Genomic DNA, 139,877 nt, shown 5'->3' with positions numbered 1-139,877 from the left:
AGTTCAGGAAAGAAATATGGTAAATTATTTGTAATGTAAACAGTGTAATTTAGAAATAAAAACTACACCACATTAAATCATGACAAAATCCCTTTAAAGCAGCATACTGAACAGTAATGCCAAAAACCAAAAGTGTATCAAAGTAATTAAAATATAATGTACTGTTGCTCTGCACTGGTAAAACTCTTATATAAATAAGCTGCTGTGTAGCCATGGGGCAGTCATTCAAGCTGGAAAAAAGTCACAGGTTACATAGGACATAACATATAAGCTCTGTCCAATACAATGGTGTTTTATCCATTATCGCTGTGTAACCTGTGCCTTTTATTGAATGGCTGTCCCCATGGCTATATAGCTATAAACTATAGTAGTGTTTCTGAAGTAATCGCACAGCTTTTACCGGTGCCTGCTAACATTATATTATATATGAATTACTTAAAAAAGTTGGTGTTACTGTTCCTTTAACTGGGAGTGTCTGCAAGCATATGCCACAGTTCCCCTGCATTCCTTCTGTGTGTGCGCCTAAGTTAATATATCTGCACCACCCTGTTGGTAAATGTTTTTAAATATTGTCTTTGCCACACTTGTTATTGTTTTGGCAGGATGCTCCTGATTTAGAGACAGGAAATGTACAGACAGTGCTGAAAAGCATATGGATTTCAGGCAGTGTGACTAATTCATATTTGATTGTGGCCTAAATTGACCCAGTTTTCCAGTCATTAATGTTGGCTGGTACAGTGTTTCCTCACCATGGCAGGCATCAAAGCTGCTGGGGATTCGCGGGAACTGTGCAAGGAGGAGCCTTGCACAGTTCCCACGAATCCCCATATAAACTTGTCACTTCATAGTGGCAACATGGCCTCCACCCACCCCCAAGGTTCCACAACTGAAAAGTCACTGTTCTTGTGCTGCTTCACTGCAAGTTAACTAATGTGATTACAGGTAAGGGACCTATTATCCAGAATATTCGGGACCTGGGGTTTTCCGAATAAAGGGATCTTTCCGTAATTTAGATCTCTGTGCCTTAAATCTACTAAAAAATCATGTAAACATTAAATAAACCCAATAAAACCTGGGTTTGCTTCCAATAAGGATTAATTATATCTTAGTTGGGATCAAGTACAAGCTACTGTTTTATTATTACAGAGAAAAAGGGAATTGCTTTTAAAAATAATAATTATTTCATTATAATGGAGTCTATGGGAGACAGCCATTCCGTTATTTGGAACTTTCTGGATAACGGGTTTCCGGATGACGGATCCCAAAGTCATTTGTGTCTCTAATCAGCGTATTTTGATTAGTTGAGACTGGAAAATGATATCATGACAGTATATTTCTTACTGTTGCTTTTGTTCATAGGTCCAGTGTATTACGTCCCGCCCAAGGTCCTGCGAGGTGCCTGGCATCAAGTAAGTGCCATTTTTGTCTCCATTTAGTGCTTTTCATGTCTTGTCATTAGGGCTTGGTGACATTGCTTCTTCTGCCAGTGGAAAGAAAACTTCCCGGATGAAGAACCATACTCCTTTTTGTTATGGTTGTATTAAGATTCCCTCTCCCTAAATATATCAACACAGTACATAACCCGTCAGACCCAAAGAGAAACCATTCCTGGGAACACATGAACATAGAATCACACTGACACACTGGTTTATGATCCTGATTGAGTGAAATGAAAAATACATCTATAACCCTGTGGATGAGTCCTTTGATGTGACAACATTTTAGGCAGTGTTACATACACTAAGGTTTTCTTTTGTTTTTTGACCATAAATTCCCCCCCCCTCCCATTATACTGGAACTCTACACAACTAGCAATTTTAGTTTCCTGCTAGGAACTGTAGAATCAAGAAACCCAGAAATCAGTGTCATATTCATAGAGATTTATATATTTATCAGATATATATGATTGGGAGGGTGATTTTTTGTATGAACTATACAGTAATTCTGAATATTTCCTTTCTCTAGAGTTTTTCCATCCTCTGATTCAAATGCAAGCCTGTCACATTATCAGGGGAGCCTTAATACAGGAGGGTCACTGCCAGATCTCACAAACTTGCATTTCCCATCCCCTCTGCCAACCCCTTTGGATCCTGACGATACAGTCTATGCCAACATTAACGCTGAGAACAGCTCAGGCCTCCCTGCTGCCATGACTCATCTTGGCATCAGCAACTCGCAAGGTTTGTGTTCTTTGAAATGTCTTTTAGTGTTGTACTAACAAGTCCATTTCAGAATGTTGTAATCCTGAGCAGCAGTGCATATAGTAGCATCAATATTCTTATTGGATACTATTATGATTCTATGCCTCAGTTGGAACAGGTGCATTTACTTATTAAATGCAACTTAGGTTTTATAACATAAATGCTAATAAATGGCAAGCAAACCACATTTGTAAGTACGAGTTGTGTGTAAGTTGGATGTTTGTAACTCGGGGACTGCCTTTATTCAGCGTCCTCTCACATTGACCCATGCTTGTGTAAATATGTATAAATCTTTTTTCCTGATTTATTTTACCTTACAGTATGTTCTAGGGATGCACTCAGGATTCGGACAAAATTCACCCTTTTTGATCAGGATTTAGGTATTCAGCCGAATCTTTCATAAAGGATTCGGGATTCGGCTGAATCCAAAAACAATGGATTCGGTGCATCCCTAGTATGTCTGGTCCTTCTTTTATTTTGAATGGTTTCCCTTCCCCTAAACTTTGTTGTGTCTTAATAATTGTGGAACTTCAGTAGCTGATTTGTGGTCACCCACCAATAGTAAATAAAATAGCTTTCTTGTAACACTCACTGCCCAGCACTGTTTGTAAAGGTAATGTTCATCTCCACAGTCCTTGATCAGGTTGTAGAATGAATTCTATGTGACCAACTTTACCTACATTTTTCAAATTTTCTCTATATGGTTGTCTAATAGAATTATCTAGAGATGAATAAATTATATTTATTTTTCTTTATTTCCACAGATCAGGGCTTGGCTTTTCTCATAGCTTGAACAAAGAGAAAAAATACAGTTTTGCCAGCATAGCTATTCCTATATAGTTAGCACAAGTTTTTTTGAAATATATGGGACATAGAAAGGACTGGGGGACATAAACTATTTTTATTCCTTCTACGCCAAGAGTTGGGAGGGGGGACATCACATATGGCACTTGTCATACATCATTTATGCCTACTGAGCATGCCCCTTCCCATTTTAATTTATATTCACCTTATTGCTCATGGCTCAAGTATCTCAGCAAAAAAAAAGGCAGCTTAGGTCAGTCTGCCTGTGTGGAGTGGGAGAATATTCCTAGTGCCACAATCATTCCACTCGTTTGTATTACTGCAGGAAAAGGAAAGCCCATTTAAAAAGTTTCTGGTGTTGACACAGTAGCCTGCAAGGCTTAAAAATCTAGTATGAATTTAAACTTGACTCTGGAGAGTAATAAGGTCCAGGATCCTTAAATGCAAAATTTATTGAGGACTGTGCCTGGCCACAAATGTTTCCCTTTTGATAGGAAGTAGTAGGAGGCATGGCTGCTGATTGGCAACTAAGTGACATAAGCCTGAACTAGAGCAGGATAAGGGCTGAGCCAGAAATAATAATGATAATATAAAAAGCTCATGGAAAGTTTCAACTCTTTCAGTAGGATCATTGTGCTGGGCAGCCCACTCCCTGACATCAAAACGCAAGCATTGAAGTTCCACACGCAGTCCTTGATAATGCAGCCATTATATAACCGTGAATGGAGATTTGTCTGCAGGAGTGAGAACTTTCTAATTCATGTCATCCAAAATGACTTCTAGCAGGAACATTTTCTTGAGACACAAAACAGCAGTGAAATATGATAAGGAGATTTGTGATAATAGCAGGTGCATCTAGATCCCATTTGCTTGAGACTGCTAAGCAACAGATAATTCTACCCATCAATGCTTAGCTCTTTTATTCTACCAACCCACTAACTTTGCATTACTCCATTGAATGTCTACCAGCTGTATTATTTCAGCTGCACAATCCAAGCATGTCCACTTTTGTGTTTCCATCCAGGTATTCAGAACACTTGCAGTAACCCTTCCATCCAAGCAACAATGAACAACAACGTCAACAACCACACACCCCCAGGCCGCAACAACCCAACACTTCATCCGTCACTGCGCCTCTCCTCTCTTAGCAACCCTTCTCTTCCTACCTCTGCTCTTGGAAGTTCCCCAAGACGCAGGCACACTCCCGTAAGCCCTCTGACTTTAACTCCCGGCAGCGAGTCTAACCGTAGCATCAGCAACCAGTTCTCACCAACTAGCCCTATGGACATGCTGCCAAATTCACAGGTAAGAAACGATGTACAGATATCTTAAAGAGATACTGACACCTGAAATGAAACTTTTTTTTACATCTATTATAATATTGGCTTTGCAAGCTACTTCTAACTTTGCCATAAAGTATTTGCATGATGCTTTTACATTACCTGTCTGATCCCCCATGTTCCTGTATGAGGGGGCTGCCATATTTGTGCAGCAGGAGTCCGTTAGCATTAAAAACTGTAACTAACAGGCTGAGATGGGACAGTCAGGTTGGCAAAGTCAGAGTGTCAGAGAGTCAGGCTTAGGAACTTCAACTAACAATTATATACAAAAACAAACCTCTCGGCAAAAAATGATCAACATGACCTATAGGTAACATTTAATGTACATTCATATGCTAAGATTCATTTTTTAGTGTCAGTATCACTTTAAGGCTAAGGGGCATATTTATCAAAGAGTGAAGTTCGAGATCGCCACAGTCCTCTAGATTGAAGTTCCGTCACTCTCTATTCATTTCTATGGGATTTTTAAAAGAGTATTTATCAATGGGTGAACCTTTTGATAAATAGGCTTTCAAAATGCCGTATAAATGAATGGAGAGTGACGGAATTTCAGTCTAGTGGACTGTGATGATCTCGAACTTCACTCTTTGGTAGATATACCCCTATATGTCAACATAGGTTTGCTTCATTATGAAAGCACTTGAAGAGCAAATTGAAGGTTAAAAAGGCTTACTGCTCTTATTCTGTCCTAAGTGCTGTAGTAGTTCCTTTTCATTTTCCATGTACTGCCTGCATGCAAACATCCCTCCTGGCCACGGTTAGTGTCTACAAGCTGAATGCTTAGAGGAAATACTAAACAGGCAGTTGGCACTGTACTAAGCTGCTTGTTCTTTTAGACACATCCATGACTTACAGTAGCAGTGTCGGACTGGCCCACCGGGATACCAGAAAAAGTCCCGTTGGGCCCAGGTGTCAGTTGCTTAACATTTGGCCTATTTCATGGCCATTCCCTATTTCTATGAGAACAAAGAGGCTTAATAGCTGGAAAAATAGATTATATTATGTAAAGAAAAGAGACTAGGAGAATAGAGGTTGAGTGAGGAGAGGAAGAATAATAGCACTGAGAGTGAGCCTGGTCCTGGTCTAAGATTAAGTGGTGGGCCCTTGGTCAAAGGTTTTTGGGTGGGCTCCTGGGGTCCCAGTTCGACACTGTGCAGTAATCAGTGTTTCTGTTAAAGAGCAGTGTACCCCATTGTTCAACATGAGTCCAGTCAATAGGGCTTGTGCCCTATAAGATTGTTAAAGGAAAACTATACCCCCCAAACAATGTAGGTCTCTATTAAAAGATACTGAGTAAAACAGCTCATGTGTAAAACCCTGCTTCATGTAAATGAACCATTATCATAATAATATACTTTTTTAGAAGTATGTGCCATTGGGTAATCATAAATAGAAAATTGCCATTTTAAAAAATAAGGGCCGCCCCCTGAGATCGTAAGATTCACTGTGTACACATACAAACCACATGTAAGGTCACATGAGCCAATTAACAGACAGAGTTCTGCCTTTTGCTTCCTCACTTCTTCCTGTTACAGTTAGTGTTGTGGTATTTCTGGTCAGGTGATCTCTGAGGCAGCACAGATAGAGTCACGAAATGGTGGTTCAAGGCAAGAGATGTAAAAGGGCAATATTTATGTAAATATATATTCCAGTTTGGTAAGATTCTTTAATATGTCATTCAATTTGATATAAAATATATGTTACTTAAGTATTCATTTTGGGGGTATAGTTTTCCTTTAAATTGGTGAATTCTTGCACTGCATGCCAATCTTAATTATTTATGTATTGATATTCATGCATAAATAGATAGTTAAAAGAGAACTAAAGCTTAACTAAGTAGACTAGAAATGTTGTACATTATGTTTTGGGCTTCTGTACCAGCCCAAGGCAACCACCGCCTTTTAGCAGGGAAGATCTCTAAAGATGCCCCAGTAGCTCCTCATATTCTTTTCTGCTGATTCACTGCACATGCTCTGTGCTACTGTCACTTATTGAGCTTAGGGCCCAAATCAAAATATACAGTACACATAGAATAGAAATGTCACAATAAAAGGCTGATTAGTAAGAATTCAATACAGATAATTACTACATGGTAGCTCAAAAGGCAGTGCAGCCAGCATAAGAATTTAATAATCAGCCCTGTAGCATCATCTTATATTACAGGCCAACCTCATTTTCTGCTTGAGACCCCTAAGCTTAGCTTCTCAACAGCTGCTCAGAGCATGTGAGTGTCACAGACACTTTCCAAGATGGTGACCCCCTGTGACAAGTTTGAAGTCCTGGATCATTGCTGATATTGAGAAGCTGAAACTTTAGGCTGGTTCACTAAGTTTAGTATATAAAATATGGCATTTTTAACCATATTCATTTTTAGGATTTAGTTCTCTTTTAAGTGGTGAAGGATTTCATTTAAAAAACGAATAAATGCTAGGGATTCAGCTGAATACCGAACCGAATCCAAACTCTAAATTATGGAAACGAGGGGGTACTTGGGTTCGGCCTAATCCTTCTGAAAAAGGCCAAATCTTGGCTGAATCCCAAACCCTGGATTCGGCGCATCCCTACTAAATGCAGTGTAAAACTTCTTTTGCCAGGGTGTTTCTATGGACCGATGTCCACTTTCCCTCCCTCCCCTGGAGCTTCCACCGCCTTATCCCTTATATACAGATCAACCCCAACCTCAACTTCATCATACACAGCAACAAATGCACGAATCTCCGGAGTCTCAGAACTTCCAGCCTCCTTCACCAGTACCCTGTCCGCCCCTTGATCTGAACCTGGCTAATGTAAGTTGCCATTGTATTTTGGCCATTGCTTTATGTGACTTATGCACTACTAAATTGATTCTATTTATTTCTGTTTTGTTAAGAAATTCTTGCTCTTCAGGAGTTTATCCTATTGTTCTGGCATATAAAGACAGGTTGCTATTTTTTTCAATATGGTGATATATATTTGATGTTAATAGTGGAGTCATTTTAATATAGGGTGGGAAAGTAAAGATGTTTTTTTTTGGGAGGAATTTGTACATTGAATATGGTATTGAAAAACAATCTAAAATAAGCACTGCAGTATAATCTTCTATGTATGGTCTGTGGAAAAAGGGAATATACCACGGCGTGAAACACTTACACTGAAATTTTTGTTGAAATCAAAAAGAGAATGTCTGTCAATCTGTCAATCAAACCAAAGCCCCACCATAGTATTTTAGCTGTTTGCTGTCATTTTCTATAGAGCTCTTTGAGTGGTTTCTTTGGAGATTCTTTTTTCGATCAGCAGCAACCCACAAAGCAGGGGAAATATCTCTGGCAGCAGGTAAGTAACATTCCTGTTATGCAAATCTCACTATTTGTTAGTTTTTGTGTGCCTCATTTTACTATAAAAACAGACCAGATATTATGAATGCAGTGCCATGTCACGTGCACAGGTATCAATAAGGATCAGGGCATCCTCATAATACAACTCATCAAACTAGGAAATTGGTCTTGAACTTGGGAGTCAGAGCCTTGAGGCTCTGGAATTAAGAAGAGACAAATTCATATTTGATGGTGAGCCATACCGACCTTCTTATTTAATAGGGGGAAGTTCAACTTGCCACCAACGTCTTCTCCTAAAAGTCTTCAATCCTACAATTTCTACAGATGCCCCTCTTACATCCCACAATTTATACAGCTAACCTTTTTGTAATATTTAAGCAGTGCCACTTACATGGTTGTCTGGCTTTCTAGAAGCTCCCCATGTTTTACAAAACATGGGTGAGTGTTTGGTAGGAATGCATCAAATCCTGAACCCAATCTTAACCCATATGCAAATTTGGGCAAGGAAGGGTTAAAAATAAATCACCATTTCCTTGTTGGGCTGATGAAAAGTCACATGATTTTAAGGATACAAATTTGTTTTGGCCAGTTACTTGGATTCATCCAAATCCAGCTATAAAAGGTGCATCCCTGCGCATCCCTAATATCTGATGCAAATTAGACCTTAAGTCTGTTCCATGACAAATGGAAAAGATATATAAAGTAGTCTTTAATTGACACAGACACTAGGGCATTTCAATCAATCAAATCTTTCATAACCTTGCTGTGGCAACTTGGGTACCTATTTATCACATTTGTTGTGCCCAGTATGTCTTGATTCATGGTATAGATATTTATATTAGCATATTCATCTTGGGAATAAGTCTCCGATGTTTTAAAAGTTGGCCCCATATATTCAAAATATTGGCAAGGCAGATTTTGGCAGTTGTCTAGAAGAAATACAAATACATCCAAAGGCTGCAATGCATGAGATTAATTGGTACCATGCCATAGAATGTGTCAGATTCCATCTTCAAGTCTTTAGTCGTTAAAAAAAGGATTCGTTAGTCATCTGCCATTACCACCCATCAGACACACCCAAGTATCTGTAGGCTATGACATGAACAAAAGTGAGATAATAAGATTGCAGAAATATGCCCTGGCCATAATTGCATTTATTAAACCTTAGTAACTAGGTACAATGAACATTATTTGTGCACCCAGTCAATGCAATGCAAGAGTATATTTCAGTTCTTTACATTCTGGGGTAAGATGAGTTGCTGATGGGATTGTGCAGAAGTGTTTATTGCTGTACCCCATAGCATACATCAAGTAGCACTGGTGAAATGCACCCAGGTTTATACTTAGCAGACCCTGTACCCATACTGATAAGTTAACCGCCAACTTTGTTTTTGCCAGTTGTTACTTTTACACATTTGTGATTAACTTTTGCATTTGTTTGCAGCAAGAACAGTACGACATGTTTGGAAGCCCCAGCAGCTCCCTTCCCAATACTAACGCATTCTTTGATCCGAATATGAATCTCCAGTACTCCCAGGCGTCATTAATGGGCCTAGGAGGCAGCCATGGAAGTCTACAGGATTCTTTCCACCTGAGGCCCAATTACCTTTATTCTAACTACGGTGGGAGCGTCCCAAACATTATCCTTACAGGTGGGTCACTAGTTGGCTTCAGTTCAGAAAGCCTGCTTACTGGGGCAATTGCATTGTGGTGGATTTAATGCTTAGAATTATTCAGAAGACAGATTTTCTTATTACATAGAGGCAATAAATGTATTGTCATCTTCAGTCCATTGCAGTTAGTTACATTATAGACCTCATCTTTCATTAGTATTGTTGGTACATTCTGCCTCATCACAATCCTTCCATGCCAGAGACCTACACTTTTGCAGCGCCAGATTTCTTGATAGTTTTCATGCACCTTGTATCCATCTTTTCTAAACACTACTAGAACAGTATTAATTACTTCTGCACTTCAGGCCTTTGTAAATGTACTTATGGACCTATATGTACTAACATTTTATGTTTACTTAAATAAATTGTTTGGTAGAATGGTAGAAATTGTAATGTTATTTTTTGTGTGTGTTTTTCCCCGCAGATGACTCAAGCAACAGTTTATCAAAGGACATTAGCAATGCTGTTGCTGGTGTTTCGGAGCTGGGTTTTGATGCAGATAATACATTTCAATTCGATGATGAGCTGAAACTTGCACCTCTGAGCTTAGACGGGCTCAGCATGTTAAGTGACCCAGACATGGTTCTGCCTGACCCCTCAATAGAGGACAGTTTCCGTTCCGACAAGCTGTGATCCAGACTCCAGTACAGTCTCCGCTTACAGAGAGGAAAGAGTCTGTCTGGGAAGCAGAAAGACTTGAACATATAACGTCGCTTATTTCACTTCTTGTGGTCCTTTTGAAAACAGAGATGTTGGAGCTTCCCAACCGACATTTATATTTACTGGACAAGAAGGAAAAAAAATATTTTTTTTCCCCAAAAATATTAGACAAAGGTCTGGGGCAAAATGTTTTTGTTTAAAGAAAGCCAGTAATGGGTATTTGTAGAGAACCACCTACATTTCTCTGTGAAGCCACATTTTTTAAGACTACAATGTGCCATTGCCTTACCCTCTTTATCGTCAGAGACCTGCAACACATGAATCAGTGCTCGGGAGCGCGTCTGCTAGTAAAGATTCATGTACATGGATAAATGTGATCTTGCATCTTACATTAAAAGTAAACAGAAAGGACATTCACCATTAGTAATACAGACTTCTGTATGTTACATAGACTGAAACCACTGACCTCATCCTTTGCTAAATAATAACTTAATGACCAGGTATGTGTGAGCTTTGACATGGGTTGCTGCCAACACCGATATGTGGTATGAATCCATACCGAAATAACCACGTGAAAAGAAAACCTAACACGGTAGATGTGCATACAACAGTTAGTGCCTTAATACAAGCTATCTGAATGAAACCCCCATAGCAGGAGAATTCTGTTTTATAACTAAGCTTTCTAACCCAGCTCTTCTCATTGGTTTGCACCTTTTCCTACTTATCTTCAGATGTCTGGTTCAGAACTAAAGACTGTAATGCTGGTTCCGTCACAAGGCGGCATTTTAACAGGAGCAGTAAATGGAAGAGCTGAATTTTGGGGAATTCAGCAAAAACAATATATATAGAGAGAGCTCAATGGCGCTCAGGTTGTTGATATATATTTTTTTTTAAACCAGAACTTTTTTAATAGTAAACATTGGTCTTTGACCAAATTGAATTCATCACCAGCCAGTTTCTATATAAAGCAAATGCAATCAGATCTCCCTTTATTCTAGATTTTTACAATCATTTATAATGCCTTTCTATTTTTCTGAATAAGGCATGATTTGGATTTGTTCTGAAGGTAGCCATATTTTAATCCTAAAAACTGCTTGTGAGAAACCTCACGTAACATCGTAATCACAATGTGCAGTCCCGTCAATACTTGGAAGAGTGCATTAGCCTAGGGCTAGGGGTGTGCTTGGGTTTTCTGAGAAATCCTTTTCAGTGTGCAGTAGTGCCTTGCTCCAGCATCCCACAAGCTTCAATGCTCTCTTCACAAGACGTGTAGTGCAGTTGATTTTGCTTTAAAATAGTCCTGTGATCTTCCCCCATTACCAGGGATTTCATTGTAGCTCGTTTTTCCACAGGCCGAGGATCAGGCCCATGTATCAGTCCAGCTGATATTATTTTCCATTTTACTGCACAGTCTATTTTAATAAGCAAGTTTTTAGTAACCCGTTGGTTTTCATGGTGTAGAGAAAAACATTGCACTTGTTTATCAGGGTCATTTTTGAAGATCACAGACCTGTATGTTGCATTGTGTGTAGGGATGCACCGAACCCCCAAATACTTTGTGAAAGATTTGGCCGAACCGAATCTGAACCCTAATTTGCATATGCAAATTAGGGGTGGGAAGGGGAAAACATTTTTTACTTCCTTGACAAAAATCACGCAATTTCCCTTCAGCCCCTAATTTGCCGAGCAGAAGAATTCAGCTGAATCCGAATCCTGCTGAAAAAGGCTGAATCCTGGCCGAATCCTGGATTTGTTGCATTCCTAATTGTGTGTCACTTATTTCACCCTCTTTGGTTCCAAGAAAATGCTCATTCGAAACGGAGAAGTATCTGACACAGGGATGTCTGAATCACCCCTTTTGTAGGCTTGAGCTACAGTTCCCAGGCTGGTCAAGAAGTCCTCTGCACTCAACCCATTATCAATATATTTAATACATTGAGACACATTGTGCATACAGCTACTAAAAATGCCTTACCCTTTAAACAAAACAGGGATTGTTTGTCCATATATTGCAATATATTTAAGATGGCCAACTACGTCAAAGTCATCCCATATCTGGCCAGTCCTACACTCAACGTTCATCTGATTCATTAAGAATTCTGTTGCTTCATTATACATTTTACAGTAGGACTGGCCATACCAGGGATGACTTTGCCATAATATATGGACAATATATTGCAATATATGGACAAAGAATCCCTGTTTTGTTTAATGGTTTTAAAAATTAGTGGTGAGCACAACTTTCCCTTGTTTGTTATAGTTCCCAGGCTGGCAGGGGATCTGCTGTATATACATATAATACAGAACCGTTAGAGATACTGAAGAATATCCTGAATAAACAGGCTGGATTGAAAGAAAAAAAAATTTTAGCAGCTGCTTTTTTTATAGACACCTGACTGGCTGTTGCCCAGTGGAGAGCTCTGACACAACATTTTAGTGGTGGTGAGAAATAATACTGCCTTTTAAGTAATTTTATACAAACTGAGGGCTTATTTCCCCCTAGTGGAAAAGCATGCAAATCTGCTTTTGCTGTCTGTCATTGGCTATGATGGAAACTGACTGTCATTACTGGATTTTAGTCAAAAACTCTCTGGCCTGTCATTGCAGCTGAAGCCCATGATGATGCTTCTCTGGCTAAAAACCTCCAGCTAGGCTGCAGCATAAATGAACCAACAATACAATCACTATTTCTTGCCACTACAGTCAGATTTCGGTAGGCTAAACCTTTGTTCCTGCCCTATTCATTGAACTCACATAGACTACTGCCAGTTTTGGAAATTTAAGTTTTATCACTCATTCAACATATCCAAAACATATATTCATTTTTTGTGCATTAATGCACAAGGCAATTCTGAGCAATGATCCCCCACAGTAATGGTTAGCTCATTGGCCAGGGTGAGAAACATTAGTATGGCAATCATCTGCAAGCATGGATGCAGTTATTTGTCAGAAACATCAGCGTTTTCATTTGTCAGTCGTCTCACAATTGAATGTACTTGCAGGCCCTGACCATACATTCTATATAATGTTGCACAGTATGGTTTTCTCACTACATATGTAGGGAGTGGCTTATTGATTGTTTAGCCTGTAGCATTATTGTAGTCTTACACAGACAATCACCATACAGTGCTTAAAAATGGATGGCCATTTGGGTATGCCCAAGTCAGTTCAAAGCAGTATGGTAACTCCCATAATCATAAGTGCAACTATACTAGATAAGACAAATAATTGAAGATTCTGGCAGCGTGGCCTTTATATCTGCCAATGCTCCGTATACCTTCAGCTCATATACTATCAGCTCAGTCACCCCATATACTTACTAAGAGCATCATAAGCTGCAAAGCCAGGTACACGGCTGCCAGTGAGCATATTAGTCTGTTTATTCAGTAATCAACAAGAAAAGTATGAATGGCTCCCCTGCTAGTGGATCTGGACCTGTTTTGTTCAATGCTTATGGTGTAGGCAGCTAAATTGGCAATGATCTGCCTGTGAGGCTGTCAGTATGAATGGCAATGTCTGCCCATGCACAATCACAACTGTGCTATGCCAGGAACAAAACAAACAGCTACACGGACAAACCAGGGTAATTGTTCCTTAAAAGGGCAGGATTTATAATGTCATGGATGATCTTTAAAATTAAAAAAAAATATATATATGTGTCTATTTATGAGCTCCCAGGCTTGTATTATTCTATAGAAATGGTCATAATTGTGCCAGTATTTGCCCGCAGTGATTGGTCTCCTCTCTCCTCGCAGTTTCAGTAATCCACTTTATCCTTTTCCCTATGTCTCGTCACCCTTTCACAAACACTGTGACATTGGGCACATCAGTGGGACCCCTCCCTTCCTACAATATAAGAGGAAGCACCAGCTCATTGGTGGCTAAAAAAAGGAACAGGTCATATTCTCTTTCTTTTTCAATATGTGGTTATTCCTCCCTAATATTCCTGCTCTGGTCATGAAATCAGTCTGTACACACACGCACTTATCACATGTTTTACAAAAAAAAAGTGGTTTTTATTGTAGATTTTGTATTGTAATGAAGATTAGCTTTTTAGTATATCATATGTAGTAATTTATCTCTGAAGTACATTTCTATGTAACATTTATATATGATTTGTCCAAAATTCAAAGATGGATCGGTTCGTTCATTGTGTAATTGAGCAACACAAACGTTATTTATGTTATTTCCGTTTATTTACTAGAATGACTGTGTTATCTGGTTCTCTGGCTACATGATAGCAGTTTGGGGGCCGGCCGTTGATAGTCTAAGCCAAAGTGGTGCCCAAGGCATTAAAGGGCTGTCGGGGGGTTTGGTAGTGAGAAATTTAGGGGACCTTGTGTGGTGGTTTTTCATATCTTTTTTTCCTAGCAGGTTGCCCTTGACATTTCCCTGTTCTGATTACTGTACCAGGTTGTTTTGGCTTCTGGTAACAAAACAGAATATTTTGGACAGTTTACCCAAATGCAGTTATCTTTAGGCCAGACTATTCCTCCTCTGCTTTTATTATAGTGCTCCTGTTCCTGTGCAGTCATGAAATGGATGAGTTGCAGGTACAGGACTGAGCTCTACACAAACAGAATCAAGCATACATTATCACTTGGCTTTATAGTGGGACATAGCCCTCTCCATCACTGAAATGCTTAATGTCCTGTGATAACTCGAGCACCTCCAGATATTATTGGACTACAGCTCCCAGCATTCCACCAACAGCCAGAGGCTATTGGAGGTTTTGGGAAAGTATAAGCCAACAACATGTGCAGGCCTGCTGGTTGCTTACTCCTATCTAACTTTAACATGCTGTCATGGTAACTTGGATTTTAAGCAGGGGTGCTTGTTTTTGCTTATGGTTCCCAGCCCAAATCATTAATGGTGTTCTACATGGTACATAGCTTCAGTGTCGGCATTGCTTTGCTGCTTTGTCCCAGTACAACTCACTGGCCATTCTCCTTATTGTTTTACTGCAATTGAGATCAGTTCATACCACTGGTAAGAGCCAACAGCAGAGAGCACATTTCTCTTACACGTTGCAGATCTGATCAACTCACCAATGCCTTAATGTGCCAATAGCTTTGGGTTTCTCTGGATTTTTAGCCTTTCAATGGGAATGATGCTTTTACCTTACAAAGATCTCCTGGTTTTGCCTTCAGGCCCTTTCCATGGCACCCTGAGGGTTATGAGGTGAGTCTGGGTAACCTGGGTGCGGGTAGTACTTCACTTTCTTATTCTGCCAATAAAGTACCGGTCCCTTATGTCTCTCTGCTTTCTCACAAACCAGCTTTTATTTGAGGTTCCCCACTTGTTGTTGTTTTAAAATGTACAGTGGTATTTAAGATATGCAGTTCATGAACCTAGTTTTCTGTTTTGTAATGCATCATTTTACACCTTTCATAATTAAATTGCAGTCAAATAAAATTCTATATTTGCATTATGACAAGTGTTTTATTTCCAGCTTGTTTTATGTACATTCTCTCATTATTTACACTACTCCTAAACTGAAGTGACCGCGAGGCAACAGATGTACAGGGACAAACAGCCATTTCTGTGCAATGTGGGAAAGGATCGAATGGATCAGCGGAGCTTCTCTTGCCCAACAGCTCATCTAATCAATTCCGTGGCTTCTCCGTTAACTTTCTGCACCATTGCATTAGAAACGTAACTTATTGGAAAAGGTAAGCATTGTTGCAGGTAGGTGAGTTAGGGTTGGGTTGACTTTTTGAGTAATGGGAGATGCCAGAAACCTTTGTTGATAAGTATGCATTATTTATGTTGTGGACTCCCTACATGCCACATAGTTTGAGTAATCTCATGTTTCTCATGTAATCTCATGTTTATTTGACACCAAAAATTAAGAAGCAGTCATATTGGTGAAAATGTTGTTGTACCCAAGGGCATATGACAAGAAGCTGTGAAATGGCAATTTTGAAATCACTTAATTTGGCCAAAAAATTGCTGTTTGGTCTTTTTTTGATCAAAGACATATTTTCAATTCTAAAATTAAAATATATGATTCTGTGGGGCTATTAAAGACATATTTTGCTAGGGGGCCCGATTCAGTTCCGACATGTTTTTTTTTACACTGACATTTTGTTCCTTGTAATATTTTTATTTTGATATGACGTTATTTAATGTTTGCTTAGGCAGTCACTGCCCACAAACAAGAAGATTTAGCAACATTTCATACGTTTTTGGGCTGGTTGGGTACGACAGTCCCCTGGTGGGCTCAGATACCCCCGTGGAACAATGGACAAAAGCCAACCTTTGTGACAGTGACGTGACTGCAGTTATACCTGAGTAACGTTGTGAAAAGGAAACCTAAGCAACATATCCAGGCAGTTGGATAACATTCATAGCACAGCAATGCAATATTCACACACTCATAACCTTATCTGATCGACAAGCCCGATTCCCACGCTGTAGGTTTTCTGTACTCTAATAACCCTTCCACATTCTTCCCTGGATTTATTCCTGGTCTCACTAAACTAAAATCCAACAAGGAAATCAACAGAGAAGGGTAAAGACTCACAATGAAAAAAAGGGCCAAGGGGAGATATGTCAGATATGTTTAACCTCCGACTGATTTGTCTCTGCCACAATGTACTTTATAATAGAGTACTGCATGTATCTAGTTCAGCAGAATCGCTCCCGACCCAATGGCCTACACTTTGGGATCTACCTGAACCGGCCCAAAGCCAATTAAAAAAGTAGTCATGTGACCCTGCAATTAACTAGGTGGGTCACACCAGGATTTTCCTATTGGCTGAACATTCACCTTTATACAGTTGAGTAATTAAGGTATTTAAAGTATAGTTAGTAGTGTTGTGTTGACTTCTAGTTGGAAAATAAAGGTATACAGGCAATAATATTCAATTTCCTAGGACCCAATGTCCTGCAGGTGGTATTTTGTCAAAATTGCTGTGGTTTCTGGAGCCACTGCTGCCCAATAATACATTCCTAGCCCTTTACAGAGCACTCTTTATCACATTCTATGCATTTTCCCCATTTCAGCAAGCTGAATTCTGTTGCACAGTAAAGAGCTGAGGCTGCAGTTATGGCCAGTGGAAGCTCCACAAACACATTGGGGCTCTTTTATAAACACTGGGCAGATTTGCTCATGGACCGTAATCTATAGCAACCAATCAGTGACTGGCTTTCTATAGCCAACTCCAGGTAAAACAATGTATACAACCATTTGTTTACAAATGTGCCCATAAATGACCCCTAATGAGTGATATAATGAAAGAGTGCATTGGGGTTGGCACCTCTGTCTTAGAAAACTAAATATGTAACGTCAGTATCACTTGAAACATTTTTTTTGTAAATCGACACTCCTCTTCCAATCGGAATATTCTACATTAAATCAACACGTAAGTGTAGTGGCGTTACAAATATCTCTTTAGGTTTGAAAAGGGGCTGAGTGTGGAAACTTGGAAAGGGCCACACTCTGTGTAGTTCCTGTTCTCCTGCTCAGAGACCCATTTAGGGATCAAGGGACAATATCCAGGCTGTTCTGAAAGCAAGTGAATTACTGGCTGCAAAGTTTCACACGTCTCCCAATCCATTAGGCGCATACAAGTCTGCAAGAGCAACCAGGGGCCCGTCACCTGGAGCTGCAGGACATTCGATTCAGTGGGAAAACAACTGCTGGGGTCAATTTTAAGCATAAATATACTGTGTGCAAACAAGTAAATGAGCATTTAGGAAGGAACAGTTCCTGAAACGCAGCCAAGCATAATAGTCTTCTCCAAAACACACATCACAGTTTCATTTGCCAAAGACTAATATACAGAAAATACCTTTTTAATGTTCCTATTCATGGTTTCAATAGCCTGCCACTATACACACACGGCACTTTTCTACTTTTAGAAATCAGAGTGACTTTAACACATTGCAGTTTTAGTTGAGATTTCTTAAATAACTTTTTGAATGTTTTTGTGGTTATGGACTAGAAGTAAAGTGTATGGCTGTACTGAAGTCGCTCTGTTCTTATGACCCAGTGTAACCTATAGCAGATATATCTTACTCATTGCTATATTTCTTTCTACTGGATTTCTTCCTTGGAAGCATAAACACTGAGAGGCAGATTTATCAAAGTGTCAATTTAGAGTTCACCACAGTGAACATTTCACCACTCTCCTCCCCTCCTATGGGACTTTTTTAAAAGCAGATTTATCAAATGGTAAACACCAACTTTCACCCATTGATAAATACGCCTCTAAAAATTGCCTTATGAATGAGAGAGGGGGGGAGAGGAGTGAGTGGGGGAATTTTATGCTGGTGAACTCTGAAGACAAACCTTGGTAAATCTGCCCCTTAAGCTGGCCATAGACGCAAAGATCTGATCATACGAATTGAGGATTCGTACGATTTTCGAACCGTGTGTGGAGAGTCTCGTCATTTTTCATCCGGCGGAGATCGGTCATTTGGTCGATCAGACAGGTTAGAAATTTTCTGTCGGCTGCCAATAATATCTCTGCATGTATTGCCGATCGTACGATTTTCAGTGGGAGACTGTCACTAGCTTTGGTTGGATATAGATATCGTACGATTGCTGTCAGGGGCAGAACATTGCTGATCTGTTCTTTAACTAATCTGACTGGTAAGACTTTGATCTGAATGGTTAGTGGCGGGTCGGGAAATGGGAAAGTCCGATCGTATGATGATTCGTACGATGATTCGTACGATCGGATCTTTGCATCTATGGCCAGCTTTAGGGCAATCACAAATGAGGAGATTAGTCACCCCTTGATTAATCTGCTTTAGTCTGGTCAGCAAATCTCGTCCAAATGCTTCCCTGTCGGCTAACATGCAAATTACCTCTGGAAAGACATAGGCGGCCCCACTAGGAGCGAGGAACTTTGGGCAACTTTGCATCATGTATGTTTCCCTAGCAGTGATTCACATATAAGCCACTGGGGTAGAGTTTCCGGCACCGGGTCAGGTACCAGAGGATACATGTGGACTACCCCCAAAGTGTTTGGATTTCAGGCAAAAAGTCCCAGATACTCTGCCTGTGTGGGCAGTCCATGGGTAACCCTGCTGGGTATCCAAGAAAACACTGGCACTCAAAGGCAAGTAACAACAGGGTTATACCCTTGCGTACTTATTCTGCAAACGTGCACGTTTGTAGAATAAATACGCAAGGGTATAACCCTGCTGTTACTTGCCTTTGAGTGCCAGGGTTTTCTTGGATAGTCTGCTGAGGAGGGTGCCGATCCCTCCAACACCGTGCACCAGGCGCTGAACTGCTGAAGGCCAGGGTTGTGCGAGCGGGCTACATCACAATAACCCTGCTGGGTACCTGGCAAAAGTGTGGGCTTCATCCTTCCTACCCTCCCCTGTGGTCCCAGCAGCTTTTTCCCATTTTCGTGCAGTTTTGGTGCCAGGCGTCGTCACTATTAGTCCAAAGTCATATCACGGTCTCATTTGTTCCCCAGGTCAGAGGGTAAATTGGGCTGTTGCGGGTCAGGTTGAGTAGCAGATAAGTGGGGAGAAATTTGCGGGCCTGGGTTGTGGGTCGCAGTTATGGGTCGGGTACAGGTCTAACAAAATAGACCCTCACAGGTCTCTAACTGGGGGAGCATTTGGATGAGATTAGTCACCAGCGATAGAAGAGGTAAATCACAGAGCGACTAATCTCATTTGTCATTGCTCTTATGGTGGTTGAACCTGTATTCCTGGTGGCTTTTTTGTGTATACCATCATATAGGAACATCGGCATAAGTGCAGCTAAACAGCAGATAAAATTGGATTTGCACAATGGGCTTGTGTTCATCTTCTCCTATGTTCATGGACAGTAAAATGCACAAAAATGTTATTGTATGGCACAGTGTAAGAGATCAAAAGCAAGTGAATACAAGGAGGTACCTGCAAATCATAGTATCATACCTGTAATACCTCCATAATGTTACAAGGGCAGTCCCTGGCTACTGCCACTCGGCATTGTCACACCTGGAGTGTTTTTTTTATAAACAGATATGGAATGTAAGGACTGGCACAGATATCTGTGAGCACTGCATACACACACACACAATCGGTGCACAGTAAATGCTGGGGGTGCTGGGAGTGAGGTGGCTGTTGTGTTTGTGAGTGTCCCTGTCTGATAAACAATAGCTGCCCTTTAGTTAAGATGGTGGGGAGGATTCTTTGAATCCACAGGTGGGGCCATAGGACAGCTTTGTTACCATTACAAATAAAAATAGGTAGGGCATCTGATCCACAACTGCTGCCCAATAAATAACGTTTTTGCCTGGTATGACACAATAATTGCTAACACAGCATTGGTTTGTTTTGAAGTGGATTGTGTAGAACCCCCTTATTTTTTTAAAAAAAAGTTCACCCCCAACACTTTTTTAAGAAAAAAAAGAAACAAGCAAAAGATGATGAAGGAACCAAAGCAGAGCATGGAATAACAGCAAAGTGAAGGCATATGGCTTGGTGAACTTACTTATATACACAGGTATGGGATCTGTTATCCAGAATGTTCAGGAGTTTTCCAAATAATGGATCTTTCCATAATTTGGATATTCATAGCTTAAGTCTACTAAAAATCATTTAAACATGAATTTAACATAACAGGCTGGTTTTGCCTCCAATAAGGATTCATTATATATTAGTTGGAACAACGTACAAGTTACTGTTTTATTATTACAGAGAAAAAGGAAACTGTTTAAAATTTTTAATTATTTGGATAGAATTCTGGGCTTTCTGGATAAAAGAACTGTCATATCTCATTAGCTGATGGCAGCTCTGTATACACAAGCATACATACACATTGTCATTAGTCCTATCAAGGGTCATGCAATTAATATGGGAAATATGCAGTTACGGTAAACCCTCATTTTACATTTTTCAAGGAACCAGAAAAAATTGTGTAAATTAGGGGAAAATGTGAAAACAAAAACAATGTAAAATGAGGGAAAAGTTAACATCGGGGGATGAAAAATTGAAATTTCACTGTAGTTCATGAGCAGTGCAGAAAAGCATGCCGTTTCCAGGCCCCTGTCTGTCAGCAAGATAATCACTTTAACAGCAAAACTGAAAGACCTGTTTCATCCCACCCTCAGAGAGGACACTTTTTCTTTTGGGTACTTGACAGTGAGAAATAGTGGGAATCAAGGATCAGTCAGACTGAGAGAAGGTGGAAGGAACATCTCATGCATATTTTTTTTATGCATAAGGAGTCACCAATTTTTTTGACTGCCTTACCACCTCTGCCGATTCTAAAAGGTTGTTTCTAACCTTATGTAACATACTGTAATTGTAGTGTTGCAAGTGTTGTGTATTTTATAAACGTAACACTAGGTGGTGCTGTTATTACAGTACCTTATTGAAACCTTACTTGAAACATGTAACTTTCTGGTGAGACCAGAGAATATGCTATTTACATGGACGATTGGGTTATTTTGTCTCTAAGCAGAACTCATCTGGTTTCTAAGTGAATTATTGCATCTTCTAATGCTTTAATGATTTCTATATTTTTTCAAGAGCACAAGGAAAAGATTTATTTGTGATAGTTACGCTGGTTTATGTCCACAAGTGCAGTGAGCAAAGTGCAATTTCAGGTGCCATGGACGCCTGGCGTTATTACTGGTGTTCGCTGTTGGAGTGACGCCTGCCTATTAGGTGAATCTATTGATGCTGGGTGCAAAGGGAACCCCGGAGCTCCTGCTTGTTTAGGAGGTGACAGTAGATTCGAGGTTCTCCTGCAACAAAGGGCAGTGCCGGATTTGGAAATGGAAGGCAGGAAGGACTGAGCAGCACAGGGTGCATTTTGATAACTTTAATGAGAGCGCTTTTATGTTAACTGTCTGAAATGAAACATATGGGACTGCAACTGAACTTGCACATGTAAATGAGCCCTAGTGACTCCTGCTGGTTTTTAAAGTAGCCATAGATCATGTGATACATGTGAGTGAGTGCTGGCACCCTGTTGTGCCATTCCCTTGTGCCAAGTCTATGATGAGTGGGCTGCTACAGATTAGTCCGGCTTCACTATGTGTCACTGAAGTGCAGGAATGAGAACTCACTCAGTAAATGGGTGTTACACAGCGACTGTTCAGAGGCAGAGAGTCTGGGTTGGGTGTAATTAGAAAGAACCTTACCAAGGCGTTACAGAACATAAAGATCATGGAGGTTTCGTTTAGCACCTTATTAAAGGGAAAGTAAAGGCAAAAAATAAAATCCCATTTTTACTTTCTTTAATAAAAAAGAAATCTATCTCCAATATACTTTAATTAAAAAATCTGTACGGTTTTTATAAGAAACCTGATTGTATGCAGTAAAATTCTCCCTTCGTTTACTTGCTCTCACTACTGTGGATAGGAAACTTCCAACGATCCCTAACTGCTCTGTAGGGAAATGATGATACTTTTGAACAGCAAGGGAGCCCCCATCTTACTTCCCAGAACTCAAGCAGCTTTGTTTGTTTCCCTGTACAGCAGCCGGCCACCGTGTAGAGATTTTTATCTGCAGCAGTCAGAGCAAGTAAATGAAGGGGGAATTTCACTGCATACAGTCAGGTTTCTTATAAAACGGTACAGATTTATTATTGGGGATAGGTTTCTTTTTCAGTTAATAAAGTAAAAATGGGATTTTATTTTTGCCTTTACATCATCTGTTTCCAACTAGAGCTGCAGGGACAAAGATCATGGAGCCTGATTTAAACAGATAAACTGGGATTCTATTTCGAGTGTTATTTTGCTGCAGCCACTGGTTCTGGTGAGTTGGAGAAAGTTTGTATTAAACATACAACATATTTTAAATACAAAAACTATAAAATCCACATTAGATTACATGACAACACAGGACCCAGTGCAGTCTATATATTCTAATTATTAATCAGTCTTGCTGTATCTGCTTCTATGGAAGATATTATTTGACTTGTGCTGTTTTGATCATTTATGAAGATCCCTAAGCTTCCCAACAGCAGCCCAGACCACACTGAGCACAGTCTTGATCTTGCAGAAATGTTTAACAAAGTTACAAGATGGTGACCACCGAAACCAACTTTGAAACCATAAATCATTTGTTTTATTAGACTTCTGGTGTGGTAAGTTCATGTTTATGTTTAGTATACAAAATACAGCATTTCTAGCATTATTCTATTTTAGATTTTAGTTTCCCTTTAATGCTTTCAAATATAACAGCTCTTACATTCTGTGTGCTCCTCAAGCCCTCAGACTTTACAATCACTGTCCTACATAAAGGCACCTTGCTTTAATGCTTTTATACAGAGGACGAGGAGCAGGAAACTAGTGGCAGGTTTTGATAGCAGTATTAATGTGATTAGAGAAGCAAAGGCACAAGTCAGACAGATTAACCCTGTTGTTTTAGTTTAGTGCCTCAGGCTAATGAGAATAACGTTGGCAGAAAGTGAAAAAAAAAAAAAGGCAATAGGGTCGGGTTTGGGTGGTAACTCAATTAGTTCAATTTTATATGGTGTTATTTCACCCAGCCAGAAGAAAATAGCTAAGAGATCTGTGTCTAAATATTGAGAGTTAATTACAGATCGGCTAAACATTTCTGGATCTTCTGTGCATATGAGTGATATTTAAAGCCGTGTGAAAGAATGAGTTCTCCCACAGAGAGTGTACTAAATAAGTGGATTTTTTTGCAACAGGAGGTACATTATTTATTACAATACACAAGTTTCAGTGAGTCATGTGACAGAAATGACATCACTAAGCTCTGATTATAAAAAATGACATCACTAAGCTCCATTTATAAGAATATAATTTACAGGTTATTCATGGCTCTTGCGTATTATAAAGGAATAACCAGGATTCAGATGATACTAGGGAATAGAGAATTTGTACCTTCTCTGTTGCTTGGGCATTTGTCATCCCGACTAGGTGCTACTTGTTAAGCATGTCCTGTACTCAGCGCTCCTCATACTCATCACTTCTTATCCTCAGTGCTCCTCATCCTCAGCGCTCCTCATACTCATCACTCCTTATCCTCAGTGCTCCTCATCACTCCTCCGCACTCCTCATCCTCAGCGCTCCTCATGCTTATCACTCCTTATCCTCAGTGCTCCTCATTACTCCCCAGCACTCCTCATCCTCAGCGCTCCTCATACTCATCACTCCTTATCCTCAGTGTTCCTCATCCTCATCGCTCCTCATCCTCATCACTTATCATCCTCAGTGGTCCTCATCCTCAGCGTTCCTCATCGTCAGCACTCCTCATCCTCTGCTCGACTCATCCTGAGCGCAACTCATACTCATCACTCCTTATCCTCAGCGTTCCTCATTGCTCCTCATCCTCAGCACTCCTCATACTCATCACTCCTTATCCTCAGTGCTCCTCATTCTCAGCACTCCTCATCCTCAGCGCTCCTCATACTCATCACTCCTTATCCTCAGTGCTCCTCCTCCGCACTCCTCATCCTCATCGCTCCTCATCCTCATCGCTCCTCATCCTCATCGCTCCTCATCCTCATCGCTCCTCATCCTCAGCGTTCCTTATCCTCATCACTCCTTATCCTCAGCGCTCCTCATCCTCAGCGTTCCTCATTGCTCCTCATCCTCAGCACTCCTCATCCTCCATGCTCCTCATCCTCAGCGCTTGTTTGCCCGTGTGTGTGCTTGTTCACGTGTGTGAGCACGTGGGGGGTGGACGTTGGGCCTGACTGTATTGCTTAAGGTGCCCTAGTAAACACAATCCTGCAGGCTTCTCTTATGTTCCTCCATTGTTTTTATTGTTTATATAATTTTTCTGCGTTGTAGACCTTCAATTGAAGGCTGGAAAACTGGACTTTTTCAACAAAGCTTCATGTAATATGACAGGAGGTCTGATATTAGCTTTCACCCTAGCTAATCCAATCTTTCCTTATAAAACCAAATGTAACTGTCAAATACTTGTGCCATCTTATTATAGATATTATTATAGGTATGGGACCCATTATCCAGAAACTCATTTTCCAGAAAGCTTTGAATTATGAGAAGGCCATGTCCCATAGTCTCCATTTTGATCAACTAATGATTTCCTTTTCATATGTAATAAAAACAACAGTGCCTTGTACTTGATCCCAACCAATATATAATTAATCCTTATTGGAGACAAAAACAGTTTGATTGGATTTAATTAATGTTTAAATGACTTTTAGCAGGCATACGGTATGGAGGTCAAAATTACAGAAAGACCTGTTATCTGGAAAAACCCCAGTTCCCAAGTATTCTGGATAACAGGCCCCCAAGATACTCCTAGATATTAACCACTCTGCTTCCAGTATCTCTTTGTGCTGTTGTAGGTATGAAGGCTGAAGGTATACATTAATGCTGGCATATTCCCTATAATTGAGCAGATATAAAAGCCAGATGCTGATAACCACAATTCGCTTTATCATTGCTCATAATATAATGGTGGAGACATGAAGACCTGTTATAAGATTTGCAAGAACCATACCAAGGGAATATCAAGTGACACTTTCTGTTATTAGGCCACATTGTTTTAATCTGTAGTTCAAAATCTGCCATTTAATCATTTTTTTCTTTGGGGAATAAATGTTGAGCTTTAACCCTGAGTATTATTCCCTTTCTTACATAATCAACAGTTACTCTTAAAAAGACCGACTGAAATGGAGGGAGGCAAAGTGTTTTGCTGTTCAGTTCCTGTACACACCATCTGGCAATTTCGTTTTTTTGATCAGAAAATGATTAATGCAATTGAGTGTGAGTAGGAATGGCAATGGCTTAAGGATCTCCCCGGGGAAAGCTGGGTGCCTCCCTTACAATACATGTATAGAAGGCAGCGCTGCTGAAATGAAAACATGGTGTTTGCCACATTCAGTAGGATTATTGGCTCCCACAATATAACTCACATTTTCCTCAGCTTTAGTAAAGCAACTTGCTTGTAAAAACGTGAATATTCATTAAATCTGGGTAGAACAGCTGGACTGTGCTTGAGAAGTGCTGAACACACAGATACGTTGAAATATCGCTGAAACGCTTTGATTTTTGGAAATAAATTCATAACAGCCCCAGTTACTAAATCAATATTTGTCTTTAATATAATTTCTGACCTACAAGAAAATGTACCGATTTCCTAGCATTTGGTTTAAGGCCAAACAATTTTGCAACTTGCAAGGAAAATTCCCCTCACTTCTCTTGTATCCTTAACTGGACCTGGCAGGAGACTGAGCTGCCATGGCAAATGAAACTGACTGCCAACTAAGATTTTAAATTACATTTTGAAACTGTCATGGCACACAGCAACCCAAAACTAAATTGTTCTCTGTGTAATAGTTTTTTCTAAAGGGCCTCTAGGTCTAGAGTTTCAGCAGGGAAGACTCAACGTGAATGGCAGCAAGGGTAAGATTTGAGAAACGGGTGGTGGTCTGTTGTGTGGGGTCTATTTCGAGGCAGACCCTGTCACTAGAATAGCCCTGCAGTGAAACGGGTGTCAGGTTAGGCACTAGCCACTGTTCATTTAGGAAGTCCACTCTTTACACTTTAGTACTTGCAGTAAAGTCTAAATAATTTGGTGCCTGTGGGAGGAAGGGGTTTGACTTCATCAGTTTTGAGCATTGTATAATTGTTTTATATCCTTTGACTATTAACCAGCATTTACAGATTTCATTAAAGAAACACCACCACGTTTAAGAGTTGGGTTCAGGCATTGTAAATTGTTGGCTTCCTATAACTTTCCTACAATAACACAAAGTTACACACACACCATCATTCCTCTGTTTAGATATCCACGCGTCATATTTATTTCCCAGGGTTATGTATTGAATAAATGTGGTTTGCAGACAGTCCTACCATATTTCTGGGGTATTTTTTTGTTTGTTGCTATTTTTGTCTTCGTTACAGCGGATGTGCTGCTCTTTGCTACAGATACTTGGGAAATGTTGTTCTTTCCTTATGCAGGTTTTTCTTTGATGTTTGTATAACATGGCTTTAATTCATTTTTGCTTCATTTTGCTTCGTTTCTTGCAGAGTCCATAACATCTTTCCTGTTGCCTTAGAAACCCACATATTATGCTTAATTCTGTACAGAGATACAACCATGAGCCTGTGAACAGTGCTATCAATATAGATCTTTTTACATGTACAACTCATATTTACTTCCATGTTATTGTATTGTATGTTTATTTATTTTTATTACTATTTTTAATCTTGTCATACATACAACTTGCTCCCAAGGGGCCAAAACACAATAGAGATAGCATTATTGATATAATGTGAGGTACAAAACAATATTGATAGTTCAATTTGCCATGTACACCTGGTCACTATGAAATGTATCTGCATGACATTTAAATCTTTTTGTTAATAAAAAAAAGACATTTATTTGAATTCCCTCGTTTCCATGCTTGATTTCCAATGCTTCCCCCTGGCCTAGTAGCTGAAATGTCCTTTTTATTATCTGACGACTATTGATTAATCCTCATTCCCCTTGGATTAGGTGGTTCCATAGTTGTAGTTCAGTTATGTCCCAGTTATACCCTACTTTATCAAGAGATCTACTGTATCATGTTTCATGCTATCAGATAGAGAGGCTTTCCATTGTTTTGCAGTCAGGTACTTGCTGCTATCAAAATGTGGTTAGCCATCCTTTGGGGTGAATTCTTTAATCACAGAATCTCCTAATATGAATACCACCAATTTTATTGTTACCATAGTCCCCCTCTCTAAGTATCCCATGACCATTTCCCAAAATCAATTTAATTTATGGCACCCCCAAAACATATGTAGTAAAGAACCCTCCTGTTCCTCGCACATCCAACAACCTGGAGTGGAAAGATTTGCATATGTACTTTTCAATTGTGTTTCTCTCTACATTTCTCATTCTAGATAACCTCACAAAGAACAAACCAATGCAAAGGGTTGCAGAAGCAACATGGATGAACAGGAGCCTTCCGTCCCAGTCAGTTGTGGAATTTCTTACCCAAAGACAAGGTGATGAGTAAGTGTGGGATTAAATATTGGCTGGGTATCTTTCTAGCAAGAAAGGACATACCTTTAGGAATTGCACACTGGTATTTTTTATGTGTTCCCATGTGATGGTTTTTTTTCTGTGTTCCACTGCAGGGGGGACACATAAGGCCTGTACAAATGGGACCTGAGTGAAGCAGTAATAGCACATGGACACAATATGTAGCATTTGTGTACTTTCTGCACTTAGTCTCCCATTGGTATAGGCACCGTAGGAAAGAATGGGCTCTATTTGTAAATGTAAACTCATGTTCCCATGCAATGGTACCTATAACGAAAGCCTGACTGTGAACATACCACCAAAATTCTTTATTTCTGCTATATGAACATGTTTATAAATGTTCTCTTCTTATGTAATGAGCCCATCCAAATACATAAAGATGTAAATGCTCTGCTAGGGTGTGACAGAGGGCAGGTCGGTCTTTTCCTTTCATGTTCCTTCCTCCTCTGACATATCTCATTTTTTTGCCATTAATCATCTGAACAAGATCAGATGTTCTTTCAGCAGCTCTCATCATAAAGTGGATCCCTTACCAATTCCCTATAAGAGGTGAACAGAATAAAAGCACAGCCATAACCTTTTTGACCTGTAAATTATTTTATAACACAGAATCCTGCACATCCAAAGAATTCACCAGCACTGACATCTGGGAAGGTCAGAGACGAATGGGATGAAAATATTCTAATAGGATATTCAGCTGCAGTGGAACAATGCTAGAAATTGTGGTGTATAATCTATTATGCCTCATCACTGGCACATAATTACCATGTATAATCCAAATTTCCTACAAAGAGAACATTCTTCCATGGGATAGGCTTTTACATTTACATTTCATTAGCCCTTTAGGATTATATTGATTTACTAAGCAGAGACTGCAGTTTTCATTCACCATTAAAGGGTTTTCTTCACCTGATGATGGACAGCGGTGCTTATTTTTTATGGGGGTGTTTTACTCTTAAAGGGATACTGTCATGGGTAAAAAAAATTTTCCCCAAAATGAAACAGTTAATAGTGCTACTCCAGCAGAATTCTGCACTAAAATCCATTTCTCAAAAGAGCAAACAGATTTTTTTATATTCAATTTTGAAATCTGACATGGGGCTAGACATATTGTCAATTTCCCAGCTGCCCCAAGTCATGTGACTTGTGCTCTGATAAACTTCAATCTCTCTTTACTGCTGTACTGCAAGTTGGAGTGATATCACCCCCTCCCTTTCCCCCCCCCCCCAGCAGCCAAACAAAAGAACAATGGGAAGGTAACGAGATAGCAGCTCCCTAACACAAGATAACAGCTGCCTGGTAGATCTAAGAACAACGCTCAATAGTAAAAACCCATGTCTCACTGAGACACATTCAGTTACATTGAGAAGGAAAAACAGCAGCCTGCCAGAAAGCATTTCTCTCCTAAAGTGCAGGCACAAGTCACATGACCAGGGGCAGCTGGGAAATTGAGAAAATGTCTAGCCCCATGTCAGATTTCAAAATTGAATATAAAAAAATCTGTTTGCTCTTTTGAGAAATGGATTTCAGTGCAGAATTCTGCTGGAGTAGCACTATTAACTGATGTGTTTTGAAAAAAACATGTTTTCCGATGACAGGATCCCTTTAAATTAGTTTTTAGTATGGCATTCTAAGGAAATTTGCAGATGACCTTGTTTTTTAGTGTTTTTTTAATGATTAAATTTTTTGGCTCTGCGGCTCCTCAGTTTGGAATAAACTGTTAGCTGGTTAATAGCAACTAGTTTCACAGGTACCCTACCAACCAGGCAGTCATCATATATCAAGAGAAGAATAGAAGAGAATAAGAGGCCTGATTGAATAGATATGGAGAACAAAAGAATATGAAGGCATATAATTAAAAAAAATAATAATAATAATTTGTGATAATAATAACTTTGCTTAGAAAATGCCCAGCTACAACATACCAGCATTTTATTTACAGGTGGACTACTTTTAAAATGTAAGTTCTATTGAGCAGGTTCCTCTTTATCCTCTGTCTCAAATAGCATTTGAATATTTTTTTTATATACACCCTTCTATTGTACAGCGCTGCAGAATGTGTTGGTGCACACTGTATGAGTAATAACAACTACTCCTAGCTACCAAACTGTAGTTGTAAAGGGTGCTTCACCTTTACATTAACTTTTAGTTTGTTCTAGAATGGCTATTTTATAGTTTTTGAATGATTTGCCTTTTTATTCTGACCCTTTACAGCTTTCAAGTGGGGGTCACTGACCCTGTCTAAAAACAAATGCCCTGTAAGGTTACATATTTATAGTTATTGCTACTTTTTATTACTTCTGCTTCTATTCAGTCCCTCTCCTGTTCATATTACAATCTCTTATTCAAATGTTTGAATGCTATGGTTATATTAATGCTTGGTTGCTAGGATTATTTGGACCCTAGCAACCAGATTTCTGACATTGCAAACTGGAGAGCTGTTGAATAAAAAGCTAAATAACTCTAAAATCACAAATAATAAAAAATGAAAACCAATTGCAAACTGCCTTAATACATTACATTTTACATCATACTAAAAGTTAATTTAAAGGTGAACAACCCCTTTCATGTTATGCTAAGAATGAGGGTAAAGAGAATCAATGACCGCAGCATCTAGTTAGCGAGTTCCCCTTTAATAACCTTTAACATTCATTACTATGGGCTAACAACAACTTTCCCATTGCTAGGCACAGACTAATGGAAATGTTCAGCCCAGTATATTTACACTAACATTGCACCCAAACAAAGACATCCTATGAGTTTTTTTTGGCAAATCTTTTTTTTTTTTAATCTCAATATCTCTTATACATAATATACAAAGCAGGATCCACAAACAAATGGTTCTTATTAGAACAGATTCCAGTATTTGTGTAAGTGGGAACCTTTCGCCTGCTTGCTATTATCTGCAGAATACAGACCAGGCATTTCTCATGCACAAAAACGTAATAAGAGCAGAACATTGGTGCTTTGTGTCCCTGCCACTCCAGCTGCCTGCATGGGGATACTCTGGTTTATTTAAAGGAACAGTTTGGTTTTAATGTAACCAAAATGTTTCGTTGTTCTTTTTTATGTAAATATGCAAACCAATAGCCAAAGTCTACTCTAAGCCAATAAAGCATTGTGTGTGTAGCTCATTCTGTGTGTGTAACTGGCGTCTGCCTTACAGTCTGTGTGTCTAGCGCTGGCATTTAATTCTGATCTCTAGGTCTGAACCAATGTGGCAGACACCAAAGCTTAATGCAGGGAAATTATCTTTATTTCAGCTATTAAATTCTGCACAGGAAAATGCCGTCAGTGCTGTTTCCGTAAGAGATAATTGGCCTGATTTACAAAGCACTGGTATTTTGTTTTTACAAAGTACTTAAAGTGAATTGAATAATTTCAGCACAGAGAAAAACGACAAATTCTTAATCAACGTTTGCAGTCAGTATCAGGGAATATGTATTTGGAGGGATGTTAAAACTTGGTGCTGCCACTGAACTCGCCATAGGGCAGAATGGTGTTGAAATGCTCAAGACACTTTCTGCTGAATTTGTATGTGGATCTGCATGGTTAGGAAAAACTGCTGGGAATCAGCCCCACAGTACCTGTATCCAAGTGGTTAATGTCTAGCATGTTTCCTGACTGGCTTATTGCCTAAATGAGACTTGGCTTATGCTACATTGTTTCTAGAGTCAGAAGCAGCAATGCAGAGAATAGAAAGGGACAAAGAGAATGAAGCACTTCCAATAGATTTTCAAAATTTTAAATCATTTACTTTGGGAAGATACTTATAAATACATCATCTTTCATCCTTCATTCATTTTTTGAGTTGAAGTCCCCTTTAATAGAATGGGGTGGGGGATGGAACTGCAAGGGGCTGGGAGCTCAAGGTTAGTGGAAAAAGCAATTGAAATAAGGGATGTCTAACCATTGCTTCTGTGGCCTGCGGCTGCAGCTCATCAACTGGAGACCCACGGGAGGGACTCCTCTGATGTAAATAATAAAAATATGTAATAATTACACAGTGTAATACATGATATTTATGTGTACAAAGGAATTGTGCTTTTGCCATGTTCATAATGTTGGGGGTTAATGGCTCAGGGCACATGTTCTTCCCTACTAAATCCACTTCTACTCTTTTCTCCAAACAAAAGCACAAGGTTCATGTCCAAGAGTGAGACGAGGAGGTTGACACACGGGTGACACGTATCGCTTACATAAACATTCAGACAATTATATCTCATTTGCTCAGATAAACATATGGATACAGAGATGCAGTTATACAAGCCTGGGACTGTGAGAACAATGCAGCGCTGTTATGCCTTGGTCACTGGCTAAATCCTTTCTATCAGTGGGAATCAGTTCTCAGTACAGGGGCTTCATTTATGGCCATTTTAGGAGTAGGCGGAACATTAAAAGCAAAACTCCTCCTGTGCTGTTTTCTTTGCCTATTTCTGAATTTCATCTCTGAGGCTTTTCCAACTTTATTATTTCAGGAAAAGAAAATCCCTGCCAACCAGGGACTATTTTATGCAGCTCAATGGCCAATGCAAAACTATTTCAAGCCCACAGATCAGGCCAATTATACTGTATAACTAAGGGGGTTATTTATTAAACCTTATTTTTTTCTGGTCAGGCTTTTTGGGGCAAAAACGTGAATTTTTCAAGATTTATTATACCTCGATGCTGCAAAAAGCCTGAATCCGCCATCTCAGATAAGTCGAGGTCATGTATGTCAATGGGAGATGGAAGTTATTGTGGTTTGCGTTCGGTTTAGTCCCATAATCTGATATTTTCAGGGTTTTCATGCAAATACTCCAAAAAAATCGAGCGATTCTTGAAAAAAGTCTGAAAAAATTGTACCTTTCCAGTTTTCACTCGATTTTATCAGGGTTTTTTCCCAATCAGATTTATTGTAGTTATCTTATTAATAAATAAGGCAAAATAGGGGATGGGAGTTTGGTCAAGCTTTTTTTATTTAAATTATTGAGATACATTTGTATTTTTAGTAAATAACCTTCTAAGAGTTAAGTAATTATTGTCTTCCAAACAAATGTTTTCCTCATTAGTGTTAATCAGGATGTCTGTGGTTTCATGGCACTTTCATCTTCAGAACAGTGCATATCTCATTAGTCAATGAAAATGTCTGTGGCTGCTTGGTAATTACAGTATTTTCAGCAATATACACAGAGGTTATGGGTCTATACTGTAAATCTGCTATTCACTGAACTACAAGTTCTCCCCACTGGCAATAGGCACACAGCCTTCAAAGCTCAAAAAAAGTCCTACTATTGCAATGGCCTTTCTTAAATAACTGTGAAGAGTAAATAGAAATAACTGCCTATTTATCTAGAAAAAAAACTGGTAATAAGACAGCCTTTGGGTGGTTAATAAAAGTTATACTGCACTGAGACCCATCACTCAAGGTGGTGGGAATGAATACATGAAGCTTTAGGGCACATTCTAGTGAATATCCCTTTGTAGTGCCACTGCAAATCCAACCAGGTTTCTCATAGCAAAATGTATAAGTAATGGTATGGGATCTGGAATTCTATTATCCAAAAAACTCAGAATTATGGGAAGGCCATCTCCCATAGACTCCATTTTCATCAAATAATTTATTCAAAGTTTTAAAAATGATTTCCTTTTTCTCTGTTATAATAAAACAGTACCTTGTACTTGATCCCAACAATTAATCCAAACTGGAACAATCCTAAAGACTTTAGAATTAAGGTTTAGTGAACCAAATTGCAGTGTAAAGCCCAGGTCTAAAGCATTCTGGATATCAGGTCCCATACCTGTATAATGTTGAAAAGTAACAGAAATAACTAGCTCCATACACTAATAATGCAATAATGATGCAGTCCTGGAACATAATCCAGATCTGCCAGGAACACTGAACAACAACATGGTTATATTCAGTAGATGAACTGAACCCAATGGTGCTGTTTGCCCAATGTTTCCCTGGAGTGTGCCTAATAGCATATGCCAATAAGTTTTAAATGATAATTCAAGACAGAAAACCTTTTCAACTTTATCTTTAATACAAAATAGTTAATGGTCTGCCAAGGAAAGGACTAGATATTTATCTTGTTGGAGAGAAATAGTTATAATGCTAAAATTCACTCATTTGTAAGACCATCAATCAAGTGGGTGTTTGGCTGATTTGGACACTCAGTTGGACTATGGAAGGTGGCCAAGTCATCAAAACCCTTGACTCCACAGCACCTTGACATTACCATGCCAGATGGAGCTACGAATTCAACCATAGTGGACATTAGGGTCCATGGGGTATATTTATCAAAGAGTGAAGTTAATAGTGAAGTTCCGCCACTAGAGTGAAATTCCGCTACTCTCCATTCATTTCTATGGGATTTTTGTAGGCGTATTTATCAAAGGGTGAACTTTCACTTCACCCATTGATAAATACGCCTTTCAAAATCCCATAGAAATTAATGGAGAGCTGCAGAATTTCACTCTAGTGACGGAACTTCACTCTTTGATAAATTTACCCCCATGGTTCAAACTCCAATTTTAGGTCTTACGGTTACTAGTTCCTGGGTGCTCTAATTTGCTCTGTTATTGCTGATGATCGGGCTATTGACTTTCTGCCTGTTGCTGACCATTCTGATTGCTGCCTGACCTGTGCCTGTATCTTGTCTATGATCTTGTTTTATCCCTTATGAGACCAGATCAGTCTGTCTGTACCCCAGTGCCAGCTTCCTCCTTGTTCCTTATATAGACAGCCTTGTGTCCCCTGACTGCTGAAACCTAATGTTAGTTTGCATATACTTTAATAATCATCATCAACTCTTTGGTTTCAATGGGTCTTATATATTCTAGCAATGTTACTGACCACTGAATTGTGAAGGCAAGCTACATTTATACAACCACTCTAATTTGTTCAATATCAGTTTGTCAGGTCAGGAGAGAATTTGCCAAGGAAGGCTTGGCCTTATTTCACTTGGCTTCTTTATTTTCTATTTGAAGTGGTGGGCTGGGTTCCGCTGCAGCCCCCAGTCACTCACAGTTTATAATAACACAGCCTGCCACAGTTTCCCTTGGTTGTTGCTAATGATATTTTCCAGGCCTTGGGTTGCTATGGGCATTGTGACTAACTGACCTTTTTCCTGGCATCCTATTGAAGGGCTTGCCATGGCACTGAATTTCATTATTGGGCTTTATAGTTTAACAAATCTGTGATGACTAAGGTTAACACTATTTTAATGAGCTGTAAATACTGTAGCTTTGTTACAGCAATATGGTATTAACTCTGAGTTCCTGGTTCTGTATGAAGCCATTGAGACAACATATATATATATATATATATATATATATATATATATATATATATATATATATATATATATATATATATATATATATATATATATATATATATATATATATATATATATATATATATATATATATATATATCTATATATATATATATATATATCTATATATATATATATATATATATATATATATATATATATATATATATACACACACCTGGCAGCACCACAGAGTTCTGAGGTCAGCTTAAAAGACCTTGTGTAAGTGTATGCTCTATAATGTATATTAAAATGTATTATAGCACACTAGTAAAAGTCGCATTAGATAAGCAGTGAAATACAGTGCATGTTTTTTGGACACCCTTTGCTCCAAGCTGCTAACCCATGGAAATCAGTAAAACACATTTTATTTTCTGATTGTCATTGGAAAGCATCTGATTCAATGCTGTAGCTTACTAGACATGAAACTCTGCTCCCTATTATTACATTATTTGAAACACTAGTTTCAGTAAGCCTTTGGGCACATGGAGCGTAGGCCTGAGAGAAGTGGATCCACTACATGCCTCTGCTCCATTTGTCTTCATATAGATGTAGTGTCAGATTTGGGACTCCTGCACAGAGGGGATGATTCAGGAAGCTACAATTCACTAATTGGATATCGGACATTTGATTGTGAAGATCTTACTGAAACTAGTGTGTCAAATAAGCAGAGTTTGTTTCACATCTAGTAACCACAGCAATGTGTGTTAGACATCATTCAGTCCCACTCTCCTTCACAGGGCAACTAGCAGACCCAGATTTGTAGGCAAGGCCCAGGCCTAGGGCAGCAAAGGGCTAGCCGCCATCTGAGCTGGGAACTGGGCAGGAGATTTTGACAATTGGGGGAACTGCAAAGTAGATGAGGGAGATGAGCGATGGGGCTGTGAGTGGGGGGGGGCAGAGGGGGTTTGTGAGCGGGTCATGGCGTGCAAGGGGTATGCAAGTGTTTCAAGGGTGGGGAGCAGCCTGGAGCGCACCATTTAGAAATCCGGCTCTGAGTGCAAGGATAAATAAAGAGTCAGTGTAAATAGCTCCTGCCGTCTGATCTGTGTTGCTGGTAGTTCTATGCATAGTAAATAAGGATACCTCTGTCAATCTCACTGTATTAGTGTGAAGGTTACGTAACATCAGGCTAGCTTTATAGATTTTCTTCATCATTCACATCAGATCCTGCTCCAGTAAATCATACAGCTGAGTTTACAACATAAGTTGCCGACCCTGCACACTCTAGGGTCCATTTCATCAGGAGACAAATAACCTGCCTATATATTTTTGGACTGTAGGAACCCCCAGAGGAAACCCCCGCAGACACAGTGAGAACTCTATGCAGATAGCGCTGGGCTGAAATCAAACCTATGGTAACTGGTTTTCTGTAATGAAAATAAACTGAAAACCCAAATGATTGGGGTTATATTGGGTGTAGGAGTTCCTTTAATTTCCTTTGACTTTACATTTTGAGTACTGAAAGCCATTTACACATATAGCCCATGGTAATTCCCTGTTAAGTTCAACTCTTTATGATGCTTAAAAGGCTCCCTGCGGCAATGAGTTGTACCATTTGCTTTCTTGGCATAAGAACAGAAGGGGAGTCACTGCAGCGAGTATGATGCTTATTTGTACTGGGCAGTGTGTTATTTTTATTGAAAAATCAACGTCTGAATTGCAGACATGTGGCCTGAGCTATGTACTAAAGAGGAGAGCTGGTAATACTGATTTAGTATTGCTGGGCATGAAGTGGTTAAAAATAGCTGCTCTCATGAATACTTTACTGTAGTTCTATAACCATTTGTACTATGGCAATGTACGGCAATGTGAAATCCATCTGTTTGGGGCTGGGTGTGGTGCTCAAAAACATCTAACTGCCAACGTGCCGAAGAATTTGTTCTGCACTTTTCTTCCATGTAATATGTAAGAATTCATATACTGACCACAGCTCTTGTTAAGTACTTGTTTACATCACTTCAAGCCCTGACCTGGAACAAACTGAACTAATCAATGGTTTATTTTCCTTGGTTACCAGACATTTTGGAATTTTCTTTATTGAATGTATTTTGCCCGTGGTTACAATAAACCTTTGCTTATACTAAATTCTTTTTTTTAGTGAAGGAACCAACTATTTCAAATAAAGTGTTAATAGCCTGCCCTCCCTGGTCTTGTGAACTGCAGTTCCCACCATCCTAAGTTGTCCAAACGGGACTTATTTTCACAAAAGCCTGAAGAATTGTGAATTTTACATCCATGCATTAGCACAAATGTGTGGCACCCGGAATGTGAGTCAGTTTTAAAGATAAATACTAAGTATATTACTTAACCTTAATAGTTAAGTGAATTTTTAGTTATTATATTTCATCTTCTCCATAAGAACATACACTATATGGCAATAGGAATCACCTGCCTGTCCAACATCCAAACTATTGCTCCTCCCTTTCCTACTATAACAGCCACTGCTCTACTGGGAAGGTTTTCCACTAGATGTTGGAACATTGTTGGTAGGATTGTTTCTATTCAGCCACAAAAGTATTAGTAAAGATACATACGCTGAGGGTGATGATCTGACCTGTCTTACAATCACTATTTCAGCTCATCCCACAGTTGTTAAGTTGGATTGAATTCAGGACTCTTTTCAGGACTGACAGATTTCTTTATTATTTCAGAAAACCCAGGCAGACCTTGCTTTGGGCATGAAGGATTATTGGGCTGATATAGGAAAGAACTTTCCCAAAACTATTGCCATAAAGTAAGAGGCACAAACTTGCCAGGAATGTCATTATGTAACCTTAAAGGAGAAGGAAAGACTTTTTGCACCTGGGGGTGCCAAATGTTAGGCACACCCAAGTGATTGTATTGACCTACCTGAAACCCTGGGCCAGTGCCCCTCTCAGTAGAAATCTGCACCAGCCCGGGGTTATACCAGCAAGCACCATGGAGTGATCTTCTTCTGGCTTCTTCTTTCTATACATTTCCCGGGGCCAACACATGCGCAGTAGAACGAAATAGCCAACTTTTTAAAGTTCGGCTTTTCACTCTACTGCGCATGCGCAGCCGCGTGAAGAAAGATGAGGACGGAAGAGGATCGCTCTGTTGTGCTCACTGGTATAACCCCAGGTAGCTCCAGTTTTCTCCTGAGAGGAGCAATGGCCCAGGGGTTCAGGTAAGTAAATACAAACACTTGGAGGTGCATCCGTCTCCTTTAAGGTTTTCCTTCCATGAAACAAGAGACCATAGTCCAAACCATGGTACAGAGCTCAAAATTATTATTATTACTAATTCACCAAACATACTCCTGACATCTATCAAACATTTCCTTTATCTGACAGAAGGTGATATGCCATTTATTTCTCCTGAAGATGTGTTTCCTCATCTCCAATGGCGCTGATCTTTACACCACTGATGCCTGGCATTGCACATGGGGATGTTACCCTGATCACCCATTGCTCCCTACAAATAGTTTCTGTGCTGAAATTGCATCAGGAAATAGTTTGGAACTCAGAAGTGGAAGTTCCATTCATTTAGTTGTAGTTACACGAGGGAACAAGCACACCCTCTCACATTAAGGCAATTTACTCTAATCGTTTATTTTAAGTTGAATTTTTAGCACAAACTTCCGAGGGAAACCCCTTTCCTGTAGCATGAAAGCAGCACCGGGACTGAATACATGCTATAATATTATAGTAATGGTGTGTGGAAGATCTGCAATTACGCCATTTTGTCTACTGGCATCAAAGTGTCCCAATAGGGCATATACTTTTTGAATGAAGTGACTCCCCTTAAACCTTAATTTGTTAAAATGTATTAGTTTTAATTTACATGTCTCTGAGGTAATGATGATGAGATGAATGCTGCTTTTTAGAACAGGACACAATTGGCTGCTTCTCTGTTGACAGAGCAAAATACTATTAGAAATAATTTTAGTTCTCTTGATATTTCTATTCATCTAACCCCTGCTAGTATTTCTTCTCTTATTTTCCTTTCAGGGACATTTCCCGGATCTTGTTCTTTTCCTGCAATCCACTTTTGTTCCATATGGTTTCCACACTGACATTATTCACCCTTTAGCTGCCTGAAAAAGTTGGGTTCTTCTTGATTAAAGACGCAAATATGTTTTTTTTTCTCTTCTCTTCCTAAATGAATCATTTCAATTTTGTGCAAGGAGAGTAGGTCATGTTTAGCAATAAAGAATTACATAAACACTCCCTGTGCCAAAGTAATAGTGGTACTAAAGAATTATGGGAATAAAACTGGCAGCACTGACTTCAGTTGAACCCCCTTTACCCATGCACTGGGCTGTCCTGAATGATATTGAAGCTAAAGGGACAATATACTTGCTGGGGACCCTATTATTTATAACTTGCAATTCTCCTGTTATGTAAAAGGCTGCTGGTGTTGTATTCTAAAAATAGCCAGAGACTGCATATTTGTATAAAGTGTAAGCGATCTCTTATCTGGAAACCCGTTCCCCAAAAAGCTCTGAATTACAGGAAGGCCATCTCCCACAGAGTTCATTTTAAGCAATTAATTCTATTTAAAAAAAAAAAAAAAGATTGCTTTTTCTGTAATGATAAAACAGTACAGGTATGGAATCGGTTATCTGGAAACCCGTTATCCAGAAAGTTCCAGAATTACAGAAACAACGTCTCTCATAGACTCATTTATAATCAAATAATCCAAATTTTTAAAAAAGAATTCCTTTTTCTCTATAACAATAAAACGGTACCTTGTAGTTGATCCAAACTAAGATATAATTAATCCTTATTGGAAGCAAAAACAGCCAGTTGGGTTAATTTAATGCTTACATGATTTTCTAGTAGTCTTAAGGTGTGAAGATCCAAATTATGGAAAGACCCATTATCTGGAAAGCCCCAGGTCCCGAGCATTGTGGATAATAGGTCCCATACCTGTACGTTGTACTTGATGGTAATTAAGCTGCAGGAATCTAAATTGGTGGCAAAACAATCCTATTGGGTTAACTTAATGTATTAATGTTTGCAGATTTAAGAAAGGGTGGTCCAAATTATGGAAAAAACCTTTATCCAGAAAACCCCAGGTCCCATGTACTGACACAGTCTTACCTCACCATACACACTATTACACAGTTGCAGCCTTTTCCCCAAAAAGAGATGTATCTGGGGGTGGGGGTGCTATTGTACATTTTTTACTTCCTCGCTCCATACAATGGTTGCTCTGTGGGGCCCAGCAGGGGGGCTCACTCCTGTCTGCAACTCCCTAAAAGGCAGAATTTCCTATACAGGTTACTGCAAGTCAAGGCAATGGTCACTTGAAGGGTTAAAGCCACATTTTCCCATCCAAGAAGACTGCAGCAGCTTTCTGTTCTTTGTGACACCAAGTCAAGAAAAAGTCCAGAGGAAAGTCTGAGGTTTTCCATTTCTTCTTGTGCTACAGGAGGAAAGGTTATAGGACCAGAGCAGTTTCATTGAGCGGAATAACATCTCTTTTATGCACATCTGTCTCACTGGGCGGTATTTAAAAATGCAGAGACTCTGGCAATTATGATTTACTGGCAGACAGCTCAGTCATTTCAGTGCACAAGGAGAGAAAAGAGCCTCTACAGAAAAGCATTGATGTGAATGTGCTTCCCAGCAGCGGAGGGGAATACACATAGGATTTTCATGGCTGGCTGCAAGGAACATGGACGGCCATTCCACATTTAATCAGGGAAATAACACTGGGGGAATAAATCTGTAGAGAAGATATTCAATGTGCTTGGCAATGGTAAGTATGTTTTTCTTCCCTCTTCTCTGACATCGCTCAAGAAAAAGTTTGGTGACTTATAAAGCAAAATGCCTTCCAGATGTTTTTCATATCCAGTAGCCCTCGTTTGTATGGGGTTATTTTTAATTAAGGGCAAGCAAAGAAAGAGCTTATTATTTTGTGTGCTCAAATTGTTTAGGGGCCAGGAAAATAATGTTCTGCGGTCCGTTTTTTTTCTCTCTGAAGCTGAATAACAGAAATAAATCTGTCCCGAAAGCATTTTTATAAATCAATTCCATTTCACAGGCTGGCGTTTTTTTTCATAGTTTGGAAAAGTTAGAGCTGTCTGCTGCTCCTGGGAGTTGTAGTTCAACAACATCTGAAGAGACACTGGTTGGACATCTCTGGTTTATGACTTAGTTGCTGGCGATTATGTTTGTGAATAATGAAATGCGGAGCGTCCCAAAATTCTATTACTTAGGCATCATATGATAAACATGACACTGATAAACACAATATATGTTCTGTGTAATACTGCTTCCCCAGGGGTGTAAGGCCTATGCCCCACCAGCTGCTGTGAATCAGCCATAAGTCAAGTTAGTCATTTAATATGGATCACTCTCTTGATTTTGTTTGTGGATTTTATTGTGAATTATCAAGGTGCAAACTGATTTAAAATCAAAAATGAAATAATGGATAATAAATAATTGTATGTTGAATTGGCACAATTCATTACTATTCTGGACTAACCAGATACATTGGCTTATATCTGCTTGTGAACTGGGTCAGACAAGGGCATTCTCTGTATATTTCTACCCCCCCCTCCATTTTTGTGTTGTGCTGGTGTCCCCCAAATGGGACGTTAACTGGCTGATGAAAGGGAGAACTTTGCATAACATAAGTAGCTGCATATTGTTGGCAAACTCAGATGTGTGCCCTTAAATCAAAACATCTGAAATCGCAACTGTTTTTTTTACGTTTTCCCAGTGTTTTCTGTGTTTTCTGGGACTCCATTTCTGTAAAGTTGTCCTTAACTCTGCTCATAGGGACTTTGCCTTGTTCTAAAGAGCCACTGTATGTTCCTTTGACCCATAATGCCTTGAGGCTCCTCCCTAAACCCTTTTGTCAATCTCAGTTTTGGGTCATAAAGCTTTAACAGCAGGATACAGTAGGTGTGGCCTAACAGATGGGGGTGTGCTTTGATGTCATTTTCGTGGACAGAACCCGAGCATAAAGTAATAGAAGAAAACAGACATTAGAATGATTAACACATTTTCTTAGGGACCCATTTATTAAATCTTGATTTTTTTTCTGGTCGATGTTCTAAGGGGGGAAAACACATTTTTAGTGTAAAAAAATCTCAAATTTTTTTGAGACTTATTAAACCCCAAAGGGCCAAAGCTGCTAAAAAACTGAATACAAAAATACTCCATCTCAAACCTGTTGAGGTTATATAGGAGTCAATGACAGATGTCCTTGAAGTTGTTTCTTGACATTGTGATCTGCGCTGGATAATCCGAAAAAGTTGAGTTTTTGCAGCAAAAATTCAATAAAATAGAGTTTCAGAGTGTCATTTGTATAATACGAATTGACACTTGATTTTATTGCGATGTTTTTTTGCTCTGATTTTAAGAAAAAATATGGATAAACTAGTTAAATTTGTGGAAGGGAGTTTGGTAGACTTTGTTTTCATCAAAAAACTGAGATTAAATAACCCCCTTAGTGTGCTGGTAGCCTACACAAATGGAATCTAAAATAGTGGCAAATATATGCATTCCCTTGTATTAAACTAATTAATCGAGTTTTTTGCGGGAAAAAACTTGAATTGATCAAACTGACCGAGCCTTCGAGTCAAACCCTCTGAAAAAACGCAAACATCATGAAGACTATTAACACCTTCAAATGGTTCAAGGGACATCTGCCATTGACTTCTACGTGACCTTGACATGTTTTAGATGGTGTATTTTAGATTCAAGCTATTTTCAGGTTTGGTGTATAATAAATCTAAAAAGATTTGAGTTTTTTTTTAACCCAGAAAATCTAAAACACAACTCGAATCTTAATAAATCTGCCCCTAAGATGAGTTTGCAGAAAAAGAGAAATATCTCAATAACAGGTAATCACAGTGCAGGACCACAAGGTGTGTAAGTATGTGCCCGGGACGGATTGGCTTTCGAAGCACAGATTAGTGGGGCTCACTCCCATATTGTAAAGCCTATGGGGCAGATTCACTAAGCGCCAAATTTGCACTAGCGTCCGCTTCGCTAACATCGCAACACTTTGCCAGGACAATGCTAATTCACTAAAATCCAAAATTGCGTCCAGGGTGCCAAACGCTGGCGAAGTTGCGCTAGTGTTGGCTAATTTGCTTAGGGCGGGAAGTTAAAGAGGTTGTTCACCTTTAAATGAATTTTTAGTATGATGTAGAGAGGGATATTCTGAGATAATTTGCAATTGGTTTTAATTTTTTGTTATTTGTGGTTTTTGAGTTATTTAGCTTTTTATCCAGCAGTTCTCCAGTTTGCAATTTCAGCCATCTGGTTGCTAGGGTCCAAATTCCCCTAGCAACCATGCACTAAATAGAAAATGAGACTAGAATATAAATAGAAGAGGCCTGAATAGAAATATGAGGAATAAAAAGTAGTAAAAACAATGCATTTGTAGCCTTACAGAGAATTTGTTTTTTAGATGGGGTCAGTGACCCCCCATTTGAAAGCTGGAAAGAGTCGGAAGAAGGAGGCAAATTAATTAAAAACTTTAATTGACAGCCAATTGAAAAGTTGCTTAGAATTGGCCATTCAATAACATACTAAAAGTTAACTTAAAGGTGAACCACCCCTTTAAAGTTGAATGGACGTATATGTTGCAGCAAATACATTACACTACACAAGCCCAGGGAAGCTTCATAACATAAAATAGAGTTGTTATAATGCCCTACACATGAGCCCAGTGTATAGTTTATGTTCAATATGTTAGGAAATGTAGGGGGGAGGCTGGGTACCCCAGAAAAAATTTACGATCTTTTGCAGCCTATCACCCTGACAAATGAAAAGTCGCCAGCGTTTTTTGGGACTTAGAAATTGAGGAAGTCCTATCTACTCTATTGCACTTCGCCTGGTCTGAGGTGGTGAAGGCAAGTCTGGTGCAAGAGGTAACGTTCAGTAAAATCCACATCTTCGTGAATTTGCGTAGTTATGTCCCTTCGCCAGAGCGCAAATTCGCCAGACGTAAGGGAGCAAATTACCGCTAGAGTCTCCTTCGCTAAAGAAGTTACGCCTGTGCCCGTTAGTAAATCGGCAAAGTCACGAAATGATGTCATTCTGGCGAATTTTCACTAACGTAAGTCACTTCGCCCTTTAGTAAATCTTCCCCATTGAATCATTTTGTATGGGATAAAGTATGTCCGCGCTGCTTATCCATGTGGACATGAAAGTGTCAGTAAGTTAACATCATCCCAGTCACCAATATCTAGTGTGGGCATGTCCTGTATCCATTTACTATGGCATGTTGCAAAAGGATTTCCCCTTATGTTAAGTCAGTTATAAACATCAGATAGGCATTTTTTCCATTCTGTACCCTAAGCACTGTCTCCATGGCTGGGGATTCCAATATGGGTGTAGATGGGAACTGTGCAGTCAGGTGATGTCAGGCCTGGAGGAACTGATAAAACATAGTACAGGGTTGTTGGAATTCTTGGGATAAGTCAGCAAATGATTTAAGAAATCGGGCACTGTAAAATTGGCCAAGATACTTACTTTTATACTTCGCCCATACTTGTGTATCTGGGATTGTCTGTGAAATTTTCTTGGTAGCAGATCTGTTCAAAGACAGCTTTTTTCCAGGACAGGATACCAACTTGCAAGGGTTCTGGGTTCTATACCTAAAAGGGGAAAGGCTGAAGAATCAAAAGAACCTGCCATACCAGCTGCAATTGTGCCTGCAGCATCCTCCGCCAAGGGGTCAAGCCAACCCGCTACATTTGTGAGGCTCAGAAATATACCTTCTTTTAGATCTTCAGGCTATAGGACTGATGTTTGATTCTAGCCAGGGCACTGCAAGGAGCCTGCATGGGTTTCCGCCGAGTACTTAATTTTCCTTCCACACTCCAAACACATTCAGGCAGGTTAATTGGCTCCTAATAAAATTATGAATGTAATAGGGACTTTAACTTGGAAGCTCCTCTGGGGCAGGGGCTGATGTGACTGATGAATAAATTCTGTAAAGCGCAGTGGAATATATTGCACAAAATAATGGATAATAGTAAGGATAATGTCAGAAAAAGGAGCATATAGCCACTCCCATTGTGATTAGCATCAGAACTATCTTATCTTTAATGCTCTCTTCTTATGAGAGAACACATGTTAAAGGATAAATAAAACCTACTTGCTTATATCTCCTCTGAGATTGGGCTTGATTGCATTGCACTGTCTACATCAGGGATCCCCAACCTTTTGAACCCGTGAGCAACATTCAGAAGTAAAAGGAGTTGGGGAGCAACACAAGCATGAAAAATGTTCTTGGGGTGCCAAATAAGGGCTGTGATTGGCCATTTGGTAGCCCCTATGTGGATTGTCAACCTATATTGAGACTTTTGGTAGTACATCTGGTTTTTATACAACCAAAACTTGCCTCCAAGCCTGGAATTCAAAAATAAGCTCCTGCTTTGAGGCCACTGGGAGCAACATCCAAGGGGTTGGAGAGCAACATGTTGCTCACGAGCTTCTGGTTGGGGCTTACTGGTCTACATGCACTTAGTTCATGTTATCTCCAGGTTTTTCCATACAGTAAACTAATGTCACTGCTGTGAGTTTCCCATTGATATCTTCTAATTTCAAACTAGGGAATCACTATATGGAACACATTACTAAACAGAAGACAGAAATCACACACACTGTCATTTATACAACTTTAGCCCTGTTATGACTGATTAGGGATCCCTCACAAAGTAGTCTTTGTCCCCCAAAGGTTTTGTACTTAAAGGATAGCGTCATGAAAGTTTAAATTTAGCTTAATTTATTTGAAATATTATACTTTCTAAATATGGTCAGTTTATATTTTTGTTCCAATTCTGAACTAATCAAATGACACTTCACTATCCCCCCTCTCAGCAATTATTCTCTCTTCATGCAGCTTTGTGTCAGAGCCGGTTATTTTGAAAGACAGTTAGCCCTAATACATTGTCTAGCCAAAGGGGGTACAGATCAATGTATTTGACCTAACTGTCAATCAAATTCTGACACCTACTCCAGCTTGTAGAGAGACGGATGCTGAGAGGGGATACTGAAGAGTAATCTGATTATTTCTGACCAAGTTATAATTGGTTATATTTATGTTTAGTATTTGCATGAGATGAAGTTTATCTTAATTTTTTAATTAGTTTCCCATTAAAAATCACATGTGTAGCACAAAGATATGTAAATCCTTATAAATGTGTGTGTGTTTGCTTTCCTGTGTTCTAGTGATAACCTGCCAAGGAGCAAGAGCAATTATTCATTTTTTTATCACTGTGTGGCACATAGATTTACCGATGCTCCCACATTTACATGGGGTAATCTCTGCTTTCTGCTGTGCTACAAACAATGTGTGCTAATGCATGGTATTTTATCACTGCAGCTTTTACTAGGAAATCTCACCAAGTGACATTTGTGACATATGTAACATTACCCATACACTTGTCGTTAGGTGACACATGGGACACATTTTTCTCATGGAACAGAATTTGTCCCTAATATACTGTCACATTGCTTGCTTTGGCTGGGAAACTGGGAAACTGCCTTCAGACAGTCACAGAACAACACCGTCTATTGTACCTGGTATGCCATGAGCATAATGGTGCCCCAGCCAATGCAAGCATTATGGCAGCACTCATTCCTTGACATAAAGCAAATATGCATGAAATGTTGCTGCACATCCCACCACTGATATCAGCCTTGTAAACCCCAAAGATGGTACAGGTATGAGATCCATTATCCGGAAACCCGTTATCCAGAAAGCTCAGAATTACGGCCATCTCCAATAGACTCCATTTTATCCAAATAATCAATTTTTTAAAAACTAGTATTGGATCCTAACTAAGATGTAATTAATCCTTATTGGACGCAAAACCAGTCTATTGGCTTATTAAATGTTTACATGATTTTCTAGTAGACTAGTATGAAGATCCAAATTATGGAAATATCTGTTATATTGAAAACTCCAGGAATCGAGGATTCTGGATACCAGGTCCCATACCTGTTTACCTGCATTAAGTAGAGGTTTACAACTAATTTGTTCTAGGCATCCACATGCTATTAGCAAGGGTGCCATTTTGATCTTCCACAAAGTTAAACATGCAACATCTGATTGGCTGTTATAGGCAAGTACTCTGGTACAATTCAGAAGTTATGTTAGTAAATAAGTAAAGTAAATAAGCCCCACTGTCCTAGACTCCGGTTGATCTGGCTAAAAAGCGACTATTGTGTATCTTGTTAAATAAAAAAAAAAAAAGCTTATGTAATGTAGTCCAAAAGCTTAGTGTACCTACTACATGTCCTGCCTTTCCCTCTCCTTCGCCAATGCCCAGTCCATGCCCTTTCTAGTGATATTCTAGCAGCCACAGACTGACTTTCAAGGTACAATATATTGGAGCTCCATACAGAATGAAGCCAAGAAGGACTTGAGTTAGCAATTAGCATGATGAGCACCCCAACCCCAACTGTGTTGGTTATTAGAAAGTAATAATTAGGGAACCTCTGCCATTTGTCATTTCTAATTGCACAGTTCCCTAGGATACAAAACCACAGAAATAGTCCCAGAATAACCCCAATGTAACAATTATTTGGGTCTAGTTGTTTACATCCTACTGTAGCTGCAATGTGAGTCATACTGACATTAACTAAAGCACAAGTATCCCACTGTACCTCGTTACACACAGGGGCCGATTCATGAAGCTCGAGTGAAGGATTCGAATTAAAAAAACTTCGAATTTCGAAGTGTTTTTTGGGCTACTTCGACCATCGAATGGGCTACTTCGACCTTCGACTACGAATCAAACGATTCAAACTAAAAATCGTTCGACTATTCGACCATTCGATAGTCGAAGTACTGCCTCTTTAAAAAAAACTTCGACCCCCTACTTCGGCAGCTAAAAGCTACCGAAGTCAATGTTAGCCTATGGGGAACGTCCCCATAGGCTTGCCTAAGTTTTTTTGATCGAAGGATATTCCTTCGATCGTTGGATTAAAATCCTTCGAATCGTTCGATTAGAAGGATTTAATCGTTCGATCGAAGGATTATTCCTTCGATCGTTCGATCGTAGGATTTGCGCTAAATCCTTCGACTTCGATATTCGAAGTCGAAGGATTTTAGTTCCTAGTCGAATATCAAGGGTTAATTAACCCTCGATTCATGCTGAGATATTATGAGATATTCTGAGAGAGTTTGCAATTGGCTTTCAGTTTTTATCATTCGTGTTCTTTTTCTAGTTTTTTAGCTTTTTCTGCAGTTTGCTATTTCAGCAGTCTGGTAGCTAGGGTCCAAATTACCCTAGCAACTATGCATTGATTTGAATAAGAGACTGGAATATGAATAGGAGAGGGCCTGAGTAGAAAGATTACTTTATAAAGGAATTGCCTTTTTGTCTCATGTGCCTAGTTTTCAATGGAGTGTTAAATCCTAAATATGTATTACTTTGCATGAAAGCCTTACAAATAAAACAGGCTGATTTTCAGGTTATCTGAATAACTGGACCAAAAGCCACAAGACACAAGTTGCATTTGCTTATTATGAATTGTGTAAGTAGATGGTGAACTTACAGTGGAAAATACCCGTATAACCTTGAGTGGGAGAGGCTGTGGGTGGTCCAACACTTCTGGGTTAGTTATTGTCCCCCACATTGTTGGGGTTTGGTATTAACAGACGAAATTTTTTTGTTTGGATGACCCAGTGGGTTGCTGTGAAAACTGCTCAGCGGTCTGTGAATGTACAAATGTACAATGTCAGGCATTTCATCTCAAATCATCCAATCTACCATGTATGAATGCATTTAGGGAATTTTCATTATTGTCGTGTTACAAGTCTTTAACAGAACATATTTCACGCACTGTTGTATGTTAGGTAGGAAGGACAGCTGACAATGGATTGAAAAGTGGGAAATAGCATGTGTGGGATATTTCCCTTTAAGAGCTGCAAGTGGTGCTGGATATGAATGTGAATACAGTCTCTGTTCCTGTTTATTCTTAGACATCAGATGTAGAGCAATTGTTAATTTAAATGAAATAAACAAAGTACAAAAGAGAACGTTCATGTGGGAGTGATGAAGCGCTGTATTGACCAGACCTGCCCTTCCCACTGCAGCTCACCACTCAGGAGCTTAAAGCCGACATTCAGCTTCCTACAGCTTGTGGTCTAAATCTCATATTTAGGATGCCTACGCCCTTTAATAAAGACCTTTCTTTGTTTATCATGGGATTGTGCGGCGTGCTACCATATGACAGCTAGCAAGGCTTATTGAAAGTACATAATATTGCTAGGCTTATTTTACAGGGTTTTTTCACTGTCCGGGGTCTATTCAGAAATATGTTCCATATCTCAAATTTATTAGGAATATGACACAGAATGTGTTACTTGACTGAGTTCTAAAGCTAACTGCCACCTCTCCACCTGTGAAAATGTAGTCTTCATCTATTACAGGTATGGGACCTGTTATCCAGAATGCTCGGGATCTCGGGTTTGTGGGATAATGGATCTTTCTGTAATTCTCCATATCTTAAGTCTACTAAAAAAGCATTCAAACATTAATTAAACCCAATAGTCTTGTTTTGCTTCCAATAAGGATTAATTATATCTTAGTTTATATCAAGTACAAGGGACTTTTCTATTATAGAGAAAGAGGAAATCATTTTTAAAAATTACATTTATTTGATTAAAACGGAGTGTATGGGGAATAGCCTTCCTGTAATTTGGAGCTTTCTGGAAACAGGTTTTCTTTTGGTGTAATTATTCCTTTAAAGGGTCACTATATACAAAAGAATAACTGCTGCTTTGTGTATAATGCAGAGCACGACCTTTGCCAACATTAAGATTGCCAACAACCTTATAAAATCTTGGGGGCTGATTTATCAAAGGTCGAATGTTAGAGTTTTTTACTTCGAATGAGCTTGAATGGTATCTTATTGAAGAAAAAACTTGAAGGTCAAAAATCCGAACTAATTTTACCAAAAACTCGAATCAAATTTGAACGCAATTTTTCTATGAAAAAAAAAAAAACTTGAATGTCAGGAAGGCTATTAATTTCTATGCTCAGAGCATACCTCTGCTGCTGACTTCTACATGAACTCGGCAGGTTTTAGGTGGCGACCTTTCAAATTTGAGTTGGTGGTTTTTAAACTAGAAATTGTGCGTTATGACCAAAAACCAACTCAAAAATTCAAATTCGAATTTACCATTCAAACCTTGGGGTTAAGGCTGTAAGATAACTTAGGGGTGTCACCTGCTGTCAATATACCTGCATAGTTCTATTTCTCTTCTAACTAGCCATACCCTAGTGACATCATACCACATCACATTAGGCACTAGGCCACTCCTTCTATTGCTAGTCTCCTGTAACACAATGGATTTCATTTACAAAGAGCATCCATTAGATCAGTGCTGTCCAACTTCTATGGTACAGAGGGCCGGAATTTTTCTAATCTACATGGTGGAGGGCCGATAACGGAAGCCAGTGTTAGCCACTCCCTGTTTTTAGACCACACCCACTTTAAACCACACCCATGTTACCGCAAGACCATGTCCACATTAATAGCACACCAAAAAACCAGATGGTTGGTGCTCACTGCAGGGATCAGGGCTAGGGAACTACTGGTAGGCAGAGTAGGCGGCTGTCTAGGCACCATCATTGAGGGGTGCACTTTTAAGGGGATTTTTTTAAATTTTTTTCTATTTATTTGTTTTTTTCAAGCGTTTATTTAATAATTTGTTTCAGTAATCATGGTCACCCAGTTGGGTGGAATCCCCCTCCTTCACTTTCATCCTCTTGCTGGCAAGTAATAGCTCCTTCTGTGCGGTGCAGTGCAATGTGCGTACACGCGTCAATGACGTCACTGATGTGTTGGGTGACAGAGAGAGAGAGGCAGAGAGCTGGCGGTCTGCTTGGTGTGGCTCACTCTCACTGCTCTCAGCCTTGCACATATGATGGCTGCTGGAGGACTGTATGAGGGATGGCTGCTGAGCTTGCTGGTACAGGTATGGGGGGGGCAGTATTATGGATGGCTGCTGGGCTTGCTGGTACAGGTATGGGGAGCAGTAATATAAATGAAAAAGTGTTGTACATTTTCTTGCTCTCTTTTTTAAAAACCATCATGGTAAGGAGGGAAATGGTAATGCAGGACAGGGGGCACTGATTGAAGCGCTTGCCTAGGGTGCCAAACTACCTTGTGGCTGCCCTGGCAAGGATGTCACTCATATGTGAAAAAAGTGAAGTCATATTAAGACATACCCATAAATCCATATGCCTCCTCCTCCCCTGTGTATAATACAGTACCCCAGCATATGATTAAACACCTTAGGGGCCACTAACAATAATTTTCAAATGCTAACAAACCCCCAGAACAAATACCAAAGTATGACACACACAGGGAGCATAGGGAAGGCAGAACAGAGCAGGAGACAGGAATCAGGACCAGTCTAATATGTACTACATACAGTGACACAGTGCTGGTGCTCCATTAGCATTTTGAATAAAGTGTGAACAGGTGAACAATGAGAGCAGTTTCAGTCTGGGTCAAAGGTGTGAACAGTACAGGACTTTAGGGGAGTGAACAATAGAGATGTTACAAGTGTGAACAATACAGGGGGATCACAGGTGTGAACAATACAGGGGATTAGTTTGAATTTGAGGTTTAGACAATGCAGGGGCCAGTCAATCTCTGTAGTGATACCTTTTAAAATTTACATATGGTAAACAGACACAGCAGGCAGACTTTGATGTGGAGGGCCATAAAAAGGGAGGTCGGCCCGCAGGCCGCCAGTTGGACAGCCCTGCATTAGATTATTTAGCACTTTGTGCCCTTCCATAGGGCTCTGAGCTCCAAAATAGAGACTTGTGTTCAGCCCAGGAAGAAATCACTGCCTGCATTTGTCAGCGCTATATTCATAGTGTGGATGGAGGAGGCACATATGCATTACCCATCTTGCCATTCAGATATTCAGTTTGGTGCCAAATGTACAGCACAGCCAGGCCCTGGGCAGTAGTGTTTTGTTTAATGAGCATAAAGGGGAGTGTTTTTGTGCTCCATAGAGCTCTACCATTTTTCTCCAGGATCAAAGTAAATGACCCCAAATAGTTGAAATATGTGGATAGTAAGTCAGTGACAAAGACAGTATAATTAATATTGCTTTCAACTGACATTTATTCAATACATATCCATGACTGGGGTCCAAGAGACCTACCAAGTGAAAGTAAAAAATGTTTTTTTAATAAATATACTTAAGAATGCAGCATTTACTTTAAGAAATATAGACTGTGTGCTCTACTAATGAATGAATTTTGTTGCACTTTCTTTATGCCATATAATAAAATTTCACCAAACACCAACAGCTTTGTTGCTTTCATCAGTATTTTTATATATTATTATAACAACGGAGACATTTCCAAATCTCTCTACTTCCTTATCTAGCTTATGGCCATACGTCTTTAATCACTCATGCTTTGCCTTGGTGTTGATTTAACCAATATTGCACTAATTTCATAAATGTCCTGAAAAATGTGACAAGGTAACAGAATACTCAAAGGGAGACCAGATGGGCACAATATATGGTGAAGCAAAAAAGCTGTGACCAATTAGTGTCATTTTTTTGGGGGAGAGATGGAACAGTATCCTACCAGAATTACAAAACATAAACTGATATTTGTATGTATGATGTCAGAATGTGAATTAAATGCAATTACAGAGCAAAGAGAACCCTGACACATTTACACTAGCCATTTAAATTCCAAAAGCATTTAAAAACAAGTCAAATGTTCTGCTGTGCTGCAGAGTCTGCAAATGGCATGAGGGATTAAAGATCAAAGTTATATCTCAGAGCCTCTCCACAGCCGGATATTTTGGTTGGCTGGTTGCTCTGACACAGCATCATGTGACCAACAGAAATACTCATTTACTAAACTAGAGGAACATTTGAACGAGTGTGGTAACCCATAGCAACCAACTTAATATTTTTGTTCCAATATTTTCTATTGTTAGTCTAACTGTACCAGGTCCCTCACAATAAACGTGTTGCTATGACTAGGGATGTAGCGAACGTCGGAAAAAAAGTTCGCGAACATATTCGCGAACTTGCGCAAAAATGCGAGCGGTTCGCGAACGGTTCGCGAACCCCATAGACTTCAATGGGAAGGCAAACTTTAACATCTAAAAAAGACATTTCTGGCCAGAAAAATGATTTTAAAGTTGTTTAAAGGGTGCAACGACCTGGACAGTGGCATGCCAGAGGGGGATCAAGGGCAAAAATGTATCTGAAAAATCTGCCTGTGTGTGCTTGGAAGAGATAGTGTAGGGGGAGAGCTGTTCGTGATTTCAGGGACAGATGATAGTAAGTTTGCTGGCTAGTAATCTGCTTGATACTGCTCTGTATTGGAGGGACAGAAGTCTGCAGGGATTTGAGGGACATTTTAGCTTAGGTAGCTTTGCTGGCTAGTAATCTACTGTTCTCTTTAAACAACTGCCATACGTTGACCTTGTAGGCATTGTTTGCCCAGTTTTTTTGGACGCAGCCACTGAAGCACAGTTGCCAGAAAAAATATGCCATATAAATGCTGAAAATAGTAATTTTTCGCCATACGTTGACCTTGTAGACATTGTTTGCCCAGTTTTTTTGGTTGCAGCCACTGAAGCACAGTTGCCAGAAAAAATATGCCATATAAATGCTGAAAATAGTCATTTTTTGCCATACGTTGACCTTGTAGGCATTGTTTGCCCAGTTTTTTTGGTCGCAGCCACTGAAGCACAGTTGCCAGAAAAAATATGCCATATAAATGCTGAAAATAGTAATTTTTTGCCATATACGTTGAGTCAACGTATGGCAAAAAATGACTATTTTCAGCATTTATATGGCATATTTTTTCTGGCCTCTGTGCTTCAGTGGCTGCGGCCAAAAAAACTGGGCAAACAATGCCTACAAGGTCAATGTCGTTGACCTTGTAGGCATTGTTTGCCCAGTTTTTTTGGCCGCAGCCACTGAAGCACAGAGGCCAGAAAAAATATGCCATATAAATGCTGAAAATAGTCATTTTTTTGGTCGCAGCCACTGAAGCACAGTTGCCAGAAAAATTATGCCATATAAATGCTGAAAATATAAATTTTTTTGGTTGCAGCCACTGAAGCACAGAGGCCAGAAAAATTATGCCATATAAATGCTGAAAATATAAATTTTTTTGGTTGCAGCCACTGAAGCACAGAGGCCAGAAAAATTATGCCATATAAATGCTGAAAATATGCATTTTTTTGGTTGCAGCCACTGAAGCACAGAGGCCAGAAAAATTATGCCATATAAATGCAGAAAATATGCATTTTTTTGGTCGCAGCCACTGAAGCACAGTTGCCAGAAAAATTATGCCATATAAATGCTGAAAATATAAATTTTTTTGGTTGCAGCCACTGAAGCACAGAGGCCAGAAAAATTATGCCATATAAATGCTGAAAATATAAATTTTTTTGGTTGCAGCCACTGAAGCACAGAGGCCAGAAAAATTATGCCATATAAATGCTGAAAATATAAATTTTTTTGGTTGCAGCCACTGAAGCACAGAGGCCAGAAAAATTATGCCATATAAATGCAGAAAATATGCATTTTTTTGGACGCAGCCACTGAAGCACAGTTGCCAGAAAAAATATGCCATATAAATGCTGAAAATAGTCATTTTTTGCCATACGTTGACCTTGTAGACATTGTTTGCCCAGTTTTTTTGGTTGCAGCCACTGAAGCACAGAGGCCAGAAAAAATTAAACCAGTAGGGTTTGCACCCTAGTTTGTAACGGTGGCGGAGGGAGGAGGACGCTAAAGGACAGCTGTGTGTGGAGTCATGAGGCTTGAAGAGAAGGACAGCTGCATAGAAGTCAGAACAAGTCTTCCGGCGTGCAGTAACCCTCCGAGATCCACCCCTCATTCATTTTAATAAAGGTCAGGTAATCGACACTTTTGTGACCTAGGCGAGTTCTCTTCTCAGTTACAATCCCTCCTGCTGCACTGAAGGTCCTTTCTGAGAGCACACTTGAGGCTGGGCAAGACAAGAGGTTCATGGCAAATTGTGACAGCTCTGGCCACAGATCAAGCCTGCACACCCAGTAGTCCAGGGGTTCATCGCTCCTCAGAGTGTCGATATCTGCAGTTAATGCCAGGTAGTCCGCTACCTGCCGGTCGAGGCGTTCTTTGAGGGTGGATCCAGAAGGGTTGTGGCGCTGCCTTGGACAGAAAAACATTTGCATGTCTGACGTTACAGACTGGCCAAAGGGCTTTGTCCTTGCAGGTGTGCTCGTGGCAGGATTACTGGCACCTCTGCCCCTGGAATGTTGATGAGTTCCTGAAGTGACATCACCCTTAAAAGCATTGTACAACATGTTTTGCAGGCTGGTTTGTAAATGCCGCATCTTTTCGGACTTGTGGTATGTTGGTAACATTTCTGACACTTTATGCTTGTACCGAGGGTCTAGTAGCGTTGCGACCCAGTACAGGTCCTTCTCCTTAAGCCTCTTGATACGGGGGTCCTTCAACAGGCATGACAGCATGAAAGACCCCATTCTCACAAGGTTGGATGCAGAGCTATCCATCTCCGCTTCCTCATTATCAAGGACTGCATCATCCACGGTCTCCTCCCCCCAGCCACGTACAAGACCAGGGGTCCCCAAAAGGTCACCACTAGCCCCCTGGGAAGCCTGCTCCTGTTGGTCCTCCTCCTCCTCCTCCACAAAGCCACCTTCCTCCTCTGACTCCACTTCTGGCACCTCTCCCTGCGTTGCAGCAGGTGCCTGGGTTCGTTCTGGTGATTCCGACCAGAAATCGCGCGCTTCCAGCTCCTCGTCACGCTGGTCTACAGCCTCATCTGTCACTCGTCGCACGGCACGCTCCAGGAAGAAAGCGAAGGGTATTAGGTCGCTGATGGTGCCTTCGGTGCGACTGACCATATTTGTCACCTCTTCAAAAGGTCGCATGAGCCTGCAGGCATCGCGCATAAGCACCCAGTAACGGGGGAAAAAAATCCCCAGCTCTGCAGATCCAGTCCTACCACCCAGTTCAAAAAGGTACTCGTTGACGGCCCTTTGTTGTTGCAGCAGACGTTCCAACATAAGGAGCGTTGAATTCCAGCGAGTCTGGCTGTCAGAAATCAAACGCCTGACTGGCATGTTGTAGCGCTGCTGAATGTCAGCAAGGCGTGCCATGGCTGTGTAGGAACGTCTGAAATGGGCCGACACCTTTCTGGACTGGGTGAGAACGTCCTGGAATCCTGGGTACTTGGAGACAAAACGTTGGACTATTAAATTTAACACATGTGCCATGCAGGGCACATGTGTTAAATTGCCCAGTCTCAACGCTGCCAACAGATTGCTTCCATTGTCACACACCACTTTTCCGATCTGCAGTTGGTGTGGGGTCAGCCACCGATCGGCCTGTGACTGCAGAGATGACAGGAGTACAGATCCGGTATGGTTTTTGCTTTCCAGGCACGTCATCCCCAAGACAGCGTGACAACGGCGTACCTGGCACGTCGAATAGCCTAGGGGGAGCTGGGGGTGCACAGGTGTGGAGGAGGAGAAGGAGGACCCAGCAGCAGAGTAAGAAGAAGAAGAGGAAGAAGACGAGGTAGAGAGCGATGGAGGAGTAGAGGTGGTGGCAGAACCGCGTGCAATCCGTGGCGGTGACACCAACTCCACTGTTGTTGTTGAGCTACCCATTCCCTGCTTCCCAGCCATTACCAAGTTCACCCAGTGGGCAGTGTAGGTGACATACCTGCCCTGACCATGCTTGGAGGACCATGCGTCTGTAGTCATATGGACCTTTGGCCCAACACTAAGTGACAGAGATGCGGTAACTTGGCTCTGCACATGTTGGTACAGGTGTGGTATTCCCTTTTTAGAAAAAAAATTGCGGCTGGGTACCTTCCACTGCGGTGTCCCAATTGCTACAAATTTGCGGAAGGCCTCAGAGTCCACCAGCTGGTATGGTAAAAGCTGGCGGGCTAAGAGTGCAGACAAGCCAGCTGTCAGACGCCTGGCAAGGGGTGACAGTCAGACATTGGCTTCTTACGCTCAAACATGGCCTTCACAGAAACTTGGCTGGTGGCAGATGACTGGGAATGGGAACAGGTGGTCAAGGTGGAAGGCGGAGTGGAGGGTGGTTCAGACGGGTCAAGGAGAGCAGAGGTAGAGCAGTAAGATGCTGGACCAGAAGGAGTGTGGCTTTTAGTTTGCCTGTTGCCTTTGAGGTGTTGCTCCCAAAGTGCTTTGTGCTTGCCGCTCATGTGCCTTCGCATAGAAGTTGTACCTATGTGGCTGTTGGGCTTACCAAGGCTCAGTTTCTGACTGCACTCATTGCAAATTACAATGCTTTTGTCAGAGGCACACACATTAAAAAAATCCCACACTGCTGACTTTTTGGAAGTGTGCGATCTGGCGGTAACAGTAGAAGTTGGCGGCATTGGTGGCAATGGCGGGTGCGTTGGCCGGCTGAACACAGGTGCCGATACATGTTGTTGCCCTACTGATCCCTGCGGGCTGTCCTCCCTGCTTCTTCTAAGTCTTATTCTCCTACTGCCTCTCTGACTCTCCGTCTCTCCATCTGAACTACCCTCCTCTTGCTCTCTTCTACTAGGCACCCACAAAACATCAATCTCCTCATCATCATTCTCCTCAGATGCATCAATTTCTTCTGACACATCACAGAAGGAAGCAGCAGCGGGGACCTCCTCCTCATCACTCATTATGTCCATCTCTATCGTGTTCTCTGCCAGAATTAAATCTGGTGTAACGTCCTCATCTCCTTCATCTTCTTCTGGCAATAATGGTGGCGCATTACTCAGTTCAAGAAACTCATGGGAAAATAACTCCTCTGACTCCAGTGAAGAAGGGGCACCGGTGGTGGAGGAAGTGTTACGTGGGGTGGCCATAGCAGTGGAGGATGAGGAGGATGTTGTGGTAAAGTTAGAAACGGTAGAGGATGGGGTGTGCTGTGTAAGCCAGTCAACTACCTCTTCAGCATTTTGGGAGTTCAGGGTCATTGGCTTTTTAAAACTGGGCAATTTGCTAGGGCCACAGGATTGCATAGCAGCACGGCCCCTAGCACGGCCTCTGCGTGGCGGCCTGCCTTTGCCTGGCATTATTTTTAAAAAAACAACAACAACAAAAACTCAGTTGGTTTTTCTGGAAACGATAATACACACAGCTAGATGGCAGTTTGAAGAAAACAGTGTGCAAATAATGCCTACAAGATCAACGTATACACTACTACAGCGGTGGATACGGATTACGTAAAATATATGAATGCTGCTTGAAAAAAAGTAACTCAAGTGGTTTTTCTAGAGACGATAATATTATCAATATTTAGACAAAATGTGAACAAGCTCACACAGCTAGATGGCGGTTTGAAGAAAACACTGTGCAAATAATGCCTACAAGGTCAACGTATACACTACTACAGCGGTGGATACGGATTACGTAAAATATATGAATGCTGCTTGAAAAAAAGTAACTCAAGTGGTTTTTCTAGAGACGATAATATTATCAATATTTAGACAAAATGTGAACAAGCTCACACAGCTAGATGGCGGTTTGAAGAAAACACTGTGCAAATAATGCCTACAAGGTCAACGTATACACTACTACAGCGGTGGATACGGATTACGTAAAATATATGAATGCTGCTTGAAAAAAGTCACTCCGGTGTTTTTTCTGGAGACGGTAATATTATGGATATTTAGACAGAATGTGAACAAGGTCACACAGCTAGATGGCAGTTGGTTGAATAACACACTGGGCAAAAAATGCCTACAGGGCAAATAATGCCTAAAAGGTCAATTTATACACTAATACAGCGATGGATACGGATTACGTAAAATATATTATGGCTGCTTGAAAAAAGTCACTCCGGTGTTTTTTCTGGAGACGGTAATATTATGGATATTTAGACAGAATGTGAACAAGGTCACACAGCTAGATGGCAGTTGGTTGAATAACACACTGGGCAAAAAATGCCTACAGGGCAAATAATGCCTAAAAGGTCAATTTATACACTAATACAGCGATGGATACGGATTACGTAAAATATATTATGGCTGCTTGAAAAAAGTCACTCCGGTGTTTTTTCTGGAGACGGTAATATTATGGATATTTAGACAGAATGTGAACAAGGTCACACAGCTAGATGGCAGTTGGTTGAATAACACACTGGGCAAAAAATGCCTACAGGGCAAATAATGCCTAAAAGGTCAACTTATACACTACTACAGCGATGGATACGGATTACGTAAAATATATTATGGCTGCTTGAAAAAAGTCACTCCGGTGTTTTTTCTGGAGACGGTAATATTATGGATATTTAGACAGAATGTGAACAAGGTCACACAGCTAGATGGCAGTTGGTTGAATAACACACTGGGCAAAAAATGCCTACAGGGCAAATAATGCCTAAAAGGTCAACTTATACACTACTACAGCGATGGATACGGATTACGTAAAATATATTATGGCTGCTTGAAAAAAGTCACTCCGGTGTTTTTTCTGGAGACGGTAATATTATGGATATTTAGACAGAATGTGAACAAGGTCACACAGCTAGATGGCAGTTGGTTGAATAACACACTGGGCAAAAAATGCCTACAGGGCAAATAATGCCTAAAAGGTCAACTTATACACTACTACAGCGGTAGTAAAATAAAAAAAGTAAAATAAAAAAAAATGAATATTAAAAAAAAAAATTAAAGTTGGTGCTGCTGAACTACTAGGAGCAGCAGATTAGCACACCAGTCCCACTCCCCAACACTGCTAGACTAATAGCACTGGGCTCTTATAGTAGTAGTAGTAGTAGTAATAGTAGTAAAACAACAAAAAAATAAATAAAAGCAGTCCTTACAAGGACTACTGTTATTGCAGCAGTCAGCAGATGAGATCAGAAGCAGGACAGCTGCCCACTGCAGCTACATACAGAGCACTGCAGTAGAAGGTAGATTACTAGCCAGCAAAGCTACCTAAGCTTAAATGTCCCTCAAACCCCTGCAGACTTCTGTCCCTCCAATAACAGAGCAGTATCAAAACGATTACTAGCCAGCAAACTTTCAACTGTCCCTGAAATCACTAACAGGCAGCAGCTCTCTCCCTACACTATCTCTTCAGCACACACAGGCAGAGTGAAAAAACGCTGCAGGGCTTCGGTTTTTATAGGGAAGGGGAGTGGTCCAGGGGAGAGCTTCCTGATTGGCTGCCATGTACCTGCTGGTCTGGGGTGAGAGGGCAAAAAAAAGCGCCAACAATGGCGAACCCAAAATGGCGAACGTCGCGCGACGTTCGCGAACTTCCGGCGAGCGCGAACACCCGATGTTCGCGCGAACAAGTTCACCGGCGAACAGTTCGCGCCATCTCTAGCTATGACTTGTGCACCAGTCCAGAAAAGCAAATATGTTAAAAAACATACTATATGATTGTAATTAATTATAGATTTGAGCCCCATGATAAATGTTCAGTGAAACAATGCCTATATATTACAATATTGAATGTTATACACAGATATGGGATCCGTTATCCAGAAAACTCCAAATTATGGGAAGAATATCTTCCATAGACTCCATTTTAAGAAAATAATTCATGTTTTTTCTCTGTAATAATAAAACAGTATCTTGTACTTGATTCTAACTAAGAAACAATGAATCTTTATTCAAGGCAAAACAATCCTGTTGGGTTTATTTAATGTTTAAAAAAATTTTGGTACAAAGGTAAGGTATGGAGATCCAAATTACAGAAAGAATCTGGAAAACCTAGAACATAACATAGGTCCCATACATGTATCTTGTTTTTATGATAAGGTAGAAGTTGCTTTATGAGAAAGTTTAAAGTTAAATCTAAATATAATAATACGTAACAGCAAATTCGTTGAAAAATAACAGTAACTCACCAAAAACTAGAAAGTGGTCCAGGTGCAACCCCAATCCGTCAGCAAAGGGAGAAAAACATTTTACATACCAAAAAGGGGGTAGGCACTCAAAAATCACATAGGTATATTATATACATAGTATATTAAAAAAACAAAAATCTTTATTGACACAAAATCTCAATCATTTTACGTCATAGCCTGTGACTGTGCTCTTGGCAACCAAAATGTGTCAATAAAGATTTTTTGTTTTTAATGTACTTCTTGGTGACCTACAAGTGCCTACCCCCTTATTCTGGTATGTACAAAGTTTTAAAAGAAAGATCAAGTTTGCTCCAGCTAAGGGTCTAAGTAGAACATAGGATTCATCATATGCCAGTTTCTAACAAGATAAAGTAAATATTGAGGTCTGTTTTTATACACCATTAGCCTGTCCAATACTGCCTTTGAAGTGACAAAGAACTTAGTTTCCCATAGTGAACGTTTTCCTTTTTTTCAAAGATTTATGCGCAAATTACCAAACCTACCATAAATCAGTTTTAAATTACATTATTGCAGTTATAGCATAGTGCATGGAGATGTTTACCCTAAAGAACAAGCTCAGTGGCAGCACTGCTGGGGATTTCTGACACTACATGGCTTCTACTTCGGAGGCCAATGCCAAGGACAAGTTTATAGTGTGGAACTTGTGATTCATGTTCTGTTCCAACCTCAGGCCTCAAACCCACCCTTGTCTCTGAAATTACAGCCGTATTTATTGCATAACCAGTTAGCTACTCTGGTTCTTCCCTCTAAGAAACAGGTTTTCAGAAAGTTTTTGTTCAAGCTCCCCTTTGAGGTTTACAATTTGGTCTGGGCTCTACATTATTTCATAACTAGGTTACAGATATAAATCGTCCCTCTTTTAATAATTCAGAAATGGTTGCAAGGTTATTTATGACAGCAAATAAGTGTTCGCTTATTTATTGGTAGTCTAACTGATCTTCAAACTGGACCTTTAGATGTATCTTGCAAAATAAATAGCCATTCTCTACAAATCTGTGAATTTCAGCCACTGCTTCTCCTCCTAGGGGACCCAGCCCCACACTTTGGGAACTACTACTTTAAAGGAACAGTGTTCAGTGTAAAAATAAAAATTGGGTAAATAGATAGGCTGTGCAAAATAGAAAAAAAATCTAAGAGTTAGTTAGGCAAAAATGAAATGTATAAAGGCTGGAGTGACTGGATGTCTAACAGAACAGAATAGAATCCAACTTCCTGCTTTTCAGCTCTCTAACTCTGAGTTAGTCAGTGGGGGCCACATGGGTCATAACTGTTTGCAATTGATCCTTAGCATAAAAGTTAGATTCAAAAGCAGTGGAAACTAAGAGAGCTGAAAAGCAGGAAGTAGTGTTCTGGCTATTATGTTACCATCCAGTCACTCCAGCCTTTATACATTACATTTTTGGCTAACTAAAATAACTAACTGTTTTTTTTAAAAAAAATTATTTTGCATAGCCTATCTATTTACCAAGTTTTAATTTTTATATTGAACAATTCCTTTAAGGCTTTAAGGGGGTTATGTAGTAAAAAGCACTACGTTTGCCCAGGAGCAGAAACCCATAGAAATCAGAAGGTAGAATTAATTGGTCATCTGTTTAGAAGCAAAGAACCTTAGTCTTAAACTCTAATTCAATAATAAAAAGTCAGGTATTTTTAAGAACCCTCTCCCATGGTGTGTCTTGTGTCTTACCAGAATTGTTTCAAAAGGATCCAACTTTGTGACATATTGAAGCTGGCCTGTTTTCTCAGAGGGCCTAAACGCCTTCATACACCATTAGATTGAAAACAAAGAGTGGTAAAAAAACAAATGGTAATCCTTGTTCTGTGTTCACCAGTTGTTCTATGTTCATCACCAAAATGAAAGTATACAACCAGATAGCATTGTGTTTTGAAAGACAATAACTGATCACTATGGAAAGACCATATTTGTTCCAGTCATTTTCTGTGCATGCACGTATATAATTACTCCATATATGGCCTCAGAAATTAAATTATGTTTATGGTTTCCTTTTGAGTAGGGTATGAATCTGAGATGGGCAAACTGCATCCAGTGCTTTGATAAGAATACCTGTGCAGCAGTAAAGCAGTACCCTTACAGGTAAGTGCACCAAGCAGATAACCAGTATAAAGGTTGCTGGGGGCAAATACTGTATAAAGTTAATGGGGCTCGTTTATCAACACTAGGCAAATTTGCCCATGGGCTGTTACCTATAGCAACCAATCGGTGATCAGCTTTTTAAAGCCAGCTGCAAGAAGAACAATGAATTCAGCAATCTGATTGGTTGCTATAGATAACAGCCCATGGGCAAATTTGCCCAGTGTTGATAAATAAGCCCCAATGTATGTTACTATAATTGGGGCAAATTTTATATCAGGGTCAATTTCTTCAAAACAGGACAGATGTTCTTGATTGTGTTTATGGTTGATATTTTAATGCCTGATGTTTTCAATGACCAGATAATTAGCAGTAACTAGAAATATTAACCAGCTTTATCATAAAATTACAGAATAGAAATGTGCCTTTAGGCACTTATGTTACTCATCTTGTAAAACAGTTAATAGTTTCCAACATTCCAGCAGAAAAAAATCCTGTTTCATCAAGTATTGAGTCTGCCAATATTAGTAATGGAAATACAGATTGGGAAGATATACAGCGGTTGTGTTCTATAGAGAGGAAACATTTCTGTAAAATAAGAGTAAATAAGCTCACAAGACAATATGGCAGGCTTTAAAATGTGTATCAGTGTTTGTCTCGAAGGACTGACCTGTAGCATCACTTGTGCCCACAGTGATGCCAAAAATCAGGAACGCTTCTGGAAAATCCAGGTAGCAACACCACTGACGGCTTTTGTTTGTAATGCAATCACTTTTCAATTAGTGCAGCCCAGTAACTTGCATTTATTGGAAGTGTTCCTGATTTTCTCACACTACCATACAGGAGAAAGATAGAAATTGTGACCCATGCTGGTCTAACTGTCCAAAGCACGAGTACTTCATTGGTTTGAGCACACAGTAACGTTTCATACAGGCTTTTCTGTTTCACTTAGCAAGGCAAAATCATTGAGTGCTTTTAAAAGACAACTATACCCCCAGAATGAATACTTAAGCTATTATATCATATTAATTGGCCTATTAAAGAATCTCACCAAACTGGAATATATATATATATATGAGTAAATATTGCCCTTTTACCTTGAGCCACCATTTTGTGATGGTCTGTGTGCTCCCTCGGAGATCACCTGACAGGAAATAATGCAGCTATAACTATAACAGGAAGAAGTGTGGGCGTAAAAGAACTTTGTCCATTCACTGGCTCATGTGACCTAGCATGTATGTGTTTTGTTTGTGTGCACTGTGAATCTTATGGTCCCAAGGGGTGGCCTTTAGTATTTAAAATGTCAGTTTTATATTTAGAATTACCCAATGGCACATACTACTAAAAAAGTACATTTTTATGAAAATGATTTATTTAGATGAAGCAGGGTTTTACATATGAGCTGCTTTGTGCAATATATATTTTTATATAAACACCTACATTGTACGGGGGTATAGTTTTCCTTTGAATCCACAACTGATCAAATGAATGTTCCTAACGTGTTCTCAGTTTACTGAAATCTACTATGATGAATAACAAAACGAATGATGAATAACAAAATTCTGTTTTTCTTGGGTCTAAATCTGCTGTACAGCTGTCATAGAACAGACAGTAGGCATGGAACCGGAAAAAGACCATTTTGGAAAACTTGGGGAATTAGTGCTGCTCTGTGTCCCAGGGCTCTGGTTGCAATTAGGTAAAAGGAAATTCTGTAGGCCTCGTCAATGCTTTAGTCATGAGATAACATGTGCTCTCCCTGGCTCTGAGACTCAGGCATGCTCAACTGGAAAACAACAGGCACAACAAGTAGCTCATTCTAACAGTCTTTATTATACTTCCAGCAATTGTACTACTCCCCTGAAAACTTAAGAAGAAAGAATCGGACATGCCGAACAAGTACGACTATGAGAGAGGAAGCATTTTTACCTCCTCACTGAAGATGCACAGGCAGAACAGCACAGGCAAAAAAACCAAGAAAATCAAAAACTTTCGCTCCCTGTCAAAATCTCTGATTCTCTGCAATGCCAAAAATAGTGATGATGGGTCAAGCCTGGAAGAAAAATACACAGAGATCACCGACACGCCACACTCTATTGTACGGGATTGTGACTCACTGACAGCTGATACGTTACAAATTTCTAGCATGATCCCTGACCCCATGATCAGAAAAATCATTGTGTCAAAAGCGGCGTCAGTTGATCCAACTCCAAGCAAACCCTCTCTTATGGTAGGTAACTCTTTTACATTGGCGCAGGCTTTTGCATGGCACAGAAACTACAGTACTTGAAGAAATAAAAGGAACTTTGTCAGATATAAAACAAAAAGGAGATTTTTAAAATTCCTTTAATTTCCTTGCAAAGATCTGTTGGAAATGACAACGTGGTTGCTTTTATGAAGGTCAAGAAAAGACAGACCCAAGTTAGGCCCTTTTGTGTCTTGCCTGTGCCTAATGCTGGTCGTATGCACCAGTGATTCCCTATAAAGTTGCACACAAACACGAGTGGCATCAGGGCTTGCCATAGGTGTAAACATATGTACTAAATACAGCTGCTGGGGATACTAAAGCATAGAGGTGGGAATGCTCAATTTCAGTATACACATGAAAAACACAACATCTTCCTGATGTTTTTGGAGTCCAAACTGTTTTGCTGTGGGCCCAGTATCTTTTAGCTACAATACTGGAGCAAGGATTGATTCAAAAAGGCACCTGTCACCCTAAAATAGTTTACCCCACCAGAGGTGCTGGCTGATAGAGCCTGCACTCCAGATGAAGGAAACAATCGTTTTTTCTAAAAAAAATGCCCCGCTAGCACTAGACTGCCCCCAATGGGAGTGAACTGCTGGTGCAAGCAGCCATCTTGTCTAGCACTGATGCGTATAATGAGCTTATGACATAAGCGTCTCACAATCTGACATCATGAGCATGCGCATAATGAGCGTGTTGAGACACTTAAAACTCATGGGTATGCCCCAACATGGTTATATTGTACCCAATAAACACATTTACAGCAGTGTTCAGCTGGGTGAACCCAAAGTGATCATTAGCTTACACCTTATTATATTATAGTAATAAGGAGGCCCATTGTAAGTGATAACAAAGGTTGTGGGCAGTCATTATGTCACTAAGAGACAGTAGCTAATTAGGCAAGTCAAAAACGACATGCTCCGCCAATAATTACTCCAATGAAGCTTGGGTTTAATAGGAAAGCAAAATAAATGCACATTGGAAAAATACATAAAGAGCATAAAACAGGGAACAGGGAGCCTTTTATTGGAGAACAGAGACAAGTTATTTTAGGATGGAACAAAAAGTGCTAAAGCCACACAACCATATACTGTATTAGGGCCCTACACTTACCACTGGTTAAAGGTAGATGTAATTCACTGGGATGTTTGGGGAGATTATTAACTGTCAAATAATATGCAACGTGTTGGGGAGTTTTGCAGAATAACTACCTTAGGATAAAAAAAATCCTAATATTAATCACAATAATGACAATCCTATTAATTTTCCTAGGAATGTGTAAATCACCTTAATAATAGATTAAATACTTGTCCAAATGCTTTCTCCCTGCATGGGTTATGCACCAGGAAGCAAGGATTTGGACAGGGGCTAAAGCTGCTGATCAGTGCAGAGAATTCTAACTTAATAGATCAGAATGGCATCAGACTGCTCGAAGCAGTCAAACACATATTCTGGAATTGGCACAGCTTTGACAAATGTATCAATTCATTGTAAACCTTACTGGGAGTCAGATAAGTTTTGATAAAAAAAGAAAGTGATTGAGCTGCTGGGTATCCTTTAGAATTCAACACTTGATAATTCATTCATTGGAGGGGCACATTTATCAAGGGTCGAATTTCGAGGGTTAATAAACCCTCAAATTCGACCCTCAAAGTTAAATCCTTCTAATTCGAATATCGAAGGATTTAGCGCAAATGCTAAATGATCAAAAGTAACAATTGTTCAATCATAAAATCCTTCGAATTGAATGATTCGAACGATTTTAAGCGATCGATCAAAGGATTTTTATTCGATCAAAAAAATGTTAGAAAAGTGCTGGAGAAGGTCCACATAGGCCAACATTACACCTTGGTAGGTTTAAAGTGGTGAAGTATGAAGTCAAAGTATTTGTTAAAGAGACAGTACTTCGACTATCGACTGGTCGAATAGTCGAACGATTTATACTTTGAATCATTCGAATTATTCGATCCGATCGAATTCGATCGAATTTGACCCATTCGATGGTCGAAGTACCCAAAAAATACTTTGAAAATCGAAGTTTTTTACATTCGAATTCTTCACTTGAGCTTAGTAAATCTGCCCCTTAGTATCATTAAAGGGTCATTCCCAAAAATGAAGAAATAAGAGAATTGAAGTTATTCCTGCAGGTGGAGTGCTGCATTATGTGTGCCTTATGCTAGTAATTAGAGTTGCTGGACTATCTTTACAATGGCTTTCTCTATGTACAGTAATTCATTTACTGCTACACTGAGTGCTACATTCCCAGCATGCTTATACTACTGTCAAATTTATGCTTGGGACCTGGGGTTTTCTGTAATTTGGATCTTCATACCTTAAGTCTATTAGAAAATCATGTAAATATTAAATGATGCTAATAGGCTGGGTTTGCTTCCAAAAAGGATTAATTATCTTAGTTTGGATCAAGTACAAGGTACTGTTTTATTATTAAGGAGAAAAAGGAAATCATTTTTAAAAATTGCAGTTATTTGGATAAAATGGAATCTATGGGATAATTTGGAGCTTTCTGGATAATGGGTTTACATATAGCAAATCCCATACTGTAAAAATAATTTAGAAACCTATATGGGGAACATTGTTAGGAGTCTGGATGCAGAGAGTGAATAGCAGATGTAGGTATTACTAGCACATTGTTAATTTGCTGAAATAAGCACAGGATGTGTCACGCTGGACTTCATTTCAAAGGCTAAGGTACCGTTTTATTATTACAGTGAAAAAAAAATCTAAAAATCTGGATTATTTAGATTTAGAGTCTACAGTTCTGTAATTTGGAGCTTTCTGAATAATGGGTTTCCGCATAACAGATCCCATACCTGTATCTGTAGACAAACTGCAACACCCCTAGGTTTAACTTGTAGTCCCAGATCTGAAAGCAGAAGTCTACTGGATTAGCACTATTAACTGATGCGTTTAGAAAAAAACATGTTTTCTGATGACGGATACCTTTAAGCTTGATGGCTGCCCACCTGCAACAGCCCCCCTTCTTCTGTGTTGCAAACTTCTATAAATTTCACTTCCCCATCTTACTGAGCTGCCTTTTGTATTTATTTTTATTGGTAGCAAAGTCTCCTTTGATTGGTTCACTGTCCATATGGTACAGTATATGTATACGGTACATTTCAGACTGTTTACTGCTCAATCCATGTCCCATGATCTGTACGTGTTACGCTTGACAGTCAAGTGCAAGAAGAGGGCCACTTTGCTTTGGGAGCAGGAGATTGCTGCTTGATATCTATATGGTAAAACAGACAATAACACCAGTGAAAAGTTATAGAAAAAAATGAATGGATGAAACTTAGCATCTCTATTACCCCAACCCTATATAAAGCTTCTGTATTCTGTATTCATTTGTTAACTCTGTATACACTGTCCATATGATGTTCCTTAGACTGTAAAATACAATGGGCACTTACAAAACCTCGATTTTTTTCTGGTTGAGGTTTTTTGGGCGAAAACTAAAATTTAGATAAAAAAACTGGAATTTTTCAAGATTTATTATACCCCGAATCTGCTTAAAGTCCGAATCCGAAAATCCGCCATCTCAAACCTGTCATGGTCATGTATAAGTCAACAGGAGATGTCCCTTTTACAATTTGAAGATCTGCTCTGGGTTTTGTCAAATAATCCTAAAAATTCCAAATTGCGCGATTCGAGTTTTCGCTCGATTTATCGAGTCTTTTCCCGAGCCGATTTTTTCAAGTTATTTTATTGATAAATAAAATATTGCTTTATCAATATAAGATGCATAGTTAATACAGGTGTTGGACCTGTTATTCCAAATGCTTGGGACTTGAATTTTCCAGATAACAGATCTTTCTGTAATTTGGATCTTCATACCTTAAGTCTACTATAAAATCATTTAAACATTAAATAAACCCAATAGGTTGTTTTTTCCTCCAGTAAGAATTAATTATATTTTAGTTGGGATCAAGTACAAGGTACCAATCATTTTTAAACATTTTAATTATTTGCAAAAAATGGAGTCTATGGGATACTGCCTTACCGTAATTTGGAGCTTTTTAGAGAACGGGTATCTGGATAACAGATCCCATATCTGTATTAATAATTTAGAAACCTATGTGGGGAACATTATTAGGAGTCTGGATGCAGAGAGTGAATAGCAGATGTAGGTATTACGAGCACATTGTTAGCTTTGCTGAAATAAGCACAGGATGTGTCACGCTGGACTTCATTTCAAAGGCTAACATATGCCAGTATATTTATTTGCATTGGAAGTGATCGTTCCAGGACTATTTATTATGAACCTTGGGCTGAAGCTTTGCCCATGAACTTTGTGGAACCATATGCAGCTGACACCTGTGTGCTGACGCAGTCGATGCAGAGCTTGGAAAGAACTAAAATTCATTTCTGGACTACCTGCCCTAAGGCCTCGTTGTTTTTCTTTAATGGGAGAAATTCAGATGAGCAAACTTGCTGCTAAATTATGTTCAATTAGATTAGCTTTGTTTATTCAGCATAACATAGAACTGTTTGCATCACTGGAGGCTATTTATCATAAAGGGTTGCTATAATCCCAAACATGTTTTCTGCACTGGGTGATCATGGTCATGTTGTTCCCTGAGCGTTTAGTAGCTCTGATGATGGGAATTGCCCACAAATTCTCTGGACCCGTATAGATGAGTTACATAACTTGCACTCACAGCTCAGACCATTTTGGCTTGTCGATGTTCCATTATCAAATGGTAATCATCTGCCCTGTAAGTGCACTGCACTGGTCCCTGCAATACCTAAATGTGAAGCAATTCCAGGGGTTTTGTTGCCCCCCAGTGGAGCTACTAAACAATTCTATTGTAATTATATCCATTTAGGCTAAAGGGTGCCTATTTGTTTTCTACCAAGTTTCTCCACTGGCTCACTGCTTTATTGAAACTTACTTATTAAAACTGGTCTCAGTGGCTGTTGCCAAACATACTTTGCTGAAGGGTGTTTCTGAATTAATTTACATATGAATAACTGATGTGCAAAGCAGCTTAGCATTGGATCAGGAAAGTCCCAAACTTGTCATGATCAAGAGCTATCTAGAATATATTATTCAAGCATTCTTTTAGTTTAAGTAGCACTAATACATAGGGGGTTATTTATCAAAGTCCGAGTTTATCTCAATATTTTCTGCTACAAACTCCAATCAAATCCGCTCGGTTTTTTACGTTTGTTTATTATTACATTTTCACAAAAATTTGCTTTGCGGTAAAAAAATCAGATTTTCAAGATTTTTTCTGAATTTTCACCGAAAACCTCAGGGTATTGCACAAAACCCATCGCACATCAAAAAATCATTGGGACTTCTCCCATTGACTTATAAGCAACCTCGACAGGTCTGAGATGCCTGATTTTCAGATTTGGATTTTTCCATCCTCGGGGTTTAATAAATTCCAAAAAATTTGTGATTTATTAAATGTCTGATTTTATAAATACAATCACAAATTTTTCTTGATTTTTGCATACGGAGTTTAGTAAATAACCCCCTAAAAGTGTGAGAAGGAAAAGAAAATCTAAGTGAGTCTCTGGTATACCCTCTACCATGTCTGTTACACATTGTTATACAGGTATGGGATCTGATATCCTGAAATCCATTATCCAGTGTTCAATTACCTGATACCCCTGAAATCACTGATAAATAGTCAGCTCTTCTAAGAATTTGGATTTAGTTAGGAGGACCCATTTCCTTGGGGGTTTATCCTGTTTGTTTTCCCTTGTCTCAAGGACCAGGATATTCTATTTCTGTTTGTATGCTGATTAACCATTTAATTGCTGGTACGAAAAGTGTGTGGCTTAAGTACATTAACCCTTTCACTATTAGAGTGCCTGGCCTCTCTCATTGCCAGGGTCAGTGTTTTGTGGGTGTCAGCTCGTGTTTATTGTGCTGGTGTGCTATTCTAACCTGTGTTTAGCTGGAAGTGCCATAATCGTGACACCAAACGATTAGCATAAACTCAATGGCAATCTTATCACCGCACTGGTACCCAGCATTTATCATGAAATGGTATATTCTGCATTTTGTAAGCCTCTTAGTGCTATAGCTATGTTTCATTTACCAGACTTCTTAGGAAGACAAATGTAATTTGCCTCTAACAGACTGGTAAAAATGCTAGAGATGATATCACAATTCCACAACTCATTTTTAATCTATAGACTGTCTGCTTCATATCTGCTAAGTTACTCTTAGCTTTCATTGAACGGAAATTTCAAGTTAGTAGCACAGATGTTAGTTATACTGCTTTTGGGGAACAGGGTCTTGCAGTTACAGAGGATAAAGATGAAAGTTTATTCCTAACTGCTAAGAATTCACTTTGAAAAAGTGTTCAAAAAGTTTTCCCATAAAGTTTGGACTTCCTGGTGTTTTATTCATTTGATGTTCTAGTTTCATAATCCACCATATCTTCTTCAAAAGACTTAAGGGCCTATTTATTAAACCTTGATTTTTCCTGGTCAAGGGGAAAACTCACATTTTTAGAGGAAAAAAAAACCTCAAATTTTTAGAGATCTACCCCAAAGCTGCTAAAAATCCGAATCTGAAAATACTCATTTTGGAAATGTAGAGAGATAACAGGTATAGCACGCACTCCAAGTAGAATAAGTATTTATTGATTAAAAGGTAACATTATAAAAGCATCAACGTTTCGGTTCTTGAACCTTTGTCAAGATGAAAAACCAAATGTGACAGTTAATACAAGGTTACAAATATTTTTTGTAACCTTGTATTAACTTTGTGTGAAAAACGAGATTTGTTTTGTAAACCCTAAATAAATTACAAAATCACTTTAAAGAGAGAGGTATAATTACCTGATTATATATTTACTGAAGTTAAAAAAGAGTAAAACCCCTCTCTGTCTAGTTGCCGACCAATTAATAATACCACGTTGATTACCAATATCTATATTGTTCAGTTCTTAGGTTTCCAATGATTGTGAATAATCTATAATAATAATAATTTATTGAAATTATTCACAATCAATCGAAACCTAAGAACTGAACAATATAGATATTGGTAATCAACGTGGTATTATTAATTGGTCGGCAACTAGACAGAGACGGGTTTTACTCTTTTTTAACTTCAGTAAACCTTGTATTAACGGTCACATTTGGTTTTGCATCTTGACAAAGGTTCTAGGCCAAGAACCGAAACGTTGATGCTTTTATAATGATACCTTTTAATCAATAAATACTTATTCTACTTGGAGTGCGTGCTATACCTGTTATCTCTCTCTCTCTCTCTCTCTCTCTCTCTCTCTCTCTCTCTCTCTCTCTATAAAATATATGTGCACATACCCGATAGGTTCTAAATTCTGACTATGAAACATGCAGAGAGTGACACTGTATTAAAGGCTTCAGATATAAATGAAAGCAGTTTGCAGCATTCTTATCACTGCCTTATCTGCTGATGGAAAAAACACCATAAGTAACATAAGCCTTAAGGCGTAAATGTCAAGTCAGTTATTTCACTTTAACTCCACCCCCCCGCTCATTTAATACCCACTGAAAATGCAGCAGACCTGTATAAAATGTACCAATAAACGAAGACGCCATTTATTATTTACTAGTCATCGAGATTCATTATTTCTTAGCTATTAATTTCTCAAACCAAAGTCCCCCCTATTATTACATCAGTAAAGCTTTGGGGTTAAAGCCATGCAGAATAAATGTTTTGCAGAGCTCAAATGTGGTTCTTAGAGCCTGCCAAGTCTTTACCACATTTGGCACGCAGCACCTCTTGCAAAAATCTCTTTGGGATTCAAAGATTTTTGTCTATAAAACTGATCTAGACTGATTTACCTCAACATATAAAGGTTCGGAGTTAACCCTTGCGCCTCTGCTCCCGCTGATATTTTAAGCTTGTTTATGGCTTGAAACAAAATATGAAACTAATAAAAATGCAAAAGTTTGTTCTCATTTGTTTTGCAGGAGCCAAATTATTTTCTCGAATATCAAACAGAAGTTGATAATCCTTGTCCTCTGAAAATGAAGGCTAGATGTACCAGGACAAGAAGCAATTCAACAAGTATGTACATCTTATAACAGCTTATGTGTGTGGAGCTTAGTTGGTTTTAAAATGCTGGGAAGTGTCAGTTTTCAGCAAGTACTCACTTAATGCTTAATTATTTAGAACCAGGCTGGACAGAGGGAAGAGTGCATATATACCTACTCTTTGTGCAACATCTGTTGTAAAGTGTGTGTGCTTTATTAAGTCCTTGGGCGAGGCACCTTGTCAGTGTCGGACTGGGACACCAGGGGCCCACCCAAAATCCCTAGAACAGGGGCCCACCCAAAAACCTTAGACCAGGGGCACTACTATTTATCTCCTCATTCAACCTCTATTCTCCTAGTCTCTTTTTTTACATACTATAATCTATTATTCCATCTATTTAGCCTCTTCGTTCTTAAAGAAATAGGGAATGGCCATGAAATAGGCCAAATATTTAGCAGCATGAAGGCCCCCTGACACCTGGGCCCAACGGGACTTTTCCTTACACTATTGTAGCTAATCAATTGGCAATAAACTGCCTCGGTAGCTTTCCTTATGCTTTAAGACTTAATTATAGTACCTTCCTTTTTTCTTACTATAATCAATAAAAAAAGGTATAACATATACACCTTTTTCAATGAATTGCCTGTTCTAGGTGTCAATCCTTATTGGATTGGTGAAATTGATCCTCAGCTCACCAAGAGACCAACACACTGCCGAGAGAGACACTCAGCAAACCTCTACAGCAACCGGAAATCAATGTCTCAACAGCTAGACTCTTTATCAGGTGGAGTGCAGGTATAATTTAAACCAATATGCACTAATGTACAGTATACACAGACAAGGAGCAGGATTGATCATGTTTACCTTCATTAAATAATGCATGTCATTTAATTATATACATTTATTTGACCTTAAATTACAGAAATACTGTAGCTATGAGGAACAGATGCATATAATTGTATACAGATGAAGACAGATAGTGTCTTCTAGTGTATAAGTAGAATGTGCCACAGTGTCACTCAGATCTGCCTTCAGAGGTCACCAGGGAGTCGATGTGATCTGTTTTTGCACAGATGATCCCCAATATTATACCCTAAAATAAACAGACAGAGGGAGCAATACTGCATTCAGATAAGGGAGTGAGTTAAGTGGCCATAGACATGCAGATTATTAGGCTATATGGGATGAATGAACGTCAGTTCCAATCTTCTGACTTGCAACTAACTATTCAGATGAATATAAAGTTGTAAAGAGAACAAATCACACGATGCTCTGGCCATCAATTGACAGACAGCAAATGTATAAATGTTATGTCCGACAAATAGTACTGACATTCTCCCATTGATAGGGAGGCAATACATGCAGAGATATTATCAGTAGCCAATTTAAATCTTTTAACCTGTCTAATCGACTGAACGAACCGATCGCCAAGGCACAAAAAATGACAGGACAATCCACACATGGTCCGAAAATTACACATTACAATTACAAATCTCTGTTTCGTACTTTAGTATCTTTGCATCTATGGCCAGCTTTAGTGTAAAGTGAAATGTACAAATGTGATTAGTTTGAACTACAACACAATAAGAGAAGATAATAGTGGGGATCCTTAACCTACAGCACTCCAGCTATTCTAATACTGGCATGGGATCCGTTATCCGGAAACCCGCTATCCCAAATTACGGAATCTCCCATAGACTCCACTTTATCCAAATTATCCAAATTTTTAAAAATGATTTCCTTTTTTCTCTGTAATAATAAAACAGTAGCTTGTACTTGATCCCAACTAAGATAGAATTAATCCTTATTGGAAGCAGAACCAATTAATTAGGTTAATTTAATGTTTACTGTACATGATTTTCTAGTAGACTTAAGGTCCGAAGGCCCAAATTACGGAAAGATCCGTTATCTGGAAAATCCCAGGTCCTGAGCACTCTGGATAATTGGTATCTGTAGTTCCTACCACTTCTATGCCTCTGGGCTTTAGTCACCGCCCTCTTTGCAGTAAGGAGTGTAAAGCTTATTATTATCATGGAAGAACAACAACAGAGATAAGAAGGCCAATATATTTTTCTAGGATAGATCCATTGTTATACCATTATGTGTTGTGATGGAGTGCTCACCTATGGCTTTATCACACTATTCAATGCCAGTTGTTTGCACAGCCAAATAACGTCTGTAGCCTGAAGATCCATGCTTCATTTCACTAGTTCAGCCCCACAACGAAAGCACAGAAATACAATTGCATACACTTGAATCTACTATTCAAAACACATATGTGGGCCAATATGTTGTCAATAAATAATGTTCTTTTGTTTTGAATTTTAATGGTACTTCTGCTTTCTTTCTGCCTTAAGTGATAGATATTTAGATCAGATCGGCACTATAGTTTCATGCCATTTACAACATGATGCATTTTACTGCTTGTTACAGTATGAACTTATCTAATGTGAGTGAAGGGGAAAGACATGGTAGTGGAGTAGTTATAAAACAGATCATTTGAACCACTAATATGGCAGAAAATAATGTTGTGCTATTTAGCTGGTTTAAGTTATACGATGTTGGCTTTTACTGCAACAATGTCTACACTACCATTATAGCTACAGTACATAATGCCTCTGTGTGACCCGATGCATTTAGCCGTACCAATGTTACCCTGCAGGGTGTTTCCCGACCATCAAGATCTCTGAGTACAGCACAGCTAATAAACACAAGAAGTCTTCAAGCATCTATGATTTCCAACATCATCTTAATGAAAGGACAGGGAAAGGTAAATATATTTTAGCGTTGTTCTTTATTATGTATGAAATTAACAGCATTGTCAACGGCATCATAAATGAGTATAAATGGAACAGCCGTTAAAGGGGTGGTTCACCTTTAAGTAAACTTATATAGTTATACAATGGCCAATTCTAAGCAACTTTAGAGTTGGTCTTCATTATTTATAGTTTTTGAATTATTTGCCTTTTTTTCTGACTCTTTCCAGCTTTCAAATGGGGTTCACTGACCCCATGTAAAAAACAAATGCTCTGTAAAAGTATAAATTTATTGGTATTGCTACTTCTAGTTACTCATCTTTCTAATCAGGTCCTCCCTTATTCAGGGTCGGGCTGGGGGGCACTGGGCCCACCGGGACTGCTGACCAGGGCTCCTCTCCAGCCCCCCGTCCCCCTTGTGCATACGCAAAGGGCACCCCATTGGCATGCATGCGCACATGGTGCCCCTTCAACGTGCATGTGCACAAGGCGATGTTTGTCGCCAAAAATACATATATTTTAAAAAGAAAACAAGCATCGGGAGAGGGGGGTCTGGCCCAGCAGGGGCCCATGAGGGTCGGGGCCCACCGGGTTTTTTCCCGGTGTCCTGCCGGGCCAGTCCGACACTGCCCCTATTCATATTCCAGTTACTTTTTTAAATCAGTGCATGGTTGCTAGGGTAATTTGGACCCCAGCAACCAAATTGCTAAAACTGCAAACTGGAGAGCTGCTGAATAAAAAGTTATATAATTCAAAAACCACAAAAAAATTGTCTCAGAATATCACTCTCAACATAATGATAGGTGAACAACCCCCTAAATAATTATTACTAAAAAAAAAGCAAAAGAAAGGATACTTCTTCCTTAAGCATTTGTAATTAGAAGGGGATTCTTGTAGCAGAGGCTGAGGGATATCTCTAATGATGTTGAAGAAGGTTTTTTATAATTTGCTGCTTGCAAAAGAAAGAAACATCTAACGTAATCACTTCCTCAGAAAATGTGGATTCTACACCAATAAACTGCAAAGCTTTCGCTGGTGAAATGTGATCATGTGCCTTTCAGCTCGTGGGCAATTTTACTTGACATATATAATGTTGGTAGGTGTAATACTAGCCAAGACAAATGCAGAAATCCACATCCCCCCAGACTAAATCATCCCTGGAAACTACTGAAAGCAGCAAGCTATTTTGGACTGTGTCCATATTAAATAAACTCTGGTCGTGTTTAGGTTATCCAGAGTTCCTGGCATCCAGCATGTTTTGTCTTTTATACCGCTGCACATTAACACTGTTTAAACAATGTACCTCTCTTATGGTGGAAGCAATTCCCTGATAAATGCATGCCCAATCGTAATAGAGCACTCTTCAAGGGTAGCTTAGAGAAGAATCAGACAAGTGCTATTAATAACGTGGAGGTAGGTATAGAGCAGGCTAAGCAGACTTATTTTGATTTTCCCTGATTTACTTCTTTTTCACACCTGGAGACTACATGAGTATATTCACACTTGCTGATGAAGCCATGATTGGCCACTACAACAAATTATGGAGAACTGTCATGGAACATTGTCGTGATTGCTTCCCTATAAATAATCATTTATTATGCGGATCAATAATAATAATGCTCAGCAACAAGGCTGTTAAAATAATAGAGTGGTTATTACCTACATGAAATATCACCAATGCAGTTACCCATGATAACCAATTAAAATGATCGTTTCACAAATTAGAATATAGTTACTGCAGTTCTGTAATTCTGTAAAAGGTGTCAGAGACAAAGCAAGGAGATTATTTATGATGTACACACAAATATAGGAGAGGTTTCTGCTGTAGCTAAATTCAAGTTGGCATGTAGAAGACCAACCAAAAAGTGCCTCCCTACTAGTTTAATTGACAACAACATGCTATTATACCAATTCATGAAGAGTAAACCATTGCCACATAATTTATTGCAGAGATTTAAGTCTCTGTGTGTGTCCGCAGGTGTCTGCTGTACTTGCACATGGTACAGGTATTATTATTGTATTCTGTGTTTTACATAAGAAATCTTTAACACTACACCAGACATTTGTCCTTTCCTCTTTGCTCTTTCCATCTCTATTTTGTTATATTTTTGGCTTCAATATTAAGGCTAGAGGGGAAATCTGCTGACTGGGAAGTTGGCTTGTCAGAATCATTTTGAATGAATGTGGGCGCTTTGATTTATCCAGTCATAACACAGGAAAGTGATTGAGGGAGACAATATAATTAAAGTGAGAAAATAAAGCCATAACTGAAGTCACCCAATCAATGCAAGTTAAAGACTAATTACTACCTGCTAAGGAATAGAAGCCAAAGATGGGTAGAGATTTTACAAATGAACTGCAAAAATTGTAGCTATGTTTCTAAACGTTATAATTTGGTTGTGGTAAAAATGTTGTCATTGCTCCCCTCTTAGGGTTTGGGATTCAGTATTGTTGGAGGAAAGGACAGTATTTATGGGCCGGTTGGCATCTATGTGAAGACAATTTTTCCAGAAGGAGCAGCAGCGGCTGATGGGAGATTACAAGAAGGTAATTGTTTTCCAAGAGGGTATTTCTAGTGGTGGTTCAAGGGTCTTTAATGCCTGTAACAACAGGGCACCAGAGAACTAGCAAGGCAGCCAAGGCTGATGAGAAAGCTGATGGGCAGTGGCAGATGGGTGCTGGCCTGACTAATGTGTAATTTCAATATACGTCTGCAAAAAGGATCATCTTCCCCAAAGTTTGGGGCCTGGGAGCATCTAGAAAGAATTTGCTGTGGGTGTCACTAACTTGTAGTTCTGCCACTAAATGCAACTTCAGCCACACTGATTATTATGCTTCTATATGAGCAGTCACTGATTTGGCTCAAGCTGATTTGCCACAGAGAATCTGTGAATCTGTGCAGTGGATGCATCTTTTGTACAGTCTTGTGGAATATGTTGGTGCTTTATAAATATGTGGTAGTAGTAATAATTAGTGATGGGCGAATAAATTTGGCAGGTGCAAATTCGCAGCTAATTTGTGCATTTTGCCGCCGGCAAATAAATTTGGGAAACTGCAGCGTACATTTGGCGTCAAAAAATCCGCCGCAGTGAAAAAGTTTTGCTGTGCGTCAGAATAGTCGCATACATAAAAAATTTTCCCCGATTTGGAAATTTTGCTGGAAATTCACAAATTTTTCAGCGAAGCAAACGGGACAAATTTGCCCATCACTAGTAATAATAATAATAATGCGATTTAGTAGAAGGAGATCTGTCTGTTGGTATATGATAAATTGAATAAAAAAGGGATCTGACGTTTGTCAGTATATTAAAAGGTAAATTATAAAAGGAAAAAGAAAAGTATCCCTTATTTACCAATCACGTTAATTCACTAACACGGTTTCTATAAAACAACTGGATGCTTGTACTTTTTATAAATGAACGTTCTATTATAATAAATTACAATTGAGATAAATTGTAGGTGAAATTAAATTTCCTATAATCAATAAAGTGCTGGTGTACTGATATTGTGAGTTAATTTATCTCTTTATTCACCTACACTTTAGGTGCGAATAAAGATATAAATTAACTCACAATATCAGTACACCAGCACTTTATTGATTATAGGAAATTTAATTTCACCTACAATTTATCTCAATTGTTATTAATTATAATAGGACGTTCATTTATAAAAAGTACAAGCATCCAGTTGTTTTATAGAAACCGTGTTAGTGAATTAACGTGATTGGTAAATAAGGAATAATAATAATGCGACAGAGCAAGATCCAGCAGACATTTAATATTGACACTGTGTTTTGAACACCACTAGTTATCTCTTTGCCTCAGCATTTCTGTTATAAGGGTTCAGTTACAGAATGTTTCAATTACTAAAATAATTATGAGGTGTAAAAGTCAAATGTGTTAGTGTGAGGTGAGCAAAAGTTTTAGTTTGAAAAAAGTTTTGGGTTGAAAAAACACATTTTTCCAGTGGAGAAATTTGTTGGTTAACTACAACAAATTAACCCTCGATATTTGGACTGCCGAATGTAAATCCTTCGACTTCGAAAATCGTAGTCGAAGGATTTAGCGCTATTCCTACGATCGAACGATCAAAGGAATAATCGTTCGAACGAACGAACGATTAAATCCTTTGAATCGATTGATTCGAAGGATTTTAATCCATCGATTGAAGGATATTCCTTCGATCAGAAAATTGTTAGGAAGCCTATGGGGACCTTCCCCATAGGCTAACATTGGCCTCGGTAGGTTTTAGGTGGCGAAGTAGGGGGTCGAAGTATTTTTTAAAGAGACAGTACTTCGACTATCGAATGGTCGAATAGTCGAACGATTTTTACTTCGAATCGTTCAATTCGAAGTCGAAGGTCGAAGTAGCCTATTCGATGGTCTAAATAGCCATATTCGACCATTCGAAATTCGAAGTATTTTTTCTTCTATTCCTTCACTCGAGCTAAGTAAATGGGCCCCCAAGACATTTGACGTTTACACCTCATAATGCCATGAAACATGATATAAATAAGTCCTTTTAACAATAGGAAGGTGCAAAGAATTCATATACTTGTTACTTGGTAAAACTACTAGTATCCATCAAATACTGCATGAAGATTTCTTAAATGTTTCCATTTGTACTGCTAGGGGTGATTTATACCAAACAGTGTTCCGATTAACTCACTGGAGGCCAGTGGCTCAATGGACTGGTCTTTAGTCAATACATCCAAAAACACGATGGGAATAAAATTGGCTAAGACACAGCCTGAATGGATTTTCCAATATGTCTGATCAGAATCTCCAGAATTTTGTACATATTCTGTTCATAGACATTTGAGTGCAAAATAGTTATTGTCTTAAAATCTGCTACACAACCCCACACACAGTGTTTGTTTCTATTCCATTAGCATATAAATGGGCTGCTGAGAGATAGCTGTACGCTTACAATTCAGCTAAAAAGTTACATTCTCAAATGTTTTGTTACAGGGGATGAAATTCTGGAACTCAATGGCGAGTCCATGTATGGGCTAACACATAATAATGCTCTGCAAAAGTTTAAGGTATGTGATGTGGCTGCATTTGTGCAATCAATCAGCCATTTATTTTTTCTATAAATAAAACTATTCCTGTTCTTTAATGCCTTAATGGTCTTAGATTTATACTGAGATAATTATTTTGTATTACTTATCGGTCTAGTCAGGCCCTCTCCTATTCATTTTCAAGACTGAGAGCCCACAGCGTGGTTGGGTAAGTGGGATCCTAGCTCCATATAAAGGGTTAAGTTGCTATCTGGAGAGCCTTGGGACAGAAGTTACATATTTCAAAATTCAGAAATAAAGTAGAAATAAAATCCTGTTTCAGTTTGTCTTCTCACAGAGAACTGCACACTCAGTATAAAGATTATTGTATGCAAATTAGCCATAAAAGCTGTCCCATGTTTTTCAGCCACAGATTAGGTCTTCATCAGGGGTAAAAAGAATAAAAAAATGATAATACAAGTACAGAGGATTATATACCCTCTTCTTCTTAACATTTCAAGAATACTGGGCACCGCTCATGAGGCATCTGACATCACTTCTGCTTCCTATTTGTTCATCAGCACATGAGCAGCAGAACCAATTTAAGTTGTGCAGCCAGACCCCTTGTGCTCTTTGAATGAATACTAAAAAGATACTTTGTGCTCTTGCACTTGAGCCCAGGGTTTTCATAAATGAACACTTAAAGTTTTATGAATGCTTTGTTCAGCAATCCCAGGGGAATGCTTCAGTCTACAGTTATAATAGACAAAAGGTCTGATGATGGCTTAAGTTATGGTGGGCCCTGGGCAAATGGCCTTTATCCATTTATTAAAATGGCTCTGATAAGCAGCAGTGAATGGATGCATGTGCATTCCAGTGTGTCATTTCAGCACAACTGCACATGTGCAAACAATGGTAGGATGCATATACCTCCCTCCAATATATTGTGACTACTTGCTTTTCCTCAGTTCTGAAAATATACTCTACAACTGTTATCGTTCTCTAATATTCCTCTCTTTGCTCTTGTCAGCAAGTGAAGAAAGGCGTGCTCACTCTGACAGTTCGCACAGGACTTGGCGCTTTAGAAGAAAAGCCTGGCTACTTTGCCTCCCAGATGTTTCGCTCCAAAAGCTCCAGTTGTTGTGTAGCCAGAGAGCATAGTCCATTACAGTCGGAAAGCCATGCATTCTTATTAAGCTCCCACAACCCCAATGACAGAGTGCTGATGGAAGTGACAATGCACAAAGGTAATGGCTATAATTTAGAGCTGTGTCTGTATTGCTTTTAAACAAAACTTGTCGTCAGGATTCAGGCATTGGTCAGGACTGGCAGCAAATAGAATGGGCAAACAGCTCAAAACCAAAGAGTTGAGAAATATAGAACATCCATGAACTTAGCAAAGTAAGACCTACAGTATGATTGGGCATTAAATCTAGGTTTAAAGAGTAGATTTGTTTTTAATTTGGCAGGGGTTGGCATGGTAATGTCATGGTGTGGCACCAGCTTTATGACTTCATCATGAGTTTGGCTGCTTGTTATATTACTTAGTCACTGGGCACAACCTCACTGCTGGGTAAGTCACATAGGTAATTTGATTCGAAAAAAAGAGTTCAAGTGCATAACCTTGCATTTATCAGAATTTAACTTTTTAAACACTGAGCCCAATTCTCCAATTTATCTGCAAATTGCTGGGACAGCATGGAACGTATAGGTCTGCACAAGTTAGTATCATCAGCAAAAATAAAAACAGTAATTTCAATGCCTACCTCCAGGTCATTAATAAACAAGTTAAAATAACAAAGGACCATGGACAGACCCAAGCAGTTTTCCCAACATACAACAACTTTATTCACACATTCTTACTAACATGAACAGTAATCCCTTACTTTATTATCTCCAGCTTTGTGGTCCCAAATTATGTTTAGAATGGAAAGAGAGCAGTGCTTGTATGGTTACCTGTGAGGGGTATTCACCCTGGTGGCCTAGTGGGCAGGGGCGACGCCCGCCACTCCGATCTTCCTCTTCTGCACCGGTTTCTTAGTGCGTGCGGCGCGCATCTACTGTTTATATAGGCACATTGGTGCTGGCATAATGAAGTCGGCGCGCAATGGCGCCAAATTCAAACTATTTAAAGGGGACTTGGCATCCTATTCATTGCCCGTTATAGGTTCATCTTGTGAGAGTTCCTGGTGCTATTTCTTGGTAAATCCTGTGTTCAGATACCTGTTTTGACCCTGCCTGCCTGACTTTCCCGGACTTCTGTGATCCCAACTTCTGCTTGGTAACCGACTATTCTGATATCTGTATTCCGACCTGTGCCTGTCTCAACCATTCTTGATTGATCTCCCGGCTTTGACCCCCACCAACCTGGCCTGATTTGACTACGCTTTCTCTTACTCCTTGAGCTGTGACCTTCTGCCCAAAAGACTTTTGCTTACAATCGTGCCCCTCTGCTCATCCAGAACCCTTAGCTTGGCTCCTCTTTTTATAAGACCTGGCAGCATCCGATTAGCCGAGGGCTCCTCCCAAGGTGAAAGGTGGCTTATAAAGGCGGAAGCAAGAGCTGAGACCAGGGAGCCTAGCATTGGTTCTGGATTAGGGTGCCGATCGTGACATTACCTCTGTAACAAGCAAACATATTCCTGAATGCATTGTTTTTTTTTATGTCTTGGCTCCTCTTTTTATAAGACCTGGCAGCATCCGATTAGCCGAGGGCTCCTCCCAAGGTGAAAGGTGGCTTATAAAGGCGGAAGCAAGAGCTGAGACCAGGGAGCCTAGCATTGGTTCTGGATTAGGGTGCCGATCGTGACATTACCTCTGTAACAAGCAAACATATTCCTGAATGCATTGTTTTTTTTTATGTCTGAGCAATAATAACCAGGTGTACATCTATATATATGTCAAATAGTCCTAATAGTCACAACAAACTGGCATCCTTGTGACTTACTGCCTTCCTAACATAGAGCTTTTTCTTTTAGAGTCGGGTGTTGGCTTGGGGATAGGACTGTGCAGTGTTCCAAACTGCGGGGGAATTTCCAGCATATTCATTCATTCACTCTCTCCTGGCTCTGTGGCTCATATGGATGGAAGACTCAGGTATTATTTGCATGCCTGCAACTGTAGTAGCTCAAGGGTGAAGATACAGTGGAATGCCATTTTTATTTTCTTTTTGTGCATTATTTAGATATTCAGAGATTAACAGATAAAATACATCAGTAAGTATTGTATAGGGAATATAGCAGAGGATCATTAAAGGAACAGTAACACCAAAAACTGAAAGTGTTTTGAAGTAATGAAAATATAATGTAGTGTTGCCCTGCACTGGTAAAACTGATCTGTTTGTTTCAGAAACACTACTATAGTTCATATAAACAAGCTGCTGAGTAGCAATGGCGGAAATTGAAAAACGGCTAAATGGCACAGGATAAATAATGGATAACAGATAGCATTATGTTCTACAGAGCTTATCTGCTATCTGCTGTGTAACTTGAGCCTTTTCTCCTTTGAATGGCTGCCCCCATTGCTACACAGCATCTTATTTATAAAAACAATAGTCGTGTTTTTGAAGCAAACACAGCAGTTTTACTAGTGCAGAGCAACACTGCATTATATTTTGATTACTTTTAAAACAATTAAATTTTTTGATGTTACTGGTCCTTTAAACAAAGGTGAATCAAACATTATTAAACCCTGTTCATTGCATTTGAATTCTTTTGTTGATGCAAGCAGTTGTATTAGTGAACTGCTCTGTTTCTCTTGCTTCAGAACTTGACTTTTTGTTATTTACTAAGTGCTAAAAAAAAGAAGTCCTCATCCTTCATGTAACTTGCTATCAGAATGCATGTCTTGGCCTAAAGTAAAGCTGCTAAATTGCCCAAGTACACTTACTCAACGCAATCAATCTGATCTTTGCTTTCAGGTTGTACCAATATGCTGTAGAATGAGGGACATATACTTGGGCAGGCGTTTATACTTCTGTGTTGGTTTAGCCCATGCTGCAGGAATTTATATTTATCAGTTAGCCACACTCCATTCTGACCTGATCAGAACTCAGTAATTGAGTGTGCCACTGTACCACTCCCTAGATGCCTGACGTGGCATCCTTATATAAAAATTAGTTGGACACAGGAGTTGCACACACTGAAAATGATTAGGGTGTTTGACTTATCTATTTAACTACAGAAAGTGAAAGGCATTAATGTTTCTGGGGCAAGCCTCTCTTCCTCACAATAATTACTGTGATACTTTACCTGTATTTACCAATTGATCAAATAAGATATATTTCCACCTAATAAAGGAGCATAACTGACTTCATTGAACCAGTGAAATGTGAATATCCTTATAAAAACTCATACTGCAAATAAACGTCTTTGATTTTAGGTTCCTATTCTGCCTGATGTTATTTCAGGCCTTGTTTTCACTTTGACTCAGTGTTTTCCTTCCGGCGTTTCCTTGCCTAATAAGCATATAGAATTTGTTGAATTTTTGAACAATACAGAACTTGCAGGGTTAACGAGCAAAGACCTTTTCTGAGATACAGTGGAAATACTTGCAGTTGCATTCTCACAATTTCTTCCAACTTCACTGAAAATCAATTGGAAGAGCCAATAAAATCCTCACCCTGCCAGGGTAATTTGCAATTGATTCTGTGGCACCAGACTGCATTGCTTTATTGTGGTTTCACAGGGTGCATTTATTTACTAAATTTACTATTTATTTACTAAATAGACATGATTTAAATTATAATATACATATATTTATATCAAAGAGAATTATAATAAATTTGATAGCATGTTATCTGTAATGATGCCCTGCTGCACCTCTGTTATTTTATGTAATTTAATGACATTGTTGTTATTTATTTCAGTTGCATATACTGGATTAAAAATGTTTTTGAAAAACATTTAGTGGGATTATATATTAAGGATTGAGTTGTGTTTCTGACAAAATTCGAGTTTTCAAGTTAATTTTTTTGTCAAAAAAAACTTGAATTCTTTGAGTTTTTCCAAAAAATAATACTTTCAAGCTTTATTATACTCTGACGTTTGAAATAGCTCAAATCCAAAAATACGCCATCTAAAACCTGTCATGGTCATGTAGAAGTCAATGACAGAGGTCCCTTGAGCAATTTGAAGTTGTTATTAGCCTGCATGAGGTTTTTTGCCCAAAAACTCGATCAATTCGAGATTTTTCCTGCCAAAAACGCGATCAATTCCAGTTTTCATGTTGTTAACCCCGAACTTGCTGATTCAAATTTTATTTTTAATTAGAAACCATTCGACCTTTGATAAATAACTCTCCCATCACCATTAGCTGTTGTAGATCTACCATCCCCATCATCCTCATGGGTAACATGAACCAGTTTAGCAAAACCAAATAAATAAAATGTAAACACAGGAGGAAGACATTAAAGTCAACAACAACAAAAAACTCAAATCTGCACTCATTTCTGAAGAAATTCAAAAAACAAAATTTGATTGCTTATAAGAAACTCAAACACAGTGAAATCACATTTTACCCTTCACTTTCAATGAGTAAATTTAACATTTCTACTCCAACTGCCATTGACTTCTAAATGAACTTGCCAGTGTTTATATTTTGTATTCAAGTTTTCAAGTTTTTGCTAATGAGTCTCAAAAATGCAAGTTTCAGAAACTCTAATTTGAATTCATGGTTTTTGCTGCAAATATGGTGTTATTAAAAGCAGTAATTTAGAGTTAGTAACTCCAAAAAAACTTACACTAACTCTAACTTGCAATAAGCTGCACTCCAGATTGTGATGGAGAAAATTGTTACTCCAAATTGACTAAAGTAGCATTCTGGAATGACAATTTAAGTCTACAGTTTACAAAACTGCTGTATCTCAAAATAGAGTGAATATGATGTTCTTTTAACTGCAGCTTAATTCCAGTAATATTTCTTACTACAATTTCTTGGTTGGGAACCAAGCTTACTCAGGTTTCTTTTCCCTCCCTAGAGCTGGTGATGAGATTGTGGAGATAAATGAGAGTGTTGTCAGTAATAAATCTTTAAATGAGGTGTATGCACTTTTAAGCCACTGCCCATCTGGTCCTGTCACTATCCTTATTAGCAGGCATCCGGATCCACAGGTAACTTTGACATTTTTTAACATAAGATAGGCAGAAGTTGATTATGCAGTTGATTATCTGTGCACTGGGAATCTAATTATCTACCTTGCAAGGACCAAACATGGAGTAGCATCAGTCCCCCTGTTTTACCATGTGTAGCTCAAGAAATAACACACACTATAGATGGTTTCATGATTAAGAGAAGGTACAACTTGATTTTATGGGGAACAGGGATATAGGGAGACTGTTAGTATGACATAAGGTAGGACAAGATATGGGTGTGCTGATCTTCTTTATTAGGGTGCAACAGAGGGAGGGTCTGCATTGATTTCTATTGAAAATGAATGTATTATGTAATGTATAATGTTTACTTGCACATGTTTCAGATCTCTGAACAGCAGCTGAAAAATGCTGTATCACAGGCTGTGGAAAATAGCAGATGTGAAAAGGATCCTCACCCTTGGAGCTATGAAGGTATCAGAGTCAAATACTAGAAACCCATTTGCTTTCTGCATCAACCAAAGCTCATACAAATCCTGAGCATGTTGGGTAACCCTCTCTCTGAATGCTGGGAATAAGCTGTTAATGCCCCATTGTTAAAGAAGATCCTTTATCTCTCAGATATAGATGCTCCATGAAAATAAAAACATTTTATCATTTCACATAGAATTCTGGTGTAAGAAATAGTTAAAAACGCAAAATCCTCTACAGGATTTTTTTTCTTCCTTCTATATCTGAATACTGGGCCACACACAAACAGTCACACCATTGATTCATCCAAAAACCATGCAGTTGTTTTAAATCAGGCCAAGATTCACTGTAAATGGACATAAAAATGAACAGGGATCAGCTCCCCTGAATACTTGCCAACATAACCTCCTGATAGACCTAATTCTTAGCTTTATTTGGTAGGGTCTTGAGCTAAAGGGGACTATGTGTTGCCTTCAGCTATTAGAACGGTAAAACAACAAGCCTTACCCCAAAAGCTGTTTTGCTGGGGTTGTTTGGAAAAGGCTAAACTCAATGATCATATTTAATCTTCTAAAAGTGTAACTATGTACAGTATCCATGTAACAGAGGCTGCAATCTGTACTACATAATCCCCAACTCTTCTGTTTTTTTCTAACATACAAAGGTACAGGGCTTATCAGAATGCAGGAACTTACATTCATTTGGGCTTGGGTCTTTCATCATTTAAGATACTAACCTGAAACCACTGTTTTTGAATATTTTTAATACAATTTTAAGAAAATGTATATTTATTCAAATTGAGCCATTCATTGCTACGACTGTATGACTTTGAGTCTCATTTATATTTTCATTGCAGGTGAGAGAAAGTTCTTTTCTTGCTTCCATGGCAAATACCAGTGTGAAAGCTGCATAGGAAAGCATGCTTCTTATCTGTATAACAGTCGTAGAGAGCAGAAGCAAATGGTCCGCTCCAGCAGTGAAGGAAACGATGGTCCTACATCCCTAGGTCCCAACATGAACTCCTACCAGTCACATGTTCTGGCAAGTAGGGTGCATAGTGTCAATGTCCCTCTTGGAACACAGACAACTATACTGCATTATTCTACTCCAGTTAGGGTGGAAAACCATTCCCCTGTTAACCCTGAAGGACTAAGCGGGTCTCAGGTATCCTGCAAGAAATCCATTGGCCATTCTGGAGAGATCCTTGTGAAAAAACTAACAACAAAACCAATTCCACCACCTAGAAAGTATTATAAAGAAGACCTAAGGGAGGATGTAAATCACAATCAAGAAAATGGACAATCTGTGGATGTAAGGATTATGTTATATTAATATTCAGTAGCTTAAAAATGCTTTGGTTTCCATGGCACTACCAATAATACAGGGCACAGGAAGTGATGCCATTAGTGGAGGACAAGGAAGACTGACATAACTGAGCAACAATAAGGCTGTGAACGGAAATCATGCTGCAAACAGCTGCCAAAAACGTCACTCTAAACTGTAAAAATGATCTAGTCAGCAGCTCAGTTTAACCCTCAATATCTCTCTGCTCTAAATGGACAACAATATATTCTTATCACTTCGCCTTTTGTCTGTGCTGGTTGAAGTAGAAAATTGCCAGTTCCCATCGTGAAGTTCTGCAAAGTGCTGATAGACATAGGGAAGTTGTCAGTTCTGCTGCCAAAGATCTAGCTGTGTACTCCATATGTTAGTTCTATAAAAGTATTTCCTATATTCCTATAACGAATACACTGAATCATATCATTTCCAGATGAGGTCTTATTGTAACCGGTATATGTTCAAGCAACATACATCAACTATACTGTTGATGCACTATACTGTATGTTGCTTGAACATATAGATACTTGCAATGAATACAGCCAGAACAGCAGGGCATCCATTTAAATTATTAAATTTCATTCTAATGATAAGAATAGTAATATGGGCATTTTTAATCTACTGTAGCTCAGGGGCAGGCTTAGGGCAACTGGGCAATAACTAAATGGCTGTTTAGTAATATGATCATGCTAGAATGGCCATGTTTAGCAAGAAACTGAGCATACTTCCTAGCATTACTGAAAATCATGATCCTTTGGGCCAATTTAAGTAAACACCCCCACGTGACCAAAGTTTAGGTGCAGCTTCTCTATTTCTTACACAAACAGTATATCTCTTTGCCAGGTAAACAAACAAACAAAGGTACAATGCCTCCTGGTGCCATCAGAAAATGGTTAGTGTGCAACAGCAGGACCCTGGGGCTGTACCACTATTACTAATGGTCTATGTAAACACGGAAGCATATGCCATTCATTTGTTTCTTAAGTAGAATTTCCCACTTTATTATCAGCAGAGAGTCCACAACTCTACATTTACAGTAGCTATTTATATAGAGATTTGTTTTTTTATTATCTGAGACATATTTTCATTGTCTCTGCTAGTTTAGCAAAGTCCAGTCATTGCAGCATTTTTTTCCCTGTCCTTGTACCGTCAGGTCACATCATACTATGGCAACTAGCGTTCTAGACATAATGTTATCTTGTAACCAAGTAACCAATTGTTCTACCCCCAAAACTGATGTGCAACTACAAAAATATTCTGTACAATAAAGAAGTGCCATCTTATTTCAAAACATGTGAATTTTGAAGTGACATAAACAAAAGTTATCCTGGTTCAGTAACTCACAGCAAAGAAACAATTAAAGCCTTTGACCAATGTTCCCTCTAATTCTTTCTTGGCTATGTGCTCAAAAATAATTCTTTTTTGCGCAGATTTTAAACCTGAGGGAACGTTGTCTTGAACAATTAAAATACAAAATAACCTGATACTTTATTGGACTAAAACAAGGTAACATCAATGACTAGTATGAAGGAAGAGTTTGTTGATCCCTCTCGTTTACAGATCAAAAATAGATTTTTTGCCTTTCCCTGGATCAACTTACAACGTAGATATAAAAATGCTTACCTAATTCCACAAATAGAATTGCCGGCCTGTCCATATGCAACCAAGTCTTTTCAGTAATTCTCAGTAAAAGGAACATTCATTTTCTTTGGTTGCAGATGTTATAGCATCCCAATATATTTAACTTGTTCCTCATTCCATAACGATTTTAATAATTTATACCAAATCATTTATAATAAATAAAAATGTTAACATCACATGGGAACACATGAACAAAGCAAAGAAAAATACGAGAACCCCACTAGACAGGAAAATACCATTTATATTGCTCATTCTGTAAGCGAATACAGATGATGAAATCTAGTCTACAAAAAAATGAGTCATTTTCTTCCTAGCTGAACGGCAATAAAACTCATGCAAGCAACGAATATGCAGCAGTATGAAACACTGTGCTATTTGGCTGAACTCTTCATTAACCAGAGCTGTCAGAATGGGAGCTAAGCAAGAAGCAGCACATTCGTCTACTTTAATCGCAAGGATCTTTGTAAGCATCTTTGTAAAAATTGAAGAAATTCAGGATGTGGTTAAATAGAGGAAGTATGAGTTTTCCCTGTATATCACCAGTATAAGAAAAAAACACACACACCATGCAGTTTGACAACCTAAAAGTTTATTAATTATTTACAACCTGTGTCCCTTCAGCTGCTGGCAGCTACAGTACACATTACAGCAGTGACAGGACCTTCATGGTTTACATAAATAATCCTTTTATCTGTCACAATAACAAATCTGAAATTCTAAGCAAGTAAACAATGCATCTATGAATGTCCTACTCCATAGTAGACTAAAGGAAATCATATAAATACATACAAAATAAAAATGTATATAGTTTTATCCAGAAAAACTAACACATACACACAAATATACTGTATATGGTAGCATTTACTGGTCACTTGTTTGAATTCAAACATCTGCATGGCTGCTCTGGGTTACTAGACCTGGTTCAAGTTGAAAAAGTGAAAAAGGGTTGACGAGACTAAGTGCATTATTTATGACATATGTGGCATAGGTTTCAGGTTTACACCCCTTCTTGTCTAAAGTGCACACGTTCCCATCTGCCAGCTGGACCATTAAGCAGGCCTTACAAGGATGGATATGTGCAGCCATTATTCTTAGTGACCTATGGATGGGACCTGTCGGGCAGCCTGTCTTGCTGATATCTGGCCAGTGATCCGACAGATATCAGGAAGGGTTAAAAATTCCATTGGATAGAGACTGCAGCATCCCCAGAAGCTCTGCATTGGCCCCTATTATGAGCTGATCATGAACCCAGAGGCCAAATGATCAGATTCGACCCAATACCAAACCAGCCCAAGATCAATTTGTTTGGTGAATTCTCCAAACAAGTGGATCTGTTCATGTATGCCCAGCTTTATTGGTGCCGGCAACTATCTATAATTTGGATTTGTAAAGGATAGCTGTATATTGTGAGAATGCTTGGGCAAACATTACAGTATCCTCTCAGAGTTTTGTGGGTTTTATAATGTTGCAGTTTTTGACATGTCTGCATTGTTTTACAGGAAACAGGAAACTTACAGCTAAAGGGAAACCAGCAAATTACAGGCGAGAGCATATTAGACACATCTTCATCAACCAGCGAGTGCTCATACACTAGCGCTGCTGAGCCAGAAAAGCACTCGGACACAGGTATGTCTTTGGGAATCTGTTGTGCAAGCTGTCCAGACCTTACCACTAGTTTTAGCATAGGAAGAAAGGGCAATACGAAAGGGCAACGGTCTCCCCAAAATCTGGGGGAAAAATGTAGAAGCAGGCATTTTACACTGTTAGATATATTTATAATTGAAATCAGGGTTGTGTAAGCATCCAGCTTTTTGAACCTGCATCTGACAGCATTCCAATGACATCCAAAGGCTGGGAGATGCCATAATGCATGCTGCATGAATCCACTGTTCACCAGAGACCTTTGTAGAGAACAGAGTTTTAAACAAATTACACATGTAAACTCAACTGATTGCATACTAACTGTACAAGTCCTGGCAGCAGTGAAGTTAGAGAAGATGCCACCTCAACTAAGAGATGAGGAAAATGCTTTAAAACAGGGGCAGACATACATGCATTATGACTCCTCCCACTCATGTACAGGTATGGAAACTGTCAAGTACAAGGTACTGTTTTATTATTACAGAGAAAAAGGAAATAATTTGTAAAGATTTTGATTATTTCAATTAAATGGAGTCTATCATTCTATGGAATGTTCTGCTTTGCACCCACAATAAGTCATATGTATATCACTTGATACCTATTTAATAGACATGGAATAGATTTTACATGTTAACAACCTGTAAATGTTTTTGCCAAATGGATTCGTGTAGTCATTTAAAAGAAAAAAGCCAGTCAAAAAATTCACATTATTTTCTACATTACGTCAATTAGTATTGTAACTGTACCAGTTCATGCTTTTCAGGTGAGGATTTTCTGGTTTTGCACCTACTTTGCATTTCTTCACAAACCTTTTTTAAACACTATTATGGGTGTTATGTCTTTATAAAAGATCTCCCTTCTGCTTCCAGGGGCATCACTACAGAGGTGTTATGGGCCACAATTCCCATGGTCACAAATAATTCAGAGGGCAAAGAACAATATAAGGGGAACAATAATATGCAATCCAATATGCAGGTTCTGGAGATTATGGGTACTCAGGGGAGGGTGAGATTAATAAAAACTGGTGATGATACAGAATACCGAGACAGGGGTTAAACTCTGCTAATGCAGCTACTAATAGACACCTGCTACTAATAAGAAACCAATTAGTCGGTCACTTTAATACAAGCTAGAAAATGAAATCACAAATGGCCACCACCATGTGGAAGCAGGTGCCTTTCAACCCTTGTTACATGATTGAAATTTCCAGTTGACTGAGAATATTGATAATTTTTAGAAGCAGAAAAAGTCATATTAGGAAGTTTAATCTAGGGTTTCTGCACTTTGGGAATGGAAGAAAAACTAATTTATTGGAAGATATTTTGGCCCACATTTACTGAAGAAATGCAAAATGCTCCGTCTGCCCCTATTTCCCAGTATTCTGTGTTTACCTGAAATGCTTGGGATTAGCACATCGGAAATCAGTACTGGCCTGTCAAATACCAGATGGACTGCTGTAAATTGCCATAGACCTGTGCTCTATGTTGGGCCATAGTGTGGCTCTTTGGGTCTTAGTGCAGTTGTTATAAATCTCAATCAGACATGCCTGAAATCATAGGTTTCTGTTAAGTGCAAAGTGCAGCACATGCCATTCCCAGGAGCACCCCACTGATTTGATTCAAAGGTACAAGCCCAGACTCTCAAACCCTATAAGCCTGTATAGTAAAAGGAGTCCTTTGTATGCTAACACCTGTAGTTATGCACAATTAACGAAATCATTACAATTTGATTAAGCCAAATCACATAGCAGTGCAATAATTCCAAAGCAACCAATTAGAAAATAATTTTGGTTTGTCTGGTACATTGATAAGAATAAATGCAAACTTTACAATTGGTGCAACTACTTGGTAGCTTTGGACTATAAGGGCTCTTACACATGAGCGTTTTTACCTGCGCTCCCCTGCATTCCATTTTTCTGCGTTCAGCCGCAGGGGAGCGCAGGAATAGACGCATTACATTTTTTCCAATGGGGCTGTAATCACACAGGCGCGTTTAGGCGCCGAACGCAGGTTGAGACGCAACATGCTGCATTTTTCCTGCATTCGGCGCCTACACGCGCCTGTGTGAGTACAGCCCCATTGGAAAAAATGTAATGCGTATATTCCTGCGCTCCCCTGCGGCTGAACGCAGAAAAACGGAACGCAGGGGAGCGCAGGTAAAAACGCTCGTCTGTAAGAGCCCTAAGGGCTCTTTGACACGGGCGGTTTTTCCTGCGGTCCCCTGCGTTGCGCTTTCTTCCATTCAGCCGCAGGGGAGCGCAGGAGTAGACACACTCAATTATTATAAAGGGGGCTGTACTCAAACAGATGAATTTAAGTGCCAAACGCAGCATGTTGCATTTCACCTGCGTTCAGCGCATACATGCGTCCGTGTGTGTACAGCCCCCTCCACAATAATTGAGTGCGTCAGGGAAAAATGCCCGTGTGTAAGAGCTCTTAAGTGCATAAAATATGACATTGATTTTTGGGGAGATTACACAGTGTACAGAACGTATTAAAGCAGCATATTATTGTCTAAACAAAGCATACTTATTGATTCAAAAGTTAATGCCTTATCCAGATTCCTGCAAAGGTTAGGTAGACAGATGTAATTATAATAAATCCATTGTCCTTTGTTTTCCCTAGGAAATCCTGTATCAAACCACCGACCACTGCTAAGAAGACAGGCACGTGTTGACTACAGCTTTGACACAACAAGTGAAGATCCGTGGGTCAGAATCTCCGATTGCATCAAAAACTTGTTCAGCCCCCTCATAAACGAAGGCCACAACCTAATAGATCTAGAAAGTAGCATCCGTTCAACAGGTGGCAATACAGAGAGACTTAGGCGAGATTCTGCATGCGAGGATTCTCAAATTTGCAGCTCTCAAGATATGAGTAACTTCAAGAAAGGTCCACCAGTTGCTCCCAAGCCAACCTGGTTCCGGCAGAGTCTGAAGGGATATAGGAATGTAGATAAGAAGCCAACTGATGGCACATCTCTGGATAAATACAAAGAGATTCATAACAACATTAAACCACAAACTTCAAGTCGGACATCATCGATTAAACAAAAGATAAATTCCTTTGAAACATTTAGCACACCATCACCAACTGGAAAAATAAGCGACAGAGGGAATGTTACATCTTCAGCACTGAATGACAAGTCCTTTAACAAACAAGAAGTAGAAAGTGTGACAGTCTGTTTGAACAATGTGACCGTGAGCACAGCTGAAATTCAGGTTACTGAAGTTATACAGCCTCCTGTGGCTATTCCAAAGTCTCCTGAAAAAGAAGAACCGGAAGTGTCTCAGTCACCACCAAAACCCTGTTTCCAGGGCATGCGAAGGAGTAGCAGTACTAGTAATGACCCTCAGTTTCATTATTCCGAGCTCAATGAACAAGTACCATACAAGATACCGAGCCACAGATCTAGGAGCTTTCCTCTGAGTGCCTCCACACCCTCTGATGCATTGAAGATAAATGAAAACTCTAGCAAGATCTATTCCATCAGCAACCAGGTCTCCTCTGCTTTAATGAAGTCCTTGCTGTGTTTCCCTCAGTCTCCGAAGCTACAAGTCTCTTATCCCTGGCAGAATGAATCTTACCCTGTAGATGAGATCTCATCCAGCCCTAAGACTGAAAGTTACCATTTGGACACTGGATTTTCTGTAAAGTAAGAGAGCATTGTGTATCCTATTCTGAGACAACTATAAACTATATATAAACAACTTGTTTACCTCCGGTCATAGTATAAAAAGGTTTGCTCTGCATAGTAGCATTACTTGTAATCAGTGTCTCCTCTTATACTATGACCAGAGGTAAACAAGTCAGGGACCACCGTATTGGGTTTACCTTGCTGTGGTATGGTGGCTTATCAACTTTATGATCATAACTTTGTAACTAAAAACCCCTGTTTTTGTAAACACATGCACTTGCATTTATACTGAATTACTTATGAGACAGGGGACCATGGAATGTGCAATGATTAATTGGCCAAATCAGTTGCACTTCCATTGTACTTAAATATACTTTAACTTTGCCTTTGAGTGCTCCCACAACCCCCCTTTTTGTATATTGTACTTGATCCCATCTAAGAGGCTGAACCATTCTATTGGGTTCATTTAATATTACAATTATTTTTAAGTAGATTTAAGGTATGGAGATCCAAATTATGGAAAGCTCTCTTATCAAGAAAAACCCAAGAGCATTTTGGATAACAGGTCCCATGCCTGTATTGGGACTGTACATGTTGCCATTACAGCTTAACATTCTCTATTATAGCTTGTCTGAATTAAGAGAGTTCGGAGCAGGACAATCAGAAAAGGAGAAGGAGGAGGATGTCCAAGAACCGTCACTTGCATTGGCTTCAGTGCCTGCTGGTCAGTCTGTCATATCTCTGCTTCTCAGAGAAGAATTAACTGCACTGATAGAGGAAGTCAAAGAGCTAGATGAAGAAACCCTGAAGGTCTGAAGTTCTGCAAAACACTTCTTTTTTTCTGTTAATTCATATTTAACAACAGAATGTTTGCATATTCTATGTCAGAAGAACATTCATGTATCGTTGCTCCAAATAATAATAATATATTTATATATACTGTATAGGGATGCACCGAATCCACTATTTGGGATCCAGGCGAATCCCTGGTAAAAGATTCGGCCGAATACCGAACCGAATCCTAATTTGCATATGCAAATTAGGGGCAGGAAAGGAAAAAAATCTTCTTTTGTGACGAAAAGTCACGTGATTTCCATACTCACCCCTAATTTACATATGCAAATTAGGATTCGGTTTTGGTTCAGCCAGGCACAAGGATTCGGCCAAATCCGAATCCTGCTGAAAAAGGCCGAATCCCGTACCGAATCCTGGATTCGGTGCATCCCTAATACTGTATATAAAGAACCCTGCAACCAAAAAAATGCTTAAAGGGTTAGTTAGTGTGGAAGTTTACCAAACTGTACAACCAAATCTGGCCGTGTATGGCTAGCTAGAATAGAACATGGAATGCTGACATGCTGCTTATAATAACAATTACTTTTACACATAACTTTAATACTATTGAACTTTTAATAAATCTATGTTAGAAAGTTGCTTAGAATTACATATTCTCCACTATACAGAATAGCTTTTGGTTGGAGGGCCTCTTTAAGATCTTAAAGGGTTGATGGTTGTACAGTACTATGAATAATACAATATAAATCAGATATATTTTATATAATGTTATAATTGTTGTCAAGGACCAGCCTGATAAAGGTCCCCATACTTAATTCGAGCAAGTCTGAAGCAGCCCCTTGTACATTGTCCTGGACCTTAGTTTTCAGTTTTTACATCAGTACACCAGTAATAAAACACACTATGCAAATGGACTGCCAGACCCTCCTCAGGGAAATCTTCATTCTGCACCTGGCAGTTCAAAGGCATGTGTAAGACAAAGCAAGTTGTGTGTAATATGGTGTGCACCAAACACATTTTCCTTATGAAAAAGTGAATTTACTATTCCACTCTTCACATTTCATCATGGGTTCCTAATGGGTGGCCTCATTCATACACAGGGTTCTTTAGTGAGCACAACCATCTTTTCCTGCCAGCGATGGATTTACACCTCTATACGCCATATTTGTTTTGATGCAAGCTTTCATGCCCACCTATTCATTTCCTCAGGAACACCAATGTAACAAATAATAATTCCAAGGATTTTATTAGGGAGGAGAAAGTAGAGATCTGAGAGAAACTTACTGTGAAAGTACTTGATGAAACACCAAGGATTTGCTTTATAGACAAATTTGGCAACTGGAAAGCATTTATACTTGGATAGAAAACTATTTGATTTAATCTTTAATTATAACGTTTTCCGGGTGATAAAGTCAGACCTGGGTATTTATTACCTCTTACAAACAAATATGTATGGATAATGCCATTAAGCACAGACAATACACTTATAAGGGCTCATTTACTAGTGCCCTTGTGTAGAGCACAGTATTAACGGTCACAGACCTGACATGCTTTACTGAATGCCATAGGGATGGAGCTAATTAGAGGGCCCTGTTCGCTACCTTGCCTGTGTGAATGACGCTCAAGTTAGGGGACAGGCAGGGGGACACCTACCTACCTCTTCTACCGACACTTCATGAATACAGTACTGCCGAACGCAGGCAGCATTATATTTATGGGTCCAAGTGGCAAGAAAGGTAGTGAGCAAAGAGCAAAACATTTGCAGATTTGTGTGCACTTTGTATACTGACTAACCAGAAGTACGTGACCCCTTTAAATATGTATAAACACATTCTGTGGCCTCCTTTATTTGGTGTAGGTAAGCTGTAGTTCAGTAATAGGTAGAAGGTGGCAGGTTAAAGGGATCCTGTCATCGGAAAACATGTTTTTTTCAAAACACATCAGTTAATAGTGCTACTCCAGCAGAATTCTGCACTGAAATCCATTTCTCAAAAGAGCAAACAGATTTTTTTATATTCAATTTTGAAATCTGACATGGGGCTAGACATTTTGTCAATTTCCCAGCTGCCCCAAGTCATGTGACTTGTGCCTGTACTTTAGGAGAGAAATGCTTTCTGGCAGGCTGCTGTTTTTTATTCTCAATGTAACTGAGTGTGTCTCAGTGGGACATGGGTTTTTACTATTGAGTGTTGTTCTTAGATCTACCAGGCAGCTGTTATCTTGTGTTAGGGAGCTGCTATCTGGTTACCTTCCCATTGTTCTTTTGTTTGGCTGCTGGGGGGGAAGGGAGGGGGTGATATAACTCCAACTTGCAGTACAGCAGTAAAGAGTGACTGAAGTTTATCTAAGCACATGTCACATGACCTGGGGCAGCTGGGAAATCGACAATATGTCTAGCCCCATGTCAGATATCAAAATTGAATATAAAAAAATCTGTTTGCTCTTTTGAGAAATGGATTTCAGTGCAGAATTCTGCTGGAGCAGCACTACTAACTGATTCATTTTGAAAAAATTTTTTTCCCATGACAGTATCCCTTTAAGCACCCCCTATACATAATAAATTCACTTTTCTCATTACTGAGACAATGACCTAATCCAGCAGCAGGATTAATAGGATAAAGCACCTCTGATATCACTTATTCCTATACTGGGCTGGCTTGCCTACACTGGGATCAAGCATGGTAACCAGTTCTAGTGATTACTTGGGGTTTCTGAGCAGAGAATGTTTATTCTTATGTTTTCCAGAATGTTCTTGGTAAATATTCCTATGTTTTCCAGAATGTTCTTGATAAATATACTGTAATCCCTGCACAGTTACAATGAAATTCTGGTGTTGAATATACAAAGAGACAAGACAATCCTAACTGAACTGAACTAGACTACAGTGTTCCCTCCTCATTTAGAAATTCCTTGTGTCCCATTTCTCCTGGGAGGCCTTTCCGAGCATGAACCTTCCTTTCCCTAAACTGCATCCTGAATTTGCCTTTACCCTTCCACCTTATAAATAGGAAATGACCTCTTGCTATTGTCTTCCTCTTTCAGCAAAACATGCATCAATTCAGTGTGGGCCTCCCACTACCTGTTTGCTGAACAGCTACATCTGTTTGCATTTTCCCTAGGGAAGGACACACCTTACTGTATGTGTTTTTTATTTAATTTCCTAACTATGTACTTTTCCTTTGTCCAGCAATTTGATGACATCCACGTTGTAGTCTTGCATAAGGAAGAGGGTACTGGCCTTGGATTCAGTCTTGCGGGAGGACTTGATTTGGAGAACAAAGCTATAACCGTATGTTTCATTCAGTGTATTTAGTTGTGGGATATGTATAAATATTGATTATTTATGACATGTCCTATTGTTAAATCTTGGATAAATTGATGATTAAACATATTGCATTTCCTCACTCCTGTATTTTGTTAATTTAGTTACAATATTTGGTAATACTGTACTCTCAAAAAACAGATAACAGTTAACCTATTGTTTTTCATGGGCCCTAGGGCCCAACAATCGGATCCTAACGATGGGTAACGGGCGGTCGGATCATGGGACTGCATCAACGAACAGATGCGGCCGCGATCCGACGGGATTTTTAGTCCTGTCCGATCGACATCTGGCCGACTTTCCACCAGATATCGATCAGGGAAGCCCGTTGGAGGGCCCCAATAAGCTGCCGTCTGTCGGCAGCTTTTTATTGGCCCGTGTATAGCCACCTTAAGGCACTGTAAATGTGGGAATTGAGCCTTCTTAGAATCATTTATGGTGCCCATAGTGTTGCATAAATTAAAATTTAAAGGTGACAGTCAAAAAGAAAATTAAAGTAAACTTTTCAGTTTTCATGGGTTGAAATAAATATAAACAGATTTTTACGGCCAACTGTGGCGTGCATCTAAGCAGCTTTATCTCAGAGATGCAGTACATGAGGGTTTGTTTAATATGGAGGTGAAGTCTTGTATGAGATCCTACTTTGCATATTACTCACCTGCGAATTTGTACTGAGAACCATGGGGAAGGCGTTGCTTCTTGCCAGCCAACTATGGGGTATATTTATCAAAGAGTGAAGTTAATAGTGAAGTTCCGCCACTAGAGTGAAATTCCGCCACTTTCCATTCATTTCTATGGGATTTTTAAAGGCGTATTTATCAAAGGGTGAACTTTCACTTTCACCCATTGATAAATATGCCTTTCAAAATCCCATAGAAATGAATTGTGAGCTGCAGAATTTCACTCTAGTGGCGGAACTTCACTTTACCCCTATATGTTTATGTTTGTGCTCCCTCACTAATTATCAGGGTCCTGTCTGACAACGACTCCATGCTTTCGCTCAATTACTTCAGAAAATCGATTGTTAGAAAAACACAATACAGTAAATTTCCGGCATAAAGTTAATAATAGGTAAAAAAGTATTTTATGGGATCCATTATCTGGAAGCCCATTATCCAGAAAGCTACGAATTACGGAAAGGGTGTGTCTCCCATAGACATCTCCCATTATCCAAATAATCTGAATTCTTAAAAAATGATTTTTTTTTCTCTGTAATAATAAAACAGTAGCTTGTACTTGATCCAGACTAAGATATAATTAATCCTTATTGGAATAAAAACCCATCCTATTGTGTTTATTTAATGTTTACATGATTTTCTAGTAGACCTAAGGTATGAAATGACGGAAAGATCTGTTATCTGGAAATCCACAGGCCACCAGCATTCTGGATAACAGGTCCCATACCTATATAGTGTTTTTTTTTGTGTTGTTTTATTAAACATTTATGTAAAATGGTTTCATTTAGCAATGTTTAAATTGTGACTTTTTATCTGATATCCACAGACATTATGTGATAAATGAGTGATGACCCTGAATATTTGGGATATACTTGACCCTCATGCAGGGGATTCAATTTGATGTCAATCTGGCAATTCTGAATATATTTTTGACAATAATGCAATAACTGACCATATGCAATTCTTGCCTTAGGTGCACAGAGTTTTCCCCAGTGGGCTGACTGCTCAAGAAGGAACAATCCAGAAAGGAGATAAAGTTCTATCCATCAATGGAAAGTCATTAAAGGGAGTTACACACAATGATGCTCTTGCCATTTTGCGCCAGGCACGCCACCCTAAACAAGCTGTTATTGTCATAAAGAAAGAGAAAGATGGAGAGCAAACACCAGAATCCCTAGACTCGGCATTCTCTGCTTTAACTGATGACTCAACAGCAGCAAGTAGGAAACTTGACTACACATCAGACAAATACTTCCCATGTGATAAAAAAACACTAATATAAAAACAAACTAAAAAAACTAAAAAAACACTAAAATTGCACTAATATCCATGGAAGCATACCAGCAGTACTTAGGGAGTGTGAAGAGAAATCATTGATAGCTTGATTTTACAGCCAATAACTGTGTCTGGAATACTGTATAGTAGCTAAACCAACACTTGAGGGAGCCATTGTCATAAATTACATGTTGCAAAACTCAAAGCACATTGTGTTTTGCAGTAATGTATAGTTTATCCAGTAAAAGGAAGGCAGAATAAGTAATGGTTTTCAGATATTTTAGATCCAGCCCCATTGTTGTGGCACCTATTATCTTTAAACTTTATATTAAGTTTATAGAATACATGGAGTCAGTTTCCTTATATCTGTTTTTACTGTGCTAAATGTAGATGCCCTGAAAATGTCCAGAGGATTCATACTGTGGATCTAAGGCAGTGATTTTCTAACATTTTTTGGAGCAAGTTGCCAATTGAGGTCCATCTTTGGCCTGGGCCTAACCTAGATCATAGGAAGGGTAGGCCATATTAAAACATCACCGGATTAGCCATTCATATAATATATACATGTATTCCTTTGTAAAACGTTGTAGTCGATAACTGAAATGTCGGGAAAAAAAACGTATTTTTGTTTGCAAAAGACATGTTGAGTGCTGTACTTTGCAGGACTTTGACATTATTTGTTACCAGCAATCAGGCAGACAATATATTTTTGTATGAGTGCTCCTCTTCTGGTACTATATATATATGACACTGTATACAGTATATGACAGCAAACATGTTATTACCCCCAAATTTTACTCTAAAAGAGTCCTTCAGGCTGGGTCTCAATCGGTATCTAGAAGAGCAAATAAGCTTTTTCTGGAAATTTCACCATAATTGGCCTCAGTGACAAGGCACTGAACATCCAATGGGAGACATCTTCTAGAAGAGCACACAAGTCTTTTCTGAAAATTCACCTTAACTGGCCTTATGGCTGAGCCTATCACAGCACTGCGCCTCCAGTGGGGGCAACCCCCCATTTTTGAAACTATGGCTCTATAGGCTGCAGTGTAGTAAACAATACATTTCAGATCATTGCCAGCTATGATAGAATACTGTGTTACAAGAACTAGAATCTCAGCCATAAAGCATTACTGTAGCTATATAAATAAATCATGATAATGATGATGAGGTGTCAGTTTGGACTGGATGAAAGTTGCCACTACACTAAATTGCTTAACATTTTTAGAGATTGTTACATTTTCTCAGCACTTCCCATTGTTTTGTGCGCACAAGTAAAGTTTATATCTTTATATTAATCATTATTAATAATTTAAGCAAAGTACAAAATTAGTATTAAAAGGTTCTTTCTTCTTGATGTTGTAAAGTTTAATTGCGATTTCCCTCCCTCCTGCCCCTAATTTGCATATGCAAATTAGGATTCTATTCTATTCTATTTTTTTTCCAAGAGTAAATTTTGCGAATTTTCTTTTCAACAGATTGTGATGACACTGGGGATATCATTGTCGTTACTCTTGAAAAATCCTTGGCTGGACTTGGATTCAGTTTGGATGGGGGGAAAGGCTCTGTACAGGGAGACAGACCTGTCATCATTAACAGGATTTTTAAAGGTATGTTGAGATGATTAAAGCATTACAGGTAGGGATGCACCGAATCCAGGATTCGGTTCGCGATTCGGCCTTTTTCAGCAGGATTCGGATTCGGCCAATCCTTCTGCACGACCGAACTGAGTCCGAATAGTAATTTGCATATGCAAATTAGGGGCAGGGAGGGAAATCGCGTGACTTTTTGTCACAAAACAAAGAGGTAAAGAGCATTTTCCCTTTCCCACCCCTAATTTACATATGCAAATTAGGATTTGGTTCGGTTGAATCTTTCGAGATGGATTTGGGGGTTCGGCCGAATCCAAAATAGTGGATTCTGTGCATCCCTAATTACAGGTGTGGGATCTTTTATCTGGAAATCAGAAATCCAGAAAACTCTGGATGGCCATTTCCCATATTGTCCATATTAAACAAACAATTCTTATTTTTTTGGTTCTCTCCCTTTCTCTGTAGTAATAAAACTGTACCTTGCACTTGATCCTAAGCTGCAAGTACCCACATTTGTGGCAAAACAATCCTATTGGTTTTTTATATTTAAGTATGTTTGTTAAGGTATGATGATCCAGATTACGCAAGGGCTGTTTCTCTGGAAAACCCAAAGTCTCAAGCATTCAGATAATAATTCCATTAAAGCCTGGAATTTGCACACTTTAAAGTCATTTATTTTTTATTGTTATAAAAGAATCTTAAAAAAATCATGATTAAAAAAAAGTAAAACTTGCCTAAATTTTACTGGACTGAAACATAATTATTTTGGAGTGTCCAATAACTTGTAAGTGTTTGGTGTTTGGATTTTTATTTTAGAGTTCTAGCTCTATCTGCAAGAGGTTGGTATGTTCTCCCTGCATTTACATGATTTTCCTCTGGGCACTGTGGCATGAAAACTCTGGTTTCATGCCACACTCAAAAAACATACATGCAGGTTAAATTGCTACTGATAAGTTGACCATAATTTGTTTGAATGTGATGTATTACCACAAATGATATATATGTTTCTCCAGGTGTCTCAGAAAAGAATAATGCAGTGCAGTATGGAGATGAACTACTGCAGCTGGGGAACATCAGTTTGCAAGGTCTCACACGGTTTGAAGCATGGAATTCCATTAAGTCTTTACCAAATGGACTTGTCCAAGCTGTCATCAGGAGAAAAAGCACTGACTCCACTGTAAACCAATAGAACAATATGATAATGGAGGGTGCTTGAGTCTCAGAACTAGCATGCAGCCATGACGGAGCTTTAGCACATCTTGCCCTGGATGGGATCAGATTGCTCAGTGGCAAATCATCTTCTTGGTATCCCTAAGGGAATATTTTATTGGGCAAATGTAATGGAGGTTGGAAGCTCCTGAACTTGCAAAGTGGTCAACATGTTTTTGGGCAAGACTGGTACTCTAGCACAGTTTATTGGGTTGTCTTGCCATGGATACCAAACACACACACAGATTCACACAGAAATAGAGACACACACACAAAGGAAATAATCTCAAACTGGCACTTGCAATACATTAACATAAAGCAATTCTACTTATTTTTCTGCATTTTCATGCTTCTGTCACTGGTACTTGTAGATCACACAATGTAAAAACTAAAGGATTAATCATTTATAACCTTACGGGGGCCACTTATTAATAATTCTGGCCATTTAATTAGTTCCAAAACAAATGGTTATTATGAATAATTATTATATTCATATTAATTGATATGAACACCTTTCACACTAATGTCCTTAATGGCCTAACCAGACAAATCACTAGATTGGAAACAATGCGCTGATGGGCAACTAGCAATCATACTTGAATTACAACTCCAAAGGCTGCCAGTGGGATGAAGGGAATTAGTTTGACATCTAGAGGGTTTAACATTGGACAACCCTGCTAAACAGACTTTCTATTATAGTAGCCTGCACACACTTACTGCATTTTGCACCCCCTAACCCGAGATCTTGATGGAGTTGCAAGGAAAATGCATTGAAATGGGAGCAGATTTAAAAATCGAATGCAATTTTAGCAGTTTGTCTTCTATACTAGCTCAATAATAAGGTATGCATACAGACACATTTTTATTCATATCAATCCCCGTGTGCCTTTTGTCTCATTGTCAGATTTAAGATTAGGGATTGCCAATCCATGGTTTCACTGTTGGTGAGCTAAAGCTACTATCACTTTTATCCTTTTCTATTGAAAGGTTCTAATTAAGTCAATAAACCTTCATTGCACTAGGCTGGCCCAGTCAAAATCAACAATAGGCTCATGTCATATTCTGCTGCCACTTTTTCAGCTGGTTGTAAAGCTCCTGGACCCATCCTGTTGCCTGTCATTTGCTTTAATGAGAACCACCAGACAAGCTGCATGGTTCAGGTGCTTCTAAGTATGCTGAAAAGTGCCAAAACGTACCACGTGTGCCATGAGCTTGGTTCCCTTATATGAAAACGATCCAAAACTATGCAATACTTGCTTTATTGGCATTTTTGTATATATCTTATTTTTTGCCTGTGTGCCATGAGTGTAAATAGCTATTTTTTTAAAATGCTAATAAATGACTTTTGATGCAGATTCAGTTAGCAAAGCTACTTATATTAATGAGTCATCTGATTTGTCATTTATTTTGTCTTACTTTTCAGAGCCACCAAACTGCAATGTCATATAACGAGAAAGAGAGGAAGCATACGGCTAACAGCTTCTAAACGGCAATTGCTTATAGCAACCTATGAGTAAATAGCATCTAACATCAACTATGTTAGAAATTAAAGCAAATATTATTGGTTGATATGGGCAACTGCACTGATGTAATTTAGCACCTACATTTATAAAAAATCCACAGTAGGTGCAGGTGATCTGTGCATGGGTTCTAAGATGCACAGGTTATCAGGGCAATGAATAGTAGGCCCAAAGGAAATATAAAGCTTACAGTGTGATATTGTGTGCTCTAGGGTTATGAACACAGGAGTTATGACTCTGACAGCTGACACCATTAAGCTTTATTTATTCCTGTTGAACAAGATAGTAATACCAAGGCAGGATGACACAGAGCAGAAACATGGGGTAAAGCTAGTAGCAACAAGCCATAGATAAGCTAATGGCAATTCTTTCAATGCATGTAGGACATGGATCCATTGAGCTGAATGATATCTCTTTCTCAACTAGTGTAGGACAATAAATTAAGAGATGGGAACATCAAGAGAATGGGTAAGGTGGAACATCATTAAACATATGTTGTCATGTCCATTGAAAACACAATATAGAACAGCAGGACTACCAATTGACCAAGGGAAGCATTGCACAGTAACTCTCCAATGATCATTCCCTCTTTGATAAGCCTGAAGCTTTTGTAAACCCTGTAATACTTTTGATAGACAATATTCTCTAAATTCTACTTATGCCCAGAAAAACATCAGTGTGAAAGTGACACGCTAAATTAGGAGAGATGATTGTTGGGTTTGGATTGACACACTGGAAGAAGGTAAAGTGTGAACCAAAGGTTGGATGTCACTTCAGCTCCACATGGGCAAGGACTGATGAGAATGATGCATAATCTGTGGAAAGTACTGCCAAATATGCCAGCTATATATAAATAAAAAGAATAATAATAATTGTCTAAAAACAATTCCAGGTAGGTTTAAATTTGCTTACAAGGAAAAACACAGGGGTACGGATATACAAGAATCATATAGTTATACTAGCAAAAAACATGGCAGCATTGGCAAGGGGCCATGGTCCTAGAACTGCTATGTAAAACCTACATAAAACATCACAAACCAGGGCCGTCCCTTAAAGAGATACTGACACCAGAAATTAAACTCATTTTTACATCTTTCATAATATCGCCTTTGAAAGCTACTTATAACTTTGCCATAAAGTATTTGTACAATGTTTTTACATTACCTGTCTGATGCCCCATGTTCCTGTATGAAAGTGCTGCCATATTTGTGCAGCAGGAGTCCGTTAGCATTAGAAACTCAGGTTGGCAAAACAGTCAGGTTTAGAAACTTCAACTAACAATTGCTCACATCAATAAACGTCTGAGCAAAAAACGATCTACATGACCTATAGGCAACTTTTAATGTAAATTTATAATTTTAAAAGTAGTTTTTTAGTGTCAGTATCACTTTAAACACTGAAATGTAAGATAAGTTGCAACTTTAGAGTTCTTCAAATAAAATAGCATCAGTCCATTTGATACCAAAACCAGTTAAACTGGCATTACGAACAGGCACATTTTATAATTCTGGAACTATGGATTCTGCACATACAACATAGAGATATATACATTTTCTTAGCACATTGGTGTGGTGGTAATAATGTATTAGAGGATGCAGTCTTTAATAGCTCATGGCCAGGGTGTCTGTTAGATGTTAGAAAGTTTCTGCACTGAAAAGTGTCCAAATCCATTAGTACAGTAGTTTCTACATGATGAGAGTAGCTCCCATTAAGTAACCTGTGCTTGAGACTGCACCTGATAACTCGATGCCTGATTATTTATCCCACACAGCCAGAACTGGGGCAAAGGGCTCTCTGCATGAACACTTCTGGTGCACACTTGCAGTCCCTAGTGCTCTACCTTATGTCTTACTTAATGACCCCCTTGGAGGTCCAAACTGAAGTCCAGTTGGGGTTAGATTTACAAAGCACCAGAATTGTGCAGAACACATGAACCTGAAATGCACTCCAGGTCCGGACTGAGAATTAAAATAGGCCCTGGCATTTCAGGTACACAGAGGCCCAATCACCCCACAAAGAGGCCCAAACAGCTCCCACCAGCCCACTAAATACTGACTTTCTATGGGACCTTATAGCAGCCCCTCTGGCATTTGCCAGAACCCACAGATTGCCAGTCCGGGCCTGATGCACTCCATTATGGCAGTGTTTCTCAGACTCTTCCCTACAAGTTTCCTGTAGCTGCCTTGCTTCATCCACTAGAATCCCTATAAACTTCTTTAAAAGTACAAAATGACCCCACATCTATTTTATATCAAATGACTTTGGTTACAAGAAGAGCAGACAGCTGTATTTTGACCCTCAGTATCCCATAATATGAGACCTGTGATGGCGATGGAGAAAATGCTTTTAGAGCTAGTACATTTTATATTTAGCAAAAAATGGGGAAGTTGTGCTCACCACTAAACAGTTTTATACCGTTAAGAAGGGCTGCAATGAAGGTGTAACAATTTAGACAAAAATACAAGGGAACTTCTGCAATTACCCGTTATCAATATAATAAGGACATTAAGACATTTTGTGTATTAAGTCACTAAACAAATTACCTTCCCTTTAAAAAAAACAGGATACAGCTTGAATATATTGCCATATATGAACAGTCCCTGCTTCCCCAGGTGGAGAAAACATTTCATTCCAACCCCCTATTTGTGTATAAACTGACAGGACAAGGCTTATTTTAGACAGAAAAGGCACAATCTGGGACTTCTCAGCTGGCTGGTGCTCTCAGGCAACCATGATCTCAAATGATTAGAATTTTCTACACAGAAGGAGAGGGAGGGATCAATACACATCCCCTCATGCAGAAATTAGGGTGCAGGTTAAGAAACTGGTAGCTATTCGGGGCACAATGTGGAGAGAGGATCAGATTTTGCACCTAGATCCTTGGGGGTAAATTTACTAAGCGGCGACAATTTGCCAGCAACGGCTTCGCAGCAATTGCAACACTTCGCCAGGTGAAAATGCTAATTTACTAAAATGCAAAGTTGTGTCCAGGGCACCGAGTGCTGGCGAATTTTCTGTAGCATTACTACAATGCAAGCAAATCCTAGCGCAACTTCATTAGAGGTCTTTGCTCAGGCTAATTTGGATACGGCGGGAAATTTAAATGGACGTATATGTTGCAGCAAATACATTACATTACACAAGTCCAGGGAACCTTAATAAAGAAAATAGAATTGTTATAATGCCCTACACATGAGCCCAGTGTATAGTTCATGTTCAATATGTTAAAAAATGTATGGGGGAACCCGGTTACCCAAAAAAATTTCTAAGGACTTTTGCAGGCTATCACTCTGAAAAAAAGGAAAAGAAGCTAGCGTTTTTTGGACAGTAACAGCGTTAGTCACTTCACCCTTCAGTAAATCTGCCCCTTGGCCTTTGTCTCAACAAAGCACCATGTAGACTAGAGTAACCTTTCTTAGGTGCAGGTACGATGAAAGGATTGAAACAGTAGACTTAAAACTTTGGGTGCATACTAACATCAGTATGCAAGTATTTAGTGGCATACAGACAATTTCAAACACACAATATAAAAATACAATTGTGAGTAGGAGAGAGGAAGTATTCTCCAATAAAAGCACAGAGAAAAAAAACATTTTACTACTAGGCAAGTCATAAATATATAAAATACACATATGTCTTTGCAAAAATGATCTAAAACTCTTTGGATGAAATAAATAAATAGTCTATATTTAATGGGTAACAGGTGCCTGGACTTTTCTGTGAGCTGGGAAACTGGTATATATTCTTTATATTATAATTCCTCTGCCATTTCCCAAGCCTCTTCAGGGGTGAGAGTCTAAATGTATGTAAAAGTTTCCATGCATGGATGCTGGTCCTGACAAAAATATCAGTGTGGTTTTTCAGGCATAAATATATTGATGCTTTTTACATTATATAAGATCTTGTCCCTGAAGTGGAGTTTTTCTGTAAAATCTAAAGGGGGGAATGTAATTAAAATTGCAAGCAATGTTTAAAATCGCATTTTAGTGCTGCTTACGATGAAAAATCATTCGCTGGCAAATATGACATCGTTCATTATCACTAAGCAAAGGTAAGCATTAACACCTGCCCTGGAGTTTTGGTAAATTGTCTGGTGCAAAAAACACTTTGCGACTGCGACATTTTATTACATACACTACACATGTCTGCAAAATTGTTCTCAAACTTTGTGAGGAAGTCGTTGAAGCCTGAAATCGATCAAAAAGAATGCAACCAATGAAAATCCTGGTTGGTAACTTTCACAATGGTCTTTGCAAAGATTTTTTAACAAAACAGATTACATTTCCCCCATAAGACAGAGATGTCAAACTCAGGACTCTGGAATGGCTGTAAATTACACCCCTCAGCACCCTACAATGATTGTAGGTATAATTTACAACATGCGCGGTAGGGTGAAAAGTGCATCCTGCCCTGCATGCTAAATGAATTGTTGGAGGTATCTGCCATGCAAAATGGAGCCCAAATGTTTTGTGGCCGCCCCCATGAATACAAGGGTGTCTGCATTCCTTTAGATGTACAGTAAGGGAACAGGTGCAGTCGGCAACGGGACCCTGCACTTACCTCTCGTGAAAGGACTGGGCTGCCCTGGGACCACATCTGCTGCACTTTGTACCTTGCACTGAATTTTTGATCTGGCATTAGACAGAGTGGAGCAAATGGGGTGCTTTTGTGCCCTTCAGTGCTACTGCCCTTGCAGCAGGGGCAGTAATACATAAACCCCACTGTGTTGTAGTTACAACAACTTCAGGGCAATGAATTAATTATTCCCATGCTCTAACAAAATATGATTGTAACTAACTCAAATGAGTTTATCCCATGTCACCAATCATCCCACCTGCACCTGGACAACTTACTTTGAGGCCTAATGCTTAAAACCGGATGGGCAGCTGCTCTTGAACCACAAGTGCCAGAAACTCTTGAGGGACTCTGAGTGTTGTAGCACAGGAACAGCGTAAGGGACATTACTGGATAAGCAACTCCATTGTGGACAGTGATTTCTTACATTCTTAAATGACCTTTCTAATGGAATGCCATACAATGGAAGATGCTTTGGGGGGAAATTGAAGTACAGTATGTCATACGTTCAGTGCCTTCACAGCTTTTGTAAGATTGCTGTAAAAATTAACCATGCTATATGGAAAAAAGGATTCCACAACGGATTTAGGAAGATATCCACTAAGATCTGTCTGAAAGAAGCTTAATACTTGGGTTTTCTCAGGCTCTCTGTAGAAAGAAAAAATAAGAAAAAAACATATAAAATACAGTAAAGAGAGGTACAGAAAACTAAGAGAATCACAGTCACAACATCAAAGTAACAGTCAGTGTGTTTATAATAATTGCAGGCAGCTATTGTAACTAAGCCACAGCTCTCATATGCCTTCCATAGCTCTACATTATAAAAATCCTCCATTACCAGTCTAATTATGACTACTCCCATCCTGCTCTTAAATCTTGCATCAGACAAGCAGCAATAAAATAGCAGGCAGTAAATACAAAGTGACATACGATCCATAGATTGTTTTATTTTAAAATGCTCTGATGTTGCTTTTAAAAGCTGAATATATAAGTTATATCCACCCATTGATTACTTGCATGGAATGACTTTAAAAAGCAGAGGTTTTTTTTTATTGACTAAACACAATGAATGGTTTGTGTTCCTAAGAAATGCAGACCACCAACAGTTCATCCCTATATATACCAGTTACTCTGACTAATTTGTAAATGGACTTTTTGAGCCAGGTGAATGGAGATGGAGGACTTTGTGAGAGCCAGGCTCTGTTAGTCCCTATGGCTTGTGCATGCTCTAGAGCAGGGCTGTCCAACTGGAGGCCAGATATGGTCCTCCAAAGGATTTTTATGGCCCCCAGTCTGCTCATATACAAGAACAATTACCAGCAGCACGCTGTGTAAATTGTAGTGTTGAAAAATTATGATTTATTCAGCCCAAAAACATACAATAATTATAAGACGCAATGTTTTGGGCCTTCAAGGACCCTTATAAGTTTCAAAGTTAAAATGATTGTCCCTTGAACAGTGTTTATATATATATATCAGGTCTTACCCTGGGACAGGTATACAAAAGCAGCCACATGGATGGTTAAACCCCCTGACAAAGCCTTTCTGAGGTGGGCAACCAGAGTGATCCACGTTTGTTGCTAAAATAAAATGACACAATGTAAATAAAACTCACATTACATTTGGAGACATTAGGAACCAAATACAGTAGAACCCCCATTTGATGTTTTAGGGGACCAGAAAAAAGGGTGTAAAATCCAGGAAAATGTATTATTATGACCACAAAAAACAGTGTAAAATGAGGGAATACTTAAAATCAGGGGATGTAAAATTGAGGTTTCACTGTATTTAAAACAATGCTTTCCCCAAAGACCAGTGAATAGTATATTTGCCACTTACTGTATATCAATCATATACTCGCAATTTGGAATAAAGCATTCCCAGGCCAGCACTTCCCTTAGTAAATCATAATATACAATGTGCAATAAAATTTATATAGTACTTTGCCGCCATTTTGTATTGTGAGCACTATTTAAAGTTTTATTGCACATTGTATATTATCCTTGAAAAAGGTCCCAAGAGGGACCGAAACATTGGAGCACTGTGATGTGTATAAAATAAAATCACTTGATTTACTAAGGGAAGTGCTGGCCTGGGAATGCTTTATTCCAAATTGCGAGTATATATATATAGCCTGACATCCTCAACATGCAATTCATAGAATAAGATTCAGAGCGACTAGGCCCATGAGCAATAACAGATATATGGGAACCTGAGGCTGAGACTGAAGCAGTCTAAATTATGGATGTCCATTCTGCTGTTCTCCATCTTTACAACATATACCAGAACTTTATTGTACAGCTTATGGCTTACTTTCTGGACATGGATGCCTCTATAAGTTTGGAAAGTTTTTCCTGACAAACTTGAATCAATATCAAAAGCCAGAGAATGTGGGCCCCAAGCCTGAGAGATCAGCATAAAGGCCATATTATGCACGCAAGCAATAGAAACCAATAAAGCCCTTTGACCTGCCACTGAACTGTTGGACATTACTTTTGAGTGATTCCTTTAAAGGATGAAAATAAGATGATAACTGTCTATTGTCTCCTGTTTCTGGCCATACTCACCATTAGAAGATATGGAGCCATCCTCATACCGCTTGATTAGTACCACATCTACAAAGTCTCTTGGGGCAATAATACCCATGGCAGCGGATGGGGTTACTGTTTGGCAAACTGTGATATCCTACACAAAGAACAAATCAAAAATAATGATAGTGAAGCTTCTATAGTCTTTTTAGAGATAATATAGGCAATTGTTTACTCTGCACAGCAGAACATCCATCTGCTCACAGCCAAAATTATGCAAAGCAATAAATCCACCAGTGTGAAGCAGCCATTCTTTGTGTACTGATGTGTGATAATTTGTTTCATTTTTACTTTCATGTAAATGAGAGCTGTATTATCCCCAGAGACATTCTCTACAACAGGTATGAGCAGCGTGAAGCTCCAGAAATGTTGTTGAATATAGTTGATCATCGCTGCTCTGTGAGGATTTGTAAAACATAAAAATCTGTGTATAGCCACTAAGGAAACTATTCTAGCAGCATCTATTGGCAATATGGGTAAATTACATCTGCAAGTGCAGAGGGCAAAGTCTGATTTTAAGTACTTTTTTTTTTTTTTTCTTCCATTTTTTCCCACCACTGCATGCGTATTTCACCGTAAATCGGAAGCAATTTCTCTGAAGTCCACTAGATGTAATTTCCTGTGTTTATGGTGTGAGTGACACATGCATCCAATTCTTTTAACACAATTGTGCTGTGTCTATTGATTCTGGGGCGCAAAGGTAACCCTGAACTACTGGTTGGTCCGGAGGTGGTGGTAGCTCTCGGTTTCCCCTGTGGAAGTTCAAAGAGTGCCTTTTGATGCAAATATCTTTAAAGAATGGGGTTCAACATGCAACTGACTGTGGGGAAAATTGCGGGAGACACTAGTCTTTTTAGCTAAGCAAAGATATGTTTGTTTACACACCATTATATATGCTGTAATCACATTGAACTGAATCTATCGTGCTATAAATTGTTTGCAAACATTGTTTTACAACATGAATACTTATATCTAATGAAAGTATTTTAATAAAAACAAATTGTCACTGTGAGCATCTGTGTGTTTTTATTTTCTGCATGTTTATTGCATGGCACCTGGATTCACAGTCCATAGCTAGGTAGGTTGTAAACTGTGATGAATATCTGCCTGGCTTTCCCATATGTAAAAATACATACAGATAGACCATATGAGAATTATTCTTTTATTAAAATCCATTTAATTATAACCACTGATGTACTCAAATATTAACGTATAGTAAAAGAAACATAAACCATATGTATATGGGTGAAAGCTATCCTGCTAAAACATAATGGCAATTATGACAACATTTGTAAAACCATATGGTATTGGGGTAAACAGATCGGTATAATATCTAGACCCGTTGTCCCTTAAATCCTTGTATGTTGTACTCACATCAGCGATAGCATCAATAAGGTTAAATTGATCTACATTATTATCCCATTTCACTCTTAGGCCACCAGGCTCCGGCTTTAAACATTCCCAAACATCTTCTAGTTTTGCTGATACTATTCCCTCCCCTTTGTACCTGAAATAAAAATACAATTGAAATCAGTAACAGTACATAGTAAAGGGTTCCTATTTACAACCAGAATTAATATTTTTACTCTTCTTCACAAATCTTGTACCATGTATATAAAAATGAGTTGAAATTAAATATTTTAAAAGACGACTTATTGTCCAGCCTGCATATGGCTGTACCGACTAATGATTGAGGCTGAAAACATAATGACCATAATGAGGTTGTTGCAGGCCTACAAATGGAGCACACAATGACACTTTTTTCATTTCAATAGAAAAATGTATGATAATCAATTTAAAAGTATGAAGTCATGAGTCATATCATACAAGTTTGTTGCTAATACATTTGGAACACTTGAACTGGTTCAAACAAAAAGGCCTTCCAAGGTTAAACTGATTAGCACAGTTAAGCTACTGGCCATACAAAAGCATTTCCACTTGTTTGGTGAGGTTGCAAAAAGAGCAGATCTGGGCCCAGTTTCACCACCCACATAATAGGCAAAATCAGAGTTGATAGGGCCAATGATCAGATCATACAGAGGGGCCTATGGAGACCGTTCCGATGAGGACCTAATCAATGCACCAATCTGCTAATCATCTGATGGGATTTTAAAACCTGCCCAGTTGATAATGGTCTGGCAGCCCATCAGTTGGCCTCATACACAGGCCAATAAGCAACCACCTCGTTCTGGAAGTTGGTAGTTTTTATCGCCTGTGCTAACCATTCAGTTAACCATTAGCACTTTGTACCCCCTATCGCAGCTGCCTAGGTACACCACATTGTCTGTATCGATTTAACAGCAATGAACTGTCATTAATGCAAAGAGCAAAATTCAGACACAAACTGCCCTTCTTACAGCTATGGGGCTGATGAACGTTTACAGGGGAGCTGAGAGGAGAATGTGGTTGACAGAAGGGCTCATCTGTCTAGGGGGCATATTTATAAACATGGTTGCAATGATACAAACATTTTTAACTATGTGATGTTTTCACAGTAAATGATGACATAAAATTTAATGCTGCAAACCATATTTCTGCACTGCTTTTTACTTCTAAATCAGCCCCATAGAGATGATAGACAGGGCCAGCTGGCATTTGTATTTAGGATGCTTTATCTTTGTTCCAAACAACATGTAAGAGATAAGATGGTGTTAATGCAAGCTTTGAGGCTATAAAAATGACATACAAATTGGAAAATTTAGCAAAGCTGTTTGGTAGTTTGGAGTAGAAGGAAAAGTGACTCATTATGGATTTCTCAGCCTGTGTATTTTCCCAAAAATATATGATTTTCTGGGGTAAATTAACTGTTTTTTTTTGCATTTTTGCTATGCAATCTTGTGGCTTTACAAACGCAGATGTGTTGTGTTGTGATTTATACAATTGTGATTTATACAATTAAGGGATCTTCATCCATATGCATATTTGGTACTGGACCACTCAGGAGACATGGGGCTTTCCAGAGAGTTTTGTATTTTCCTGCAAACAAACAATATATATATGTGTGTGTATGTGTCTAATATGTCTTTCTCTATATTATGTAAAATAGGGCATTTTATGGGAAGTTACAGTTCTGTTAGGGTGTATGTGATTTGCAGCTCTTAACAGACCTAGAAGGAAAGCCAAGAGTTGTAGCACTGTGTTCATCAACACTACATTCAGAGTGTGGTGCATAGGCCCCATGGAGCATTATTTTGCACCCCTTAGTGCTCTATCACTTGGTCTGGGTCAGTGTTTCCATTTGCCATGATATATAACTAAAGCTACTGTAGAAATACATTGTGCTGCACAATATGCAAATGCTTTTATGGCTCAACTAGAAGATACTTTTTTTTCCATTAGAGTCACCTAACCTCTAGAATAATTCATGGACTGCATACATGCATCCGGATATTAAACAATTGTGTTTTGTGTTTGCAACTATGTACTCTCATCTTACTGCAAAGGCATCACTGATTATGCCAACCTATTGACCTGCATCCATCACTATTAGCACTGCAGAACCCTGCCGACTTCATTGGAATGCATGAAAAGGTGCCGTACATTATGTTTACTCGTTCAGTAGTCAGACACAGTAGTACGAATAATGATGTCCACAGAACTATAGCTGAATACTATTTTTGTGTGCTGTGGTCATTTGGATGAGCACCTAGGGGCTACTATGCCACAATAAGCAAAGGGCTTGATTTGCATGGCACACAGAAGTACTCGTACTTGTGCCTGCATCATGGCGGTAATACTTTGACACTATATTTAAATATTAAATTCCTCTTTGGAATTGGCTTTTATGTCTAATTATTCTGATGTTTTATTCTCCTAAATTCCTAGGAGGAGTATGGTACTTTATTGACTCCTGACCTATTTCCAATTACAACTGGCTACTACCTGCCTTGACCCTGCGACAAATATTTGCATTAAAATGCTGCCTAATCTTGCTGGTACCAGGCTTTTGGACTTTTCCTGTAACCCAGTGCTCATCTTCTCCTAAATCCTTAATTTTGAGTGTGTTGGTGACAGTGTCCCACTGAAAATAGTCAGACTCTCCACACGCGATCCGAAAATCGTACGAATCAAGGATCTTTGCGTCTATGGCCAGCTTAACACTTGAGCATTGGGCTGCCATGGGACATTATGGTGTTCCATACTACTTAGTTACCAGGACCCATCAGACAAAGGGTACAGATTATTAGCCGACGTCCTGCCTGGGGCCCCTAAGTGGTGGGCCTGTCAACTAAGTAGAATATGCTCTAATTTAAAATTCTTTTTTATCATCATAGAATATGCTTAACCACACACCCCTAACACAAACAGGGACAATGACAGGACTTACCTGCTCCCCCCCCCCCGGATTACCCTGAGAGTCTTCATTTGGATTTATTTTCCCTATGGTAGCCAAAACATATGACACTGCACTATACTATGCAGTCATGAAATTAAATCACTCACTAGAAGAGGTGCAGAAGATGCCCTTAAAGCAATGTAAGCCTTATGATGCTCAGTGTTTATTGTGCTATGTTGCTTTTTTCCCCACACAGCGTAGCAACAGAGGTAATGATCATTAATCAGACTGTTATTCTGCACCCAGTAATGCAGGGACAATGCAGGTAAACCCAGCTGCCTGCCTGCATAGGGGATCATGTGCAATTTGTAATACAGGTATAAGATATATCATCTAGAATCCTCGGGACCTGGGGTGTTCTGGATAACGGATCTATCTGTAATTTGAATTTTTATACCTTAAGGATTAGTTCACACGAGGAGATTCGGGGAGATTTTGTCGCCTGGCGACTAATCGCCTCGTCTTCGGGCGACTTCGGAAAACGCATCGCCGCGTGCGCTTTAACACAGGCGACTTTTCATTATAGCCTATGGGAAGACACGCTGAGGCAGTTCGGGGAGATAGTTGCTCAGAAGACGAGGCGATTAGTCGCCAGGAGACTAATCGTGTGAACTAACCCTAAGTCTGCTAAAAATCATTTAAACATTAAATAAACCCAACTGAATTGTTATGCCACCAATATGGATTCATGCAGCTTAGTTTTCATCAAGTACAAGCTACTGTTTCATTTTAATAGAGAAAAAGGAAATCACTTATAAAAAAGAAGATTATTTGTTTAAAATGGAGTCTATGGCAGATGACCATTCCGTAATTCGGACCATTCTGGATAATAGATCCTAAGCCTATATATGCAAACACTCACTTTTTAAAACTTCATGTCATGTATAAGGCAGTAAGGCAATTATGGTTAAGTAGAAATACGGAGCTTAATGTTTACCATTAAATCACAACCAGTAGACTTTAAATCAAACATGGCACTTTCATGTGTAAATATCCCCACTGCAAAAGTCAGTATTTTACCAGCATCATTTAAGGGTATATACACATGAACGTTCACAATAGATTTTTCCATGCACTAAAGGTGTGCTCATTCAAGGGCACCTAGAACAAATGCTCAAAGCCAGAGCTGTTCTTTATATGGGAGAAGGAGTTAAAAACTGTCTAGCATGTTCATGATGTACTTGGGATGTGTCACGCACTGTCGCTCATATAGGGTTGGATGCAAGTAGTGAAGATTGAACATATTGTAAAAGTTGTGTCTTTTACACACAATAATATCAGTGTAATTCTCTCAACACACACACAAACAGAATACACAGATTACGTACACATTTCCTGTAAACTCTGCTGATGGTCTCCAGTAAACAGCAACTTCTCTCTGTTGGAATAAATAAAAAGTTATTCCACATTTAATTTGCCAGTTATGGGCATATGTATGTACACGATGACATAGTGGCTGATGTAGAGTAAAATACAAGCACTTAAAGGGGTTGTTCACTTTTAATATAACTTTTAGGGGCACATTTACTTAGCTCGAGTGAAGGATTAGAATGAAAAATACTTCGAATTTCGAAGTTTTTTTTTGGCTACTTCGACCATCGAATTGGCTACTTCAACCTTCGACTACGACTTCGAATCAAACGATTCTAACTAAAAATCGTTCGACTATTCGACCGTTCGATAGTCGAAGTACTGTCTCTTTAAAAAAAACTTCGACCACCTACTTCGCCACCTAAAACCTACCAAGCACCAATCTTAGCCTATGGGGACCTTCCCCATAGGCTTTATAAGTAATTTCTGATCGAAGGAAAATCATTTGATCGATGGATTAAAATCCTTCGAATCGTTTGATTCGAAGGATTTAATCGTTCCTTTGATCGTTCGATCGAACGAAATGCGGTAAATCCTTCGACTTTGATATTCGAAGTCGAAGGATTTAACTTCGATGGTCGAATATCGAGGGTTAATTAATCCTCGATATTCAACCCATAGTAAATGTGCCCCTTAGTATGATGTAGAGAGTGATATTCTGAGACAATTTGCAATTGGTTTTCATTATTTATTATTTGTGGTTTATGAGTTATTTAGCTGTTTATTCGGTAGCTCACCAGTTTGCAATTTCAGCAATCTGGTTGCTAGGGTCCAAATTAACCTAGCAACCATACATTGATTTGAATAAGAGATTGGAATATGACTAGGAGAGGCCTGAATAGAAATATGAGTAATAGAAAGCACCCATATTTGTATTGTTCTTCTGCGGACTCTTTCCAGATTTCAATTGGGGGTCACTGACCCCATCTTAAAAACAAATGCGCTGTAAGGCAACAGATGTATTGTTATTGCTACTGGCGAGCTGCTGAGTAAAAAGCCGAATGAATCAAAAACCACGAATATTAAAAAATTAAACAAATTTGCATATTGACTCAGAATATCACTCTCTACATTACACTATAAGTCAACTCAAAGGTGAACAACCCTTTAACAATCAGATGGGTCTGTTTCAATGAAGTGTTCAGATTCTGGGTGGCAAGTTGGACACTTAGGCCCTAGACCCTCCTCATTCCATGGCAAGCCTCATGACAAGTGGAGGTGTATGCCCCTGTCCTCATTCCCCACCCCCATCACCCCCCCCCCCTGCCCACACTAGGAATAACACACAGAGCAAAGACAATCCAGCACACTGTTATACCCACATAGAATACTGCCACTTCAGTATTAGATGGTGTGTCTTGTAGAGTCCCTAATATGTGATTAACAAAAACTTTGTGGAATTGGGTGTCTTTGGAAACCTAAGGTAAGCAGATGTGGCCATGCCCATTCCACAAACATTCTTCTTTTTAGCAGTGTGCCTAGAGTCAATACATGAAAATGTGTACTACAAAGAATATATGCTGTGATACAAACTGCAAATTCCCAGGACCCTTGACAAGCCATTCTGACTACTATTATGCAGAATGCTCGTGGCCTTGGCTTTTCCGGATAACGGATCTTTCCGTAATTTGGATCATACCTTAAGTCTACTAGAAAATCCTGTAAACATTAAATAAACCCAATAGGCTGGTTTTGCTTCCAATAAGGATTAATTGTATCTTAGTTTGGATCAAGTACAAGCTACTGTTTTTATTTTAATTACAGAGAGAAAGGAAATCATTTTTGAAAATGTGGATTATTTGGAAAATAAATGGAGTCTGTGGAAGATGGGCATTCAGTAATTCTGAGATTTCTGGATAACGAGTGTCCGGATTATGTAGAAGAAAGAAGTCTAACATCAATCAGGAAACATCAAGGTGGGCTATCTGAGGCCCAGAGAAACCTGCTGTGGTAGCTAATTCAAAAGCCTTATTTATAGGGATGCACTGAATCCAGTCACACACACAGTCACACACACACATCCAGCAGCTAGTATATTACAGGTACAGCATACACATATATAATAATAATAATATGGCTAAACATCCAGAGCCATAGATTGTATCCATTCATTTACTCACAGTTCTTTTGCAGACTTTCCAGCCGCTCTCGTCCGTGGTGTAGGAAAGCAATTTATCAGCGGCCGATTTGGCCAGCTCTGCGTGCTCCATTATTACAGAGAGCAGACACCTACAGTATATAGGGGGGGATCCGGAGTTCTGCGGGGAGATGACAACTGATCAGCTGTAGAGAGGAAGAACTGGCTTCTAGCTCCGCCCCTCACCTCATCCGGCTCCCTCCCACACCACGCCCACCAGCCGTCAACTCGTTTCACCTCTGCTCTACTTATATCATTTAACTCACTCTCCTCCATACCTACTTCTCTGACGGGAAATAACGTACCTGAATTTGTTAGAGACTACTATATTGTATATGCGTTTGGGGGGAGGGCTAGACTGCTGTTTTCTCAGCAAGAGAATATCCTGTCTCTGCCCCCGAGCTCAGTCAGCTCTTTGTTACAAGGCCCGCCCCCTCCCGCCATACTGTTACATCAATGGTGTCACATTAGCAACATATGAATTCCGACCACCGTCTGCTTTAAGGATTCTATGGGCCACATGAAAGTCAAATTAAAAAAGTTATTTCCTAACACAATCCAGAGGACATGTATTCACCCTGTCAGTCCATTATTAATTACACTTATATTAGTTCCTCTATTTGCTTTTACTAACTCACAAATGTTTTTAGAGGGACAGACTTTACTAAGTTTTTTGCTTCTATGTGACACAATTCTATGGACAGCCTCACCTTTATCTATGAAATCATTCCACATCTTCACCTGTCACTCTCTCATTTGTTTTTCTTTAATTTTGTGCATTAGCATTCTTTTTCTATCCCTGCACTTCCCACTATTCAGCATTATGCTTTTCTCCCCTTCACATTCTGCCTGCTATTCTTTTTATATTCTATTCTCCCACACTTCCAGTCTCTTTCTTTACAGTATAGTTCCCTCACCTTTACTACATGCTTTCCCCTTCTATTCACCTTCCCCCTTCCAAATGTTCCCTTCTCTGACTCCTTTCTCTCTCTACCTTCTCTTGCATTTATTGTTTGTATTTCCCTTCTGCCAAGCTCTATTGTTTCAGCCTTCACTTTTATGGCACATTTTCCTGTCTCATCTTCACATGCCTTCTTTCCAACTTCTATATTGTCCATTTCCCCTTCATGCTTTCAGCTTCTTTCTATTATCCTGCTACCCTGGCTTATAAATATATACAGCATAATCCATAGAGGTAGCAGACATTCCTTCTCTGTAGTGGTAACAAACCAAAACCAGGGAAGTTGCATAAAAGGATATACAAGATTCATTGATGACGTTTTCTGGGGGTTCTGAAGCAGGATCATCAAGACTTCTGAAGTGTTGCATTTGTTATAATAATAATATATATTTATATAGTAAAAGTACTTTTTGTGAACATAAATTCAACCCAACCCAGCTGCATATAACTCACGCATACTGAGAGTCATTGCCACGTTTTACCTTCTCTGTCTAATTCCAGCATGTTCAAAGCACTACTCACACCCAGAAGAAATGTTAGGTTGAATAACCACACTAATAAACCATTTATAAGTTACATTTTATATCATAGTAATCATCCACAACAATTTAAATAGATGTTTATAAAAAATAACAGTCCCCTCTTTACTTATTCATTGGTGGGGCACAGTATACTGTGTAAGACATACACATTCCAGACTTAGCATGGGTTAGCTATGTATGTCTATCCTGGTAATTCTTAGTTCAAAAGAATAAAATTATTTTAGAAGCAAAGAAGCAGTTCCTGATATGTGTTTATGTGGTTGCCTCTATTATATTGCATGTGGAGAGAGAGGCTTATATAGCATACTACAGAAACTGCAGCAGTTACAAGTAGGTGTGTGGGGATAGGTTTGTTCTGAATGATCGGGGTCATGGGTCAACCCACCAGCAATGGGGGTAGTTACGACAGCGGGTTTAGTCAGCAGCTTTGTTTGTTATAAATGTTTATTTTATTAAATTATATTGTGGTTTATGGATATTTTAGGTTGTTAAAGAGTTTCACAAGTTACTGTGGGAGTTGCACAACCTTCTGCCTGGTTCCTTTTGTAGCCAATACTCATGGCTGGTGACTGGTTTACATATAACTGTACAATCACTAGTTATAAGACTCCTCCCATGGAAAGAATTCTTAGCAGTTCCACTGAATTTGACATAGGGGTTACAGAAAAAAAAAACAAGAACACCAACAACATTTTTAGACTAACCCAAAAGGAAATAGTGGAGAAGGCCAAGATCCTCCCACTATGTTCAGATTTACCAAGATCATAGACTGGAAGATGAAAGGCAGAGGATCTGAACAAAAGACAAGTAATCATATGTAAAAATAACAATAAAATTGCATCATCACAAAAGTTTTTTTGGTTGTTGAGGTCATTAACCCTCAACAATCACAGAGCATTTTAATTTGTAAGTTGGAAAGAGGCAGGCAGAAAGAGGAAGACAAATCACTTAAAAACTAAAGCATGAAGGCCATTTGAAAAGTTTCTAAGAATAGGGTAATCTGTAACATAAGTAATATTAAGAGTAGTTTGTGTTACGTTACAATATTAAATTGGATATCCTATTCTTAGTAGCCTTCAGTTGGTCTCAATTTTTTATAGTTTTAATTGAATGATTTGCTTTATCTTCTTCTGTCTCTTTTCAGCTTTTATATCTGTGTGGCTACAAATATATTATTTTTTAGCCTCCATGTTCCAAAATCTTGTTTAAATCCCTGCCTGGTTGCTAGGGTATATTGGAACCCAGCAACCAGATAGATGCTGAAATTCCAAACTGGCTAGGTACTGAACTAAAAGCTGAATACTTTAATTCAAAAACCACAAAATAAAAAATGCCAACATTTTTTTGAAAGTCATTTTCTTTTGGATGCTTCACGAACTGGCTAGACAAGGTGCCACGCTTTTGTGGCTTCCTGAGGGAAACTTTATAGCTATACATTCACACAAACTAAATTATGCTAAATTAGTTTGTGACTTAATTTGCCCTTTTAGGCATGTGTGCAAAAAGAACCACATTTCACTGAAAGAGTATTATGGGATGATGCTGTCCTTCAAAGCATAGATATACAATAGCTTTACTCTGAACAATATTCTTATAGAGGATTGTAAATAAGTGGTGTTAGGCAAATGTCAGACGTGGTGTTTTTCTGCTGATGGACAGCCAAACCATGGCACCTACCCCCCTATTGTAAACTCTGAGGTGACTTCTAATATCCTAATATTTTCCAACAAGGGGTACTTTATTTATAATAATAAAAAAATCACATCAGTACTCACCGTTTATAACTGATGACATCACTAGTCACAGTTCATAAGGATATAATTTACATGGTAGTCATGGCTTTTGTGTATAATAAAGTTATATAATGAACGTATGTATGTACATTTGCAGTGTAAAATTCTAGGTTAATATGAGGTGTTATATAATTAGTGCTCACACCCTGCACAAGTCAATTGAATGTGTAATACATATAGGTTTCCAAACCCAGAAAAGAAATAAAGACCAAAAACTGTATGCGCTTCCTGTAATAAAACTTCCACCAAATGTTAAGTCCCTCTTTTATTAAAAATCTCTCGTCTCTCTGATAAACTGCCGCTCTCCCTCCAAATAAGACAGCACCCGCCCTGTTTTATTACGGGAAGCGCATACAGTTTTTGTCTTTATTTATAAAATGAGGTGTTATCTTGAAAAAAAAAAAGCTGTCACTTTTTACATCAGCGTTTGCTACCTGGATTTGTGTCACTGATTTCAATTATACCAGGTCTGAGGTATGTGAAATAATGGCATTATTTAGGCATCAGTCTGGCATACAAAAACACATACCTTTATAAACAGGGCTTTGTAATAAATTTTCACAAGACAATTGACAAGGATTCTTTGTGTTACCATGCTAATTCACCATGGGCTTTTGGTTCCATTGGTAAGTAAGCAACAACAAAAAGGATAATGCCAAAAGCACAATTTTATTAAAAGTACATGTATACAAAGCAGTATTAAATGTCTTTAAACACTATAAAATTGTGCAATTTAAGCTTTTCTATCCAGAAAGCCATGGAAAGATTTTCTAGTTCTCCTTCAAGTATTTCTGGCAATATCCTTTCCTTCCAGAAGACAGACACAAAAGGCAATGTCTTTTCCCAGGAAATTGGTTGGTGAAAGCCATCTCCCCCATATCTTTTATTATACCAATCAAAATGAACACGCTCAAGTAACAAGCCAAGTCCGGGTGCTGGAGGAATGTTGACCGTCTCCATCTGCATGCACTGAGGAAGAAAGTCTGCAGGAACAATGCCTTGCGCCACAGCTATAATCAAACCCACCATTTTACGAATTTGGTACAACATGAAGCTTTGACCAGTAACATGAATTTGAGCAAACTCTATCCCATGGAGGACAAAAGGTTCCGAGCATGACAAGTCCAACATATGTCTAAACGAGCTTGGATCCTGAAAGACTTTTCTGGATGTAAAATTGTGAAAATTGTGTGTTCCCTTGTAGAAAGATAAAAGATTGTTGATGTTGTGAAAGTCTTCCCTAGGCAATCGGAAGCTTGAATCAGGTGTCGAGGGAGCGCAACCAGAAAGAGCATATGTGGGCAACATGTAAGAGTAGGATCGCTTATCGCACATTTTCTTAGGGCAGAATCCTTTAGTGACTCTTTTCATATCTAAAAAAATGGCAAGTAATATTCAAATTCACCATCCACAAAAACAACCATGCATTTTGTACTGGCTCAGTGAAAATATCTATGCAAAAGCAAACAAAAGCCCAAGCAAGCTTTGCACCATTACCTATAACGGCAATCTCAGGAGGAAGATGTGAATTGATTTTCTCCACTGTATTAGAAGATGGTAGGAGTCTTACAGATACCAGTTGGCCCAAAGCAGAAACTCCCTATAATAATAATAAAAAAATACTGCATCCGTTAATATGAGCCAGCATACAACACAATGTGCATTTCTAGCTAGTGATTTCACTATGATTAAAAAAAATCATCCAGACAAAGCCTTCAATAACAGTATAACTGCTCGGTAAATACAGATTAAAGAATCGGTTTCTCATCATATGCATCAAACAATGTTTATTAAACCAAAGTAATCTAAAAAAACTTTATAGTTTATTCCATTTGATGTGATGAAAATCCAAAACTGTAGGCACCAGTTGCTACCTTGTCGGTACGGGCACAACGCTGGAACTTCAGTTGCTTCATTTGCATAAAAAATATCTCAGGAATGCACTGAGCTTGAATGAGAGCAGAAATCAGGGTAGATTCAATGGTTGGAAAGTTTGGCCTTGTAATGTCCATCTGCAAACAAAAAAAAAAAAAGCATATCAAGAGTGAATTCTCAGTGACACAGTTTTCTGTTTCTAATGCCCATTTAATTATCTTCCACCTTAGACAAGTAACATGTCAGATATCGGGGATGCACAAATATTTTTTTTTGCATTTGGTCAAATCCTGAGCCTTTCACATAGGATTTTGCTGAATCCCAAACTGAATCTGAACCCTACTTTGCATATGCAAATTAGGGTAAGGAAGAGAGGGAAAAATCACCTAAAAATTTTTGCAATTTCCTTAATCATGTGACCTAAAGTCACGTGGTTTTAAGGGTTAGCATTTGGTTTGTTCAGGCACCTGGATTCGGCATAAATAGGTTAAGTTTCAGACATATCAGTATATTCCTATCAAAAATCATCAAAATATAGTTATATGAAAGGAGATCTTCAAAAAATTTAATTTAATCTCTTAAAGGGCAAGTCAACCCCAAAATAAAAATTTGCCTAATAATAATAAAAAACATTTTAAGCAACTTTGCAATATACATTCATTATACATTTTCTATGGTTTTTAGTTATTTGTATATGTATTAGTGATGTGTGGGCCTTACACTACCGGCTTCAGACTTCCATTTTTATAGCTGGAAGCCTGCTTGCACCACCCCTTTTGTGACGTCATCGGCAGGGGGTGGGTCAGCGTGGTCTATAAAAGGAACCCGGGCTCGTATGGAGGGAGGGCGGGTTTGGGTTTTAACCGACCCGCACATCACTAATATGTATTTGTCTGTTGCTTTCTATTCTCTGCCCTGATGTCTAAGACTGTTGATACAAAGTAATACAAGACAGCAGATTAACAGATCTGTCTTTGCTGGGGAACCAAGACTGTTGTAACATTGTTTAAAAATTAACAACTGGGAATTAAGCCAATGCTTAATGACATCCATGCCCCCCCCCTCTTCAGTCTTAAAATCTACAGCTAGAATGCTACTTTTGTCACCCAAGAAAGAACTGCTCCTCTGCTTTTAAAATCTGTATTCTTGCTGCCACTCACCTCTGCAATCCCATCCCTGAGTTCCTGTATAAAACACTACCTCCACTTCTAACCTTAAATTCTACCTCATAGAGCGCTAACACTATATGCGATTGATACTTCTGGGTCCATTTAACAACCTCTGTAACTGTCTGCACCTAATTCTCTATTTCTGCCTTTCCAAATAATTTAATAGTAAATATGAATAATTTTACCAAAGACCATAACAGTGGATCATGCCAATATTTTTTTTAACTCTCACATGAACAAGTACCTGCATACCATGATAACCACGACCACAGTAGGCCAACATAATGGCAAACTTCCTCTTTGGAATCTGGATGTTGCTATTATTATTATTCTCCAAAACTTCAATAGATCCACTTTTGGTACCTGTGGGATCTAGATCCTCATGTAGCACGTCTTCCTCTCTATTTGTCATGCTCTGAAGGGTTAAAAGAACATTTATCAGATCATCATACACAATACATATATATTACATTTTAATCTGGAGAAGTCATCTCTGGGTTATTGCTGTGTTCAAATAGCAATGTCTTTAATTGTCAGAGCTACAATCAGTATTGCAAATAGAAACTGAACAACGCAAAGTTTCCCACAAGCAGCCCAAGAGACAGCAAAGCAAACAGACAGCTGCTGGGAAAAGTATGGGATGTGCTCTACATATTTAAAAAAAACACAAAAATGAGACTCTAAAGCTGGCCATAGACGCAAAGATCCGATCGTATGAATCATCGTACGATCGAACTTTCCCATCTCCCGACCTGCCACTAACCATTCAGATCAAATAAAGTAGTAAAAGAACAGATCAGCCGATGTTCTGATCGAACTTTCCCATCTCCCGACCTGCCACTAACCATTCAGATCAAATAAAGTACAAAAGAACAGATCAGCCGATGTTCTGCCCCTGACAGCAATCGTACGAAAGTTATGTCCGACCAAACCTAGTGACAGTCTCCCACTGAAAATCGTACGAACGGCAATACACGCAGAGATATTACCTGCAGCCGACAGAAATCTTTTAGCCTGTCCGATCGACCAAACAACCGATCTCCGCCGGACGAAAAATGACGGGACTCTCCACACACGGTCCGAAAATCGTACGAATCCTCGATTCGTACGATCAGATCTTTGCGCCTATGGCCAGCTTAAGTCGTGCCATCTTTTTAAAGGTATTGGTACCACTTGTACAATATATATTTTTTAAATATTTAAAAAAATAATGTTCTGCCCACACAGTGACTGCACATGCTGCAGCCTTTTGTGGGTGTCTGGTATGACATAGGACACCTTTCTACCACTAGAGATGGCAGATATCATCTTTCTCTTAGAATATTCTCAAAAAGTAAGCTACAGGCACCATAGCTCAACTAAACTATAACGCATTGTGGCTACCAGCAGTTTCAGGCATTTTTTTCTCCTAATGCTATTGATTATAAGTGCAGGCTGTGAAATTGCCCCTCATTTTCTGGCGTGTCTGTACCCAGTGACATTTCATTGGACTGGTGCAGACACACAGAGCAGATTTCTGCACAAAAATGCATAATCATGTTATTCTGAGCTGAAATCTGCTCCATGTGTCTGCACCCAGGCAAACACAGTGACTCTGGGTGCAGACTAGAGTGGAGGGGCAGTTTCTCGGTCGGTTATATGAAGGTCAAGAAAACTGCACTCGTGTGGCATTAGCACAGAGATCAAAACACTGGTGTATCTTCAGACACATTTTACCTAGTGTGATCAAAATCTATTGTGCTTGATAAGTTCAGTAAACTGGTCTGTATGCATGTATTTAAAACTAGGCTGTCCTATATGAAAAATCTCACAAATCTTGTTTTGAGTGATGAAAGCAACTACCTTGAGCACTGTATTTTTCAGAACAGTGCGGTTTTGTGAATGGTGTGACATTTTTTCAAATCAGATCAATCTTTTTTTAGCATTAGTTGAACTCTGCACAAAAATAGCTTTACAAATGTTTTAAATCAAAGAACTCATATTAACATGAATGGCAAAGCCTTGGATTTTTTTTAAATGAAAATTTCACCTTTAAATAATTGATCTAGCTAGACCTATTCTAAGCAACATTTCAAATGCGCTATGCTTTTCATGATTTTCAAATGATTAGCCTTTCATGGTCCACATCACAATAATTAATTTTAAGTTGAACTAGACATCATACACAAACTTCCTTTTCCATCAACTGAGCAAACTCTGTAAAGTAGATAAAATCATTACCTGACATGCTATCCCATCAGCCTTATGGAAGGGAGTTAAAGCAGTGCAGCATCTTTTCCACAAACTGAGATGTGATAATGTAATCCTCCCCATTTTCTTGCTTGATGAAAGAGTAAAAACAGCGCTATTTCATATTTGATCAGAAAAACTGCATCTACTTATGCATTGTACTTCAATGTATTTTTTTTTCCTTTTCGAAGGTATTTAAAGGGGTGGTTCACCTTTACGTCAACTTTTAGTACATCATAGAATAGCTAATTCTAAGCAACGTTTCAATTGGTCTTCATTCATTATTTTTAATAGTTTTTGAATTATTTGCCTTCTTCTTCTGACTCTTTTCAGCTTTCCAATAGGGGTCACTGACCCCATCTAAAAAAACAAATGCTCTGTAAGGCTACAAATGTATTGTTATTGCTTCTTTTTATCACGCATCTATCTATTCAGGCCCTCTCCTACCCCAGTCTCTTATTCAAATAATTGCATGATTGCTAAGGTAATTTGAACCCTATCAACCAGACTGATTAAACTAGGGATGCACCAAATCCAGGGTTCTGCCTTTTTCAGCAGGATTCGGCCGAATCCTTGTGCCTGGCTGAACTGAATCCGAATTTGCATATGTAAATTAGGGTTGGGTAGGGAAATCACGTGACTTTGTCACAAAAGAAGATTTTTTCCACACTTTTTCCTTTCCTGGCCCTAATTTGCATATGCAAATTAGGATTCGGCCGAATCCCAAATAGTGGATTCGGTGCATCGCTAGATGAAACTGGAGTGTACTTACAAAAGTGAACAAGAAACAGGTATAAATAGGTCAGCCCCTACTCAGGTTACACCCTCCAATTACCGTATATACTCGAGTATAAGCCGACCCGAGTATAAGCCGAGGTACCTAATTTTACCTACGAAAACTGGGAAAACTTATTGACTCTAGTATAAGCCTAGACACAACTACAGCCCTGTCTCCCAGCAGCGCACATTCTGCAAAGCGACCCCCCCAGCGATCAACCGGACTTCTTTGCAAAGTTGATGGTGACAGAGAATTGCCAAACGGATTACTGTGTGCATTGTCCCACTACCATGTGCAGAGGGTGCTGTTTGATATCGCCATCACTGTTAATCTTTCATATAACCAACAGAGGGCGCTGTGTGATATTTCCATCACTGTTAATCTTTCGTATAACCAACAGAGGGCGCTGTGTGATATTGCAGTCACTGTTAATCTTTCATATAACCAACAGAGGGCACTGTGTGATATTGCAGTCACTGTTATTCTTCCATATAACCAACAGATGGCGCTGTGTGATATTGCAGTCACTGTTATTCTTTCATATAACCAACAGAGGGCGCTGTGTGATATTGCAGTCACTGTTATTCTTTCATATAACCAACAGAGGGCGCACTGTTATTCTTTCATATAACCAACAGAGGGTGCTGTGTGATATTGCAGTCACTGTTATTCTTTCATATAACCAACAGAGGGCATTGTGGGATATTGCAGTCTCTCCCCAAGTGTACTGTTGGTATAGGAATGATTAAAAGTGACTGAAATCTCAGCTACTCGGGTCGGGTACCGCTGACCCGAGTATAAGCCGAGGTAGAGTTTTTCAGCACATTTTGGATGCTGAAAAACTCGGCTTATACTCGGGTATATATGGTACAAATAATTACATATAATTATCATGTGCATATCTAAAGTGCAAATAGTGCATACCTGTCTGTGACAATCAAACAATGCCATATCACAAATACATCGATCAATATTCAAACGGCGGTGTTTTCATCAATATCGGAGTGTTAGCTGTGAACATATAAAAAATATATATATATAAAGGTTTTCGTTTAAAAAAAAATTTGTTTAAACGAATCTTTCACACTATTCAATAGCAAAATGTCACTTCACTATTACAACTGTCAAAAGTTTCACATTATTAAAAGAATAACTGCTAGAGTAGTTCTGAACTTCATTCATTCTCATAGGGGACAATGTATTTAATTTATCTATCCACATTGTTTCTTTTTGTAACAGCCTCCTGTTATAATCTCCACCTCTAGAGGGAGATTCTGCAACCTGCAGTACCATCCACCTTAACTGCTTGCTGTTATGACCATATTCTTTAAAATGTTTGCTCACAGGTGTAACTTACTTCATTTTCTCCAAGTCACAGTTTTTTTTTTGTTCTTATGTGCTCACCTATTCTTGTTCTAATTTCTCTCTTAGTTTTTCCACATATGCCTTGCTGCAAGGGCACTTCAAAATATATATACATAACCCCCTTAGTCATACAGGTAGCGAAATCTCAACTCAATGTTAAAACCTTCCTTTAGGGATGGTTGAAACTCTCCCCTTTAATGATGCTGTTAGCAAAAAATATGGGTTGTTTACTTTTTGGTCGCAATAGATCGTCTTAACCAGTGTATCACCCAAATTCTGGGATCTTTTATATGAAAGTAGTGGTTTATTTTTAACCAACATGCCTACTTCTCCATCCTTTTGTAAAATCTCCCAATGTCTATATACCACTGATCTTATGCGTTCTGAGTTAGCGTTATACGCTGTTACAAATGGGACCCGATCCTCACATTCAGTTTGTGCTTTCCCTTTCAATAGTTCAACTCTTTGTACACCCCTCACTTTCTTTATTTGTGTTTTAACCAATGACCGGGCATACCCACGTTTCATGAAATTTAAAGACATTTCTTCCGATCTAGTTTCACACAACTCATTTTGGGACACAATTCTTTTTACCCTCAATAGTTGACTGTAGGGTAATCACTTTTTGGTATTGGGAGAGATCCAAATAAATCACCAATTGCTAGGGATGCACCGAAACCACTATTTTGGATTCGGCTGTACTCCCGATTCCTTTGCGAAAGATTTGGCCGAATACTGAACCAAATCCTAATTTGCATATGCAAATTAGGGGTGGGAAGGGGAAAATATTTTTTACTTCCTTGTTTTGTGACAAAAAGTCACGATTTCCCTCCCCAACCCTAATTTGCATATGCAAATTAGGATTTGGTTTGGCCTGGCAGAAGGATTCTGCCGAATCCTGCTGAAAAAGGCAGAATCCCGAACCGAATCCTGGATGCGGTGCATCCCTAAAAATTGCAATCACATTTTGCTGAGCGAGTGCCATTTAATTGCCTTTTGATTAGTATTATGTGTATGGAGTAGTGGAGCAGCGAAGTTCCCAGATAGAGCACCACACAAGTGTATCCACGGAATTTGGGTTTGGATTAACAGTGATGAAACTGGAGAGCTGCTAAACAAAAAGCTAAATAAACACAAAAACTACAAATGAATAAAAATGAAAACCAATTGTAAATTGTCTTAAAATAGCACTACCTACTTTATACTAAAAGTTTATTTAACGTTGAACAACCCCCTTTAAACCAGTATAGATGACTTGACATTGTTATAAACCATGCTGTACACTAATTGGCCAAAGGTATCGAGGCACCTGCCTGTCTATCATCACGAAAAACACATCTCCATCCTCCCTTTGCTGCTATCACAGCCGCTAGTATCTTTCTATTAGATTTTTATTGTTCTTTCTATTAGGTTTTAGAATATTGTTGTCCCAAAAATGCTTCTCTAGCAGAAATCACCTGTGGCCAAAAATACTTTTTACTTCATTTTTCCGCAGTCGCCTGAAGTTGCCTTGCAAAGAAACGTCTGGCGACTTTGCGACGCATAAGAAATTCAATTATTGCTGGTGGAGATGCATTTTCGGAAGATTTGTCACCTCAATCTCCCTGTCTGCCATTAACCTTATCGTACTGCAAACTTCTTTTAAAAATAGAATCATCTCCTTTTATATTTACCAATAATATATTCTACTATAAAGCATTGGCCCTTTGGCATAAGCCAGTCTGTACAAGTAATGTTAATGCTACCTCTTATTGTCTGTAACTAACAGGTCATCTCTATGGAATTAATTGGAAAGCAAAATAACTCAGAAGAAAAGGCATTATTTACAGGTGAATGAGATATCCCCAGCTGCCTGACCTGCTACACCAGCAACTACCCAAAAATGTTTTCCTATTTGTGTGAGTATGACCCATATGACATTGGCCAATGAAAACGTGCCATACAAACTAACATGCTTAACCTCAGCGCAACACATTAACGAATGGGAAACGTCACACTTTACATCCCCCTGGACCAAATCAACATTATAAGTTAACACGCAACTTGCCTTGCAGCACATACTATACAACACGCCTCTCTCTGAGCTGCCCCGCAGCCTATCCCTCCGAAGCTTCATGTGTTGCTATCGCTGGTCACGTGATTGCCCAAGTTCAATGGACGAGCAAAGTCAGGCCGGAAGTGATGTGGGCTGGATGCTCGAATGCGTGCAGATACTGACGTTATTAAGCGACGTAAATTTACGTTGTGAAGCGCACGGGTCCTCGGTCTACGGAACGCATTCGCCGGAAGATGTCCTAAAATGCGTTCCGTACGGGTCAGAGTGCTGTGGTACTGGTTGTTCCGGCCCGCTGCCCTCTAGTTGTAGTTTAGATACCCGGGACTTAATGCATTCTGTGAAAAGACATGTAAATGTGACCATTTAAGATTTAGCAGGGTTTACAGAGCTTCCATTTTCCCCCTGATAAGCAGTAGGAATTGGAGACCAAATAATGAGAGATATGCTTTTGGCAACATGGTGACTCTCTAGCGATGTCCCAGCGACCGTAGTACTAGAATTACTAGTAGGGTTCCTACATTTTCTGAGGAAAAAATAGCCCACCGCAATTGAAGGTTAAAATGCTAGATTAAATTAAAATACCATTACCACAAAGTGTCCTTTGTAGCTGGGCAGGGTTGCCAGGTCTTATTTTCCAAACCAGCCAAAGTCAGCTACAATTTTAGGGTTGCCACCTGGCTGGTAAAAATTATGGCTGATCCCGATGTTATTAATAGGGAAAAAAGATAAATATATATAAAAAAATATATATTTTTTTGCAGAAAAGGTGGCAACACTAGCTACAAAACTAGCCAAGAGCCACTTCAAAAGTAGCTAGGGTTGCCACCTTTTCTGCAAAAAAAATACCTGCCTTCCTATTCTTGCCATTTTTTCCCTATTAATAACATTAGCATCATGCATCATTTTTACGGGCCAGATGACAACCCTAAAAGTAGCCCAAAAATAGCACAATATTTGCAGTTAACAAAAAACAAATGAATATATGTGAAAATTTTCATTGTTTGCAAATTTTTCCATGGAAGAATATGGGACAGATTCGCCCATCACCTTGGGCTTAACTACAGAGGGGGGCTCAGGAGGCACAGGGGTCCCATAAGGCTCTAATACATATATAATTTCAATAAATATTCGTAAAACAGGTCAACCTCTAGACATTTTGGTGGCCAGCAGATGTTTGCCCCAAAATTGTCTGAAATTGAGGAAAGTCACTGGAAAATGAGAGAATGCTTAAGAGGGACGGTAGACTGGGGTACTGAGCCCAAAATATGTTAACTCTCCGACTTCTACAGAAGTCAGTCCCACTGCATGCTGGGTATTGAAGTCTTAAATGAAACTTGGCAGCTGGCAAATTGCTAAACAAAAACTACATTACCCAACATGCATTGGAAGATGCAGGCTTGGTACATTTGGGCAAGAAAAAAACTTTGGCTGGTTTCCAAAGTACAAACAAGCCAAAGGCCCAAGAAGTAGCCCAAATCCATACCTTGGCTAGTTTGCTAGTTCAATTCGGCTGGCAAACAGCCAACCCGACAACCCTGCTTCTGGACCAATAGAATAATGGCCACATGGGGGCCCTAGCTACAGGCAGAGAGAATAAAAGAAGCCATAGTTGTTTCAATAAAACAGAATTAGATCAAGATTCAGGGTCAAACTGTGAATCCAAATAGGCCCTGGCATTTAAAGTACACAGAGGCCCTCCCACCAGCTCAGAGCTCACTAAATAGTGACATTCTATAGCAAATGCTAACAGTGTTTAATGTTTATCCTGGTCCAGTGGAGCACTACAATCAAGACATGGAGGAAGAGATTTTGCTGTAAAATGTTGCATCTGATCCATCCAAAAGTCTTATGAGGAAGGGCAAAACAATACTGCAATCCTGGCACTTATTAGGCCTCACATAGTTCTTGTGTTTTGCCTGCAATTTAAGAAGAATGCTGGAATTTAATGTATTTGGTTTGCAGGTGCATTATATAATGAGATAAGTGCATTATCAGTTCAGAGTTGCAACATTAGATGAGATTGTGGCCTTGGAACAGGCCAGTGTGCTCAGACATAAGCAATGTGATGCCTGGGCCATAAAATACACTGCAAGAAAATGCACATCACCCTGAAGCAATTTTTAAACATCCGGATTATTGGAAGCATGCAAGGGGATCCATATAATGGATATGTTAGTTGGCAATGAGCTATTAGTGTGATCTGTTAGTAGATCATTATCTACATTATAGGTGTCTATGCCTTAAAGGATATGTAAACCCCCAGAATAAAATTAATCAGTGAACATCCTCTTTGAAATCTGAAAACACCTGCCACTCTAAAGGGCCCATTTACTTAGTTCGAGTGAAGGAATAGAATAAAAAATACGTAGAATTTCGAATGTTTTTTTTGGCTACTTCGACCATCGAATGGGCTACTTCGACCTTCGACTACGACTTCGAATCAAACGATTCGAACTAAAAATAGTTCGACTATTCGACCATTCAATAGTCGAAGTACTGTCTCTTTAAAAAAAAACTTCGACACCCTAGTTCGCCACCTAAAACCTACCGAAGTCAATGTTAGCCTAGGGGGAAGGTCCCCATAGGCTTTGCTATTTTTTTTAGGTTGAAGAAAAATCGTTCGATCGATGGATTAAAATCCTTCGAAACGAACGATTCGAAGGATTTAATCGTTCGATCGAACGAATTGCGGTAAATCCTTCGACTTTGATATTCGAAGTCGAAGGATTTCAATTCGGCAGTCGAATATGGAGGGCTAATTAACCCTCGATATTCGACCATTAGTAAATTTGCCCCTAATTGTTATAAGGTTAGTCGTAAGGTTATAGTATCCACTTAAGCATTTAGGATTCCATCTCCTCCTCTAACCCACTCAGCCCTCTACTGTGGGAATTTATTTTGGCTGTTTGCTACTGGGCATGCTTAAAGGGATACTGTCATGGGAAAACAATGTTTTTTTCAAAACACATTAGTTAATAGTGCTGCTCTTGCACTCAAATCCGTTTTTCAAAAGATCAAATTAATTTTTATATTTAATTTTGAAATCTGACTAGACATATTGTCCGTTTCCCAGGTGCCCCCAGTCATGTGACTTGTGCTCTGATAAACCAGGCAAAATGACGTGAGATGGCTAAACACCAATATTACAACTATATTAAAATATATAGTTGTTGGTTCAGGATTAAAATTTTACATTGTAGAGTGAATTATTTGCAGTGTAAACAGTGTAATTTTAGAAATTAAAAACTACAGCATAAAAATCATGACAGAATCCTTTTAAAGTGGTGGTTCACCTATAAGCTTCCTTTTAGGATGCCCCATTCTAAGCAACTTTTCAATTGGTCTTTATTTTTTATAGTTTTTTTTATTATTTGCCTTCTTCTGACTCTTTCAGCTTTCAGATGGGGGTCACTGACCCCATCTAAAAAGCAAATTCTCTGTAAACTACAAATGTATTGTTATTTTTATTATTCATTTTTCTTTTTAGGCATCTCCTCATTCATTTTCCAGTCTCTTATTCAACTAATTGTATGGTTACAAGGGTAACTTGGGCCCTAGCAACCAGATTGCTGAAATTGCAAACTGGAGAGCTGCTAAATAACTCAAAAACCACAAATAATAAAAAATTAAAACCAATTGCAAATTGTTTTAAAACATCCCTCTCTACATCATACGAAAACAATCCAAAGGTGAACAACCCCTTTAACTCAGATTACTAAACACACCCTTCAGTTTAGCAGCCAATGAAGAGTTGGAATTGCTGGTTACCAAAGAAACTCTGCTCTAGCTGTCTGTTCCATGTTTTTCATCCTAACCTCCTCTTCTCTCAGCTTAACCATTACAGTGCTCAATCCAAGCATCATTTTCTATCAAAGTAATTTGTGCCTGTGTAAGTGTGCATTTTTGATTGCATGAACTTCATAGCACACATGTACTCTTTGCAGTTAATGTGTCAGAGGGAATATGGCCACCGAGTTATATAAAGTTAGGCCCATAAATATTTGGACAGAGACAACTTTTTTCTAATTTTGGTTCTGTACATTACCACAATGAATTTTAAATGAAACAACTCAGATGCATTTGAACTGCAGACTTTCAGCTTTAATATTACATATCATTTTGAAATTTGATAGTTGTACTGCTGTTATTAACCTATACAAGTTTCCATATAACTCTACATGTATTTGGTATTGGCACACACAGGAGACACTAAACTTTCCAAATAACTAGTCTAAATACACCATATTTAAAAATAATTCTTTTTTTGACATTTAGGATCCTATATTTTGATACAAAAGGGGAATTACACAAACATTCTAGCTTATGTTGTCCTGAAAAAAACAATACAGTTAAAGCTTTTCTAAGCAAACTAAGGGGCAGATTTATCAAGGGTCGAAGTGAAAATTCGAATTTTCGAATTAGAATTTTCTAGTTTTTTATGGGCAAAACTGTGAAATTTGACTAGGGAAATGTTAAAATTTGATTCGAGTTTTTTTAAAAAATTCAAATTCGATTTACGAGATTTTTCATACACTGGCCCTTTGAATTCAAATATTCGCCACCTTAAACCTGGCAAATTGCTGTTTTAGCCTATGGAAGATGTCCTGGGATCAATTTGGAGTTGTTTGCAGCCTTCCTGACGTTCAAGGTTTTTTCGGAGAAAAAACTCGAATTCGATTCGAATTCGATAATAGTTTGCGGGTCGTTCCTATTCAGCCGAATTTCAAAAGTTTCATTCAATTTTAATAAATTGCAACTGGTCGAATTTTGAGTTCATGGGAGTTTTAAATAACTCCCATGAACTGGAAATTCGACCGTTGATAAATCTGCCCCCAATAATATGGCAACTGTGCTTGGTTTCTGTGCATCAGTTTGTTGTTATCTTTCACATTACTTTTGATTGTGCTTGCCCTGGACCTCTGCCAGTGTCCCAAACTTTCTTGAATGCTGCCTGCATCTTTACCGTGGCCTGTTATTTGACTCTCTAGAACCCTATCCTTGCCCTGTCTTCTTGATTATGTTATAATCCCCTAATTCTCCATCAGTGCTCTCTGTTCTGTACCATCTCCAAGTGCTGCTGTGTTTCAAGTCAAGTGGATTTTATTGTCATTTCAGTCATATACAGTAAATACAGTACATAGTAGAAACGAAATGGCGTTCCTCCAGAACCCCCACGGTGCTATAAAACAACTCTAGTACATGGTCATGCTGGGCAAAGTGGACATTTCAGTTCCTTATGAATATATTCAGTTCAGTCCTTGGGAGACATAAGGGGACATGATATGTACCTGTCCTCGAATAAGATTTTCTTCAAATGTGAAACTTCTGTTTCCCCCCTTTTTTAAACTTTTTTTTGTGGTCCCACCATTATATATATATATATATATATATATATATATATATATATATATATATATATATATATATATATATATATTTATATATATATATATATAAAATGTGTAATGCATTTCCTTGATTTTACACAATCTATTGTATACTGAAAATGCTCCACAAAATTGGTTCAAGAATTTTGCAAGGTTCCTTTAAACTCAGGAATTTGAGTGTTTAGAATTGTGGAGGATGTGGAGTGAAAGAGAAATTTATTTTGAAACACATGCTGATGCACCCATGTTTTTATACGATTATTTAAACTGATCAGTATGAAAAATGTTAGAC

General features: G+C 39.0%; 3 protein-coding genes across 6 annotated transcripts; 1 reads left to right on the top strand and 2 right to left on the bottom strand.

Moving 5' to 3' along the window:
- Window positions 1-40,221: 40,221 nt before the first annotated feature.
- On the top strand, window positions 40,222-106,258 carry il16.L (interleukin 16 L homeolog). The gene is made up of 20 exons (XM_018253145.2): window positions 40,222-40,984; window positions 63,133-63,212; window positions 65,051-65,436; window positions 73,396-73,492; window positions 74,112-74,254; window positions 76,122-76,229; window positions 78,648-78,762; window positions 81,186-81,259; window positions 82,248-82,464; window positions 84,196-84,313; window positions 87,195-87,327; window positions 87,693-87,780; window positions 88,634-89,088; window positions 92,256-92,382; window positions 95,022-96,051; window positions 96,660-96,843; window positions 100,016-100,117; window positions 101,801-102,047; window positions 103,581-103,712; window positions 104,708-106,258. The coding sequence occupies exons 3-20, from the start codon at window positions 65,095-65,097 to the stop codon at window positions 104,881-104,883; spliced, it is 3,888 nt and encodes a 1,295-aa protein (XP_018108634.1). The 5' UTR covers window positions 40,222-40,984; window positions 63,133-63,212; window positions 65,051-65,094; the 3' UTR covers window positions 104,884-106,258.
- A 3,624-nt stretch (window positions 106,259-109,882) lies between these two features.
- Window positions 109,883-121,647, bottom strand: stard5.L (StAR related lipid transfer domain containing 5 L homeolog). The gene is made up of 6 exons (XM_018253144.2): window positions 121,414-121,647; window positions 119,251-119,300; window positions 114,961-115,093; window positions 113,566-113,683; window positions 112,485-112,578; window positions 109,883-111,646 (listed from the first exon to the last, which is right to left on the bottom strand). Exons 1-6 carry the CDS (start codon window positions 121,501-121,503, stop codon window positions 111,499-111,501), a joined length of 633 nt encoding a protein of 210 aa, XP_018108633.1. The 5' UTR covers window positions 121,504-121,647; the 3' UTR covers window positions 109,883-111,498.
- A 3,729-nt stretch (window positions 121,648-125,376) lies between these two features.
- On the bottom strand, window positions 125,377-134,485 carry LOC108710302 (tRNA pseudouridine synthase A). 4 transcript variants are annotated; one of them, XM_041586807.1, is made up of 7 exons: window positions 134,190-134,483; window positions 131,702-131,788; window positions 129,991-130,086; window positions 128,015-128,185; window positions 126,601-126,738; window positions 126,224-126,326; window positions 125,377-126,099 (listed from the first exon to the last, which is right to left on the bottom strand). In XM_041586807.1, the coding sequence occupies exons 2-7, from the start codon at window positions 131,726-131,728 to the stop codon at window positions 125,426-125,428; spliced, it is 1,209 nt and encodes a 402-aa protein (XP_041442741.1). In that variant the 5' UTR covers window positions 131,729-131,788; window positions 134,190-134,483; the 3' UTR covers window positions 125,377-125,425. The 4 variants fall into 4 exon arrangements, with proteins under 4 accessions (XP_041442741.1, XP_018106930.2, XP_041442743.1 ...); XM_018251441.2 differs by having other exon boundaries at window positions 129,991-130,090; window positions 134,190-134,481; XM_041586809.1 differs by lacking the exon at window positions 129,991-130,086 and having other exon boundaries at window positions 134,190-134,485.
- Window positions 134,486-139,877: the final 5,392 nt, after the last annotated feature.

This window comes from Xenopus laevis, chromosome 3L (assembly GCF_017654675.1).
Source record: "Xenopus laevis strain J_2021 chromosome 3L, Xenopus_laevis_v10.1, whole genome shotgun sequence".
NCBI lineage: Eukaryota > Metazoa > Chordata > Amphibia > Anura > Pipidae > Xenopus > Xenopus laevis.
This window is presented reverse-complemented; position numbering and strand designations above follow the sequence as displayed.

What these genes read in the sequence shown, in the direction of transcription:
- il16.L (XM_018253145.2), top strand. Translation starts at nt 65,095, where the DNA reads ATGCCGAACAAGTACGACTATGAGAGAGGAAGCATTTTTACCTCCTCA. An exon ending in CTTTATCAGGTGGAGTGCAG is followed by an intron (nt 74,255 to 76,121) that starts GTATAATTTAAA and finishes GTTACCCTGCAG; the next exon opens with GGTGTTTCCCGACCATCAAG. An exon ending in TGATGGGAGATTACAAGAAG is followed by an intron (nt 78,763 to 81,185) that starts GTAATTGTTTTC and finishes GTTTTGTTACAG; the next exon opens with GGGATGAAATTCTGGAACTC.
- stard5.L (XM_018253144.2), bottom strand. Translation starts at nt 121,503, where the DNA reads ATGGAGCACGCAGAGCTGGCCAAATCGGCCGCTGATAAATTGCTTTCC. An exon ending in GCAGAGTTTACAGGAAATGT is followed by an intron (nt 115,094 to 119,250) that starts GTACGTAATCTG and finishes TTTTTATTTCAG; the next exon opens with GTACAAAGGGGAGGGAATAG. An exon ending in TTTTGTATACCTGTCCCAGG is followed by an intron (nt 111,647 to 112,484) that starts GTAAGACCTGAT and finishes TTCTTTCTACAG; the next exon opens with AGAGCCTGAGAAAACCCAAG.
- LOC108710302 (XM_041586807.1), bottom strand. Translation starts at nt 131,728, where the DNA reads ATGGCATTGTTTGATTGTCACAGACAG. An exon ending in TGTTTGATTGTCACAGACAG is followed by an intron (nt 130,087 to 131,701) that starts GTATGCACTATT and finishes TCATCAAGCAAG; the next exon opens with AAAATGGGGAGGATTACATT. An exon ending in CTGATGGGATAGCATGTCAG is followed by an intron (nt 128,186 to 129,990) that starts GTAATGATTTTA and finishes TTAACCCTTCAG; the next exon opens with AGCATGACAAATAGAGAGGA.